This window comes from Carassius carassius, chromosome 40 (assembly GCF_963082965.1).
Source record: "Carassius carassius chromosome 40, fCarCar2.1, whole genome shotgun sequence".
NCBI lineage: Eukaryota > Metazoa > Chordata > Actinopteri > Cypriniformes > Cyprinidae > Carassius > Carassius carassius.
This window is the reverse complement of record NC_081794.1, coordinates 3952183-4094952: the sequence shown is the minus strand read 5'-3', so window position 1 is coordinate 4094952 and position 142770 is coordinate 3952183. Positions and strand designations below refer to the sequence as shown.

Here is a 142770-nt window from a genome sequence, read left to right as displayed (position 1 = left end):
ACATTATTTTCCACATACTGTACATTATTGTTGCTCCTCTATGCCTCGCCTTTCTGAAACATGTTGACTTTTACAAAGCTCATTGTTCTAAAAAGTGAGGTGTATGCTGATTGGCCAGCTATCCAGTGTGCTGTGATTGGCCTGAATGCCTCAAGCATGTCAAGGAAATATTACACCCCTTTCTATACTGTGATGCCGTGTGTCCCAGCGCAACGACACAAAACCAATAAAACCCATTACAAACGAAGCATTTGTAGCATCCAGTGGTGACATAATTACTGGTTATAATGACTTATACTGTCTTTTTAAGCATTGCGTTGCATCGCACCACGTAAACATAAGACCATGTCTGTATTTGTGACCGGAGAAATGACAAATAACAAGCTCTACTCTACACTAGAGCATACAGTACATAGCATATACAGAATATACATAAACACTTAAACAGGATATATATACATAAGCATTTTTTGCAATGATAACTCGAATGTGGTGATCAAACACTTATAATGATGACAAACATAGGCCTATGTTGTGGAGGCAGGGTATTTAACAATAAACTTTATTATTCAAAAAGAGTCTGACATCAGTGCAATTAACTAATGTAGCAAACTAATATGATACGCTTATTGTGAGAGTAAAAGACAGGATCATTGTTGTTTATTTACTTAGCACTGAGTCTCACCAACTAGGTGACAACACAGCGTTAAATCACCATTCGACCGACTCAAGCCACCACCGCACTGCCGTCTGCTGGACTGCAAAAAGATACTAACTTTTCAATCTGCTACGTTACAGACTGCACTGACGAACTATGCTGACATTGTGTCTGCGCCGCAACAGGACGCCACAAAGCAACCACTGAAAATCATTTGAACTTTGTGTCAGCACGTCATAAATAGAACGAGGCATCAACATCACTGATTATAATCCAAGTCCATTTATGGCAAGGTTGTCAAACTCAATTCCTGGAGGGCCGGAGCCCTGCGTAGTTTAGATTCAACCCTAATTAAAACACACCTGATTCCAACTAATCAAGTCCTTCAGGCTTATTTGAAAACTACATGGTATGAGTTTTGAAGCAGGGTTGGAACAAAACTCTGCAGGGCTCTGGTCCTCCAGTAACTGAGTTTAAGGCTAGTCATGTCACTTGGCGGCCATTTTTGAAACGCCTCTCAGGCGAAACCGAGACTTATAACGGCAGCTACAGTGACATGCTGATTTGCTCAGAAGGCAGGGCTTCGTTCGATAGAGTGGCCAAATTGAGTGTTGCATTTTTCCCCATTTAAAACTAGTCTATACGAGTGACATGTCTTGGGTATTCTATAGCCGTTGTTATAATGGGTTGTATTCTACACTGGCCGGTTTAAACACCAGCATTGACTGAGCGGCAGTGATCCGGAGGCCGTAAACACAGGCTTTAATGTGCTGCAGACACGTGCCATGATGCACATATCAGCTCTAACGTCACTGAATCTGCTGTTAAAAATAAGCCATCCATTCATCATATCCTACCATGCAAAACTAAGAATTAGAATAATTGTAATGTGACAATCAAATATAGGTGCGGGTGGGTGGGGGGTTGATAATAAGTGATAATAAGTGTGAAGTTTGAGCTCATCCGCACATCTGTACAGTGACCTGGGTCACTGTAGCAAACAATTGAGCATGCTCTGCTGGACAAACTAAGTAATTACACTATTCAGAAAGCATTTAATCTGCGTTATCTCAGCGACAGGCTCATATCGGCTGATAATATCGGCTAAACGATATATCGGTCGGGCTCTACTCCCCTGCTCTGAACTTTCGTTTGAATCATCAGTGGCAAATCCTTTAAATATGAAAACTTACTTACAGGCTGTGAGTCAGCATTATTTGTCAGAACAATGGCATTGTAGGCTACTCTTCCAGGAAACAGTCCTCGTCCTACGTAAAATGCGCTGAACACATCTAAATATTTGTTTAGAACTGTTCTGGAACAATGTTGTAAATACAACTTAACCACTGATTTCTAGTTGTGTCTTCTTTTGGAAGACCAAATAAAGTAGTTTCGCTTTCACAATGAAACACACAGCGTCTCCACAACGTGGCAGCAACAACAATACTACAGCGACAATCAAAGTTATGCCTTCTTTCTTTGTGTGAACATTTGAGCAGCGTTATACAAATCTTCCCACACAGTGATGTAGAGAATTGGAGACGTGTTTAAATGACGCGTTTTAGGAGGACGTGGACGAGTCTTAACTTTTATAAAGAATATCTCTTTGGGTTTGAGACTTTAGTCTTTGCAACTTTACAGATCTTCTTTATGCACAAAGAGCTTGCAACAATCCAAAGGGAAAGGAAAACTTGAACTCGCATCATATGACCCCTTTAAATAACAAAATACGAAACAAAAATTAATGAACATAAAAAATAAAAAATCGAAAACAATCAATACAATGAAACAAAACATTAAAACAAAACAAAGCAAAACTATGTGTAAAGACTTACTTGTGATAAGAATATAAAATATTAAAAATGCACAAACACACACACACACAATCAAAACAAAGACTTACTAGAATATAAAAGAAAAACAAAATACAGAACAAAGCCAAAAACTCAAGAGAGAGAACAAAACTAAACATGCAGATTTACAGAACATTTATATGTGCAGTATATAAAGCATAGACTGAAATAAAGTCAAAACAGATATAAAGCCAGTGTGTCACTTATAGGCAGTGTACATTTAGAATAAAAGGGCATGAAGAAAAGGGCCCTTTCAGAGTATTTACCCTGAAATCTACTCATTTATATTTACATAAGAGGAATATGACAAAATGTACTGTTCATTAGCTTACAAATGTGACTTTTTCTAAAGGGGTGGGACTACTATAATCACAACACAAAATATTTGAAACAGAGGAATGCAGACAAACCAGGGGAACCACAGGTGTGTCTGAGAGAGAGATGAGAGAAACTGTCAAGATTCGTAACAGCAGACGACCTCAAAACTGAATATTTTAAGTGAAGATTTAGTTCAATACATTCTTTAATGAAGAAAGCAGAGACAAAATATACAAGTACGAAGGGATGAAGTAGAAGAGAAGTACTAGGTAATTGTTTTTATTTAAATAACAGTACAATTAAACACATGAGAGTGTGTATATATCTATCTATCTATCTATAAGGAGAAACTAAATTGTATTGTACCATTAAATTAGTATATTACTTAAAATTATGATTTGGAAGCTAAAGAAGTAACTTTCAATGTAGTTTTTCAGAGTTATCTAACACTAGTGGGAATCAGATATTCTAAAAGCATGTAAACATAGAGTGACAGACGCACGACACTGGCTACAGGAAGTGAGTGTATTTTGCAGAGGAACGCTGCACTAACCCCAAACCTACAGAGAAGAAGAGACAGCAAAATAGAGGAAACGTCAGCTTGTAAAACAGGAAAACACACCATGCTACAGTATGTGCAAACTGCAATCTGGGTTTCATTGAGGTTGTTGCAAAATACTAATTACATAATATGTAAAGCAGATTATTGGATGTTTCTGTTCTGATGACTGATTAATGAAAATAAATTGCTGCAGCAGCTGCTGCTTATGCTTGTGAAGACGTGAGTGAACGTGTGTTTCGAGTACAGTCATCATCTGCTGCACCTTCATGGAATGAACTGCAATCAGTCAACGCCTCTAATGTCAAGAAAAATGTGTCTAAAGCACCCGTGATCACATTCAGGAGTCCTCACTGCATCCAGCAACTGGTTTGGAACTGGAACAGTGTTCAGATAATTGAACAATTATATTAAAAACCCTACTCATATCTCACAATATATTATGATGTAAATAAATAATGTGTGTGCATAAAATTGAATTCAATTTAATATATATATATATATGTGTATATATGTAAGTGAAGTGAAGTGAGTGAGTGAAGTGACATTCAGCCAAGTATGGTGACCCATACTCAGAATTTGTGCTCTGCATTTAACCCATCCGAAATGCACACACACAGAGCAGTGAACGAACACACACACACACACACACACACACACACACACACACACACACACACACACACACACACACACACACACACACTGTGAGCACACACCCGGAGCAGTGGGCAGCCATTTATGCTGCGGCGCTCCCCCCACCCACAATTCCTGCCGGCCCGGGACTCGAACTCACAACCTTTCGATTGGGAGTCCGACTCTCTAACCATTAGGCCACGACTTCCCCACACAAATACATCTACATTGTTAAAAATGATTTTTTTAAAATGGTAAATAAAGCATGATTATTTCAATACAATGCAAGAAAATCCTATTTCAAGTTTTTCTACTTCAAAATTTAATTTTTAATTCAGTGCAACTTTCTGATTATTTTGGAATTTACTAGAAATTCCCAAGTGAAACTTTTTTTAAAAGTATGTATACAGTAAACAGTTTATGTATTACATATATCATATAACATTATATTATATTTGTATTTATATCTACAAAATATATACACTACACTGTATATATAACGTATATATTACGTAAACACAACCTTTTACTTTGACTCGTGATTCAATCACGATTAATCCTTTGACAACACTAATTTTAATCTTGTCATTTGTTAATATCTTAATATTTTAAATCATAACATCGGTTTTATAACTTTTAAAACTAAAGGCAAAACAAAATAAACAAATAAAGCAAAACAAAACAACCTAACTGTACATGGTTGTGAATCAGGTATTGAAGTACAACTATGGAAGTCTCACGATATAACTGTATAAACAGCTGTTGACTATTGTTCCTAACAAACCGATAGTAGCCTACAGATTCTGAGCGCAGATATGTAACGCAATCAGATGAGATCAAATGAATTTACCATCAGAGAACACAATAATCCCTCGACTCCTCCTTCTCCGAGCGCTGGGAATAATTCACTTTAGTAAGAAAAGATCATCTCTCTGTGTTTCTGGTTTACTCAGCTCCATACTTCTTCAGTCCTGTAGTGCTGTTGTGTCAGTGGGAGGAAAACAAATGCGCCCAGATTTGTGCTGCTCGACAGGTTTGAGCGCGCGGAGTGGAAGTGAACAGGAGGGGTGTGAGACTCGAGTGAATGACAATACAACTGTATATTAAACCATCATTGTATTTACAGTCAATAATCAAGCGAAGGAACAATTGTCCAAAGCTGGAAAAACTGAGAAATGAGGAAGCAGAAAATAAAAAAGAGAAACGGTGAGGAGAACTTGTCAGCGCTGCTGTTTTTAATCATTGACATGACAACATCGACAGAGGCGTTCTTCACGGGTTTCATTCAAGGCTATTTCGGCTTTATGACTCATGTTTCGAGTCATATTTGGAGCTTTCAGACATGGGTGTTCGTGTGAACAATCTGAGTTTATGGAAGCATTTATGTTGACCTCACAGTCAGTGGTGTTGTTCTATTGTTCATGTGCAAGCCAAACTTATATTAGTAGACTAATAGAAATTGTTCGAACATTTGATAAAGTCTGGTTGGAAATTCTTCTTTGAAGAGGGATTTTTTTTTCACTCCATAAATCAGAAAATACTATTAACAGGTAGGGGGAGGAAATGGAATTAAACGTCATAAATCAGGTGAATGATATATGAACAAATGCCTATGCAAAAACCTTCAGAATATGGATAGAAATAAAACAGGAAAGTTTGGTGATAAGGAAATTGATATTTCAATGAAAGGCATGCATTGTAAAAAAAAAACAGTAACAACATTTTAGATTTAACCTTAAATTTACAGTTAAATACCGTCATTTCATTAACTGATATAATGTTACACTGTAAAACATTACTGTGATTTTAATGGTAAAAAACTTCTACAGTACAAACCTGTTAAATGGTTAACAGTAAAGCCCCTTTCACACTGCACGTCGGACCCGGCAAATTGCCGGAACATTGCCGGGTCGCCTTCTGTGTGAAAGCAAACACGTCCCGGGATTGATTCTGGCATTGAACCCGGGTCGGTGACCTAGAACATTGCCGGGTTCAACCCGTGACGACCGCTGTGTGAACAAAAGCCAGATCTAATTAGGGCTGTAGCTATCTAATATTTTAGTAATCGAGTATTCTACCAAAAATTCCATAGATTAATCGAGTAATCGGATAAAATGTGTTTTTGCTTAATAAGTGCAATATTAATTATGCAAGAGAAAATAAGACTCCTGGGTCTCTTAAAATGAACAACTAAGTTTCTGTCAGGAGAAAGCAGGCTGGATTCAGATGTGGGTAGGGGCCTACCTCGATGCTGCCGGAAGTCCTCAATCAACGAGTGGTCCAGAATGTCCCGGGACGGCACCCAACACCTCTCCTCTGGACCATACCCCTCCCAGTCCACAAGATACTGAAACCCCCTGCCGCGGCGCCGCTCATCAAGTAATCTCTTAACCGTATAGGTAGGAGATCCATCCACAAGACGAGGGGGTGGGGGGGTGGGGCGACTACAAGCAGGATTAAGGGGGGGAGAGAACACAGGCTTGACCCTGGAAAAATGAAACACCGGGTGAACCCGACCAAGAGTAGGAGGGAGCTTGAGCCTGATCGCCACCGGACTAACCACCTTGGTGATGCGGAATGGCCCAATGAATCTGGGTGCCAGCTTACGATAAGGCGCCCGGAGAGGCAGATCCTTGGTAGAAAGCCAAACCCGCTGACCACACACATAGGCAGGAGGAGAGGACCGGTGACAATCAGCTGCAGTCTTGGTTCTGCCAGAGGTTTGGATCAAAATCCTCCTGACTTTCTCCCAGGTGCGACGGCAGCGCTGGACGAAAGCCAGGGCGGATGGAACCGCTGCGTTGGGTTCCTGTGACGGGAACAGAGGTGGATTATAACCAACAGCACACTCAAAAGGGGACATACCTGACGCGGCCACAGGAAGGGTGTTATGAGCGTATTCTGCCCAGGAGAGCTGCTGGCAACAGGAACTCGATTGTTGGATGCTAGACAGCAGAGCATTCTTCCTAGATCCTGGTTGGCCCGCTCACACTGCCCATTGGTCTGGGGATGAAAACCTGAAGACAGACTTGCAGAGGCCCCAATCTGTCTACAAAATTCCCTCCAGAACCGGGAAACGAACTGGGGACCCCTATCTGAAACCACATCCACCGGTAACCTGTGGAGACGGAAGACCAGTTGGGCAGTCTCCCAGGCGGAAGGCAGCTTGGGCAGGGGGATAAAATGAACCGCTTTGGAAAAGCGATCCACCACCGTGAGAACTACAGTGTTACCCTTCGACGGAGGAAGCCCAGAGACGAAATCAAGGGCAATGTGTGACCAAGGACGGGAAGGGATAGGGAGAGGATTCAGTAGACGATCAGGAGGGCGATTGACAGGCTTACTTTGGGCACATGTGGGGCAGGCCAACACAAACTGTCTAACATCTGCGGCCATAGTAGGCCACCAGAAGCGCTGTCGGACGGCAGACAACGTTCTCCGAATTCCTGGATGGCAGACTAACCTGGATGCGTGACCCCACTCAAGGACCTCAGAGCGCAGCGCAGCCGGCACTGGCAACCTGCCTGCCGGGCACTCTCCCGGCACCTGTGCCCCTCGACCGGCCTCCTCAACTCGCTGCTCAATACCCCATGATAGAGCCCCGACCACCACCCCCTCAGGAAGGATGGCCTCGGCCGCAAACTCCCTCCCCGGAGCACCGAACAGGCGAGAGAGGGCATCAGGCTTGGTGTTCTTAGATCCCGGCCGGTACGAGAGGGTGAAGTTGAATCTGGCAAAGAAGAGCGCCCAGCGGGCTTGACGCGAGCTCAGCCTCTTGGCTGAACGGATGTATTCAAGGTTCTTGTGATCCGTCCAGACCAAGAAGGGCTGCACAGACCCCTCCAACCAGTGACGCCACTCACCCAAGACTAATCACAGGTGCAGAGACAAAACGGGACTTTAAAATGTCAAAGGCTACCTGCGCTTCCCAGTTTCATCTGAAGGACACCTTAGTGGAGGTTAAGGCTGTGAGCGGTGCAGCGATCTGACCAAAATTCCGGATGTATCGCCGGTAGAAGTTGGCAAAACCCAGGAAACACTGCAGAGCCTTCCGGGAGTCAGGGACCGGCCACTGGGCGACAGCTTCAATCTTAGCGGGATCAGGCTTGATCCCCTCCGTAGAAATAATGTGGCCAAGGAACGTAACTGACTCAGTAACAACTGGTTTTCTAGCAACCGCTGGAGAACCCGTCTGACATGCTGGGTGTGTAATTGGAGAGAAGAGGAGAAAATCAAGATATCCAAATACACAAAGACAAACTGATTAATCATGTCACCCAACACTCTGTTGACGAGTCCCTGGAAAACGGCTGGAGCATTGGTAAGACCAAACGGAAGAACCAAGTACTCGTAGAGTCCCGAAGGGGTGTTAAACGCCGTCTTCCACTCATCCCACTCCCGAATGCGCACAAAGTGGTAGGCGTTGTGCAGGTCTAACTTGGTGAAGACCCGAGCTCCCTGCAATAATTCAAAAGCAGAAGACATTAAAGGTAAGGGGTACCTGTTCTTAATAGTAATGTCATTCAAACCTCTGTAATCAATACAGGGGCGCAGGGAGCCGTCCTTCTTCTGAACAAAGAAAAAACCTGCACCAGCGGGAGAGGAGGAATGGCGGATGAGCCCAGCCTGAAGTGACTCACGTATGTACTTGTCCATGGCCTCTCTCTCAGGACCTGAAAGGGAATATAAACGGCCCTTAGGCGGAGAAGAGCCAGGGAGGAGATCAATGGCACAGTCGTAGGGGCGATGGGGAGGTAGCGAGGTGGCCCGGGCCTTACTGAAGACCGCCCGAAGATCATGGTACTCCGCCGGAACACCAGTCAGGTCAGAGGGATCCTCCTGAGGAACACAATACACAGAGACAGGACGAAAGGCAGCACCCAAACACGACACGTGACAAGACTGACTCCAGGCTAAAACTGAATTACTGACCCAGTCAATGTGTGGATTGTGCTTGTGTAACCACGGGTATCCCAGAATTAAAGGAGCCTTAGGGGAATCAATAATAAACAGTTCAATCAGCTCACAATGGCTGCCAGCAATATGAAGGTTTATCTTGGGTGTGACATGGGTGATAGTGGTAAGGGGACGGCCAGCTAATGACCATGCTGATACGGGACTAACCAAAGGAATAAGCGGTATTCTCCAAAGTTGAGCAGAGGCAGCATCAAGGAAGTTCCCCTCAGCCCCTGAATCCACAAGGGCGAGTCCAGCGTGTGAACGACTCTGGAAGGAGAGTTGGAACGGCAGCTGAGTGCATGCTGCAGGAGAGCTAGAGCTGAGAACCGTGCCCACCAGGACTCTCCGCCTCACTGGTGGGCCCTGGCTTTTAACGGGCACTGAAGGGCGAAGAGGCCTCCCTTGCCGCAGTATAGACGACAGACGTTCCTGCTACTGTTGTGGTGTAAGCCGTAAACGACCCAACTGCATGGGCTTCTCCTCCGAGGGCTGTCAGCCGGCTGAACTGGCTGAACTGGCTGAAGAGGACTCTAGGTGGCACCACGGGGCGGGTGTTTGCCGTTGTTTGCGGCGGCGGCTGAGACGACCCTCAATACGGAGTGCGAGATTAATGAGATTATCCAATCTCTATGGCCGGGAGTTCATCAGCAATGGTGAAATCCAACCCCTCAAGAAAACGGGGTTTCATTCAAACGCTCTCATTCCAGCCGCATGCCGCAGCTAAAGTCTGGAACTGGATGGCATAGTCAGTGACGGAGCTCCTTCCATGTGACAGTCGCGATAACTGGGCCGCCGCCTCGTCACCCTGAGCAGAGCGATCAAACAATTTGGCCATCTCTTGACTAAAATCCGCGAAGGTGGCACAACAGGGAGCCCGCAATCTCCATACGGCAATTCCCCATTCGTGGGCACGGCCCGAAAGAAGTGTAAGGACGTAAGCTACTTTGGTCTCTTCATTTGCGTAACGCCGGGGCTGCAGAGAGAACACCAGCGAGCATTGGGAGAGAAATGCTTGGCAGGCGTTAGGATCGCCATCGTAGACCGGCGGATTGTTGGCATGGGGTTCGGAATCGTGGGACATACCGGTGTGAAGAACGGACCCCCGGCTCGTTGCCTCTCGCTGAAGGCCATCCACCCATGTGAGGAGTTCGGAGATTTGGGCACTAAGAGCATCCACATCCTGCGCGGTGGTGTTGAGCTGGGTGGCATACTGCCCTAATAAATCTCCCTGTTGAACGAGAGCCGAGCGAAGAGGATCAGATCCCGCTGAATCCATAATCTGGTCAGACTGTTCTGTCAGGAGAAAGCAGGCTGGATTCAGATGCGGGTAAACTCAAGGCTTTATTAAAGCAGAGGAGGCAGAGAAGATGAGTCACGTTCCACAGGTTTCACTCGTAGTGAGAGGATGAGAAGCAGATGAGTCAAAGCAGATGAGTAATGTTCCACAGTAGTACGTATAACCGCAGAGACCGGAGGGATGACAGCTGGAAGCTTCTAGGAGCTCTGGGCTTGTAAGAACAAGGGGCAGAGAAAACAGCTAAACACACTGGAGCCTGAGGACAAGACACGACAAGGTGAGTACAAGGAACAGCTAGAAGATCGGAGCTATTGGTACGAGTAACAACAGTCTGACAATAGACAGAGAAACACAGGGAATAATAAAGGGGAAAAAATTAGAAGAACATAGAGAACAGGTGGCGAGCAATTAAGGTTAACAACGGGGGAAACAAAGGAGGTGGGGAAAACACAAACAGGCAGACGCGGTGAGCTGTCAAACCATCCAAACACACACAAATACATACAAACACCAAAAAGGCAGGTGATTAGCCCCGAGACCCGACAGTTTCCTTTTTTAGAAAAAAAATATTTACATTTTTTAAATGCATAGAATGCAATGCATGCATCAAAAATAAACATTTAATTATTACCCATTGTTTCTCTGTCTGTACTTGTACTGTGAACAATGACAATAAAGTTGGTCGCTGCTCGGACTTATTGTGGCCTGTGTATTTGTTGCTTGTTCTGGCACCCAAATACAATATGATACTACTGACAGTGTTTCTAAATGCTGGATTAAGTGTTGTCTTTTTCTTGTTGACACGACTGGTAGACTAAAACTGAATTGCCCTACGGGGATAAATAAAGTTGTTTGAATCTTGAATCTTGAATAAAGTTGACAGATGAATTAAGTGCATTTAAGTGCCATTCAGTTGGGGTTTTAAATAAAGCATTTTCTGAGATGCACATTAAACACATAAAACATTAATTTAATTTATCTTTTAATTATTGAAAATTAACTTAACTTTTTGGTAAACAAAGGGGATTTACTATTAAAAATAAAACATGAAAGAAATGTTGTGCTATTAAACCTTGAAAAAAAAAATCTTTGATTTTTATTTTTTTAGTAGTAGGCTATGTACATTCTGCTGAACAATAGAGCATCACAGTCCCGCCCACAGCCCGAGAGAGCTTCTAAAGAGTTTTAGAGCATGTCTGAGGATAACCAGCTACGGCTGAACTCATAAGCATACAACATACATCATTTCAAGTGAAAAAAGTAATAGAAAATCCAAAAAAAGTCAAAGGTACAAGACTGTGTACATATTTTCATTTCGAGCGAAGGAACTACTCATCCCATAAACCACCGCGCCTCACTGAATTCGACTGAAGCCCACAGCCGCGAACGAGCCTTTTGAGCGACTTCCAAATCTAACGACGGCCGCGCGAACTTTTTCCTCCAGTGAATTATATTTTATATAGTGAATGTGCAGTAATTGCAGTTCTTTCAGTATTAATTGTGTAAATAAATAGTGTTTTATATAGGTATTGTGTATTGATTTTTATATTTATCATCGTGTATTTTATATATTTTGTGCGTGTTTGAAAGCGGTTAACGATAACGTCAGCAACATGGTGCAGTGCTTTGTACCTGACTGAAATCACCGCTTAGTAGTCAACACATGTCGTTGCCTTACACATATGTTCAGTAAATGCACAAAAAGGTATGCCTAGGCTAAATATTGTTTTGACAGTGGCATCATAAAATGCTTGATATGACTCATACCGTATGAAGGCTACAGTAGCCTAGCTAAAGTGGACGATAATGCTAACTAATGTTACCAACCTCCCTGCAAAACTCACCAAAACTTTGTAGGTCTTGTCCCTCATGCTGGCCCTTACAAAACCAACAAGCTGACACTCGGACACGCTACACGTGTTTTTTTCACCCCTTTGAACACTTGTTTTCCTCCTTGAAAAAAGCCATCATGGCAGCCAAGGAGCTCATGATTGCACTAATATGTCTACCGTGCAAAAACGCAACACAGGTTTTTACTTTATTTTATTTTTTTACTAATGATCTTCAGTCTTCACGAACCTTCGCGGGGTTTAACCAGACAGTTACACGAGTTCCACCAATCAGATGCATCACTGTGGGATTGTGGCATTGTTCAGGATTGTGGGTAATGAAGTACTTATCCAAGACATCGCGAATAAAAGGCATTTATCTCAAAACAAGGTTAGTGCCCCATGAACTTTTGGCATTTATATGAGCATATACTATCGCTTAGTACAGCCGTAGCTGGTTTTAAGTCTACCATGTATGGTTACGTTTTTATGGCTTATTTCCCAAATGTCAATGCAGAAATTGTATTGAATTTTTACTTCCGGCACCGGCTGTGGGCGGGACTGTGATGCTCTATAGTCTTTAAAGGGTCATGAAACCCCCCATTTCTGCACTGGTTAGTTCTCACCAGTTTTAAAAAATGCTAAAAAAGTGGACCGGGGGAGGGGGAAGAGGGAAGACAGACAGCACACACAGCTTTGCGTTCAGACAGTTTCATTTCGCTACCATCGAGTTAGAAACATAAATAAATGCACAGCCATTTGCACCCTGCATCGAAAACATATTACATTTACATTCAGTCATTTAGCAGATGCTTTTATTCAAAGCGACTCACAAATGAGACATATATATTATTCTGTGGTGTTTATATAAGCCTTTTGACAGGTTGTGTCACAGAGCTATAAAAACGGTTACACTCACCAAGTGAATGAATCGCGTTTGTGCCGAACTCTTATACAAAGAAAAAACACTCTTCTGCGATCCATGAATGTTTCTCTGTTAATGTGTGCGATGTCATTTCACAGTCTGATGCGTCTTTCATAGCAAATCAACACACGTTGTTGTGAATAATAAAGCGAAGCGTCTTCTCATAGGATAAGAACATGCAATCTCATGAATAATTGAATAGACACCGACACTCATCAATGTACTATAGTCCATTGCCACGTCACAAATCGTGACGTCAACACAATGTAGATTTTAAATCCGGAAGATGGAAATAGAGCAAAAAAGCTTAAAATTAACCAATTTTCTCCAACAGTTAAAATTAGCGGATGCTAACATTGTCTTCTATGATGTACAACACAAACACCTCTGCTATAATCTTAGAATAAGTAGTCTGGGGTTTCATGACCCTTTAACCGGACTTTTATTTTGACGGTTTGACGTACCTTTACAGTTCTGTGTATGTGATGTGACGCTAGTTTTACTCAAATCAAACGGTCAAATGCTCATGAAGTGACTGTCAGAGCAGTTCTGGAGATGTGGTTCATGTGTTCACATCCTTATTTAGTGAGAGAGCAGACTCTGAAATCACCGTCACGCGCGCTTCAGTGTGTTTAATGAATGAAGACGCGCTTCTGCGCCATTCATTAACGCAGAACATGCAGGATTCATATTTAAATAGACTGTTCCGTCTTAATATTTACAGATATTAGTCCATATCGTGATTTGATGTAAGTGCAATGACCTATTTTTGATTCATTCATTCAAAATTTGGCAAATTCCGTGCCATTCCGCGTTAAACTGTAAATTCCGTTTTTATGACTGGATTCCGCGATTCCCTCCGCGTTTTCTGCATCGCGGAAATCATAGGGCCCTAGTTTTGGTATGCCAGCTCTATCTTGCAATGGACACACACCACGACATTATCTTTACGTTTTGCCCGTGCCCTCAAAACAAAACACTGCTGAATTCTTGCAGTATGGTCGCGTCCGAAATCGCATACTTCCATACTATATAGTAGGCGAAAAACAGTATGTGAAGCAAGTAGTATGTCCGAATTCTTAGTATTCGAAAAACAGTAGGCGAAATGTACCCGGATGGCCTACTACTTCCGCCCGAATTCCGTAGTATGCATAGGATGGACACTACTCTATCCCATGAGGCCACGGGAGAGGACTCGTCATACTCACATTCGAAAATAACGGAAAATCGTGACGCCGCTGTTTTGAAGTGTAAGTACCTTATGGATAAACGCTGTTCATTGTGGTTAAAGTGTAACGTTACTTGTTTAACATAATCCAAGTAAACGACTGACTTGTTAAAGTTTTACACATTGTAAACGGATGAGACTGTTTTGTAAATTGAGTTTAAAAATATGTTTAATAATCATTATCGATCAGAGGCTGTGCCTCAGCTTGTTAATGCTGCTTTCTACAGACGGCTCGTTAAGTAATTTAATGAGATAAAGTTAAAAAAATTTAACGAGTTAATTTACATTTTACTAGTGTTGATAAAAATTGTTGGATAACTTAACTTAATAGGTGCCTCAGTTTGATCATAAATCCTCAGTAATGTGTGAATCCTGTTCTGATGTTACAGAGACTGATGAAACCCTACTCACTGGAAAGCATAATTCAGTAAGTATATAAATTAAATTTAATCTTAACTACACACACCTTTAAATGTATTTATGGTAGGATCATCACTGATTTATGCTGTTTTTTTATTATAACATGAATTTCCAGGTATTTCCAGTTGCTATTTTGTCAGTTGCAAAGTGCTTAATAGCAAATAACTTTTGAAGCACTTGTATGCATGCACACACTGATTTTGTAGCCGTTTCCAGTTGTTTTTTAAACAAGCAACATCTTAACATCTGAAGAATGTTGTCTTTAGAATGGGTGCCACACTTTAGAGAAATACCCATACACCAAGTCACATTTAAAATTATTCTCTCTATTTATTTATTTTTCATTTCTACATGGATAAGAGCACAAAGCTTCAGACAAAACCACATTAACATTTTCATAAAGTAGTATAATAGAGCTTAAAGCAACACCAAAAGGGAATTTCTTAAGACGTTTCTATAATAATGTCAGGAAAATAAACTTCAGCAGCTTCAGTTCAGTAACTGTATGTGTACAAGATGAGGACTTTACATTTGGGTATCAAAAATGAGTGAAAAACAGTGGAAATCTAAAATTTACCCCAGGGATACAGTAATACATTTGTAAAATTAAACTTGTAAATATGTTGGTATGATATGTTATGTGATATGTTGCTAGATTTTTAAATAACTGTAATATTAATTCCCAGTTATGAGTGTAATATATTTATGTGTATATATAAATACACACACGTTTAAATTTAACTATTTACATGTGTATTTATACATATTTACGTGATTTTATAGTATATATATATATATATATATATATATATATATATATATATATATATATATATATGTATATATATGTATATTTCTTAAATAACTAATATATGTATATCTCGATTTGACAGTCTTAAAATTACCTTCATAACTTACAGAAGCTTAAACAATAGCACTATGAGAACATGAACTGATTTGCAGAGTCTTAACCTGTTCAACTGTCCTACAGGTAATCCTGCTCTTGAAGAGCTGCACACGGTCGTCTGGTGTGACACAGCTGTGGTCAGATTGTCCTACACATGCTCTACGATGCTGACTTCTGTGTTTTGAGGTTCCAGTGTATCATCATCATGATCCTCCACAATTTGTGGATCCGCAATGTCCGTGGACCACTACACAGCATGCAACAACATCTGCCACAAAGACAGGACTCACTTCCAGGGCCTTGAAGAAGAAGAAGATGGAGCACAGCTTGTCTTCATCATCCTGAAGGCTCTCTCAACAATGTTCTGTGCACGAGCATCATTGGTGTTGAATCAAACCTGTGCAGGATTCTGTTCAGTCTCTCTGTATGGAGTGATGAGGCAGATGTGTGCACTCAAACAAGGACACACACACCATCTCCCAGGATGTGTTTTCCTGCAGGTGGATACAGGCCTCCAGTGTAAATAGAGCTGTTCTTCAGCACCCTGGCATCATACACAGACCTGGGATACTCAACAAACATATCAAGGTACTTCCCCTGGTGGTGACCTGCAGCTGAACAGAATGAAACCGCTTCCTGTTGAAATAACATTGGGCTTCACTTGCTGGAGGTTCAATTTGTATGTGACAGCCATCTATTGTGCCAGCTACCAGAAAAAAAGCTGCTTCCACTGCCTGTCATCTGTGGTGGAGAAGGCAATCAGCCTCTTCAAAATCCCCATGACAGACCTGCTCATTCTGTGCACAATGTTATGCAGCTCTTGGATGTCAAAGGCCATTGACAGCAGCCTGTATGATGCTGTTCGCAGTCTGTAAATATGTAGTTTTTGTTTTTTAGAATAAAATTTCAATAGGTTACACATTTTTGCTGATATATCTATCTATATCTATATCTATATATATATGTGTGTGTGTGTGTGTGTGTATATTGTCTATAATGTATATATTATGTATATATTTATGTATATATTGTCATGTGTGTATATATGTGTGTGTGTGTGTGTGTTTCTGTGTATATTTCTATAATGTATTTATGTGTATATATGTGTGTGTGTGTATTTGTCTAAGCATTCTTTCAAGTTTATTAATTAATTTGTTCATTTTGTTTCTTTTGTGTAATTTTATTTGTATTTATTTATTACAATAAATTACTTTATATCCTTACATAAAATCAGGCTGTCATTCTGTTCACAGGTGAAGCTGCTGTTATTCTGAGGTAGAAAATTAAAAGCTAAATTTATATTTAGTAAAGGATTTACAAGCTGTCAACGAAGGCATGATCTGAATTGTTAATTCAAACGACGTAAAAACGCAGACGAAAGCGGTAAGAATAACGAAAAACATCACCGATTTTATATCATGTTCGCTCAGTAGATTGGGCTCTTTAAATTTACGCGTTGTTGTGACGACATATGTCACGTGACAAAGTCAACATGGCGGATGTAGTACGTCCGAATTCCATTCATACTACCCACATTCATACTATATAGAACGTACTTTTCTAACGGTCGAGTAGTACGTTCAAATTCAAGTGTAGTACCTAGTACGCAGTATGCGATTTCGGACGCAGCCATGAGATTTCGGACGCAGCACTTGTGTCTCCTTCCGCTTTGTGGGTGAAGTAAACGCGTTGTGTCACATTAAAAAACCATTGCGAAAGAACCTGACGTGAGATTTAAAATAAATTAAAAGAGGCTTCGAGGCAGAGGAATTTGCCTCGATAATTTTTTGTAATCGAGTTACTTGAGGAATCGTTTCAGCCCTAGATCTAATGCCGTATCGCGCAACTCTTTTACCGGCTGTTTTGATGGAAGATCAACGTTCGCGACGAAAAAATATGTGCAAACTGTAATGAAGCAGAGATCAGTTAGTTCCTCACTCTCCGCGCTGACGCCGAGATCGTTTGCTTGCTTCAGTGAAAGTATAACGTGCCAAACGTTTTCAACTCGTACAATACACGTCACGCCCTGATGTCACGTGTCGTTACGGGATCTTTACGGGTTGTGTGTGAAAGCACGCACATATCCCAGGTAATCACTGGCAGTGTGAAAGTGCAAAATCTAGAGACCAAGCAACAATTGCCGGAACACTTTACCCATGTATTTGCCAGAATGACAGTGTGAAAGGGGCTTAAGAGAGATCGTCCTGTTTTTTTTGTGTGTGTTTTTTGTACTTGGAAAAGTGTAAAAACAGTGTTAAAGTAGTTAAAAAATTAAATAAAAAGAAAACTAGGTTACTGTTTATTTATCTAAAACAACTAAACAAGCCAAAAACTATCAGATACATTCGTTAAGCAACACGTGGAAAAGATGTGAGAGCATGTAGCATCGCAATTTAAAAAGGTGTTTTGTTGCCATCTAGAAAAGAAAACTATGTTACAGAGTTTTATAGCATTTGTACCTCACCTCAAACTAAAAAAAGAAGCGAATGTAAAGCAACGATACAAACCAAAAGTTGGCGTTTGTCACCATGTTAGAAAAAGTTAAAACAAAAGAAAAAAGATGGTATGCATTTACTCAGATCTAAAATAAAATGCAACAGACCCGTCTTTAAAACACCAGCACAAGATACTTGTCAAAACTATGTCGTACTCTACCACTAACTACAATTTAAAAAATCTAGACTGTTACTGACAGAGAGTTAAACAAAAGAAAAAAAAGATCTCCGTTGGATCGACCTCACAGCACCGCTGACACACTCAGAATGCTTACTAGTGATGTGTCGTTCATGAACGAATTGTTCTTTTTGAACGAATCTTTTAGGTGAACGAATCGTTCTTGTTCAGGTAATCCACTGACTCATATTGTTCGTTCACTGAGGTTCCTCCCTCCACAGCAGCGCAGCGCTATTAGCAGCGCATGCGCAGCTCGGTGAACCGGGAAGCTCTGTGAACTGTTTCATCTTGTCAAAGAGTTGTGAAAGACCTCGAGCCAATAGCCTTCGAATATGACATGTGACGGAGCATTTGATTTGTTGAATGTAGTGAACGAATACGCCCTTCACTGAACGAGTTTCATATGAGTCTGAACGAGATCTAGAGATATCGTTTGTGAATGAAATGACTGATCTGATACCCATGTCGTTCATGAACGAGTTGAATGATTTAGTACATCTCGTTCGTGAATGAAATGACTGAACTGGTACACATGAACTGGTACACGAAAGGCTAAATATTTCATAGAAACCCGTCTGGTGTCTGGCATCTGACGTCTTTGTGTTTACTGTTACGACCATGTCAGCGAAGATTGTAAAACATCTAAAGGTTTTCGGGTTTTGCAACTCAATTGTAAGCTAATTAGTTTTGAGTTCTGGTGTTGTAAATGGTGGTGCTGCAGGTCAGCTAAAGTTAAAAAAAAATTGTGTTCAATGATCAGAGGGTGACAATTTCAACTTTATGACATAGGCCTGTGAGCGTGAGGTTAGCTGAAGGTTCATTTACTGGTCAAAAGGAGGTCAGATCTTTTAACAAGTCAGACCATGGTATATAGAAAGTCTGAGCCAGATGTTTCAGGAGTTAAAGACATATGCTTATTTCCTATTTGGCTGATGTATATTTATTTGTTAAATTGAACTGTTTTACCAACCCGTTATTAGATGCCGTGGCTTTACCCTTCGTAGGCGTACAAAAAAACTTGATTTCAAAACAGTATCATAGCTAATAAACTATCTTGTGTTTTTAAATACATGTTTCAAAAGGTTAACAGTTGAAACATAACATATTTAGAAAAGTCTTAAAACATGTAAGCAAATGTTATAAGTTACATTACTTTTTAAAGAAATTGAAATAGTTACACTGCCTTTTAGATTTTAAATAGGGTAATTTGTGATCTATAACCTATTACAAGTTCATAGTAACCTCCCCAAAACTGTGCGTAAAATAATTCCACCAAGGTCTCAGCTACAGATAAACGTTAAAACAAAACTTAAGGTCCTTGTTGGCAGTTTTGTGAGGAGTGTGTGTGAAAGCTGCGTGGTTTGAAAGAAAAATGTTTTAGCTTATATATGTGATTTTACTACAAACTTTAAGCATTCTAACTAAGAAACATAATATGTTTTTATTTATTTTTTAATTTCCAACCAAACCGGTTCTTCGTAGTTAAAAAGTCATAAGAATGTTTATTGTGTTTTGAAAAGAAAAGTAAGTTATGATGTATAAATAAGTCTTTTTTTATTGTTTAACATCAACCACAATGCGTTTATGAGGTTATGTATTTCTTCTGCTTCATGTACTCATCAGTTACTGTATACATATTCAAGAGAAATGCACAAACTCAATTGTTTTAAACAATCTAAAGTATTTAGTGTGTCATTAAAAACATCTTAAAGAGAAAAGTTGTTTTTTTTCTTCACGCATCTATTTTCATTTGTCTCTGGACTCTTACTTAAAACACTTGAGTGCGGACATGAATCCTACATGAAAGCTAAAAAATTATACTTTTTAAAACGATTTTAAACAGCATGGTTAACAACATTTGTAAAGTGAGAAAGAACGTCTAATCTGTTGTAAAAGTTTTGTGAGACATTTGTAGCAATTTGTATAAGAAACACTTTTGGTTTTAAAGAAAATTTATGACAACTTATTTTCAATCTAATATAGGTATTTTCGTGTTTGTGACCTATTTTGTTTGTTTGTGTATTTATGTACTTGTTTGAGTGTATATTTGAATCTGTTTGGTTATATGTTCATGTTTTCTGTATGTTTATGTTTGTGTGTGTGTGTGTGTGTGTGTGTGTGTGTGTTTGTATTGAGGCTTGAAAAAGCATTCTCAGTACGTTTATGTTGAGGTTGAAAGATCTAGGGGTTAATAGAAATTATACATGTGACCTATAAATGTAACTAAAATAAACAAAATTAGCTCAAATTAAACAACATTTTTTCTATATACCATGGTCTGACTTGTTAAAAGATCTGACCTCCTTTTGACCAGTAAATGAACCTTCAGCTAACCTCACGCTCACAGGCCTATGTCATAAAGTTGAATGTCACCCTCTGATCATTGAACACAAATTTCTTTTAGCTGACCTGCAGCACCACCATTTACAACACCAGAACTCAAAACTAATTAGCTTACAATTGAGTTGCAAAACCCGAAAACCTTTAGATGTTTTACAATCTTCTCTGACATGGTCGTTATAGTAAACACAAAGACGTCAGATGCCAGACACCAGACGCGTTTCTATGCACTACTTGAGATGAAATATTTATCCTTTCCTGTAATGTTGTAAAAGTTTCTTTGGCAAGAAAATCCCATCTTGACTTGCCACATTCATTCCTGTTTAATATTTGTATGCATCTACAGGGTTTAAACTGATATAGCAACGCCAGAAGTTAATATTGACTACATAAAATACATATTAAATGATTTAGGCTACTAAAGTATGTGTAAGTGACTTCTATATATGCTCCAAGGGTTAGGTATAGAATACCAGAAAGAACATGTTAATATACATAAAGTAGTCATATGTTCAGACTCATTTTCAGTAATATCAAGTTTAAAGAGTGGCGAATCTTCAACTAGACAAGACATTTTGTCTGTCATTTTACAGAGTTTGTTCAGAATACAAACAAAATTTTTTTTTATTTTGTATCAGATAAAAACATTAAAAAGTCAGACATCTAATTTAATACTCCAATGAGTAAATTAGAAATAAAAAGGGCTAATAAAAAAACATAAAAAGATACGTGTCAAATTAAATGGGGTGGTGAGAATAAAGGACGGCATTTATGTAATATTCAAAGAACAGTTGGAAATGAAAGGAGAATTTTGGGAATAGAATTGGACACATTGCACTTAATCAGTCGTTATTTATAAGAGGAAAAACACGTGTCTGGACTTTGTGTTAAATGTGATCTTCCTGAAACAGTTGAACCTATTTTAATAAAATGTAAAAGATATGACAACGAAGGATTACAATTTTCAGAAGCACTTAATATAGAAATAAATCAGATCTCATTTTAGAAATTGGTAAATAAAGATGTGACTATAGAAATGTTCCACAGATTAAGTATCTCAAAGAGTTGATAAACAGGATTTAAAGAATCACTACTAAGTTTATTATTATTATTATTAATATTTGTTTTATTTTTTGCATTTCTTTTATCTCTTATGTTTGAGTTAATTTTCATTAACATCAATGCTCCACACTCCTTCCAAGTCACTTCCTGAAAGAAGACATGTTATAGAATCAAAATTGTGAAGTACAAGGGAAAAAAAGGCTTGCCTGTAATTTCTCACAAAAACAAACAAAAAATCTATAAAAATTTATATATATGTGTTTGTGTGTGAGTGTATAAGTGCCCTCCATAAGTATTGGAACAGTAAAGACAAATTGTTATGTTTGCTGTGGAGTCAAGAAATCAGTAAATACGATTAAAAGATGAATATAAGACAAAAGTACAGAATTTCATATTTTATTATTGTGTGATTCAACACAAAGATGAGCTAAGCTATGAAGATCAGCACTTTTAGAGTTTCATCTCTGTCTGATGTGAGCAGAAGTATTGGAACAGTCTTTCTAAGCGTTCAGCTGTGTCCTGTTGCATTCATTCTTCATACATTAAAAGCAGGGAATGTTTCTTGTCAGTTAAATCCATTGCTTCTGCATTCCAAGTCTTGCATTCGATGATGACACACACAAACCAGGATGAAGACGAGGAAGCCGACTCATAAAGAAAAGCAAGCAATTTGGATGCTAAAAGAAAAGAGAGCCAGTAAATGTGAGCCAGTACAGTTTTGGAGTTTATGGACCGATGAGACAAAGATGAACCTTTATCTGAGTGATTGGAAAGCAAAAGTGTGCAGAAAAAGGGAACGTCAAATGATCCTAAGCACACAACCTCATCTGTAAAGCTTGGTGGAGGTGGAGTCATGTCATGGGCATACATGGCTGTCTCTCAAACAGGACCTCTTAAATTTAATGAGTTAATGTATGATGGCAGTAGCAGAATGAATTTGGAATGCTACCAATATTCAAGAAAATGCCATCAAACTCATTAGAAAGCACTTCATATTGGACCGGGACAATGACCCAAAACCCCCTTCCAGTTCAGTCAAACACTTTATCAGGGGAAAGAAATGTAAAGCCTTGGATTGCCCAAATCAGTCTCCAGATTTAAATCAGATTGAACATTAATTTCACCAGCTGAAGAGGAGACTAAAGACTTAAACTCCCCAAAACGAGCAACAGCTGGAATTGGCTGCATTAAAGGCTGTAGAAAAGCATTTCAAAGCATAAGACCAAGACTCTGGTGAAGTCTATGGGCTGCAGACTCACTGCTCTGATTGCATAAAAGAGATCTGCAACTACATATTAGCTTTTAATCTTTTACATCTACCTTAAACTCAACTCTTCCAATACTTATGCTCAAATCAAATAGTGGGATGAACTCTAAAAGTGCTGGTAGTTTTATTTGGCAAAACACGTACGTGTCGAAAGACCTAATAATAAAATGTGACATTCTTTAGTTTTGTCCCATATTCATCTTTTAATCATATTTGCAAATGTCTCGACTCCACAGTAGAGAAAGCCATTTTGTTTTAACAGTTCCAATACTTCTGGAGGTCACTGTATACAGGTATATGTGTGTGCGTGTGTGTGTGTTTCAGGAGGTAAGAAAACAGGAAGAACCAGTCAGAGACGAACATTGTGATGTGGTTTGAGGGGAATGACAAGTTAAAGACAAAAATATGCATCCATCTTTCTATAGCTGCTCTTTGATTCTAGGAAGTTCTGAGCATAGATATTAGCACGAAAATATTGTTTTACAGATCAGCGAACACATAAAGTTGTGCTGAGTGCACAATGTTGCTTTGCTTTGGGTAAAAGCATCTGGTGAATAACTATATGCATATATATTATGACAGATATTACTCCAAAGAATTACTAGTAATAATAATTATATTAAAAAAAAGAAGTTAAAAAGATAAATCATTAGGAATGTGAATCACTTTTGTTTATAGACCAGAGAAAAGCTTCAGTATTCATGACTTTTACCTCCTCTAGTGGCAAAACATAAGAAAGACAAAAAGTCACCTGGGAACAGGTGATATAATGAACTTGTCATAAAAATATCAGCATTGTTTAAAAAAAAAAAGTACAAAAAAATTAAAAAATCCTTGTTCTTTCTCATATTTCAGTTTTCAATATAAACTGTGCTAATGAAGCAGTGGTCAAATCTTCATATGCATTCATTAAACCAGGAAAATAATAAGTAAAAAGAGTTTTTATCATTCAGAGAGATGAATGTCAGCAATTGGATTCATGAACTGATATTGTGGCAAATATTAATAATTCACATTGGCTTATAATAGTTACATTTTTGGCACATCCCATTTTAGTGATGAATGATACACTCAATCTCGAAAATAAAGGCACAGTATCATACAAAAACTGTTAAAGGAGGTTGTAAGTGTTGGTACATGTCATAATTCCATTAACCATCTTCTTAATAACTGTGTACAATACCTGCATATACAACTTCTTAATGCATGCAATGATTTGTAAACTCGTAATGCATCATATAAAACTTGCCATGTGACATTCAGATGTTTAAAAAAAGTACTATAAAAACAAGATCCTTGGCATTCAAGTGCCTTAAGTTTCATAAATAAAGACTTCCTTGGCTTGACAATCAATAACCACTTTGCAAAAAACAAAAAGGGAACTAAGACTTGTGATTCTGAACACAAACCTGCAAAATTACATGTGAGTCGATTAACCGTCCATTGTGCTTCCATACAGTTCAAAAGCAAAACTCATAGCTTTAATATACTTTTCTCCCACCATTGCAGAAAAGTGTTGATTTGGCATTATTAACATTTAATGAAACATACACGGGAGTGCTGATGTGAGTAAATATGTACAGATGAGTGTTTAATAAGTGCACTTAAGGTCCAGAGTCAAATAAAATGCTTAGTGTAAGAAAAACGATCAAACGCTTCCAGTTGATCAGCTACTGAGAAAAATAATGTTTTAGATACAATACTACAATCATATAGTACCAACCCTGGATTTTGAGCTTGTAGCATGACCTGTTTCTAACTAACAGCTAAATCAGTCCTCCAAATCCCTCTCCATATACTTTTGTATGCGAACGCAGCGTGGACAGACCGGACATTTGGCCTTGCAGGAGGAATGAAACACCGTTTTGCAGATGTCACACCTGAGAGACAGAAAAAACAGAGACACACCATCATCCTCATGATATTTCTCTCACTTCTGTGCTGCATGTGACTGAATCACATGACTCTACTAGAACAGAAAGTGGCAGCACAGCACTGGTCAGGAGTGAAAGGGGATGTGAGGAGTTTTAGATCTGATGTCTAATGTGTGTTATATAACAGTACCTAATGGTGCTGTCAAACTGGAAAGGGAAGATGATGTTGTCACTATTGCAGATCTGACATATAAAGCCCCTTTGGGTGCAAAGGTCACAGCTGAGCACGTGCTTGGACCCAAACTGAATCAGAGACTGCAGGTAAGATTCATAGTGCTCGTCTGCTATCTGTGTGCAAAAAAGAAATCACAAGTCGGATCACTTAATAGCACTCTTTTCTTCAATGAGGGATATCATGTGATACTGTGCGATATTCCTATTCTTCAGAAAAAAAGGCACTGGTGGCATACCTTTTCAAAATGTATGCACTTTAGGTACCAGTATGCACCCTTTAAATGTTCTTTTGCGCCCCAGTGCCAACATTTGTACCATTTTTCCTAATAGTGTTGTGAATTAACACCAGTGACAGAAATACATTTTTAATTTAAGAGCAATATATGCCACTTTAAACGGATTTCCTTTTTTATTTTTTTAGAAAATGCTACTTGATACTAGTGGCCAAGTTTACTAAAAAGGGCAAATTAGCACTAGAGCGCAATTCCATACAAGTGCCTATGGGAAGGGAGAATTCTGCGGGTGATTTACTAACAATGCGCACATTAAAGAACACAGATGCAACATCTCATTTCCATAATGATCATTGCAATCTATGAATTACAGCCTACATTATGCTTTTTTGGATGCATAATGCCACAAATATCAGTGAATTGACAAGCGCATGTCTTAGTAAATTGCGTTGCATGATTCCTTACTCAATTTACCAGGCCGAAGGCAAACTCCACCAAATGCATATTCAATAAGGTGAGGTGCAAAAATAACAGTTCCCACCTTTTCAGCACTAATTTCCCACTCTAGATCCTAAACAGTCATTTCTTTTTAGGTCAAATTGAGGTTTTGCACTGGCGCAAGCTGATAGTCAATCTGGCCCAAAATATATATCTAAGACCACCAGTAGGTGGGGCCAAGTCACTGTCCTAATGAGTTAAAGGGATAGTTCACTAAAAATGAAAATCTGATTTTCATCTGATTACCCCCAGGGCATCCAAGATGTAGGTGACTTTGTTTCTTCAGGAGAACACAAAAAGATTTTTAACTCAAACTGTTGCAGTCTGTCAGTCTTATAATGTTAGTGGATGGGAATCACGGCTTTAAGAGTCCAAAAAACATACACAAACAAAACCAAATTAAACCCTGTGGCTCGTGATGATACACTGACGTGAAGACACGAAACGATTGGTCTGTGCAAGAAACTGAACAGTATTTATATCGTTTTTTACCTCTGATTCACGCAAAGTTCGAACTGTCCTGAGCTCCTTCTCAACAGACTATGCATGACGCATATTCTTCTTCTTCTTGCCTTATGGCGGATCACAGACTTATAAGTGCATTACTGCCAGATATCTCTCAAATGGACCATTGACACTCCTAAATGAGATTGTAGATAGAATGTCAATGGTCCATTTGAGAGAGGGGTGACGGTAATGCACTTATAAGTCTGTGATCCGCCATAAGGCAAGAAGAAGAAGAATATGCGTCATGCATAGGCTGTTGAGAATGCGCTCAGGACAGTTCAGACATTGCAGTCACGAGCAGCAGAGTTTAAGTTGGTTTTGTTTGTATACGTTTAATTTTTTTTTTTTTATCTCAAAGCCGTGATTTCCATTCACTTCCATTATATGACTGACAGACTGCAACTCAAAGACTTAAAATCTAAGTTTGTCTTGATGAAACAAAGTCATCGACGTCTTGGATGCTCTGGGGGTAAGCAGATAAATATCAAATTAAAATTTTGGGGTGAACTATCCCTTTAAGTGATTCATTTAAATGGCTGATTAATTTGGTCATTGAATCATTCATTAAGCCGAATCATGCAAAACGCGGATTCATTCAATAACGAAGCACTTGTGTGTTACTGTCTCAGAGAGGCAAAACAGTTCTTTCATTTGGAAATGTCATCGACAATATAAAGCAAAAACATAAATATTGACAAGGTTGTGTCTAAATTGTAACTTAAAATGTTTATTGAACAATGAAATCAATATGAGATGAGATTCGCAATCACGCTTATTTAACACCAATCATGAATTTTTGCTTAACTATATCCACCTTATTTTGCAAAGCGGAGTTAATTTCAAAAAAATAATTGCTAAAATCCTAAAAGAGTAGTAAGTTTAAAATAAAATGTATCGCACACCCCTAGTTCAAATGATAAACAACAAGAAACGGCCAGCAATACCTGCTGCAAGTCCAGTACACTGTATAGATCACTGTTATCCAGTAAGTATGTCCGCTGCTGAAGTCTGGAAATAAACAAAATACAGATTACTAATCTTTTGCAATCATCTGTTAAAGACTTGTAATTGTGTCCCAATTACAAACACATGCATCTAAGAATACACACACACACACACACACACACACAAACCTGGGTTGGATCTGTTTGCTGATGCCGCTGCGGCAGATGAGGATGTAGTCTCCAAGAAAACGAAGCCTTAGTCTCAGGCTCTGCACTTTCTCCATGATGTCAGTATGATCAAACAGGTCAGGGTTCAAAACCTCAAGGTGCAGGAGCGGCTCGTGCTCAATTTGAGTCAGCAACTTAAAGGCTTGTTTTGAAACCTGAACATATAGAAATACACACACAGCTGAATGACATAAACGCATATCAACAATTCCGTTAATTTGATGGAAAATACAATATAAACAGTAATATTATGGAATACAGTTTTATCATTTAAAACAACTTTTCTGTTTGAATATATTGTAAAATATAATTTATTCCTGTGATCGAAGCTGAATTTTCAGCATCATTACTCCAGTCTTGAGTGTCACATGATCTTCAGAAATCATGAAAATATGTTGATTTGCTGCTCGAGAAACATTTATCATCATCAATGCTGAAAACAGTTGTGCTGCTTTTGTGGAAACTGATATTTTTCCAGTTGAACAGCATTTAATTGTCAATTATTTATTTTTATAACATTATAAATGTCTTCTCTTTTGATCACCTTGTGGAATAAAAGTTAATTTCTTAAAGAGAAAAAAAAAGAAATCTGTGTTAGTGTATCTATATTTAGAAAAATCTAAAGTGTATTACTATTTATTACTATCTTATTGACCATTCAAATTAAGATAGTATATTAATGAATAAATCAGCATTCCATGTAATGAAGGTTATCGAATGACAGACCTACTATTTAAAATAGATTTGTATTTTATTTTAACCTTTTATTTTTTTTTTATAATATGTATCTGATTTATTTAAGGAAAGTGAATCCCACTTATGTTAATTTTAGTCTGTAAATAAAATAAAATAAAATTCAATTCAATTAAATAAAGAGTCCTAAGAGCTCACCTGACGTGTGGTTAGGTCCCAGTTGTGCAGCATGCGTGAGGGGATGATGGTGGTGTCTCCCTGATGGCAGCTCTCACAGTAATACTGACCCGAGAACTCACAGAGTCTGGCTCTCCCCAGAGATATCCCGATCTGACGAGGGCAACCTGTGGACACATTTACAACGGCTTTTACTCAGAGCCCAGAAACAGAGAAAAACACTTACATAGAGACAAGAGCACAGCACTTCCTCCAGCTCACAAATGCAAGCATGCAAAGGAAATAAACATGTGGCTAATGCCTCGCTTCTGGGCCGATGAGAAGTGAAGATAAGACAAATCCAGTTTAAAATGCAAATGCACTATAATGTTATAATGTAATGTAATATTTGCAATGCTGGTTTCATAGATTTCTGTCAAATATTTATAGTATGATTCAAGAATGTCAGTAGTGGTGTAAAAGCAAAAATATATTTTCCCCATACATTTGAACTTAATGTTTAAAAACTATTATTATATGAATTATTATTAATGAATAATTATTGTTATTGACATTTTAAAACCTAAAGAAACCTTGCCATATCATATAAGATTTAAATATCTGATAAATTTATGAAATATCCACAAAAATATTAAGCAATTAAAAAAAATAATTCAATATTGATAAGCGTTTCTTGTGCATCAAGCATATTTAAATAATTTATAAAGGAGCACAAAATATCAAATATTATAAATACTGAAAATTATAAATCATAAATATTCATGATCGATACAACTGCTTCATTGCTTTTAATAAATAATAATAATAATATTAATATAATTAACAAAGAAAATATAATTAATAACAATGATAATATAGATTATACTATAATCTATATCATACAAAAAATAAAGATTACATAATTTTTATATTTTATATTATACAAAAAGTTACACCAGTTTGATACGTTTTTAACCAAAAACACCTCCACTGCTTAATTAAAATAAATTAATTCAGATATTGAAAACAAGAGTTTATTAAAAGTCCTCTGTGTGATTTGCATTTAATTGTAATTAAAAAAAATAAATAAAAATCATGCCAGCCTCTCACACCTGCACATTTGTAGTTTTGTGCATCTAGTCCTCTCTCATTCGGGACAGTAGACAGATGAGAGAGCAGTACCCCATCTCCCTTCAGTCTGTGTTGGACCAGTTTGTGGACACTGCCCACTGCTGAGACGCCCTGAACCGCTCCGTCATCCTCTGTCTCCAGATACGAGTCGAGCGCTCCTCTGATCAGACTCCTCCATCCTCGTGCTTCCTCACCGCTCTCCGCCCGCAGCGTCAGAGTGTCCCGCACAGTCAGAACTTTAAAAAATGCTGGGCTTCCTAAAGAGACATCCGGAACCACATCCCTGATGCTCCCAATGGGGTATGAGAACAGAGGCGTCTTTGAGTCCCCTTGGACCTGGTAACCTCTGAGGGTCTCCAGGGAGAGGGAAAGTAAAACACACCGCCAACCCTTTTCCTCCAAGTTCTGATAGACCACCGCTTCCTTTATGGCATCTGGTTCTGGGTCTTTATAACGAGTCCAATCTAACTGTGGAGTATCTGGAAGCTCAGAGTTGGTGTGCTCGGGGCTTGATGGTGTCGGTGAGGGGACGTCCTGGTCACTGGACGTGTGTAGCACCTCCCACTGTTCTTCTTTTATCATGGGCCGTAGTTTACTGATGGCCTCCACGATGCGATCCACCCAGTCCTCCGCCTCTCCTCGAGACGGTGCACGCAGGTAGATTCTTTTGCCGGGGAAGGAGAGCCGGAATCGGCCCTCGGTACTGGAGGACAGGTGAACGTCTTCGCAGCGCAACAGGGACAGGTTTTCGTAGCAGATGCGCTCCTCTGCGTCGATGTAAAGCCGCAGCTCAAACGGAGAGAGCTCGCAGGAATAATCCCACCACATGCCCACCGCACTGCGGCGCTCCAGCTGACCCAGCTTCAGCAGACCCCTGAACGGGTTACGAAGACCTGACAGAGAAAGAGAGAGAGTCCACTTTATACACACATCCAGCATTTCTAGTCGGTTGTTTTTTTTATTAAAATTGCTGTTTTGTAAACACAAGGTTGTTACTTATTTACAAATGACTGAAATCCATTTTATATATACACTCACACACACACACATATATCATGAGATCATATATATATATATATATATATATATTAGGGGTGGAACGATCAGTGTTGGTGGTAACGACTTAATGTGAATGTGCATTAATTCATCCCACTTGCAAAAAAACATTTGGTATTCATCAAAATGAATTAAAACAGTGAAATCCAAACTCAGAATATGTCGCAAACCTGCAATAATTAAATATGTTAAATAACACAAATGTATCTAATCCCATTTTATTAACTAATGTCTTTGCCGCTGACCTTTGATGATCCAGTTCAACCATATTAATAAGCGAAAATGACTTTAGATAAACTATCAATTGTGCTTCATTTACCGTATTTTTCGGACTATAAATCGCACCTGAGTATAAGTCGCATCAGTCCAAAAATACGTCATGATGAGGAAAAAAAACATATATAAGTCGCACTGGACTATAAGTCGCATTTATTTAGAACCAAGCACCAAGAGAAAACATTACCGTCTACAGCTGCGAGAGGGCGCTCTGTGTGTTCAGTGTAGACTACAGGAGCACTGAGCAGCATAGAGCGCCCTCTCGCGGCTGGAGACGGTAATGTTTTCTATTGGTTCATTTCTCTTGGTTCATATCTCTCGGTTAATGTCAAATTAATTTTGATAAATAAGTCGCACCAGACTATAAGTCGCAGGAACAGCCAAACTATGAAAAAAAAAGTGCGACTTATAGTCCGGAAATACAGTAATTTTTTATTGCTGAAGAGTGTTAAACCTTCCTCTCCTGCTTTCTACTGTACAGATGTGAATTTACTTTTCCTTCAGCCTGAGGTTTATTCATTACACTTATTGGTGTGAAAGGGCTTTTACATTTGCTATAAATAGAACTTCTTATTTCCATTGAAAGTTATGTAATTAGTTACTTTTTAAGGGAGTAACGCAATATTGTAATACATTACTTTTAACAGTAACTTTTCCCCAACACTGAGAACGATAGATGTATTTATACCGAACCGTCACGGTACAGACATCTCGGTTCGGTGCATGAGACCTAATACAACAAATACAGGCAATTCACCCCCAATGCAACGCTGTTTGAAAACAAATAAGATGTCACTTTCTGCCATTTGAGTTTCCTTTCTGAAATTCAATTCAGTTTAATTCAAAGAAATGTATTAATCCCAGGGGGAAATTGCTTTCAATGTTAAAATTGCTCTCATACTCATATATCAACAGTCAGCAGAAGTGAGGGAAAAAAAGTGTATATTATGTTTTATTCACCACTCGGAGCCGTGTGAGGGATGTTTTATTACAGATGCGCACACTTCATTAGACGTGTTCTGAACAACAAACACTCGCTTACCCCCCTTGAAAGGCTTGGAAGAGCAAGGACAATTTTTTATGTAAGTCTGATTGGATTATTCTGAAAGAAGAAAGTCACACACCTAGGATGCTTCGAGGGCGAAGAAGATGGACGAATTTTAATTCTTGGGTGAACTAACGCTTTGAGAGGACACTTCCCGTGTCCCCGTAAGCCAAAGGGTTAACAAAAAACATACTAAATGCTTATGTTTAGGTGTAGGGTTAGTGTAAGGCGATAGAAAATACAGTTTGTACAGTATAAAAAACCATTACGCCTATGAGAGTCCCCACAGACCACAAATGCAAGCGTGTGTGTGTGTGTTTGTGTGAGTGAGTAGATATATCATTCTTTTCACACTCATTTCTTCAGTTAATGTGTATTTTAGGCAACAACTGTTTTATTGTATTTTATTTACTGAAAATGACCCAGTTTCACTATTGACTTGTATTTCTCAGTTTAATATGAAATACAAATAATAATAAAAAAAATACAAACTAAAACCAATAAATAAAATTTACTGAATTAAATTCAACTGAACATAAAGTGGAAACAAAATATAATTAATCTTACTCAAATTATAAAAAAAAAAAACTATAATACTATATCAATTATACAAAAGTATAATTTAACAGTCTATCGTTTTATGTTCCTCAGAAAGTCATGCAGGTTTGGAACAACATAAGAGTGAGAAAATAATCAAAGATTTATCATTTTATCAAACTATCCAAGGTTTAAAAACAGAAATGTGAAAACCATATTTTAAGCATACAAATATTTATTATTTGAAATTTAAAGTTGTCTTAATTGCTTGTTAATGCTCTATGTAGATGAACATTCCGGTAAAAGAGTGAGAAAACAGAAAACAGCAAAGAAACTGGGGCCCAAGATGGTAAAGTTGTCATCTTATAAACATGTGCAGTCTACAGGCGTCTTCACTTGTAATTTAGCAGATACTCTCTGGTTTAAATCCCAATTATACCTGCGGTCAAACAACCACTGAAGGCCTTTATAGCTATGAAAATTAAATCTAGCACTTAATAACTGTATGTGAAACCAAGCAAAGGGAAGTATAAGCATGAGTGCTAGTTTCTTTTAAGGTCATCGCTCTGTGAGAAGGAAGTTTAAAAAACAGACAGACCATTACTTTTTCCATCACTTTGCAGCTCAGGGCTTTGCAAGTAAAATGTCTAAGAATCAGGCAGAAGGAAACTCCGGTCTTGTGTCCTTCTTACCGTTCTGTCTCCGGTGCACTACACTAGGTGTTGACTGGATGCCGGCCGGTTCAGAGGTAGGTGTCTCTGGCCCGTTCATCTGCGCGATGTCAATGACGGCATACGCTTCAGGACTGTCCATTTTTTCTGGTTTGTAGAAATCATCCTCTGATATCCAAGATGTGGATTTCTGAGACACAAAAAGGTGTAGAGATGGAAACACCGTCAGGTTAACAACATATAAATAAAAACGCTGCATGCACGCAAACCCTTCTTAAAGTAGTTTTATATAAACTCTGTAATGATATGATTATTATTATATAATTATGTTTCTGCTGTTGCCGTCATGATTTGGATTTAAACATAACCTGTCAGTGATTTCTCATTTAAGTTCAAATTAGTGCCGTCAAACGATTAATCGTGATTATTTGCATCTAAAATAAATGTTTACATAATATATCTAATGCACTGTGTATATTTATTATGTTTATATAAATACACACATGGATGTATATATTTAATAATAAAATGTATATATTAAATGTTTATATATCAATTATATGGGTATAAATATATGCATGTAAATATCTTTTAAATATGCACTGTATATATATTTGTGCATAATAAATATACACAGTACACATGCATATATTATGTAAACAACTTATTTTAGAGGCAAATAATATATATATATATAATGTAATATGTTTAGCAAAATGAGATATGTATAGCAACTATCAAGCTTTGTACGTTACGTGACATTATTGTTTACAATTTTTTGCGGTTGAAACACTGTTGCATGAGAAATAATACATTTCTGTAAATCTTTCAACACGTTCTCATGTTCTTTAATGTTTTTTTTGTGCTGTGACTAGAGGAAGAAATGATTGGTTCACTTGTGCTTTGAATCTCATGATAACATTTACTGTACTACACTCGCATAGGAAAAGTAACAAAACAAAGCTTCCTGAATTCTGGTTTCTGCATGAAGTGAAAACTAAAATCTGTATCATCTATATCAATCAATATTAATAACTAGTTCCAAGTATGTGCCTGCATGTAAGTGTTTTGTGATTGAATCACTCGTACTGTCAATTCATTTTAAAATGCAGATACAATATCAACGTTCATTTTGGTGGATCGATTAGATAAACCTATCAAGTGATTTATATGCTTAAGAAATGAAAGCCTGAGAGTATGAATCCCTGAAAACACTCACGCAGGAGGAATACAGAGAGTCTGAGGAGGCTTTCCTGCTGACGGTACTTGCGGAGCGTCTATATGCAGCATGTTGGGATTGCACCACTGAACTAGAGGCGATGCGGGTCTCTGAAGGAAGAGCGTCAGGGTCTTTAAGGTCAGAGGTCTTCTCAAACATCTCAGTGAAAGTAGAAATTGAAGGGGAATCAGCAGAGGAGTTCTTCTGGCCACTTTCTGGAGTCTCGGTGACTGTGGCGGTTTTAAGTAGAGTCTTGGATTCTTCCGTCTCCTGTAACGTCTCAGCTGAAATGTTTTCTGAGGATGCTTTAGATTGCTCTGAGATGTGTGCATCTGACTGATGTGTGTCCTGTGCAGCTGTGGGAGATGCGTTAGGCTTGTGTGTGTTGTCATTGACAGCTTCTGTTGCAGAATCTGAAGCTGGTATGAACACATCAAAGTCTTGCTTCAAGTCCTGATTAGAGGAACTGCGGTCACTGAAAACAAACAGACACGACTGCAGCTTACAAAATTTCTACTCATAAAAGTCATTTCTTTCACATTTACTTTAGAAAACTTTGTCATGACTAGAATTGACATGCATGGAGGTTTCTGAGCTCAGTAACAAAAGCAGCAAAACCACGGCCAAGTACATAATCTGGGTCAGATGGTCCATCGTTTGACCTGTCAATTAGAGACATTGACTATAGAGTTTGACATGAATATTTTTTAATCAGGATACTTTAAAAGTAATTAATTTAGAGCCGCTAAGCAGGTTTTTATTGACAGCAATGCTTTGAAAATCCTCATGCCGGAGCATTAGATCGCCATCTAATACATGGGTATTAGATGATTCAGGATGATTCAGTAACTTTATTTAATTGGAATATATACACTATCGTTCAAAACTTTTTTGCAAGGATACATCTGAAGATGATCAAAAGTGAGAGTAAAGACATTTAATATGTTGCCAAAGAATTCTATTTAAAATAAATGCTTATTCTTAACTTTATATTCATCAAAAAAATCTTAAAAAAACATATCATACTTAAAAAAATAAAATAAAAAGACCAACTGTTTTCAATATTAATAATAATCAGAAACATTTCTTAATCAGCACATTAGAATAATTTCTGAAGGAAAATTCAGCTTTGACTCACAGGAATAAATTACATTTTAAAATATATTCAAATTATATTTTTATTAATGCTATAAATAAAAACTACAATAATATTTTCTTCCTATTAAATACATTTTTACCCACCAGTAGAGTACTGTTAGATGTTTAATTCATTTTAATTAATATAATAATAATTAACATGAACAGAAAAAAACAGCAATAAGGTCAAATTTTGTCAATTTTCATTAATTTTGTTTAATTTAGAATTGTTTGAATTTAAAATATTTCTGCCTCCCCTGATTTGGAAGTCAACTTGAACTAGTGTCATTATACAGGACATTTGTAAATTCATAGCTCTGCACAAACCTAGTGACAACAAGAGGATTTCTCCCCTGTCATATTGCATAGTGCCATACAACAGACTTGTACTCACTCTGTAGCGCTGATCTTCTGTTGTGTGTGTTGGCTGATCTCCGTGTCACAGCTCCAGGGCTCCTGCTCTGGACTCCTGAGCTCCTGACCCTGCAGCAGACTATCAGAGCTCAGGCTGGAGGACAGCTGTGATGATCCTGACGTGTCCAGACTCAGGTTTGACGTGGTCAGAGGTGTGTTCAGCTGCTCTCTCCTGGGCTCCCTCTGGAGCACCTCCTGAGCCCAGTCTGAGCTTCCAGACCCTCCGGATGACTGGGAGACCGTATCCCAAGACTCCTTGCACTTGGGGCCTACAAGATGCTCGTCGGCAGGCGTTGGGGGACACAGACCCGCGAGGACCAGGGGTGTGTTGGTCCACTCATTCAGCACAGCTGATTTATAGGAGAGCTGGAAGGTCATGGAGGACAAACCCTGTAGAAGGGTGAGTAGAACCTCACGGTCCTCCGGGTCCAGCAAAAGAGCCCCGGGCTGGTAGTAGGAGCCCAGGTTCGAGCCTTCACGAAGCAGCGAGGTCAGGTAACACTCCAGAAGCCCGTCATTTAGCGCCAGGCGAACCCATGCTCTGCAGCGGCCGATGTCTGAGTTTATGAAGCTTAGACGTTCCAGTTCTTGAACTACATCCCTATAGTGTCAAAAAGAAGCATGTGAAACATTATAAGGTTAGACCACCCAAAAAGAAAATGTCATGGTTTCACATATTACATATTCATACACTCATGTACCAAAGAAGTTCAATGTGTGATTTTTTTATGACGTTTGTTCTCATTCTTCAAGCATGCATGTTTGATCTTTTATTTACCATATTTAATGTGCATTTCTCAACGTTCATATGTGAATTAAAGCTTATATTAAACCAGTTCATTATATAAAGTGGTTGTGTCTTTTGGATTAAACCACTCCAGTGCTATTTGCACTCCAGAAATTTTTTTCTATTCTAATTGCAAAGCTGCATTTTCAACAAAATTACTCCAGTCTTCAGTGTCACATGATAAAATAAAAAGGAAGAGCAATCTAACCAAAAATAAAATTTTGAGGTGTTGCTTATATATAGATATATTCACCCCCCCCCCCTCACTATATTGTCAATAATACTATAATTTTATTTACTGCACTTCTTTATGTGGGCCTGCACAGAAATCTTTATGTACTGTATGTAAAATGAGATTTTGTGATGTGACATACTGTAAATTTCATACTAGAACATTTTTAAGTATAAATATGACACTCTACACTTAAAACATAGCCTAAAACTGTCCTGTTGAGTCAAGAGGTCTTAAAGAGCCTCACTTGACTACTGCCCAAAGACTTAGGAGCCAATTACTAAACCACATGATGATCTAATCCTACAGACTTGTCCCAATCCTCACAGAGTCTCCCTGACGTGTCTCTTTCTCTTTCCAAACGGGTGACAGGTTGTTCACTTGGAAATCCTTTTGAGGTTAAAGTTATTTTAAAGCATAAACCAACATCAGTTGACTCAGTTAGTAAACAAACCAAAGACTAGGAATGATTTTGGAAAGAATGGGGATATATTATAATTTCATAAGGCTTATGAATAACACTTTGTTCCCTCTGGTATTCTATGCATCCAATATTCAAAAGAACTTTAATATTACGTGTCATGATTTGCTGAAATGCTGAAGTTGGTTGTTGGATGGCAGTGGGATTACAATACTGTTTAATGTTTAAAGTATAATCACAAGTATTCCTGTGATCAATGCTGAATGTTCGGCATCATTGCTCCAGTCTTCAGTGTCACATGATCCTTCAGAAATCATTCTGATTTCTTAATATCTGGGTTGAAAACAGTTGTGCTGCTTCATTTGTTTGTAAGAACTGTGATACATTTAATTTTACAGGATTCTCTGCGGAATAGAAAGCTGAAAAGAACAGTATTTACTTGAGGGAAAATAACGTATTGAAAATTTTGAATAGTAGTGTTTATTTGTGTTCAGTGTTGGGGAGTAACTAGTTACATGTAACAGTGTTAAGTAATTTAATTAAAAAATAAATGCAACTAATCTGTCACAGTTACTTAGAAAATAAGGTGTAATTAAATTACAGTTCTAGTATAAATATTTTTGGTTATGATTTTAAATCTGTATTTAATCTCAGAACGATCTCAAAATAAAAAGTGGCACTAAAGTCTGATTTTGTGGTAGTTGTGTTTTTAAATTCACTTATAATCTTAATTCAAGTGCTGAATGATTTCGATGACAGTAATCAGCAGTGTTGGGGGTAACACATTACAAGTAACGTGAGTTACGTAATCAGATTACTTTTTTCAAGTAACTAGTAAAGTAATGCATTACTTTTTAAATTTACAAGAGAATATCTGAGTTATTTTTTCAAATAAGTAACGCAAGTTACTTTTTTCTCCAATTTATTGATTGACAGCTCTCCTGTCCCCATATTGGGAGAAATCAGATTTACTTTATATATTAATAGGCATTAATTCATTAAAAAAAAACAAAAAACACAGATTCAGTATTCCTCAAAATGAATAAAAATAATGCAACTGAGAAAATGACACAAACTTGCAATGATTAAATGTTAAACAACACAAACATCCTTTATGTATTTAATCCCATTCTATTAACCAATGTCTTTGCTTCTGATCTTCGATGATCCAGTAAACCATAATAATAAACAAAAATTACTTTAAACAAACACTTGTGTGTCTTTTATTATTGCTGAAGTGTGTTGAAATGTCTTCTTCTGCATTCTATTGTACAGACGTAAATTCACTTTCCCTTCAGCCTGAGGCATATTCATTTCACTTTTGGTGTGAAAAAGCTTTTATATTTGCCAAAAATATAACTTTTTTTAATTTTAAAAACAAACAAGCAAGCCCTGTACAGATTTAAAAAGTAACTCAAAAGTAATGTAACGCATTACTTTCCATAAAAAGTAACTACGTAACATGACTACTTTTTTTTTTTTTTTTTTGGGAGTAACGCAATATTGTAAATGCATTACTTTTAAAAAGTAACTTTCCCCAACACTGTATTCAGTGTTGAGCACTACTGTAAGGTTAACCGTGCCTGCTTTAAATATCTGAAAATGATTTGAAACAGTTGAAAAAGTTGAGAAACAATTGAAATAGTTAAACTACTTGTTACATTTTAAACAGGGTCACTTGTAATCTGTAACCTAGTACCTATCCCAACACTGTTTACATTATCTTTATATAATCTTTTAAATATAGACATTACCATTTAAAACAAGTCATTTTACATGGCTGGCTGTGTTTAAGTGTATGCAATGGATGCCGCACCCCTTAAAACCACAATTAAATGGAAGTTATTTTCTTCCGTATTGTGACCTACATCTAAGTTTAATGGATTATCAGAATCAAAAACAAATGTAAGGTGGAGACTTGGTTTTATGCATCTGTTGTTGATTGGATGCTGAGATGTGGGCGTGGCACTAAAGTAGAGGCAAATTAATGTGAGTTTGTAGTGTTTTAAAGTTATGACATATCCACACATCAACTGTTCACAATAAGATCAATACCAAGAAATTCAAATCCACCTTCTTTATTTTCTGAATGCATGTGGGCTTCATTAAAAGTAACTTACATATTCTCTGACCCACCTGTGGGTGACGGTCTTCAACAGGCTCCAGAAGACGGGCTGAGGAAATGCTCCTCGTGACCCTCCTTTGCGCACCTGACTTCCATCAAACCGGATGAACTTGCTCTTGATTCCATGGATGAAGACGGCCTCCAAAGCACAACACAGCAGGTTAGCTTCCAGGTCCTCGCTGGTGACCACCGTGTCTGTGGTGATGCAACGCTTCTGCAGGACTTTCAGTGTCCGTGCAATCTTGTCCTTAATCCACTGAGGAGAACAGAAGGGTTAATAAAAAGGGTTTTTTATGGACCAGATGTCAAAACAGAAGAACCAGGAAGAGAAATACCAGAAAACACATGAAATCAGCAGCTAGTGATTTAACGATACAGCCCAGTCAAAATCAATAACGGAGTTTAAGGGTGTATAATGTTGTATTGATTTGCATCGTTGCTGTGAGAACAGGTCACTGGAACCATCATGACATTTAGGTCAGCAGACCAAATCAAGGAAGGCACTTCTAGAACAAAACAACTTCACAAGATGTGGAGTAAGCATTGCGTAGCCTCTTGATGATCTCAGACAAGAGGGCAGAATGGAGAAGTCATCGTGTTCTGCTATGTGAACATGAGCCATACCTACAGACAGATCATCAGCTGACTGACTACATATGAGCCAAAGCACATACAGCCAAATCTGTGGAAATTCGACACAGCACCTTGAAGTCAAATGACATGCAAACAGTAGTCATGTTTCTGGGAGGGATTAAGCCAAGATGACTAAAAAAAGAAACTCTTGAGTTTGTCTTGAAGGCTCGGTCATAAGCACTTAGTCACGATGACTAGACAAATGAGGAAATTCTGGCTCAGATCAGGTCTTGTTGCAAGTGTATAAAGAGCAAAACACATACAAAAACTGTGATTGTGAGAAAATAGATCTACCTCTTTAAAAAGACTGGATAGTTCTGAAGCAATTACTTTATTTGTGGCAATGTAAATATACAAAGCCTGCTATTTTATATTCTGGATTGCTGATATTATATTGATATTAAAAACTTAAAATATACACAAACACTCATTGGCCACTTTATTAGGTACATCTTGCTAGTATCGGGTTGGACCTCCAGAGCTGCCTTAATTCTTCGTGGCATAGACAGAAGGTGTTGGAAACATTCCTCAGATTCTGATCCACTTTTACATGATAGCATCACGCAGTTGCTGCAGATTTTTCGGCTGCACATCCATGATGAGAATCTCCCGTTCAACCACATCCCAAAGCTGCTCTATTGGATTGAGATCTAGTGACTGTGGAGGCCATTTCAGTACAGTGAACGCATTGTCACGTTCAAGAAACCAGTGAGATGATTTGAGCTTTGTGACATGGTGCATTATCCTGCAGGAAGTAGACATCAGAAGATGGGTACACTTTGTTCATAAAGGGATGGAGATGATCAGCAACAATACTCAGACAGGCTGTGGTGTTTAAACGATGATCAATTGGTACTAAGGGGCCCAAAGTGTGCCAAGAAAATATCCTTCACACCATTACACCACCACCACCAGCCTGTACCGTTGAGACAAGGAAGGATGGATCCATACTTTCATGTACTTTACACCAAATTCTGACCCTCCAATCTGAATGTTGCAGCAGAAATCGAGACTCATCAGACCAGGCAACGTTTTCCAATCTTCTATTGTCCAATTTTGGTAAACCTGTGTGAAATGTAGCCTCTGTTTCCTGTTCTTAGCTGACAGGAGCTGCGCCTGGTGTGGTCTTCTGCTGCTGTGGCACATCTGCTTCAGTGTTCGACATGTTCTGTGTTCAGAGATGGTATGCGGCTTACTTTGGTTGGTTGTAACGAGTGCTTATTTGAGTTACTGTTGCCTTTCTATCATCTCTAACCAGTCTGCCCATTCTCCTCTGACATCAACAGGGCATTTTCATCCACACAACTGCCGCTCACTGGATATTTTCTCTTTTTCGGACCATACTCTGTAAACCCAATTACATCAGCAGTTTTTGAAATACTCAGAGCAGCCCGTCTGGCACCAACAACCATTCCACGTTCAAAGTCACAGTTTTGTTCAAATACTTCGTCTTGCTTTCGTTATCCATTTCTGTAAGTGAACTGAATATAAAGAACTACTGAACTGCAGTTAATAGCAAAAGCCTCAAGCAAATAAAGAGGAAATGGCCAGAAAGAAAATCTCTCTCATGAAGGCATTAGTTGTCTGGTTTCCATTCTGTATGAGGTCTGAATTCTACAAGATAATAAGCAAACTGTGGCTTTTTATAAACTCGTTTTAATAACCTGTGTTAGAATATAAGAATGAGAACAGACAGAAGTGGTGCTTATCACTTTATCTGTGCATATAAGCTGTGATAGAAGAAAGTATAACGGTCATCATCTTTGATTTAATGCTGGTTTCCAAAAACAAATCCAGGTTCCCTCAAATTACATGACCTCTACCAAGAACCTGCTCGATGGGTTTCAAGAGATGTGAAAGGTTTGCCATCAATGACACTGTAATGTCCACAATCCAAATAATCTTCATAAAGATGAGCAAGTTACAAACCTGTTTAACATCTGTGGTTTCTGGGCCGCTCTCAGATGTTTGGGTGGCCAACATGGCTCCTTTAGCTTCAGTTAGTCTCACTTCACACACTACAAAACACACAGACGAGTGACTTAAACACAGAGTGTAACAGTAACCGATTTGGGTCTGTAACTCACTCAGACTCTGTATCTCAAACTTTATAACATACCCATTACATGTTATAATCTAAACTTAAGTTGCTTTAAACTCTTTATCAGAGTAAATCTGAATATTTGACTTTAAATCAGAGTAAATTAATGAAAAAATAACCTACCGCACTACCACATTGGATGTAACACAAATAAAACTATCTACATTTTTTACATATTGGTAAAAAATAAATAAATAAATAAATAAAAATTCACCGGAATCAAATACACACACACACACACACACACAAATTGAAAATTCAGTAACAGTACAATGGAAAGTTTCAGAACCGCTTCTGTTTGCTGAGCTATTATGTTTTTTACACAAGTAGATGAAATGCTTTTGTGATGTTTTATATTATACATCATCACTTTCTGTTTTAAATGATACCAGTTCATGTACGACAATGAATACAATCCCTAAACATGACCATATAATAAAAGAGGTTTATAACAACACAATGAGGAGAAGAAGAACAGTTTGTGTAATATACTGGCATTCTTTGTTAGGTAGCAAATAGTGGAAGTGATACACACATCCCAGGCCGGTTTCACCCAACAGCAGACAGATTCCCAGTCACACCACAAGAAGAACATGTTCATCTTTACGTCAAAGTACATCCAGAGTTATTGTAGACAGGTGCACTTAATTATATTGAATGTGTACATGTAAACTTAAAAGTATATAAATATTAAACAGTTCTTCCAGATAATATAGTATTAATGAAATACAAGACCACTCAATTGCACCTAAAGAGAAAGCACTTGTTTCTTTTCACTTTCAAGAATATTTTAATGCATTTTAATAATTGTTTATCATGCTTTAAAAAAAATACTACCATACTAAAGTATTTGTTTTTGTATTTTAAATTTTTTTACAGAAATGAAATTCATACGCCAACATGAGTAATTATACATATAAATATGTGCTAAGTTCAACTCTTAAGTTCGATTAATTGCATTTAATATACATACAAACTATATTTTAATCGCAAGTAACATTAACTTTAAGTCCAAAAACATTACATTCAGTTTGTAGGCTAAAGTTAACTCTTTAGTATCCTATATTAAATACACGTTAAGTGTACTTCTTTTAAAAAAGACAGGCGTCTTTAGCATTAAAACTTCCTTAAGTTGAAGTAGACTTATCTAGAAGATAACAAACAGCACATTACTGAAAATGAACATAATATCACGATAATCCCTGCCAAAGCATGTGGTCTAAAATGTATTTTATTCCATCTCTTACGAAAATTAACCATGGTTTTACTACAAATAAAACAAAAAAACATGGATACTGTAGTTAAACCCAGTAACCACAAATTAAGCATGGTTTTGCAACACTAACCATAGTTTAACCATGGTATTCGTAGTAAAACCGTGGTTATACAAACTCAATATGCCCCAGAAAACATAACTACACTTTTACTACAGTAAAAACTTGGTTAATTTTCAGTTGAGAAACATCCAAACGCCCTTACATGAGACACGAACACAGAGACTTTCTTACTGCTCATGAATCCGGCTAAAATGCTCATAAAACAGCAGACAATTCAGAATCAGCACAATAAGCTCGTGCACTCACCATGTTTGTTCTGCGTTTATCTGTCGCGGCGGCGGATGTGTTTCCCTTCCTCTCACCGAGTCAACATGAGCTCGGGTCGAGTGTGTGATAGCTGTCACTCTCCTTCGGTTGATCAGGAAAACAGAAACGGGCAGGCGATATGTGATCCGATCATAGACTGGATCCGATCAGCTGACGCGAAAGGCAGCATGGGAAACGAACGCAAGGTTCGCCGTGTTCCTGTTGACGACCAGCGCTATTGCGCAACTCGCGCGCAGCATTGAGTGTGTTGAGGACTCCAGCGAGAGACAGGAAACAGCACTGGAGCTGAAACCAAAACAAACTGAGCGGCGAAAGTCCATTATTGTTTGCTTAATGTTGGGTTTATGTCTGATGTAAATAAATAAAACTCCACACCGTTACAACAAACAAACAGCATAGTTTAATCAAATAGAAAATTAAAGTGAATAAATAAATTGAAATACAAATAAGCATAAACGTGGCATCCTCATCATTAATAAATGGAAAAAAAATAATTTGTGATATTTATGATATTTCACACAGCATCCCCAAGACAGCTGTTTCAAAACAGCTAAATAAATAAAAAACTAAGCATGTATAATATTGCAATATGCAATAACTGAAGCATGAAAATAGAGCCCTAGAAGCTGCATTTATTTTAATAGGACTGTCTTTATTTATTTAGTATTATTTATTTTCTAATCTATCTATCTATCTATGTTTCTATCTATCTCAGTGGTTTTCAACCTGTGGGTCGCGGTGTTATTGCAGGTGGGCCGCCAATTACTATTTAAGATTCAAGATTTTTATTTGTCACATACACAATTATATAGAGCATATGTAACCAGCAGTGAAATGTGAGTCAGGTCCGCTCCATGGACAGTGCAATTATTAAAGAATACAACACAGATGCAAATATACATAAATATAGCTATGAAAGAATGAAATAAAACTAAACAATAAAAATATAAGAATAAAATATAAAAAAGATGTATACAGTACTGTAGAATTAAATATAGAATGGAAAATAATGTGCATGAAAGTACACAGTAGTCTTAAATATTAAGATACCCAGGAATGTACAAGAGGCAAATGTGCAAACAGGTTGACACTGTCAGTATGTCAATGTGAGGTAGATAATGATGAATATCTTACTGATAAAGTGAATATTAAGTGGAGACATGAAGATGTTAAGAGGCTGATTTTGAGTTTAGGAGCCTGATGGCCTGGGGGAAGAAACTTCTCCTGAGTCTCTCGGTTTTTGCCATCAGGCTATGCAAGCGCTTACCAGATGGCAACAAAGCGAAAAGATGCAGTTACTGGGGTTGATGGAGTCCTTGATGATTTTAACAGCTCTGCTTTTGCAGCGTTTGAGGTAGATGTCCTGCAGAGAGGGGAGGGCAGACCCTGAGATGTGCTCAGCTAAGCGCACAACTGTAACGCCACACCAGCAGAGGGAGCCCTCGCCCAAGTACTGACTGTGTTCCACTCCCTCTGCTTCACCTGTAACTTCCTGTTTGGTAGACATTTAAGCGTGGCCAGAGCCACAAGTACTTTGCGAAGTATTGCCAGCCTGTCTGCCTTACCGAGCGTTCTTCCCATTGCCATAGTTTGCCTTATTGTGTATGATCTTTGCCTGGTTTCCCTGTTTCTGCCTTTTGGATTTTGGCCACTGTCTTGTTGTTTGGATTGGACTGCCTATCTGTGTACGTACCTCTGCCTTCTACGTTTATGATTATCTGCCTACTGTTTTGGATTTGTCTGCTGTGGATGTTATTAAAAAACTGCACATGGATTCTAACGCCGCCTCCGCGTCATTACATAATACTTCGCCACCGAAGAATACAGCAGAAGTAACGAATCTACAGGCAGCGTTAGCTTATCAGAGCGACGTTCTCAAGGTGTACCGTGACCAACTGGCTAAAGCTCAAGTGGCTAACGACTATCTAACTCAGTATCTACGATCGCTACCACCACCTATGCCCATAAAGGTAAATTTTGCTCTTCCTGACAAATTCAACGGTTCTGCTGAACAATGTAAAGGTTTCATTCGGCAAGTTGAGATCTTTCTCATGCATCAAGGGAGTAACTTTGACTCTGATGAGAAGAAGTGTGCTTTCCTCATGTCATTGTTAACGGGCAAAGCGATCGAGTGGGCCGCAGCAGTTTGGGAAACTGACCGTCTGTTTCAAACATCCTATCCATATTTCATAAAACAACTCAGAGATGTGTTTGAATACCCGGCAGGGGGTAAGGATGTATCCACTCGTCTAATGCAACTCACTCAAGGCCGCAAATCGGCCGTTGAACATGCTATCGAGTTCAGAACAATTGCTGCTCAGAGTGGGTGGAACGACGTAGCGTTCATGGCCATGTTTCGTCGCAGTTTAAGTCTGGAGCTACAGGCAGAGCTCGCTTGTAAAGGTGAGGACTATTCCTTCTCTGATTATGTCACGTTGGCTATCAAGATCGATAACCTCATTCGCACTCACCGCCCTCAACCCAAGTCAACGAAAGTCATGCATATCCCCCAAGTTACACAGATGTCCGAGTCAAGTCATGTCAATGATCAATTGAGGGATGAGGAGTGACAAGGTTGTCATCTGAAGAGAGATCGAGACGAGTTACCCAGAATCTATGTTTCTACTGCGGTAGTGCAGCCCATCACAACGCAATGTGTCCACTCAAGGCTCGGAGAGACTTCACTGACAACAGCCGGGTGAGTGTTGAACATATTCCCATTCGCAATGTTAAATCTCTCACTACCATTGTCAAGATGACTACTGAAAATGACCTCATTCATCAGGACCTTGTTACAACCTACCACATCCCCGTACTACCATGTGACCCACCTATCAAGGTGAATGCTGTGAATAACAAACCCATTGGAAGGGGCATAACTCAACAAACACAACACATGAAGATGCAGATAGGCCTCTTTCACCAAGAAACTATCACCTTCTATGTCATTGACTCTCCATGCCATGAAATCATCCTTGGATATCCCTGGTTATCTGTTCATGACCCAGTCATTTCCTGGCAGAGTGGTGAGATCAAACATTGGTCACAATTCTGTTTCTCCAAGTGTCTGAATAACGTCTTTTCTAAGCCTTGTCTCATTACCAGCATCGAAAGTCCAGAGTGCAAGCCCGTCCCCATACCATCCCATTATCAGGACCTTCAAGAGGTCTTCAGCAAAACTAAGGCCACTCAACTGCCACCTCATCGTCATTGGGATTGCGCCATAGAGCTATTACCCAACGCCATGCCACCCAAGAGTAAGATCTGTTCACTGTCACGTCCGGAAAGTCAAGCCATGGACGCGTATATTGAGGAAGCTCTCAGCTCTGGATTCATCCGTCCATCCACTTCCCCAGCTGCAGCAGGATTCTTCTTCGTGGAGAAAAAGGATGGAGGACTGCGCCCCTGCATCGATTATAGAGGTTTGAACAATGTTACTATCAAGTTCCGTTATCCACTGCCACTAGTACCTGCAGCACTTGAACTACTTAGAGAAGCCAAGATGAATGGAAGACTGCATTTCTGACCACTAGGGGGCACTATGAGTACCAGGTTATGCCGTATGGGCTGGCCAATGCACCTGCGGTATTCCAGTCATTCATGAATGAGATTTTCAAAGGCCTCTTGAACAAATTTGTAGTAGCTTACATTGATGATATCTTGATCTATTCCATGTCTGAAGAGGAACACAAGGGTCATGTCAGAACATTACTTACCAGGCTGTTAGAGAATCAACTCTATGTCAAGGCAGAGAAATGTGAATTCCATGTACAACGAACCTCTTTCCTAGGCTACAACGTCAGCCATCAAGGTGTGGAAGTGGACCAATCCAAGATCAAGGCAGTCACTGAATGGCCACGACCCACGACTGTGAAGGAGCTTCAATGCTTTCTGGGATTTGCAAATTTCTACCAACGTTTCATAAGGAACTACAGCATCACAGCAGCACCTTTGATGTCACTATTGAAAGGTATACCATCCAAGTTGAAATGGACTGATCGAGCTACGCAAACATTCTCTGACCTCAAGAACAGCTTTTCCACTGCACCCATCTTGAAACACCCTGACCCCAACTTGCCATTTGTACTGGAGGTTGATGCCTCCGACTGTGGGATAGGTGCAGTGTTCTCCCAACGCCAAGGACAACCAGGCAAGCTTTTCCCCTTGTTTTTGACCAGGTTCCAATTCGCAGTGACTTACCGCCCTGGCAGTAAAAATAGCAAGGCAGACGCTCTTTCCAGAAGACATGACCATCCATTGACAGATCACCAACCTGAATCTATCCTGCCACCGTCCATCATCATAGCACCAGTCAAGTGGGACATAAAGGATGAGATTCAAAAGGAACAATACAACGAACCCACACCTCCAGGTTGTCCCGCTAATAAATACTATGTTCCTTCCAGGATTCGACCACGAGTCTTACAGTGGGTCCATACTTCCCTGTGCTCCGGGCATCCAGGTATCTCTCGCACACTACACCTCACGCAGAATTCTTTCTGGTGGCCTGTTATGGTCAAAGATGTAGCAAATTACGTCAAGTCATGTCCTGTGTGTGCACAGTCAAAAACCCCCAAAGAACTCCCATCAGGTCTGCTACAACCATTACCCATACCGCAGAGACCTTGGTCACACCTATCCATTGACTTTGTCACCGATCTACCCCCATCTGATGGTTTCACCACAATCCTTGTAATCATTGATCGCTTCTCCAAGGCATGTAGACTCATACCTCTGAAAGGTCTTCCCACAGCTATGGATACAGCTCAAGCGATGTTCCACAACGTCTTCAGGATGTACGGTATCCCCGAAGACATTGTCTCTGACCGAGGAACACAATTCACGTCCCAGGTATGGAGAGCATTTTGCAAACAATTGGATATTAATGTCAGTTTAACTTCAGGTTACCACCCTCAATCGAATGGACAAGTGGAGAGACTGAATCAGGAGATTGGCAGATACCTCAGGTCATACTGTGGACGTGAGCAGCATCGGTGGTCAGAGTTCCTTCCATGGGCAGAATACGCACAAAATTAATTGAGGCATTCATCCACAGGCCTTACACCGTTCCAATGTGTGCTAGGATACCAACCCCCCATGTTCCCGTGGTCTGGAGAACTGTCACTGGTACCTGCAGTCGACGACTGGATTCGTCGTAGCGAGAGGGTGTGGGACAGTGCTCATGTACGTCTGCAACGAGCCATCAGGAGTCAAGAAATCCAAGCTAATCGACGACGTCGTCCACATCCCCCCTACCAACCTGGACAAAGAGTCTGGCTCTCCACTCGAGACCTCAAGTTGCGGCTGCCCAGCAAGAAGCTCAGCCCATGGTACGTAGGCCCATTTAAAATCTTAAGACAATCTTTAATGCGGTCACTTATGAACTGGAGCTGCCCGTTAATTACCGTATCTCTCCCTCCTTCCATGTTTCCCTCCTGAAACCGCTCCACCCGAATACTGACCCCAACGTTGAGAACCGGGAGCCACCTCCACTGCTGGACATTGATGGAACCCCGGCTTATGCGGTAAAGGAGTTGTTGGACTCCAGACGGAGAGGGGGTCAGCTTCAATACTTGGTGGACTGGGAGGGATACGGACCAGAGGAGAGATCATGGGTGGCCGCCCACGACATACTAGATCCTTCATTAACTGAGGAATTTCATCGAGCCAGACCCGATCGTCCAGCACCACGACCACGGGGACGTCCTTGTAGAGCGCCAGGAGGCGCTCGTACGGGGGGGGATTCTGTAACGCCACGCCAGCAGAGGGAGCCCTCGCCCGAGTACTGACTGTGTTCCACTCCCTCTGCTTCACCTGTAACTTCCTGTTTGGTAAACATTTAAGCGTGGCCAGAGCCACAAGTACTTTGCGAAGTATTGCCAGCCTGTCTACCGAGCATTCTTCCCATTGCCATAGTTTGCCTTATTGTGTATGATCTTTGCCTGGTTTCCCTGTTTCTGCCTTTTGGATTTTGCCCACTGTCTTGTTGTTTGGATTGGACTGCCTATCTGTGTACGTACCTCTGCCTTCTATGTTTATGATTATCTGCCTACTGTTTTGGATTTGTCTGCTGTGGATGTTATTAAAAAACTGCACATGGATTCTAACGCCGCCTCCGCGTCATTACAACAACTCTCTGCAGGGCTTTGCAGTGTTGACTGGAGCTGTTCCCATATCACACTGAGAGTCAATACTCTATTGTCAATACGCTATCAAAAGAAATAATAATATTGTTCATATATGTAAAAATGTCTAAGTCATAACTTAATAACATAATTTGATATATATAATTAAATACTTTTTTTTTAATTGTTTAAATATTCAATATTAAACTGTAACTATGCTTCCACTATTCGAGCTCGCTGATTGGTTTAAGAATAAACTGCCAATTTATCTTATATATTTTTACTGCATATGTTACAGAACAACAGCAGTTGTGCCAAGCGGTGCAGCCCAAATTATTTTCCATTTATTGCCAGTTCATTCAATAAAGACAGTTTACAATCTAGCTGAGTACTAAGTTATTAACGCAACAGTAGAGTTTTTTTTTTCAGTGGGCCGTGGAAACATATATGTTTGGTTGTGTGGGCTATCCTTGGAAGGAAGGATGGATGGATGCATCCATCCTTCCTTCCATCCTTCCATCCTTCCTTCCTTCCTTCCTTCCTTCCTTCCTTCCATCCATCCATCCATTCATCCATCCATCCATCCATCCATCCATCCATCCATCCTTCCTTCCTTCCATCCATCCATTCATCCATCCATCCATCCATCCTTCCATCCTTCCATCCTTCCTTCCTTCCTTCCATTTATCCTTCCATCCTTCTATCCATCCATCCATCCATCCATCCTTCCTTCCATCCATCCATCTATCCAGTAGAAGTATAGAAGCCTATTATCTGCGTGTGTTTTCGACTCAAGGAATTACGTCATATCATAATGTATTCCCGGGAAGTAAAATAGGTTCGAGTTTCGATTGCATTGACATTTGTCAAATTTAGTCAGTCGAAATGATTTAATATTTCCATGAAGTATAGACTACACTTCAGATATCTTTGCTTTCATTAGACCTATAGACTGAATCATTAAATTTTTATTCATAGTGTTTCTATTAGGACAATTAAACTATAGACAATTAAATGTAGAAATATTATAGGCTTTTTTACATTTCAGATTAATCTCTTTTGCCATTATGTTTTGACTGTCTTTGGTCATTCATTGTTGTCAAAATAGAATTTTAAATAGTGACACTAAAAAAAAAAAAAACTAATAAGATTTAAAAAAGTAATTCTATGTAAGTGCGTCCGTTGTGGGGTATATTTAGGCTATACCTCTCTTTAAAATATTTGATATTTAAAGCTAAATCATAGCCTAATGACGCAATGGTGGATGTAAACACTCTGCGATTTAACGTTGTTCTTAACAGGAGCATCTTCCTCCATCGTTTAAATAATTGATCTAGCCCACAGTCATAGCAACTCATTTCAGTGACATTTTTGTTATAATCGTAATGTACCCTAATACTTAATAATAATTCAGTGAATAATAGAAATATGAATCGTGTCGTCAATCGCTTTCGATTTCACTTTCTCAGGTATTCCGCAGCGGGAATTTCTTTCCCACAGTCCTCTGTAAGAGTCAAGGTTCACACGCAACCTGTCCTATCTTCTTCTTTAAACCATGAGCCCAACCCCGAATAAACGAACAAACTAACATAACGAATAAATAATAGCCAACCTTACAAATGACCAACATGAATGAATGATCAAAAGACACATTATAGGCCTAGTAGTAAACATTTTAATAACTGCGGGAAAAAATATGCACAAAAAAACTGCCGTGGTTTACGCTAGCTAAGGCAACTTTGTTTGTTAGTCTATGCGGGTCCACACACTCTTTTTCATTTTATTTTTCACTGTTTTACTAGCAATAGGCCGTGTGTGGTGTTCCGTTTATTCTGGTGTAATGTTTTTGTGGTTATTATTTTTGTAGTGCATAAGAATTCCATTCAGTGAGACACTGAGTTCCCACACTGACTCTAGAGCTGCTGCGTGACTGTGGTTCACCTTTCGCTCAGGTGTGCGCTGTTTACAACTGGAAAGTGAAATACCGGCTGTGATTCCCGAGCTGCGCGACGCTCATATAAACGGCGGAGAGAATGGAGGAGACACAGCTAAACACAGCAGCAGCTCATCAGTGCATCAACCTGTGGCATCAGTCTTCTGGAGAACACGACACGATGGACCTTCGTTTGGTGCAGCTCTGTCTTCTTCTGTCCGCGTGCGGCTTCAGCTCTGTGCTGAGCTGCAGATGGATCCAACACAAGTTCCAACAACACCACAGAGCCTCGGTGGATCTGATCAGAAAGCTGGTGAGTTTGACTTTTTCTGTTTTATATATATATATATATATATATATATATATATATATATATATATATATATATATATATATATATATACACACACACATAATGTGTATTATTATTAATTGTGAGAAGTGGTATATTTGAAGATTACAATTTAGATTTTAATGTTTTAACTTTTAATTTTAGTTTCTTTTAAAATTATTAAATAGGAGAGACTACTTATAATATTGGTAAAAAAATTCAAGATGAATATCCACTGGATTAAAGAATCTTCATTATTACTTCATTTAGAAAAATTACCTTAAAATGTATCAAATATGATCCATCAGGCTCTTGAGGGACATTAATGTTTAATCTCTCAGTCATCATTGCATTGCATTGCATTTTGAAACTACAGAGCTTTGATTATGGGACTAAGCATTAAATATCATCTTAGTAGGCTAAGACATATCATGGGAGATACACTCGCCCTTTACAATTCATACAGAAAATACAAATTTACCCTTAAAACTAAATGTGACCCTGGACCACAAAACCAGTCATAAGGCTCAATTTTTCCTAATTGAGATCTAAACATCATCTAAAAGCTGAATAAATAAGCTTTCCATTGATGTATGGTTTGTTAGGATCGGACAATATTTGAACGAGATACAAGTATTTGAAAATCAAAAATTAAGTTTTGATATATTTTTGGTAGGAAATTTACAAAATATCTTCATGGAGCATGATCTTTACGTATACAGTACAGACCAAAAGTTTGGACACAGCTTCTCAGTCAAAGAGTTTTCTTTATTTTCATGACTATGAAAATTGTAGATTCACACTGAAGGCATCAAAACTATGAATTAACACATGTGGAATTATATATGGAATTCTATACATAACAAAAAAGTGTGAAACAACTGAAAATATGTCATATTCTAGGTTCTTCAAAGTAGCCACCTTTTGGTTTGATTACTGCTTTGCACACTCTTGGCATTCTCTTGATGAGCTTCAAGAGGTAGTCACCTGAAATGGTCTTCCAACAGTCTTGAAGGAGTTCCCCGAGAGATGCTTAGCACTTGTTGGCCCTTTTGCCTTCTGTCTGCGGTCCAGCTCACCCCTAAACCATCTCGATTGGGTTCAGGTCCGGTGACTGTGGAGGCAGGTCATCTGGCGCAGCACCACATCACTCTCCTTCTTGGTCAAATAGCCCTTGATGCCTTCAGTGTGACTCTACAATTTTCATGAAATTGTCATGAAAATAAAGAAAACTCTTTGAATGAGAAGGTGTGTCCAGGTGGTCTGTACTGTATATCCTAATGATTTTGGCATATAAGAAAAATCAACAATTTTGACCCAAACAATGTATGTTTTGGCTATTGCTATAAATATTCTCCAGTGACTTAAGACTGCTTTTGTGCTCCAGGATCACATATGCAGTTGTAATAGCTAATCAGAATTCTTTGAAACAAAGTTCCCACCTGAATCTGTTCATTCTGCTCAAAATAATTTCTTCAGTAAATCTGTCTCAAAATATTTCGTAGGGTGAGAAAATCCATAATGACCATGAGGACACCAACCCAATCCCATATGAATTGATCAATAACCACAGAACAGCAGAGGTTAGTAAAAATTACTATTATTATTATTATTTTAAAAAGACACCTTGATACTGTATGTGCTGTTGATTATGAATCTATATTCATATGTCTTTTTTTCTTCTTCTCAGCCTGAGAAACAGATCATGTTCGTCATTCAGGCTCTGGTGGAGATCACTGTCCTCTTTGACGATGCCGTCGTCCCCTGGGATGCTAAAAAACTGGAAGATTTCTTAGATGTTGTGCATGAGGAGATCGATGGACTGCACTCATGTGTGAGTACAGTGTGTGTACGGTATATACTGTATGTTTAATACCAGCAGCATCAAGCCAGAGGAACTGATTGATTTCTCTCTCAATGCAGGGGGCTTACAAAATGAAGAGGAACAAAAAGCTGCATCTGTATTTTGAAAGACTGAGACACATGGCAGAAATGAACACGGTGAGATTTGAATATATAGATGAATCCTCAGGTGTAAATGTGGAAACTCATCTAAAGATGGACTAACTGTTGTTTTACTCTTTCAGGAGGACAGAGATTACAGCTGGGAGATCGTCAGGAAACGGGTCATAAGTTTCATGAACCAGCTGGAGTTCTTCTCCTTCCACACTCATGTTTAATAACTGGACCTCTTGAAGCTTTAAGAAAAAAAAAAAAAAACAGTGTTATTAATCAGTGTTTACTCTCCTTTTTACTCCTTTGTTATTTTATACAGCTGTATGCAGTGTTTATTTATTGTTTTGTTTTTTTATTCCTTGTTTTTTTAGATGTTATTTATATCAAAGATGCTACATTTTAATAAATTATTTAGAAATATTATTTTGTGTAATTTAATATATATTATACATTATGATTTTGCATACTAATATATAAAGATTATATCCCTATTTATTAATTAATGTCTTATTTTTTAGCTGTTACATAAAATGCAAAAATGAAGTGATTACAATAAAAAAAAATATTTTTGTATTTCTGGCATCAAATAAAGAACTTTGAATGTTTTAATACATTTTTGTGAAGTTATTTATGAAATTTAGAAAAGGGTATAAAATCATATATATACACTCACCTAAAGGATTATCAGGAACACCATACTAAAACTGTGTTTGACCCCCTTTCACCTTCAGAACTGCCTCAATTCTACATGGCATTGATTCAACAAGGTGCTGAAAGCATTCTTTAGAAATGTTGGCCCATATTGATAGGAAAGCATCTTGCAGTTGATGGAGATTTGTGGGATGCACATCCAGGGCACGAAGCTCCCGTTCCACCACATCCCAAAGATGCTCGATTGGGTTGAGATCTGGTGACTGTGGGGACCATTTTAGTACAGTGAACTCATTGTCATGTTCAAGAAACCAATTTGAAATGATTCGAGCTTTGTGACATGGTGCATTATCCTGCTGGAAGTAGCCATCAGAGGATGGGTACATGGTGGTCATAAAGGGATGGACATGGTCAGAAACAATGCTCAGGTAGGCCGTGGCATTTAAACGATGCCCAATTGGCTCTAAGGGGCCTAAAGTTTGCCAAGAAAACATCCCCCACACCATTACACCACCACCAGCAGCCTGAACAGTGGTAACAAGGCATGATGGATCCATGTTCTCATTCTGTTTACACCAAATTCTGACTCTACCATCTGAATGTCTCAACAGACATCGAGGCTCATCAGACCAGGCAACATTTTTCCAGTCTTCAACTGTCCAATTTTGGTGAGCTCGTGCAAATTGTAGCCTCTTTTTCCTATTTGTAGTGGAGATGAGTGGTACCCGGAGGGGTCTTCTGCTGTTGTAGCTCATCCGCCTCAAGGTTGTGCGTGTTGTGGCTTCACAAATGCTTTGCTGCATACCTCGGTTGTAACGATGTAACTGTTATTTCAGTCAAAGTTGCTCTTCTATCAGCTTGAATCAGTTGGCCCATTCTCCTCTGACCTCTAGCATCAACAAGGCATTTTCGCCGACAGGACTGCCGCATACTGGATGTTTTTCCCTTTTCACACCACTCTTTGTAAACCCTAGAAATGGTTGTGCATGAAAATCCCAGTAATTGAGCAGATTGTGAAATACTCAGACCGGCCCGTCTGACACCAACAACCATGACATGCTCAAAATTGCTTAAATCACCTTTCTGTCCCATTCTGACATTCAGTTTGGAGTTCAGGAGATTGTCTTGACCAGGACCACACCCCTAAATGCATTGAAGCAACTGCCATGTGATTGGTTAATTAGATAATTGCATTAATGAGAAATTGAACAGGTGTTCCTAATAATCCTTTAGGTAAGTGTATGTTTGGTGTACAGTCGTGGCCAAACGTTTTGAGAATTACATAAATAATAATTTCCCAAAAGTTTGCTGCTAAACTGCTTTTAGATCTTTGTTTCAGTTGTTTCTGTGATGTATTGAAATATAATTACAAGCACTTCATACGTTTCAAAGGCTTTTATCGACAATTACATGACATTTATGCAAAGAGTCAGTATTTGCAGTGTTGGCCCTTCTTTTTCAGGACCTCTGCAATTCGACTGGGCATGCTCTCAATCAACTTCTGGGCCAAATCCTGACTGATAGCAACCCATTCTTTCATAATCACTTCTTGGAGTTTGTCAGAATTAGTGGGTTTTTGTTTGTCCACCCGCCTCTTGAGGATTGACCACAAGTTCTCAATGGGATTAAGATCTGGGGAGTTTCCAGGCCATGGACCCAAAATTTCAACATTCTGGTCCCCGAGCCACTTAGAAAACACTTTTACCTTATTGCATGGTGCTCCATCGTGCTGGAAAATGCATTGTTCTTCACCAAACTGTTGTTGGATTGTTGGAAGAAGTTGCTGTTGGAGGGTGTTTTGGTACCATTCTTTATTCATGGCTGTGTTTTTGGGCAGAACTGTGAGTGAGCCCACTCCCTTGGATGAGAAGCAACCCCACACATGAATGGTGTCAGGATGCTTTACTGTTGGCATGACACAGGACTGATGGTAGCGCTCACCTTTTCTTCTCCGGACAAGCCTTTTTCCAGATGCCCCAAACAATCGGAAAGGGGCTTCATCGGAGAATATGACTTTGCACCAGTCCTCAGCAGTCCATTCACTATACTTTCTGCAGAAGATCAATCTGTCCCTGATGTTTTTTTTGGAGAGAAGTGGCTTCTTTGCTGCCCTTCTTGACACCAGGCCATCTTCCAAAAGTCTTGGCCTCACTGTGCGTGCAGATGTGCTCACACCTGCCTGCTGCCATTCCTGAGCAAGCTCTGCACTGGTGGCACTCCGATCCCGCAGCTGAATCCTCTTTAGGAGACGATCCTGGCGCTTGCTGGACTTTCTTGGACGCCCTGAAGCCTTCTTTACAAGAATTGAACCTCTTTCCTTGAAGTTCTTGATGATCCTATAAATTGTTGATTTAGATGCAATCTTAGTAGCCACAATATCCTTGCCTGTGAAGCCATTTTTATGCAATGCAATGATGGCTGCACGTGTTTCTTTGCAGGTCACCATGGTTAACAATGGAAGAACAATGATTTCAAGCATCACCCTCCTTTTAACATGTCAAGTCTGCCATTCTAACCCAATCAGCCTGACATAATGATCTCCAGCCTTGTGCTCGTCAACATTCTCACCTGAGTTAACAAGACGATTACTGAAATGATCTCAGCAGGTCCTTTAATGACAGTAATGAAATACAGTGGAAAGGGTTTTTTTGGGATTAAGTTAATTTTCATGGCAAAGAAGGACTATGCAATTCATCTGATCACTCTTCATAACATTGTGGATTATATGCAAATTGCTATTATAAAAACTTAAGCGGCAACTTTTCCAATTTCCAATACTTATGTAATTCTCAAAACTTTTGGCCACGATTGAACACTACATGACCTTTCAAATTTGTACTGATTTTAAAGAAAAAGTTGTAAAATTTAAGATGTACTCACCCTCAGTTCATTCCTTGATTGGAACAGATTTGGAGATATGAAGCATTGCATCACTTGCTCACCAGTGGATCCTCTGCAATGAATGGGTGCCGTCAGAATGAGAGTCCAAACAGCTGATAAAAACATCACAATAATCCACAAGTAATCCACACCACTCCAGTCCAGCAATTAAGATCTTATAAAGTGAAAACAAGAAGAAAATAATCTGTCATTAAGGTGTATAGAGGTGTAGTCTGAAGTCATAAACAGCTTAATATATATATATGTATGTATATATATATATATATATATTTTTTTTTCTTACAAACACACAGCTTTTCACAACACAAGATGTTAACTGATGGACAGGAGAGGTGTGGATTACTTGTGGATTATTGTGATGTTTTTATCAACTCTCATTCTGACGGCACCCATTCACTGCAGAGGATCCATTGGTGAGCAAGTCATGCAATGCTACATTTCTGACAGAAATCTGTTCCAAAGAAGAAGCAAATTATCATCTTGGATGGCCTGAGGGTAAGCTACATGATGAAATTCTGTAAAATCAAATCTGGTTTTGACTGGTTTTGGTAAACACCTGGGCAAAGTCAAGTAGACTATTTCAAACATAAAATATTTGTCTGAATGGCCATAAGATGGAGCACTTTCCCTCCCTAAAGCTACTCTTACAGTAGCTTTTTATTAGAAGACTGAACAGTCTTTATCTTTCTGATAGCCTTTCTGTGTTTCAAGATTCTCTACTTTAATAATATTTGTATTATCCTGTCCTTCAACTGAAGTATACTTAATCCATGCATGTAGTCCAAATGTAGTTTGAGACCACTCAGAAAATCTGGGATTTTTTAAAACCTGTTTTAAACACAAAACAAAATTTTATTAAAAAAAGTTAAAAACAAAAATTATGACAAAAAATACAAATACATTTTAGGATTCTGTATTTTACTAATCAAACAGCAAATTTGCAACAGTGACAATGTTAAATCCTTGTACAGATGGTCAGATGTTCTGTGCAGATGCTCTTTCGAAGACTTGTGGCATTAGTGCAAAGAAAATATAGCAAACATTTACCAAAAAAAGCTGCTTTGTGGAAAACACCTGCTATTCACGTGCTTATTTGTACAGATTTGAAGTGAAAGCTCCCTTGAGCTTTAAATAGTTCCTTCCAATAGTATTTTTATAACCAAATAGAGAGCACCTTGTTATGAATGACTAGCAGATCCAGTGCATTCATACAACAGACACTACCACATAATACACAGTACAGGAAAATGGGTAGCACTTTATCTTACAGTCCTGTTCCCCATGTACATACTATGTACTTACTCTAGTAATTACAATAACTATGTAATAACTAGGTACTAACCCTGAACCTACCCCTAAACCTAACCCTACCACATGTAGTTACCTTGTATTACCAGAACTTACTTAGATAAATACACTGTAAGTACACTATAAGTACATGTAAGTACACGTACTGTAAAATAAAGTGCAACCGGAAAATGAATATAAACTCGAATAAAAAGTGTAATACAGACAACAAACAAGCAAAAAAAAAAAAAACACAAGTTGAATGTATTACAATGTCTTTAAATGTTTGTTATTGTTGTATATGTCACATCCTCAAAAAGAAACCTCAAGCCAATAAACATCATAATAATTTCATACTTTCCAAACAAAAAAAGTTTGTTTTATAAGCATTTACTGTATTTGCACACAGCGATGTCAGTCTGCCTACATGTGACTTATCCAGCACAAACTGACAGTGGATTGGATGTCATTGCGAACATTTGTGTCTGGTGTTGATATCTGCAGATCAATTATCTGATGGATGGGTTTTTCTCACTCTTGGTATGGGTACTCAACTTCCCACGATGCATCTGTGACCTGTTGAAAAGCAGAGATGTCCTCATACAGATCGCCACCGCCACACTGCTCAACCGCGAGGCCCTGGACAGCACAGACACAGAGAGCACACAGATGTTTAGTAAAGAAGAGGACGAAAATGACATACTATAAGTCTTGAGAAGCATTAATTCATTTATTATTATAACAAGAATAAACAATTCTTCCATCAGGGAGAAAGGTCAATATTTCAGTAGTAATGAAGCTGAGGTGATAACAAATGTTTTTGAATGAATTGAAGCAGTTTATTTAATAATTCTATAACTCTGTTGTCATAACCTGCTGGACAAACATTGTAACATGCACAAAGAGTCCCTGAAAACACCAATGTACAAAATTATGTGTTTTTTTTTTTTCTTGTGTTTCAGTAAAATATCTTGAAACATTCATAAGATACATTTACTTAAGAGGCAAAATGACATTAGATAGTCTTGTTTTCTAAAATATCTATTAAAATTAAGTGACTTTACACTTAAAACAATACATATCTGCCTGTGGGTGAAAAAAAATAAATACAAATAAAACCTGTTCTTCCTTATTAAATTAGATGTATTCCTCTCACCTCATTAGTAGATTTTTTTTTATTTTTTTTTATGCATAAACTCACTTACTTTGGCTCATTTTAACTTTGAAAACCAAAATAAGTGACTCAATGCATAAACAACAACAAAAAATAAAACTTGTTTTCCCTTTAAATTAAGTTATTTATTTATTTATTATTATTATTATTTAAAAAAATTTACCCCACTGCCAAGTTGTTTTTTTTCTTAACTCAATTGAGATAAAAAAATTATCTGCTAATGGGGTAAAACATAAAATAAACCTTGTTTTCCTCTTTAAATTAAGTGTTTTATTTTTTAATTTATTTTCATATTATTATTATTATTATTATTTTTACCCCACTGGCAGATTGGTTTCCTTTTTTTTTATAAACTTAGATTTTTTTTCCTTTTTTTTAATAAACTTACTTGATTTTGATAATTTTACAGATGTATCAGATTCGACACCAACAAATATCTGCTAATGGGGTAAGAAAAATAAAACTTTTTTTTACCTTTGTATTAAGTTTCTTTTTTGTTTGTTTTTATCCTATTTACTCTAAATTGTAAATTTCAGTACCTAAAAGTGTACTTGTTTAAAAAGGTTCCACCCCAGTGACATCTTTCGTACCTTTTTTTCTGAGAGTGCACTGATGGACTGTTACAGCAATACTCTTGGAATGCCAATCAAATTCAACCAGAATTTGGAGAGGTTAGAAATGTTCCTATTTTTTTTTTAAGTATAAAAAGAAGTATAAATTCATGCATTGTGCATTACAACAGACCATGCGTGTCTTCACTTCCGGAAGTGAATGCAACAATAGCTGCAGAGCTCAGAGCTAAAAACTCAACCAACCGTAAACCAACACAATGACAGTAACAGACTAAGCAAATGAACCAAAACACTCGCCTCATATATGTGATTATCATCAGGCTCTTCGTATACTGCATCTTCTTTTTTCTCCTGAAACACAATGAGAAACAGCTGTTAGATGTCAATAAAAATTGTAGAGGATACTTTACACGGATGAGTGCACAAATCAATCTGTGGAAATGTAGTGGCCCTTACCAGTCTGTAAAAGTAAACCAGAGGAGCGACGATGCACAAAATCAAGAGTAAAGTCTGAAGGAAAATTATAAAATCTGTGACTCTCATTCTCTTCAAGATCTGGGGCTGAGTGTATCCTGGAAAAGAAAAAGAGAGAAAAACACACGTATACAGGCTAGGGAAGAAAGCAAGCGAAAAACATTGATAAATTGACACCTACTGTACACTATTAGCTCAGTTCCTGGTCCAAGCTTGTCGTTCAGTTTGCAAAAGTAAGTGCCGCTGTCCTCGGTCTTCACTTTATAAATGTTAATGGAAGCACTTTCATTATCACTCTTCTCCTTTATCTTTATTCTTTGGCTGCTCTTGAGCTGGATTTTGCTATTCTGGCCTTTGAACCACTCTACATGAGTCGGCAAAGACTGATTTGTCTGAAAACAGTTTATCCACACAGTCCGACCCATCTTAACGGCAATAATTCGTGGCTTCTGGAACACATTTCCTTCAGCTGAAAATATGAGATGGATGGAGAGAAAACATGCGAAACAGAGTCGGTTTAATATTGCAAAATTCATTTTCATGTTACCAGCCGAAGTAAAACCAAGAAACATGCTTTCATTATGAAAGAAGCTAAACAGCAAGGATTATAAAACTGCAAGAACGGTTTATTGCTAAAAAAGGGTATCTGGCAAATGCAAACTTGTTTTGAAGCGATGGGACTTCCTCTTTCACTCACAGATGGAAAGGAAGAACAACACTGAAAACAACTGTATTATGCAAACTGTTATCCTGCAACTTTCAAATGTACAACAAAAATCATATGATGCAATCTCAAACTACTGCTATCCTAGTAAATTCTGACCAGAACCTAAAAAGTGTGCCAAATGTTGCATTTCAGTACAGTAACTTAAGTAAAAGTCAACCACATACAATATATATCATACAATATACAGTTTTTAAGGTCTTAAGCTGTCATATTTACCTGAAAGGTAAATCAGCGCCATGACTAAAGATCCCAGCAGGAAGTAATGCATGATTCTTGATCCTGAAATACACCTCTCCAAGAAAGTGCAGAAGTCAGCGCAGATCACATAGACAGAACAGAAGACAGCTCCACCAGAGTGAAGGGTGCAGGTCATGAAGACGATTCCGTTTCAGAGAAACATGCAAATCAATACACTCATGCATCAAAAATTGAAGGAGCAAGTGAATCATCTTAATGCAAAATATAAAGACTGATATAGACTACTTCACCATGTATGTACATACATGAGTAATGTTCATCGTTTATGCATCACAAAACCAGATTAATATCTTGGCTGAAAATTACCAGTATGTTTTCTGTTTGTAGGCATTTCCTTTAACCCTAAAACAGAATGCAATGTGATGTTTAATTAAAAAAAAAACGGGAAAACCCTTGGGAAGAACGAACATGAAACATTTCTAAATATTAACATGGTCAGCCTACATCAGGCTGCCTGTATTATTACAGACTTTCTTAGAGTGAATCATATGCTCACAAAAAAATAAAAATAAATAAATAAAAATAGCCATTGCAACAAAAAGTTAAATGCAAAATTCCTGTTGCATATATTGCCTTATGCAATAAACAATTACTTAAGCTGCTACACTGAAAATATATATATATATTTTTTACTCATAAATTATCAGTAAATGTAACAAACAACATCACTCAACTAAACATGAAATTTTTGAAGTAAAATAAAATAAGAGTTAGAATGTTTTACTTTAAAACACATGCTATGTCAAGTACTAGTCATTAGAGTATTAGTAGACCGTCTGCTTAATATCTGCTAACACTTATTTTAATGACATTTTACTGACTATAAGTTACTTTGCAAGTACACTCTTTAAAATAAAGGTTCCAAAAGGGGTTTTGCAGCAATGCCACAGAAGTGAAAAAAATGAAAGGTTCCATGGATATTAAATGTTCCTTATGGAACCACAAATGCCAAAGGAGAACCCTTATTTTTTAATAATTGTGCTACATGTCAACTTCCAGTCAGGTGTTTTGAGCGGCCCTCCAGGAGCAATGCTATGTGCACATTAATCTGGATCATTTTAAGAATTATTTTTTATGTTTTCTAAAAGTTGCACATCTGTGTGTGTTCAGGTCGCATTTACGGTCTAAAATGAATCATCACTTTTTGCCACAGGACAGCAAATGTTGCAACAATGTTGGTAGCACCATAAATATGCATTAAAACAATGTTCATCACATGACTAAACATGAATAATGGTTTATTCAGCTATTTTTCTTTGCTGGACAAAATACTGTTTCAGTGTAGATGAAAGGCCAAAACAGAGAGGAAAAAAAAAAGTTTTCAAATTTATTCAGATTAATGTGGACGTAGCCCAAGACTGGACACCCTTGGTTTATTATATTTTATTTATTACTTACTTAAAGTTTTGTTATATCGCAAAATAACAATAAAGTGTCTTTAATTTCAATGCACAAGATGGTGCTTAACATGTGCATCTGCGGTGCAGTTTGTCAAAGTCATTGAGCTGTGTAAGTGATGTAACACTCAGCAGCTGTAACCACACTTACTCACAAAAAACAAATAAAGCCAATCAAGTATTATTAATTTATGTGGTTAAATGAAAGAAAATAGTGTTCTGTCCACTGTAAAAAAATATTTCTTGAAGCTTTAAATAAAACAAATATTAATGGAGTATATTTTATACTTTATTATACTATTTCAAAATGTTCAAGGTTAATTCAATATTACTTGTTTGTTATTTCTTTTGAAATATTGAAATTGTTTGTAAAATGTACTAGCAATTTTTACTGTAGCAACAAATAAATGTCATGAAATTTATTTTTTAATGTCTAATTGTAGACGGCGTGGTATCAAAAGTTTTGCAGTCAATGTAAAATACTGAGAAGCTATCGCTGAGGAAATAACTAAAATTATTTGATAAAAATTATGGAGTGGCTCTCAGTCCTCTGTGTTTTCCTGCTTACGGTGTGAAAAAAACTCCAGCATCCCTGTGACCATAAATACCTGAAGGACAAGCAGTTAGAAAGCAGGATGGATGGAAAACAACAAGTTCTGTGTACTTACCACTGCTATGACATGCAATGAAGCAAGACTGTAATTCACCCGCTCTCTTTGTACTTTAACACTGGTTCAGTGCTGGGAACTCAGTGGCCTAAGGAGACGGCCAGATGACAGTCTGCCAACTCCACACACACACACACACACACACACACACACACACACACACACACACACACACACACACACACACACACACACACACACACACACACATTTTAATGCCCCAGATTCTGATTGACTCAAAAGCTGAGGGAATAACGACTATCACCTAAATAATATCTAGAAACAATACTAGTAAAAGGTTTTGTGCTTGTAAACGTTTCTGAACAGTAAGACCGCTCAACAATATTATTCTTTCTCCCATCTGTGAATGTCCTTGTGAAAGCTAAATTATCCCCATAACACAAATGCCAATGTATAGATCACTGGATTCCAAACTTATTAAGATTGGTTACCTGAGGTGAAGACATCTCCAGCTGGGGGTAAAAATAGAAGGTGTGAAACAAGAACAGATATCTGGGTAGAGGCCACTGTGACACACAGAAAAAGTCATAAGGAGCACAAGTCGAATGGAAAAAACGATAAACACCTCTCGATAAACACCTCTGGGAAAACATATCCACAAACAACACATGATAGCATGCTAAGACTGTAAACTCAATTAAATCCTGCCATGAGATAATGTGTGTTACTGAAGAACTGCAATCTGAGACTGCAATTCAAACCTTTAATGCATGAAAAGACGCTCCTTTATCTTATCAAATTTATTCTAAGGACATTTTAAATTAAATGTTGTCCAGTGATGATACAAAGAAAAGACAGCATCTAACAAAATACGCTTCAATCTGCAAAGTATATATACAGGCAATGAGGCTAGCCAATCCTAAAGCACTGCAATGTCTTTCTCCTTGATAAATGTAAAATTTACATTTTAATGTAAACAATAGAAAATTATTTGCATATTAACAATATCAATATGAAACCAAAATTGCACAAAACTGCCCAGTTTTTGTTGTTGTTGTTTTTTTCTCAACAAAAGTAATTCTCATTTTAACATATAGTAAACTAATGCTTTTTGGCTATAAGAGACCAAATCTAAAAACTATACTAAATATAAAAATCTCAAAGTTCTTTATTTATGAGTTTTAAGAAATAAGACATTTGCAGTCACATTAAGACTTCAGAGGAAATCCATCATTGAATGTCTCTAATACACACAACTTCTAGCTATGACAGGTACTAAAACACTGAATATACTTTGGGGATTATTAACTTGGTAATGTTTTAAAATGGCCAATTTTAAGTTTTCAATTTAATGAAAGGAATTCAAAGGAAGGTGTAAACATCACAAGCATATCTCAGGTAATAAATATGAATTTCAGCTAGATATAAATTAGTTAAGAATCATGTGAGTCATCTACTGGACACTTCAGACTCTTTTTGTAAAGAAGGGAATCAGTTATAAAGCAGTTACAGGTTAGTGCCCTTGCCTGGACAAACATAAATAATATGACGCAACTTTGCAACAGTTATCAGGGGTACTCTAAATTTCACAAATTATTCATCAGTTCATTAAAATGGACATTATGATGCTCAATTCACATCGGGATATTAGTGCTAAATACAGTTAAATGGATGGGGTTATTCTAACTAGGTTTACTTAACTTCTGAAATAACTTAATAAGAACATGAAAACTGCATTTACTTTATAGGTTTGGTAGATTTTCACCATACTAGTTAAATAATAGTATACTAAACAGAGATCTGTGTATCTAAACATCAGAATTATACTGTAAGTAACGTCAGGTTTTATAATTCAGTAGTAATAAAAAAAAAAAAAAAAAAAAAAAAAAAATATATATATATATATATATATATATATATATATAACAAACACTGTAGTACATTTTTTGAATTATTATTGAATTATTAAGTGTCCACCAGAAGCTATTAATTCTGATACAATGCAATAAGTATTTAAAAAGATGATTTAGGACAAGGTAAAAACTATGATAAACCTGTAAATGGGAGCTTTTTGGAAAAAACTGTGCTTTAAACAACCATAAGAAATGTACCATTGTCACCAGATACCGTAGTGAAAGTACATCAGAAGTACTGGGTGTTAGCATGCAGGGGATGAAACAGCTACATTAAAATTGTGATTTCATTTTCACCATGAAAAATTTTCCTCCATATAGGACTTTTCTTTTCTTTTTTATTCTTTTTTTAGCAAAAAAAACTAGTCCCAGGATTTTCACCCGAAAGGAATCAAACAAGTGTACAAAGTTTCTCTGGACACTTAATATTACTAATTATTCTAGAGATGGGAAGTTCGGATCATTTCACTGACTCAGACCTTTGAGGCTCATTCGGCAAAATGAACAAATCTTTTTATTTAAAATTTATCAAAATATAATTAAAATGTTACGTGTTATTCCCTAACACGTCTACTAGTACTTACACAAATGTTGATCACACTACAAACAATACAAAACTTTAATGCTATAAGAAACAGAAAAGATGAATTCATTGTTTTCCTGGGTCTTCAGTCTACGATTAGTTCACCTAACCTCTTATCTGACAAGTCTTCGAGTCTGAGTCATTCCTTCATCAAGTGACAGCCCCAAAAGCTTTTAATTAAGCAGTCTGAGCCAGAAAGAGAATTGATTAGTTCATCTCATGAGTCTTTGGGTTTTTCGAGTCTTCCTTCATCACGTGAAAGTCCCATAAGCTTTGACCATAGACAAATCTTTGTGTATATTCTTGTCTTTATGTTACTCCATTTCTGGTATCAAATTGTAGCTTTTTACTTCTTACAGTTTATAAATGTGTGAATTTCTGTCATGATGCTTATTTTCCATACACTGAATGTTGTAACAAAGGTAATAAAGAGTTGGTTATTATTAAGTCTCTTTCTGACTCAGACTGCATTGGTTATGCTTATGGATCTGTCATGTGATCAAAGAACGACTTGAAAATCCCGATGACTCATGAGCTGAACTAATTGTTTCTCTTTCTGGCCCAGAATGCATTGACTGAAACGGCTGAACTACAAGACTAATTCCACTACAGAACAGAATTTTGCGCATGCGCGACTGAACGAATCACTCCTGGGATGACTTGTTCTTATCGAGTCACATTAAAGATTTGTTCAAAATGAACGAATCGTTCAAGAACGACCCATCACTAAATTATTCCCAAAAGTCTGAATTTTAAATTCATCACTGCAACAGCGGCAAAATTTCTAAGTGGGTGTGGCCACTTTCACTTAAATGGCTGCAAGTCTTGAATGGAATGAGATATTTTCACCAAACATTTGTGTATGGATTCAGTCTGAGGTCATGTGAAAAAAAAAAAAAAAAAAAAAAAAAAAAAAAATATATATATATATATATATATATATATATATATATATATACACACACATATGTACTGTATAAGGGCAAAAGAACATGGCTAAGTTATGGCATATATACTGGGAAATTTTTAATTTGGATCAAACAAAATGAAACCCTAAATGAAACAGGTCTTTACAAAAGTATAAATAATAAAAAAACAGTACTCCCAAGAAATAGCATTCCAATGCTGTCACACTGTAGCAGTCCTGTGTAATCCTTTAAGCCGTCTTGTTTTTGGAGAGTAGTTATTCAGTGCGTGCAGGTGATACTCCATTTTACATCACAAGGATTATCTCACCAGTTATACTACTGACTCTTTTATTGTTGCACTCTCTAAACTGCAGAGGCCATGTGTCATGGGTGCAGACCGGAGGATCGCCTCACTTGTAAGCTCCACTGGAAGTATGAGTTGTCCCTGTGGTTGAGGGTGGGTTATGGATACTCGGTGCTGCATGACCGAGGTGGGTTTGGGCGGCTGTGCATTAGGTGGCATCGGCCTAGCCTGCAGCTCAAGAGCCATGGCAAGTTCTGGATTGATGCCATAAAGGGCATCCATTTTCCTTGCAATTAACCCTTCGGTTTCAGGAGGTTCTTCATCGTTTTGACCCCTGACTTTCCTCTTTGAACGATGCATGAAGCATGCATACCGGATAGCACGTTTGAGCAGATGTCTACGGTATGTTCGTTGAACCGCAATGGCTGCATGCACTTCCTCTTTCCTCCTGAGAGTGGTGGTGATTGGTTCAAAGGAGGCAGATGTGGGATTGTTCATTGTGAATTTGGCTTCAATGCTCTCCTTCATGGCAGCCATCTCAATCGTGTCACCAAGAACCTCACGGGTAACTGCCAAAAGAATATCCAGACAGTGGATTTTGTCACCGGTTGCAATGGGTAGATCCATGGTGATTAGTTTAAGGCGGTTGGGTTTGGCAATTCGTAAAGGCTCCTGCAAGGCATCGACGAAGTCAAACAAGCGGTTGTACTCAATAAACAGTGTTCCATCAATGTCAAACTTTTCCCACGTCTCGTCAAACATCGTAAAGTCATCCTCACAGAGCGGGTCTCCACTTTCCTCTTGAGCAACGTTGAAGTTCTCAAGAATGATAGCAATGTACATGTTCACGACCACCAGGAATGACATGATGATGTAACTGCAGAAAAACATGATTCCCATGCCAGGATTCCCGCAGTTACCCCGAACGTCTGTACCAGGGTTCTCTATGTCAGGGTCACAGTCTGGAGGGCCGCTGTTCAGAATAGGCAGCAGAAGCCCATCCCAGCCTGCTGAGGTTGTGATCTCAAACAGGCAGATGATGCTGCCGCCAAATGTTTCAAAGTTGAAGATATCGTCGATGCCTGCCTGCTTTTTTACATAGGCAAAGTTAGACATGCCAAAGATGGAAAAGATGAACATAATGAGGAACAGAAGCAGTCCAATGTTGAAGAGTGCAGGAAGTGACATCATCAAGGCAAATAAAAGAGTCCTAATGCCTTTTGCCCCTCTGATGAGACGTAGCACACGGCCGATTCTGGCGAGCCGGATGACACGGAACAAGGTGGGAGACACAAAGTACTTCTCAATGATATCTGATAACATTAGACCTTGGGAAAAAATAAATATGGGTTATTATAAACTATAAACTTTAGTGTTGTTACAGTATAGTAGTAAAGTATACACTGGGCCGCACTTACTTAACTCTTAGTATCTAGTTTATTCAAATCAGTAAAATACACCATAACAAGCTATAATGGCATGTTGTTTCACAACTAAAGGCTCATTGGAAAAACTTGGCAGAACTCCAACAGGTTCCATTTGAAATGAACATTAGAAGCAAAATGTCACCAACAATTTTTATTACACAAATTGGGATTACAGGGGCAGATTATGGATTAATAAAGATTTATTTTTGTGTGGCTCCTTGCACAATACTATGTCATGATCCAAAAACTCTTTTACCACAGTGATTAATTTGTAATTGAAACATTTTGTCTGCTGCATCACATAACCAGCTCCATATCAATGTTTTGTTTTTTTTGATGTAGTAAACTTGCTCGAACTAATCAATCTTAAAATGGCATGGTACTTCAGCAAATTCAAGTTTTGTTGTTTTCGGTTCAGTTTAGAGTAGGTTTTTGTGTATATTGTACATTATTTTCAAACACAATGGAGCATAAGCCTTGTTTGCATCATTTACTGGACATTTCACTTTGAATGTGCTACAAAACATGCAAGAGGAAACATAATGTAATTTTGCAGAAATGTCACTGCAGGCTTTTTTTTTTTTCATTGAGCTTGGGTTGATCTACACTTACCTGCTATAGAAAGGATGACCACAACAAAATCAAAGACGTTCCAGCCAATAGTGAAAAAGTAATGTCTGAGCGCAAACATCTTAAGTACGCATTCTCCTGTGAAGATGATGATGAAGAACAAATTGATCTTGTACAAGATATCCTCTTTCTCAGCACTCTGGTCATCTGTCTCTATCATCATGGTCACCATATTGAGGCAGATAAGCACCATGATAAAGATGTCAAAGAACTGTTTTGTTATGAAGTCAAACACCACACCCTGGATCTCATTCTGTTAGGAGAACAATGTACTGGATTAGTTTTTAAAAACCTCAAGAGATCTAATGCATATATATATATATATATATATATATATATATATATATACACATATATATATAACATTTGTTGAAAGTTGTTGAAAAAATCAATTAGTTGTTATCGATGTAAGTCGAGTGGTTCATACCGATGGCCTAGGAATAGGTTTTGGAGGTTTCTTGGAACCCAACTTCTTCATGGCATTGTAGTACTTTTTTTGCTCCTCTGTCATGAAAATGTCTTTCCCTCCAAAGTGCAGAAGAAACAAATATTAATTATTCTTTCTGTTAAAGAACTATCCAAATGTACAACACAAATGCAAAATATGGAGTTTAGTTAAAAAAGATATGCTTATCTTGGCCTTCTGCTGATTGAAGTTGTCAATGATGACACCAATGAAGAGGTTGAGAGTGAAAAAGGATCCAAAAATGATGAAAATAACAAAATATAGGTACATGTAAAGGTTGATCTCATATGAAGGCTGCTCTTCCACCTAACATGAAAAATAATCAAATGAATGACACAATAAATGTAAGTCACACTATAAGTAAGTTTTTAAACTCTAAACTAGGGCTGTCAGTTTAATGTGTTAACTTAATTAGTTAAAAAAAAATAACGCGATAAAAATATTTTAACGCCGTTAACACACTGGCCCCACCCCTAGACGTGCCATCATCTTATATTTCATACAGTTGACTGTTGACAATTATGATGCAGGGCAACAAACCCATAAACCTAGTTATACCCTAAAATTCAAGATATTGGGGCAAGAATGCCCCTTTATGAATTTTTTTGACTCTTATTTATATCATATGATAAGCCATATTACACTAGCAGCAAGTGCAATATCGCACAAGTGCTGTTTTTATCACAAAGAACACGAGTGCAACTCATAGACTGTAGGCTATTCTCTAAACAAGAAGTGTATATTATGTTACTTACACAGACCTATTTTAAAGACAATATTGTGTTTTTTTGTTCAATATTGCCAACAAAACAATTACCTATAAAGCCACAGAATTGTTGTGCGTCAGTGAGCAACAGAGCAGTGTTTAGTTTCTGAATGAATTCACGTGAATGAATCGTGTGAACCAATGATTCAAAGGCCCATTCATAGAGAGAGCCGTTTACTGAATTCCTGAATGAATCAGCCGTTTGATGAATCGAAACGAATAAATAAAGACATTCACAGACACCTGCTGGTGGTTTTAATTTCTTCTTTAGAGTTTCATTTAATTAAAATAAATAAAAAAACATTAAATGCATAGTTGACCAAAAATAGGTAAATTAATAAATAAGTTCTCTCATCATTTACTCACTCTCATGTTGTTTCAGACCTGAATTACTTACTTTTTTTTTGCACAACATACAAGAAGGTATTTTGAAGAATGTTGGTAATAAAGCTGTTTTGGCTACCAATGACTTTCATTGCATGAACAAAAAATACTGAGATGTTTCTCAAATTATCTTCTTTTATGTTCCATATTTTATGTTAGGTCTTTGTAGACTAAACATTTAACACAATGATGGCTTTAAATGATCTTTTGGGGGTATTTTCACAGCCAAATTTAGTTTGTGATTAGTTAGATGTTTTAATCTCAGCAACCTGTAATTAATTAGATTGACAGACACCCCTACTCTAAATAGAAATAAGTTCAATAATTTAAAAATAAGCTGTTGAACAGGCCTCCACTACAAATCTCAAATCAATGGCATGACTTTGACAACCTTTGCCACAGGGAAAGATTGATTGATTACACAAAGCTATGGCATCAGAACACAATATATAGCTCAAGTTGTATGTACTAAGCATGTTTTATCCCTTTTAACACTATAACCAGTTTTATGACAACAAGATTCTTAATTTTCTTTCTATAAATTTGTTTGATTCTATCTAAAAACAGCAGCATACAGGTTTAGAAAGACATGAGAGTATAGAACAGTGGAATATTTATCAACTATTCTTTTTACCCTAAGTGAGAAATTTGCTTATTAATTGGACACCACTTTGCAACATATCAAATAGTTGTGTTGACTATTAACTGTATTGTGAACCTGCAACATGCGTGCATATACTACATTATTTGTAGCAGTTGTACAGGTGGAAACACTGTCATTCACGTACCTCTCTAGAATCCACTGCAGCGTACATGATATCCATCCAGCCTTTAAACGTAGCCTATGTGGAGAGAAGTATTTTCTGAATATCAGCATGTCATATAAAACCCATTTATTCATAATGCATTTGTGCTGAGTTACCTCTGTGTCCTCTGACGCATAAAAAGGAAAGGACAGGAAAATACATTCACTGACAGTAAATATGTTAAAACTCTGACATTATTATACTCGGTGTCTACATGAAATTTCTCTAATTTTTTTTTTAGCTTAGTTTAATTAAATGCTTTACTCTTTTGAGTTTTGAATTTGCTTGATCAAGCAAATATCATCATGGTATGACTGTTAATGGTTACATGTGTACCGTATGTATTAGAATAAACTCTGCAAGTCATAATAAACTTACAATTTGCAGTAGAGAGAGGTAGCCGAGTCCCACATTGTCATAGTTGACCTTCACATTGACCCAGTGTGCCTCATTGGTGTACATAAGGGCCATACAGTCACTCTTGTTGTTGACCACATCCATGGGGAAGCGTTCCTCTGTGGTGGTGTTTATGCAGTGGTAGAACTTTCCAGCAAACAGATTGACTCCCATAATGCTGAAGATGAGCCAGAATATCAGACACACCAGCAGCACATTGAAAATAGAGGGAATGGCACCAACCAGTGCATTCACTACCACCTGTATGGGACATAAACACTATCTGGAATTAGAGACAAATGGTATTTATGTGGATACATTTTACAGTCAAGGCCAGAAATATCAGCACCCTTGGTAAATATGATCAAAAGAGGCTGTGAAAATTAATCTGCATTGTTGATCCTTTTGATCTTGTATAAAAAAATAAAACAAAAATCACAAACATCTAAACTTTTATGAAATTAATGTTTTTCTCAAATACACGTTGGACACAATTATTGGCACCCCTAGAAATTATTTTAAGTAAAATTCTTCTGAAGTATATTCCCATTAATATTCACCAGGGTGATTATGAACATGAAATTATCCAGCCATGGCTTCCTGTTTCAAAGAAATATAAATAAGAGGGAAAACAAAGCCCAAATTCCCTTAATCATCCATCAAAATGAGAAAAACCAAAGTATATATTTCTGATGTGCAGAAAAAGTTAATTGAGCATCACAAATTAGTGAAGTGGCTTTAAGAAAAGAGTTAGAGCAGTGAAAATTCGCATTTCCACCATAAAGGCAATAGTTACAAATTTCCATTTAACAGAAAATGTTACGAATCTGCATGAAAGAGGACGTGTGCCTATATCATTCTAATGCATGGTGAGGAGATCAGTTTGAGTGGCCAAAGACTCTCAAAAGACTACAGCTGGAAAATTGCAGAAAATAGTTGAGTCTTGGGGTCAGAAAACCTTTTAAGAAATGGTCAAACAGAACCTACATCACCACATGTTGTTTAGGATTTTTTCAAGAAAAAATCTCCTAGCTCATCCAAAAACAAACTAAAGCATATTCAGTTATAAGACATGACTGGAACTTCAAATGGGACCGGCCTCTATGGTGAGATAAAACAGCAGCAAACACTCAGGATGGTTTTGGTGAACACAGAGATAAAAAGTACCCCATGTGTACATGAAATATATTGCTGTATTTTTAATTTCGTTGGCCTATATTTCTGCTGGAGGTCCTGGACATCTTGTTTAGACACATGGCATCTTTCATTCTATCAAATACCAACAGATAAAAAATCAAAAAGTGACTGACTCTGTTAGAAATCTTATAATGGGCCATTTTTAGATCTTCCAACCGTACAATAATCCAAACACAAACCTCGAAAACAACACAGAAATGGGTCACTGGGCACAAAACCAAGCTTCTGCTATGGCCATTCCAGTCCTCTGACCTGAACCCTATAGAAAATGAGTGTGGTGAACTTAAGAGGAGAAGCACCAACATGGAGCTGGGAATCTAAAGGGTCTGGAGTAATTCTGGATGAAGGAATGATCTCTGATCTCTTGTGAGGTGTTCTCTTACCTCATCAGGCATTATAGGAGAAAACCTAGACCTCTTAAATCGGCAAATGATACAAAAAGTATTGAATAAAATTGTGGCCAATGTGTATTAGATAAAAACATTTATTTCATAATGATATTTCTTCCCATTTTAAATTATCATTATCTAATGAAAGGTTAGATTTTTGTGAATTATTTTGTGAAACGATTAACAATACAGATAAATTTTCACAGCCTTCTTTGATTATATTTACCAGATCTTTATTTGAAAAACCACACACAAATGCATAAATGAAGAGTCTCTTACCCTCATTCCTTCAAATCGTGACAGGGCTCGAAGTGGTCGAAGAGCCCTGAGTGTTCTGAGAGATTTGATTGCTCCCAGCTCAGAATATCCCAATAAATTAGCTGTTAAACTGACTAGTGACACCTGAGTAAAACAGCACATTATCAATACACAGTCTTCGGCATCTGACATGCATTTGCTTATAAGGGTGAAGCTTTGGCAAAAAGAAAAGGTGAACTCACATCCACAATGAGGAAGTCCAGCCAGCACCACGCATTAGTGAAGTAAGTCTTGAAACCATATGCCACCCACTTTAGTAACATCTCTACTATGAAAATGTATGTAAAGACTTTATCAGCATACTCCAGGATAATCTTGATCACTCTGCGGCGCTCTATGTTGATATCCTCAAAAGCCTGACAGAATAAAAGTTGATACATCAGACAAACATTAATGGATTTATAATTTCCCTTTACCTTAAAATGAAATTAAACATTTAGATTTAATATCATACAGATTTAATATGCAGTTTACTAAGCATAGGTTCAGTATTGACAGACAGACCAGAGCTCCACTACTAAGAAGGATCATAAAGATGATGAAGGTTTCAAAGTAGTCATGCTCAACGATGGTGAAGCATGTTCTTCGAAGGTTCCACCACTTTTTCCCCCATCCTTCTGTGATGTCTACGTTCAAAAATGTAAATCGCTTAACACAACCTAAATAAAAATAGAGAAAAATAAATAAGATATTTCTGGGCTTGAAGTGATGCCTTGAGTATTAACATTCCTAACAAAGGAAAATGCATGCACACCCTCTGTGAAACAAGACTCTGGCTCTTCAGGCTCTGGTTCTTCTTCCTCTTCAGGCTCAGGCTCAGGTTCTGGAGGCTGGTAGTCCACTGTGCTACAAACTGATGAGTCATCATCATTGAGAGCAGTCTGTGCAGAAAAAAATATGTAAAGAAATGAGAGAGAATGAAAAACAAATGTGAGGAGAACAAAACAAAAAGTATTAAAGTAATGTTTCCTAAAATTTTGAGACTAAAGACTAAAGCATTAGACAAAAATCACTGATATATACTGATATAAATATATATAAATTATGATACTTTTTACATGATAACATTTTAAAGTTTATTAAAGGGGTCATATGATGTTGCTAAAAATAACATTATCTTGTGTATTTGGTGTAATGAAACGTGTTTATACGGTTAAAAAAACACATTATTTTCCACATAGTGTTCATTATTGTTTCTCCATTATGCATTATGCATATTATCCATTCTGAAACATGTTGATTTTTACAAAGCTCATTGTTATGAATAGCTAGGTGTGCTCTGATTGGCCAGCTATCCAGTGTGTTGTGATTGGCTGAATGGCTCAAGCGTGTGATGAAAATGTTATTCTCCTTACCACAGTGGTTCCCAGTCCCAGTCCCCTCGCACCCCACTGCTCTTCATATTTTGCATGTCTCTCTTAGTTAACACACCTGACTCATATAACCAGCTTGTTAGAAGAGAGCTACGTGCATAATCTGCGTTCTGATTTATTTTATCCCTGCAACGGGTTCATTGCTCCCTACTCACTGAGCAGGGGAAATCCATTGAAGTTTACTTCACTTCTGAATAATAATTCATGGATTTGTGCTGTGCTGCTGCCTGCAGCACACTTTAATGCCCTTTGAATGGAACTTATACAATTGTTTCGAACTGGAACCATGGTGGAATATCCAGTGATGTCCACTTCGCAGGGCACTTATGGTCGAATAGAACAAGTGTTGTACATGATAAGAGGACTGGGATTGGGAAACACTGCCTTCCTATACTGTGATGCTGTGTCTCAGTGTGACAAAATCAAAAATAATATAACCCATTATATACAAGGCATTTTTTACATCCAGTGGGGACATAATTACTGATTATAATGACTGATACTGTGTTTTTAAGCGTTACGTTGTGTATTGCACTGTGTAAACATAAAACCATGTCTGCATTTGTGATTGGAGAAACGACAAACAAAAAACACTACACTGCTTAAAACTAACGTTTGAATTATCAGTGGCAAATTCTTTAAATAAGTAAACGTACTTCGTACTTACAGGCAGTGAGTCAGAAGTGCCAAACTGTCCTTGCAAAGTTGTAACTGCCCCACTTTATAGAAACAGACACCGGTAGTGTAGGCTACTATCACAGGAGACAGTCCTCATCCTCCATAAAATGCACTGCACACATCTGAATATTTGGGTTGAATACAACAGTGTTGTAAATACAACTTAACCACTGATTTCTAGTTGTGTCCTCTTTTGGAAGGCAAACAAAGTACCTTGGCTTTCACAACCAAACACATCATCTCCATGACATGGCGCCAGTGGCAACAACGAAAATAAAAGTTACGCCTTCTTTCTTTGCGTGAACATTTGGGCAGCGTTATGCAAATCTTCCCACATCGTGATGTAGAAATGTGGGGGCGTGTTTAAACGAGGACGTGGACAAGTCTTAACTTATATAAAGAATATCTCTCTGGATTTGAGACTTTAGTCTTTGCAACTTTACAGTTCTTCTTTATGCACCAAGAGCTTGAAACACTCCAAAGAGAAAGGAAAAATTAAAATAATCACATCATATGACCCCTTTAAAAGTTTTTAAAAAGTATTCAATTTTAAAATAAAATGACAGGCCAAAATCATAATTTTAAGGGGGAAATAAAGACATTTAATGTGTTTAACATCCAATAATTTGTAACCTTTTATTTTGTTTAAAAGTTTTATCTAGCATAACTATTCTAGCATAGATTTCTCACCATAGAATACATGGGATTTGTACCTCTAATGCTGGCTTTCTTTCTTTCTTTCTTTCTTTCTTTCTTTCTTTCTTTCTTTCTTTCTTTCTTTCTTTCTTTCGCTACTGGTAAACCACAGTACACATCATTCTAGATAATGAGGGAGGCAGAGAGAGGACAGATTGTTGTTTTACCTTTTCATCCCCCTCATCAGAAGATTCATCAGAGTCCTCATCATCTTCAACATCAGACTCACAACGAGCAATAGGTACAGTCAGTGTTGGAGGCAAACAGTTGGTCAAGCCATCTGCCATTTTCACCTCATCCAGGTGATTAATAGCACACAGTTCTATGTCTCCTTCCCTTCCACCTTCATTATTGTCAGGAGGTTTGTTTCCTAGAATCTGGCGCAACTTACTGGCGATGAAGGATTTGAGCCAATCTATACCCCTGGTGATGCGACCAATGGCGATCTGAAGGTTGTTCATCTCACCATCATCATCACCTCCAGACAGGTTATCCCCGCTGAAGGAGCTGAGCAGCAGAGCCAGGAACAGGTTCAGTACCTGAGAAGTACAGGTCAGAATGAGGTTGGCAGGTTAAACACATACAGTATAAGGAGTTTGTGTAGCTTAAGTGGCAAATGTGGCGCACTTGCCATGCTGCAAACTTACCTATACTTTAAGCTACTCTTTAAAAAAAGAGACAATTAAATATATGAATTAATATTTTTTTTTTTTTTTTTTTTTTTTTTAAAGAAGATGACATAAAATGCTAAGCAGGAACTAAATTAGGCCTCTCATTTACTGAAGAACTAATCCACTTGAAAAATGCAGATTATCCAATGCAACATAACATAGAGAAGACAGTTTATTAGATATGAGATTAACAGTTACAGTAACAATTTAAAATATACATATCTATCAGCTTGGTGCAAAATTTCAGTGTTTAGAACATGATCTTGGCTAACATCATTCAATTCTCAATAATAAAAGCTAGTTACAAAAATAACTGGTTCTCAGGTTATACATAGCCAATGTCAGGTGTAGGTAAGCTCTGTCATAATGAAGTTTCAGTAAATATTATATTGTCTGGAATCATGGGGTAGGGATGATCTTTAGGATCTAAGCAAACACATAGTTACAGAATCCATGGTTGGTGTCATTTGTCTTAGGCACAGGCTGAGAAAGATAGAAAAGAGAATAAATAAGAGCACATGAGGGGATAGGACAGGTAGCAAAAGGCAAAATGTAGATGGTTCATAGTGTAGCTTGGTTCATATGACCACACAAATGTTTAAGAGCCACATTTAAAAAATACTGAATATTGAGAATCGTGCATTATTTTGAGGAAACCAGGCATGATTTTATGTAGAAAAAATTATATAATTCCAAGAAAAAGTTGTAGGACACAATATCATGAGAATTAAAGGGATAGGTCACCCAAAAATGAAAATTCTGTCATTGATTACTCACCCTCACGTAGTTCCAAACCCTTAAGACCTCCGTTCTTCTTCGGAACACAAATTAAGATATTTTTGATGAAATCCGAGAGATCACTGACCCTCCCATAGACAGCAAGGTTACTACAATGAACAAGATCCAGAAACGTAGCAAGGACTAGGGATGTTAATTTCGGTTATTTTTCCTAATTGACAACCGAATATATATAGAAAACGAATAAATAGACCTATATGATAAATATAATTTTACTTAAATAATAAATTAAGAAACTGAAAGAAAAAGAAAAACTGTGTAAAAAATAAATACAGTCAGTCAAACATATGGAAAAAAACACACTGCTCAGTTTAAATATGTAGTAAAATCTGTGCCGTTAAGTGTTATAACTGTAACGCTGTAATGTTATGCAAAACAATTTTTTTACATGGATATTGGAGCGCAAATAAAGTACATAATAAAAAATAATTTGCCATTAAAATACATTGCGAATACGGAATAATTTGATTTTGTGTCAAATGAGAGACCTAACTTTGGTTTCAGTTTCAATTTAGCCTAAATGAATTCATTTTGCCTTGTCGTTTATATTGTTATAGCTTATTTTTTTAATTCTTGTTTTTTTTCTAAATATCCTATACTGTTAACTGAAATGATATGTTGTGGAGTGAGGGGAACACAGTGTTTATTATAATGTTTGTAAACAATTTGCATCGGCATTAGGCCTGTTTCTGAATGAAATAATAAAATGTGACTTATATATATTTTATACCATGCAGCAAACCTTTTTAAATATTTTGAGAAATTATTGAAAAAATTAAATAAATTACTTTTAAACCTTTTAACTGATTGTATTAATCAGTCAAAATTTTAACGGTCAGTTAATGGTTAAGCGGTTAAAATGAACATCCCTAGCAAGGACATTGGTAAGATAGTCCATGTGGGATTAGGGGTTCAACTGTAATTTTACGAAGCTATGAGAATACTTTTTCTGCGCAAAATAATGACTATTCAATAATTCTTCTCCTCCTCATCCCTTCTGCAGCAGTGCGCCTCCATTGTGGGGAGAGTATCACGATGCATGCACTTGCTTCTGCTTCATGTAAACATGCATGCGCATGGTGCCGATGCTTACGCTGTGCGATTAATCGAAATCATCATAAAATCACGATTTGAGTGTGCACGATTTCTAAATTACTTTATAGCAGTATTTTCCGCAGCCCCGACCTCCCGCAGTATGCTATCCGATCCAATCAGAATGCAGTGCGCCTAAATGGAGCACGACAACAGAGTAACTCCAGGTCCACTGTCTGTGATGCGTATTTTTTCTGAGCCCATGTTAATGGAATGCGAAAGATGTGAACAGAAAAGGTTAGAAATAGAAAGGTGCGAAAATAATCAATATCTAGCACATGAGCATAGAGAGAGGTGTGAGTGCACAGGACACAGTTTAAACGAGAGGAGACATGTTTTAAGTGTGCGCACTCTGTATCTGAGCGTGTATCTGAGCACGCGCATCTGGTTTTGTGACAGAGCAAAGGAATCTGCGTGCGAGCAGAGAGATTATTTTAATGTGCTTTCGCGTTTCAATAACGCGCTCTCGCTGCTGCTTCTGTTTCTGCATCGCATACACATACTTTATATACACATGCGGACAGAGTATGTGTGAGCCTGTATAATGTATAACAAATATATTTCAACACCTGAGGCACCGCTATAATGAGCTCTATGATCAATGCATGGCAAAAAATAATAATTATTATTTATTTTTTTGCCATATGTCTAGACATTTTGTCAAACCTTCACTTAGTGATTATTTTGAATATGTTAATTCTAGAGACATGTTACAACTTCTTGATAAAGCTCTAATTGGTTGTCTTTTGGAAATATGTTTCAATTTCATACTGAATGCATTTATGACTGTAAAGCATGTCTGTGTGTGTCAAAATTGTGATTAAAATCTAAATCACAAAATTGATCAAAGAAACCGTGATAGGTTTTTTTTTGTCAATATCGCACAGCCCTAGTTTACATGAAGCAGAAGTAAGCGATGCATCGCGATACTCTCCACAATAGCGGCACACCACTGCAGACGGGATGAGGAGGGGAATAATTAATTAATTAAGAATTTTTTATTTTTGGGTGAACGATCCATTTAAGTCATATCATTTTAATTTCATAAATCTTTGCTCATGTCACAATATAGTGCAATATGGTTTGTAATATTACATTTTCCAGCAGTTCAGTGCTTAAATATATCTTTGACACTGTGGGTATGAATTTATCAGGGTATGTGGGGGTATTTAAAGCTCTTGGCCAAATCAAAAATATATCATTACCAATTAATCTTCCTTAGTCAAGTTTCTCAATGCTATATTTATCATAGTAGTGTCATGATACTATAATAATGGCCCTGTACATCAAAGCACAGATTATTTGGCACTCAGTCACATCCTAGTGCAAAATGCCCAGACCATCTGACAACATATCAGCCTATTGTATGAAATAGTACATCAATCTTCCTGAGAAACACAGCAGTAGAAGCAGGTGCTGTGATTTTCACAGTGCACATCAGAGCTGTATGCCAAATGAGGCCACTGATATTTGGTTTCCCATCTTACACTCCTCTAGTCTACTTTTTTCATCCAGCCCACTAAACTTAGAGTGCAGATGCAACTCATGTCAATACCAACACTCCATAAAATTTCACTGCTCTCCATCATGTGGTGTATTCTGCTAGTTTTGCTTTAAGACACTCTGGTTTAGCTCAGTAAAATATATAAATAAATAAATAAATAAATTGCATGCAAATGAAAAAAAAGTTGTGAAAAATAAGAAGCAAGAGTTATATATTTATAACTATGTACACACATTTTTTGTCTATGGTTTTCAATGATTTTTAGGCTTGATCTGTCCAAATAACAGATTACATTTGTCAGGGCTCTGGTTTGATCATCAGCCTTTCTGTTGTGTTTATATCTTAGGTTGTCAGTTCCACTCACTCTGCCATCACAGCTGTACCTTATTCTAATTAGTGCTCCAGCTCTCCTCACACACACCTGTCTCTCATTTTTGCATTGATTTTCTCCACTATTTATGCCTCTCTCTTTCTTTGCGTCTCTGTCAGTGTGTCTTGGTTACTGTCTGTTTCACTACTGGCCTTAAGACTTTCTTGCTCTAGTTGTGCCTAGTTTACATGCCCTGTTTGTTTATTTAATCTTGCTTTTTCTTCTTTGATTTACCCAGTTCCTGTACGCAGTTCTGTTTTGGATCCCTTACCTGGTTTCTGATTTTCTGTGTTTGTTTTGGACTATTGCCTCTGCTTTTGGTCAATAAATTTAGCAAATTGCTAATCTGCTCTTGGGTCCCTTTTTCATCCCAGCAACCCTAACAATGTTTTACTAAAATATGTTACAGTTTGACACATCTAACCACAACAAAAGATTTTGGATTTTTTAATTGCTTTGGATATAAGTTAATAAGACTATTGAATTTTCAATTACATGCTACTGTTTGGGGCATACACAAAAGTTTGGGTCAGTAAGATTTTTATTAATTTATTATTTTATTGAAGAAATTATTATTTTTATTTAGGAAGGATGCATTAAATTGATCAAGTATGACACTAAAGACATGTATAATGTTACAAATTATTTCTATTTCAAATAAATGCTGTTAATTTCAACTTTCTATTTATCAAAGAAACCAGAAAAAAACATGATTTCTGCAAAATTATTAATCAGCACAAATTTTAAATGTTAAAAATGTTTCTTGAGCAGCAAATCAGCATTTTAGAATGATTTCTAAAGGATCAGGTGACACAGAACAATGGAGTAATGATGCTTAAAATTCAGCTTTTGCTTCAGAAAATAAATTACATTTTGCAATGTATTTAAATAGAAAATTTGTATTTTCAATTGTTGTAATATTTTAACAATGTTACAATTTTTATGGTATTTTTTATCAAATAAATGCAGCTTTGGTGAACAAAAGAGACTTAAACTCATTTAAACTCTTTGAAAGGTAATGCATGTTTAGTTACATTATTATTTGCATTTATCATTATTTTTTGGGTCATGGCCCATGGCCCATGAGTTACTGTATAAAGTATAGCTTCTGCTGCTGTGCATCTCAGCTGTCCATGTTTGTTTCTTGTGTGCCAAGACTCACTTGAGCTGAGTCTTAGCACACAGCCAAGATCAAAACTGCTGTTCGCTGGCTCCAGTCATACGATGTAAATAGAAAGCAGCATCGAACATGTGGTTCTGTCGTGCATTGCATTTGTCCTGAAGACAAGTGCAGGAGAGTGTAACCACATGAAGAGTGTGTGAGAAAACGTATGTTAGCCATGGACCAGGTTGAGTAATGATGCTTTTGTTGGCTCGCTAAGAAAGGCCATTTCCTTTTCTCACTATGTATAACATGAGAGGAAGTGTATTAAGTCAGCAGCTCCTGCACAGTATGGTAATTACAGTACAGACCAAAAGTTTGGACACACCTCATTCAAAGAGTCTTCTATTTTCCTGACTATGAAAATTGTAGATTCACACTGAAGGCATCAAAACTATGAATTAACACATGTGGAATTATATATGGAATTATATACATAACAAAAAAGTGTGAAACAACTGAACTTGATTACTGCTTTGCACACTCTTGGCATTCTCTTGATGAGCTTCAAGAGGTAGTCACCTGAAATGGTCTTCCAACAGTCTTGAAGGAGTTCCCCGAGAGATGCTTAGCACTTGTTGGCCCTTTTGCCTTCTGTCTGCGGTCCAGCTCAACCCTAAACCATCTCGATTGGGTTCAGGTCCGGTGACTGTGGAGGCCAGGTCATCTGGTGCAGCACCCCATCACTCTCCTTCTTGGTCAAATAGCCCTTGATGCCTTCAGTGTGACTCTACAATTTTCATAGTCATGAAAATAAAGAAAACTCTTTGAATGAGAAGGTGTGTCCAAACTTTTGGTCTGTACTGTATGTGCACAGCACTGTTGCCAATTCTCACACGACAAATAAGCAACCACAGCTTCAAAAACAAGACCAAAACAAGGCCAATATTTTTTGATAATATATTATCATCAAGGTTATATATTATAGATTATTTATTACCAATATATAATGTAACATAGACACATATTTATAGCCTACTTAAATACTGGTTATTTGAACCAAATATACTCTTAGTATTAGACCTACTTGTTTTTTTTTTACAGCCCGTGATAGGTAATACATTACAAAAAATAAAAAATAAAAATTAGGCTACCTTATAAAGAAAAAAAAGACATCCCTTCTACGTCTACTACTATCATCACTTGGATTACAGCGTCACACAAATTATTTTTTTATGATTTTTCTTCAATGAGGGATTGAAGAAAAATCATGTTCAAAAAGAAGGAGTGTGAGGAGGTGGTGGAATATTCGATAAATTAAGCTACAGCATTTATATTATTGCACTGGTTGGCTATTAACTGTGAGCAGACAGAGTGTCAATCAATGCATTGGAGAATACAGTGAACATGAAGCTGTTTGTCCTCAGCGGCATGTGCTCCGGTTGTATTGTAAATAATGGCATTGTCAATATTGCCTATCAATTTATGCCCGATTGAGATGCAGAGGATAATAGTGAAGAGGATCATGCAGAAACTGTGCAAGCACACGGCTCTTACAGGATTGTATGTTTTTTTTTCTTTGTCGTTGTCTCATACTTTTAGATACGCTTCTATTTGCTACTGACTATGTTACTGCTGATGTTATAGTGATGCACGGGCCTGCTTTTTTTCCAACCCGCGGGTCCCACTTTTCTGAAATTATTTGGCCCGCCCCAGCCAGCCTCGCAAATAAAGTACAATTTCTTGACCCGCCCCGACCCGCCCCCCGCATCGGGGACATCACGAAATAACGTTGCTGCTTAGACCTTCGTATTGTAACCAGGGGCGTCGGACTGGGGGTAAAACCAGTACTGATTACCAGGGCCCCAAAGGAAGAGAGGGCCCTTGAAAAGTCTGGTATATATTTTCAAGGGGAGGGGGGCCCATTAGGACTGCCTATGCATAGGGCCCGGGATCTTGTGCAGCGCCCCTGATTGTAACCTTATCAAAGAACCTAATAAAATATGAAAATATATATTCCAAATATTTAATATAGGCTATTGGGAATTACACTAGTGATGGTTCATACGTGAACGAATATTTTAGGTGAACGAATCGTTCTCGTTCACTGAATCCATTGACTCATATTTGTCGTTCTGTGAAGATCTTCCCTCCACAGCAGTGCGCGAGCTCGGCGCTATTAGCAGCGCATGCGCAGCTCGTGAACAGCTCTGTGAACGGTTTCATCCTGTCAAAGAGCTACTCGAGATGTGACGGATCATGTGATTTGTTTAATGAAGTGAACGAATATGATCTTCTCGTAGGTGAACGAGTTCAATGAACTGATACATCTCGTTCGAAAACGAAATGAATGAGAGTATACAGGGACAGTCGGCCAAGCATGTAAATCTCGATCAGCAATCAGCAGATACAAACCGCAGTTATAGATGCACATACGCTCGTTTTCGTATTTAGCATTCAGAACATAACTCCACGTTTAAACCCCGATTTATTAATGTGAATATATAATATATGAACTGTCTGACCAAACAATTAAAATGTTTAATTATGCAAGAAAACCTTGTGCTTTGTTCACTGGAACAACTTTTTTAGACTATTTATTTAATGCGATCATACACACACTTTAATAAAGCCAAATCAGTTTTTGTCACAAGTAAATACGTTCGTTGACTTAAGACATAACACAAGACACTCTTTTTCGCCACCTGCTGTGGCGTATTTGTGTAATATGAAGAAATGGTAACTAAACAAATCAGTGAACGAATCCGAACAAATCATTTTGGTGAACGAACTGAAAATAAACGAATCTCTTGAAAGAATCTAAATTTTCACCACTAAATTCCACGCAACATAAATGGATTTTTAAAAATGTAGTTTTTAGTGACCCGCCCCAACCCGCCCCGCAAAAAAAGTGCCAATTTCTTAACCCACCCTGACCCGACCCACGGGTTACCCGCGTTTTATCCTGATTAAATCTTTAATACTGCGCATTACATGATTTAGTTTTTGTAGCATTTTTGTTACAGTAAGAAGTGTTTGCCAGCAAGTATTGCTCGCTGCCACAGCAACCACATGTTTAACACTTCTCGTAACTATGTGAAAAATATCTGTCTATACACATAAATTGTATAAGTTGAACACTGTTCATCGATTGACTGTTGATCTGAATGAGACAGAGAGAGAGAGAGAGAGAGAGAGATTCAGAGCAGAACATGTGCAAAGGAGGGAACATAAGGAACAGAATTAAGAGCCATTGCTTTAGAACATTGATGTTGAAACTTGTGAATCAATAAGAATCATTAGAAGACATTTTTCACACACCCCTAGTTTTGATGGCATGGCAACAACTCCTCCTCTTCTCTAGTCTAAAGCAAGCAGCATGGTCTTGCCCCCTTTGTTGCATTTTCCGGGGGTAGGGATTTATGTAAATTTCAGGATTTGTGATGTCACCAACCCGGGAAGAAGCTCACTGTAAACCCTATCAGCTCCAACTGTAGGCATTAAACTGTCATGTTTTAAAAGACAATGGATTGAACTTTCAGCGCTGTAACTTTGCAGATATTTACATGAACTAAAGTGAAATCACAACCAATCACCCCTTTAAAAGTTATGACTAATTAACACATGGTTACCCAGAGAAATCAGACGCTAACTGCTGTGTCACCTGAATGTCAACAACAGCCGGCCTGCCATCAGCAGTGCTGAAAATCCTTTTGGTTTGGCTTGGTTGCTACGCTAAAGCTTCAGATCAGTACAGCTTCAGGGTAACAGTTATGAAGATTATCAGCTTAGCAGTGACAGCAGATGTCTTATAATAATAGTGTTCCCTTTAAGTGTGGACGAAAATAGCACCATATCAGAGCTGTGCTGGACTAAGTGCTTTAGAAGCTCTTGCACAAACAATACACTGCAAAAATAATTTTTCTTATATCTTGATTTAAGAATATTTAGATATTTATACTGGAAAACAAGACAAAATACTAGTTAATAAAATCATCTGTGCAGTGTGTCAGTGGCATATCATCAGATGCTAATTCACCAAATCAGCAAAGTTAAGTGTTTTTCTCCAATAATATTTGACTCTTATTGTGTTTCTACTATCTCTGCTTCACCTACCACAAGGTTTCCAATGACCATGACCATCATGAAGACTATCAGGCACATGCTCGCTCCCGCCACCTCCATGCAGACCCACATGGTCTCGATCCACTCTCCACACAAGATCCGAAAGACAATGAGGAAAGAGTGGAAGAAGTCGTTCATGTGCCAGCGGGGCAGCTCGCAGTCCTCAGAAATCTTACAAACGCAGTCTTGGTAGTTCTTGCCAAAAAGCTGCATGCCCACCACGGCGAAGATGAAGACGATGATGGCCAGGACAAGCGTTAGGTTCCCCAGGGCACCTACCGAGTTGCCGATGATCTTGATCAGCATGCTAAGGGTGGGCCAAGATTTAGCCAGTTTGAAGACACGTAGCTACTTCCAGCACATCCGTCAGAGAGGGGCACAAACACACACACACACACACAAACACACACACAGTGAGAGACAGAATAGTATAGAAAGTTAAACTACATACCCTTTTTATACTAGCGTGAGGTATTTCTTAAATTCATACATTTTCCAGAAAACATAAATCACACAAACTATGAAATAAAAAAAAGGTATTGTGGGGTTACGACTTACCAAACGAAAGGACCTGAGAACCGACAATCCTTGAACATTGGCCAGTCCCAACTCTACCAGGCTGAGTGTGACAATGATACTGTCAAAAATGTTCCAGCCCACCTGGAAGTAGTAGTAGGGGTCCATGGCAACGAGCTTGAACACCATTTCAGCTGTGAAGATTCCTGTAAATACCTTGAAGAATAAAATTTTATGTGATGTGAGATACTACTAATAACCTGAAATAATGGCAGCCAATTAAAACCTGTTAATCATGCTTTGCTGTTATTTACTATTACAGTTACTTCTGCTGATGCCAATGCACTTAAATGACTTTAATAAAATAAGAAAGCTTTTGTGTTCTGCTGTTCAGGGATATATGCTTTCTGAGGGAAGCCCGAAAAAGCAATAAGTCCACTTCTTACAGTTAAAGCATTAACGAATAAGAAATAACAATGAGCAGCGACAGAGTTTTCATTTGATACAGTATTTAGAAATCTTTGTTAACGTTAGTTCATTAATATGCAACAGTTTATTGTTAGTTCATATTAGTTCAGATCCATGAAAAAATATTTGATTTCAATAATGTATTAGTGAATGTTGAAATTAACATTTACTGTTAATACTGTACTTGCTTTAGAGGCATTTTCATGAATTAATGTTAATGTTATCAAATGGAACCTTATTGTAAAGTGTTACCAAAATACACACATGCAATCTATTACAGTATTGCTTCTGACACAGTGCTTCTTTTATATATATATATATATATATATATATATATATATATATATATATATATATATATCTTTATATATATTCTTATGTCTTGAAAAACACGTGCTTGTGTCCCTCCCTGTCAGTCATCTTAACTAGCTACACCAGGGCCATGCTGAATAACCAGCACTTAAAAAAAAGAAAACAATGAGATTGGTAGTGTATATGTTATACATATACAGTACAGACCAAAAGTTTGGACACACCTTCTCATTCAAAGAGTTTTCTTTATTTTCATGACTATGAAAATTGTAGAGTCACACTGAAGGCATCAAGGGCTATTTGAGCAAGAAGGAGAGTGATGGGGTGCTGCGCCAGATGACCTGGCCTCCACAGTCACCGGACCTGAACCCAATCGAGATGGTTTAGGGGTGAGCTGGACCACAGACAGAAGGCAAAAGGGCCAACAAGTGCTAAGCATCTCTTGGGGAACTCCTTCAAGACTGTTGGAAGACCATTTCAGGTGACTACCTCTTGAAGCTCATCAAGAGAATGCCAAGAGTGTGCAAAGCAGTAATCAAAGCAAAAGGTGGCTACTTTGAAGAACCTAGAATATGACATATTTTCAGTTGTTTCACACTTTTTTGTTAGGTATATAATTCCATATATAATTCCACATGTGTTAATTCATAGTTTTGATGCCTTCAGTGTGAATCTACAATTTTCATAGTCATGAAAATAAAGAAAACTCTTTGAATGAGAAGGTGTGTCCAAACTTTCGGTCTGTACTGTATATATATATATATACAGTAGAGAGAGAGAGAGAGTTTAAACATGGTAAATCCTCAAGATTAAAATTTTTACAGTTATTTGTCAATAATACATAAGTATTGAGACTAATACTAACCAAGTTTCCCACTGAGAGAACATGTTCAAAATCCGGACTCATGGGGTAGTGCTCCATGGCCATGAAAAGTGTGTTGAGCACAATGCAGATGGTGATACCTAAATCCACAAATGGGTCCATCACTACAAAATGAACCCATTTCTTAAATATGATCCAGGGAGTGCAGCAGTCCCATTTTAAGAAAATATCAGCGAACTTATACCAGCCAGGGGGACAAGGCCTATGAGAATCTTCCAACACTATGGAGACAAAGAGAGATTGAAAACACTATTTGAAAAGTTTTTATTTAGGGTAAGCAGTGAATGAACACCAACAGAGTGACAGAAACAAGTTCTGCCAGTCTAAAGTCAACCAATGACTCTGAAATAGTCCAAAGATTAGCACCACTCAGATAAAGTTAACAGGTTTTTCCTCCACACACCATGTGTCTGACCTTTGCTTAGGATAAATCTCTATCTTCAGATGCTCTCAGACTGTTCTGTCAGACCATAGCACAGTAATATATAAATAAATAAACTTCAGGGACATAAAAAATTGCCAGTCTAAGCCCAGTGCATTTACATTCCTGCTACTGGGACTTCACAAGAAATAGCTGAGGGTTTTCAGCATGTCTTTGATCATGTCATTGTTATAAATGTACTGCATTTTAACTTTTATATGCAAAGAATTTTGGTGTCTAAAATCTTGAAGTCCAGACATTCTGAAACATCTGAAGAATCATAATAAATGGAAAAACTCAACATGCTCCTCAGTGACAACGCAACTTAATAAGGTATTTAAATTTGCAGTTAATCGAGCCTCAATGAGTTTCTACAAGCTAGTACCCTCCATCGTTGCAGTGAGAACACTGATAGTACTAGCTGTTCTCTTGGAGAGTTTGGGCTGGTCCAGGTACTGCATGCTGTGTTTGGAGTTCATGGACCTGTGGTCTTCTTCAGCTGATAACTGGAGGATACATGTAAATAAACAGTACAGATGTCATCACAATGGCAAAACATACTAGTACTAGTAATATTATCTGGAGTGAAGCAATTGTGCAATTTCCAAATGACTAGAAAAGAGACTTCTATTTACCATTCAGTTATAACAATAAGTTCATACTGAATCTAGACACACACAAGTAGGCATGCATCAAACTCATATTCTGTGGTATCCATTAAAAGGTCATTATAATCATGAGATCATCAACATTCTGTCAAGTGTCTTTGACTGGTTATGTATAAAAAAAAATACTAATCAGTATCAAAAAATCAAAAAAAAATGAAAATTGTTACTCAACTGAAACTCCATGTACCTATCCAAAAATTTAAGTGAAGGTAAAAATATACAAATTTAAATGTACTTAAGCATTTAAAAGTATTTTTAAAAATAGTGCTTTTTACATGAATAATTAAGAGTAATCATGAACTGTGTTCACACATGACTCAAGTTCAACCATAAAAATACTATTTTTATTTTTAAAACACTGTATCATATGACATATATTTTTAACATGTCTAAATGAAATTGTTACAGAGTAAAAAGTATTATTTTTATCTTGTAAATGTAACTGAATAAAAGTACAAATATTCGGTTTTAACTAGGGCTGCCCCCTAATAGTCAACTAACTGTTAGTCAACCAGAAGAGGATCGGTCAACCAAAATTGTATTAGACGCAGAAAAAAAAATCCACATTGGTGAAGTCATGCAGATCGTTAATGGCTGGTCTTTGTGGCAATACAGTACATCGGGCAGGACATGCAAATGCTTGCCTATAATTCACCGACCTTAAATATGAATTATCATCTGAAATATGTTAGAAGCAGCAACTTTACATGGCTGCTCAATCTAATGTTAACCTAGAAAAATGTGCGCTAATCAAGTGTGTGGAAGCGCTCACTGCAGGACAGATTGAGGAGCTGGTTTGCTCACTTGCTCTTAAAATACTCCCTCATTTTTGCTCATACAGATAAAAGTAACATATCTTTCAAATCTGTAAAGACTCCATATATTTGTGTGCACTCACAATAACAACAAAACATGGTCCTTTTGTAAATTAATGAAAGAAACAGGATGTGCTTTCTGCTGCCTTGGTCTCTTTAAACTTGTAGGCTATACTCAGAAACTCAAGAGTATAGCCTATGTGCCTTACAGATATGAAAACATAGACTATCTATAGAGAGTGAAATGTCTACTTTCAAGTAAACCAGTTCAAATAGAAGACAAATATTCTCAAATTATGTCATACGTATGAAATATGCATACAGGCACGTCCACTGCGATGACGAGTTAGCCGACTTCCTCTCTTAAAGTGAAAGCTAAGAAAGCACTTGTTTATCAATGAATTATTCAAATGTTAATGTAGACTCCTTACTGTTTTTCCATGACACATTCATAACATTATTTTGCCAGTGCACTGTGTCAAGCTTTGTGCATGTACTTGAGTGCTTATTAGGCGATGTAGGCAATTACTGACGCTGGCACCGATACAGGATGGCTGCCTCCGTGACGTGCTCTGCAGTTGTTTTTGTGTTTTTGTTAGTTTCTCCTGTCTTTAGTTATATTCCTCCAATCAGTTTCACCAGGGATGAATTGCTGGACATTCGGCACCATACATCTCCCGATATATTACAGTTTTTCGACTATTCTGATGTTTTGCTAGACATTCTCGTTGGCGGAGCAGCTGCGCTGATCACACACTTCAGGAGGATGCGAAGATGGGGAAAAAGAGCTGGTGCGCTCATGAGACTCAGAAAATGCGGATTTCGAACACCGTTGCCTAGCATCCATCTGTCAAATCTCCGCTCTCTATCCAACAAAACGGATGAACTCCTTCTGCTCTCCCGGACAAATAAGGATTTCTCAAAAACTGCGAGTCTGTGTTTAACTGAAACTTGCCTAAACGACACTATTCCATACAGCGCGCTCCATCTGCTGGGCTTTCAGCTGTTCAGAGTGCACCGCGGAGCAGAATCAACGGCGAAATCGCACGGCGGCGGGACATGCTTTAACATCAATGAAAGGTTGAGTACAGCTGTAATAGTGTTAAATAAGATGTGCTGTTCAGATCTAGAAACTCTATTCATTAACTGCAATCTATTCTATTCGTTCATTATAGTGAGTGTTAAGCGCACGTAAGCATGGCTTTACAGAAACTCGCTGATAACATCACAAAGACAGAACAACAACACCCGGACTCTGTTTTAATCAATCTTGGGGACTTTAATAAAGCAAATCTCTCCCGTGAACTGCCAAAATACAGACAGCACATTACATGTCCGACCAGAGACAGTAATAAATTGGATCACTGTTCCACCACAATAAAGGATGCATTTCACTCTGTTCCACGAGCAGCTTACATGAAGGGGGAAAATGTCTTGTATAAACAGGCTAAATACACACTGGAAAAGGAGATCAAAGTGGCAAAGAGGAATTATTCTGGAAAAATAAGGACTCAGTTCACTTCCAACGACTCAGCATCAGTGTGGAAAAGTCTGAAAGAGATCACCAACTACAAGACACCATCCCCCAACACTGTGGAGAATCAACGACTGGCAGGCGATCTGAACGAGTTTTACTGCAGGTTTGAAAGAAGAACACCCATCACCTGCCCTGAACGCCTCCCCACACAACCGTTCACACCATTCACAACTCTTGCAACCCATCCTGAACACCTCTCCAAACAACCGCTCTCTCCATTTACACCTCCTGCATCCCCCCTCTCCCCCACACCTGCAATACAGATAAGCGATGATGCGGTGCGCCAGGTCTTCCGGAAGCAGAAAAGGAAAAAAGCACCAGGCCCAGATTGTGTTACACCAGCCTGTCTGAAATCCTGTGCTGACCAGCTGGCTCCCGTCTTCACACAGATCACTGGAGCTGTGTGAAGTCCCTTAATGCTTCAAACGCTCCACCATCATCCCCATTCCAAAGAAATCCAAAATTACAGAACTAAACGACTACAGGCCTGTGGCTTTAATGTCTGTGGTCATGAAGTCATTTGAAAAACTGGTGCTGGCCCACCTGAAGGACATCACTGGACCCTTGCTGGATCCTCTTCAGTTTGCCTACAGAGCAAACAGGTCTGTGGATGATGCAGTAAACAGACCGGGGACTTATGTGAGGATCCTGTTTGTGGACTTCATCTCGGCCTTTAACACTATCATTCCAAACCTCCTCCTGCCCAAACTAACTCAGCTCTCTGTGCCCACCTCCGTCTGTCAGTGGATCAACAGCTTCCTGACAAACAGGCAGCAGCTAGTGAGGCTGGGAAAATACACATTCAGCACCCGTACAATCAGCACTGGAGCTCCCCAGGGCTGCGTTCTCTCCCCACTGCTATTCTCCCTGTACACTAACGACTGCACATGTATAGACCCCTATGTCAAGCTCCTGAAGTTTGCAGATGACACCACACTCATCGGCCTCATTCAGGGCAGTGATGAGTCAGCCTACAGACAGGAGATTAAAGAGCTGGCTGTCTGGTGCACTCTCAACAACTTGGAGCTTGACACGCTCAAAACAGTGGAGATGATCGTGGACTTCAGGAGAAACCCCCCTGCACTCCCCCCACTCACCATTATGAACAGCACTTTGACTGCAGTGGAGTGATTCAGGTTCCTGGGCACCACTATCTCTCAGGACCTGAAGCGGAACATTCACATTGACTCCATTGTGAAAAAGGCCCAGCAGAGGTTGTACTTCCTTTTTGTACTGCCAGCTGAGGAAGTTTAATCTGCCACAGGAGCTGCTGAAACAGTTCAACTCCACCATCATCGAATCCATCCTCTGCACTTCAGTAACTGTCTGGTTCTGGCTTCTAAATCTGACCTCAGAAGGCTACAGAGGGTAGTTCGGACTGCTGAGAGAATCATCGATACAACCCTCCCTTCTATTCAAGAACTGTTCTTATCCAGAGTGAGCAAAAGGGCTCCCTCTTTAAACTGTTGCCATCTGGTCGACGCTACAGAGCACTAGGCACCAGAACGACCAGACACAAGAACAGTTTCTTCCCTCAGGCAATCCATCAGGCAATCCATCTAATGAACACTTGATAATAACTGTGGAACACACTACACTAATTATATTTATATACACATACACTTATTTATCTAACACACATACTCAATACATTGTGCAGATAATATACCTGTACATACATAACTGCTTATTGTAATATACCTGCCATTCAATTGTCAATGTGTATATTGTCATTCCTTACCTACTTATTTGTATTTGTATCTTTTAGTTTTTTGTTCTGTCACTGTCATTCTGTTGCACTGCGTAGCTTCTGTCATGAAAAAAAATTCCTTGTATGTGTAAACATATCTGGCAATAAAGCTCATTCTAAAGGAGCATTATCATGATTTAATTGGTTTATTAAGAAATGTGCGATTGGTCAACTAATGCTTCAAATGAACAACTACAAGTCACAAGGAAAATCTTTAGTCGGGGGCAGCCCTAGTTCTCTTACGAGAGCTCTCTCGTACTGCGTCTTAGCTAAGACCCTACGGGAAAAGTCTCTTTTCACGAAATACTGAAGCAAAAAATTATCCTTAATTTTGTATTTTTGTAAAGCGCATTTGCAGCAGTACACAGCCATATATCATAAGATCATGCAGCACTCGCGCTCGCTGACGGCGGATGCCCTCACTGCGAGCTGTTGCCATGGTGACTCTGAGGACTCGCCCATAAAAGCGACTCAAGTCGATCGCGCGCACTACATAGTAAACGTGCCCACTCCTCAGTGCCCACATTCACTATGTCATACGCTTCATGTGGTTTCTGTAAAAACGAAACCCGTGCACGTTCGTCCGGCCACAGCCGATGGTGCTATAAATGTAGTGACGATGCCCACTCCTCAGTGCCCATCTCCACATGTAAGCACAGCCCTGCACACAGGGCTCGCGCACATAAGATCGACTCAGATCGGTCACGCACGCCACATAGTAAACGTGCCCACTCCTCAGTACCCACATACACTATGTCACACACGGCGCGTGGTTTCTGTAAAAGTCAAAAGTCAAAGTCAAAGTCACCTTTATTTATATAGAGCTTTATACAAAATACATTGCGTCAAAGCAACTGAACAACATTCCTTAGGAAAACAAACTACTGAATGCGAAACCCATGCACGTGCGCTCTGCCCAGGCAGACAGCGAGTCGAAAGTGGTAAATGTGCACGCTTGCAGCCCACAATTACTCGCATCCGGATAGCTGACTCTATCCGGATAGCTGACGCTATAGCATTAGCTTACGCTTCCAGGGGCCTTCAGTGCCCGCTGGGCATCAGAGCACACTCCACAAGGGGCGTCGCCTCGTCGTGGGCGTGGTCTACTGGGATCTCCTTGCAGGATATATGTATGGCGGCAGGTTGGGCCTCGCCGTCTACATTTATCAGCTTGTATAACCTGGAGGTTCCCGCCTTGCAAGCAAGGCTGCTGTCGGTATAGTCGAATCAGGGCCCTGAGGGGAACTCTGAGTTTGTGAGCGTTATGCGCTGCCGACTGTTATATGGGCAGTATTGCGTAGGACCCGCATTGCCACATTGGTCAGGCCTTGCCTCGGCTGTGTGATGTCATATTGCCGCATCTGCGGATGCTGCTAGATATGGGACGGAAGGTTTCCCCCCTTCCTGTCCTGGACTCTCTGTGAGTCCCTCAGGTGACTGTGCACTGTAAATCCTGGGCGTTGCTTCAGGTTTATTGGTGTGTGATCCCTGCGCGCACAGCGTTTTACATTAGGTTCCCGTAGCGTCTTAGCTAAGACGCAGTACGAGATAGCTCTCGTAAGAGAACGTACTCGGTTACTAAACGTAACCTCGGTTCTCTCTAGAAGAGCGAACGAGTACTGCGTTCTCTGCCGTGCGTACGATTCACTCTGGTTCGCTTCGGCGATGAAATAAATCAGGTGAGTCAGCCTTTTCGAGCTCCTTTTATAGGTTGGGCCACACCCGTTTCGGCGGGAAGTGGCAAGAAGGGCGCGAAGCTTATTGGTCTGATGTTGCATCAGCCTGCGCTCGATAGGCTGTGCAGTTGCCGCAGAACAAGCCAATGAGCGAATGAGCCGTCTCGCCTATGGCTGTGTACTGCTGCAAATGCGCTTTACAAAAATACAAAATTAAGGATAATTTTTTGCTTAAGTATTTCGTGAAAAGAGACTTTTCCCGTAGCGTCTTAGCTAAGACGCAGTACTCGTTCGCTCTTCTAGAGAGAACCGAGGTTACGTTTAGTAACCGAGTACGTTTTAACAGAACTGAAGTAAAGATTCACAACAACATAGTAGTGAAGTACTATTATTCAAATTCTTTGAAGCTCTGACTCTAAAAATAATGTTAAAATACTCCTGATGTCAAAATTATATTACCTCTTTGTTAGAGGAGGCTCTGTTCACAATGAGTCGAGGCAATATTCGTCCGTTACAGTCATTTATAACATCATCACCGCCAAGACTGTGCAGGGAACCTGTCCTATTTGACCCTTGACTTTGTGTCGCCAGGCTGGCTAAAGATGCTTTACTGCCTGCCTGTAACTTAAATAAACCACTATATATCAACATATCAGTGTAATGTAACAATGTAAATCAATTAATAGTAAGTGTTTGGGGGTTTTGATATGCATAACATTGTCAAAATTGCATTTTAAATCTGAGGTAGCATTAGTCTTAATTTAACTATATTTTAAAGTGAAATCATATGGTAGTCACCTGACCTCTTGCTCTTGGTTCTTGAGTTGCTCAAGTAATCTTTGAAACTCCTCTTCTTTCTCACGAGCTTCAGCCATGGTGGCTTCGTTTTGCTCATCGTATGCCATAGCAACCACAGCCAAAATCAGGTTGATGAGGTAGAAAGAGCCCAGGAATATGATCACCACAAAGAAGATCATGTAGGTCTTCCCAGCGGCACGAAGGGTCTAAACAAGATGGAAATTTAATTTAATTTGCATATGATATCCCATATGATAAAAAGACATTAAAACAACAAGTTAACAGACCAACTGGAAGAGATTCTCCCAATAGTCTTGAGTCATGAGTCTGAAGAGGGAGAGAAATGCCCAGCCAAAGTTGTCATAGCTGGTGTAGCCATAGTTTGGGTTTCGTCCAGCCTTCATACATGTGTAACCTTCTGGGCACCTCCTTTGAAAACAACAGACAAAAAGATTTAATCAATCTTTATATTTTCATACATTAATCTTTGTTGCTTTTATGGTGTATTACAATTACATAGCTATTGGAAATAACTGAAGGCCCCGATATTATAGACAGCCTTTATTAAATTATTAATAAAGCATTTTTTTTATTACTGAACATAAACAAACTTACCCAGCATCAGAGCTGTTACCACATATCAAAGCATCTAAACTTCCTTCCAGAAAGTATTGGTTTTCTGCAGAGTATGACAAGTATAATAAGAAAGTTTATAGCAGGCAATATATTAATCATTCTATGATTTAAAAAAGGGAATTGCAATTTTTTTATCACGTGCATTAATACATTTGTGTCTAATATTTAAAATTTAAACCTCAAAATAAAAAAAGTAACTGTAAAAAATGTATGCCAATACCATTCAAACATTTTTCACCTTTACAAAATACTGTTATTATTATCTTGCAATTAAAAGTAGTACTAATAATTGAGTAAATATTGGAAATATTAATAACCTTGACCTGACTTCACCTTCATTTTCTATGTATGCTTTGAAATCGAAAGTATCTGTGACGTTGAGGGTGGTGTCATTGACCATGGTGGAGTTGTAATCATCAAACATGGTGCTGTTGGGAATGGGCCAACGGATGCACTTGTGGCGTAGATTTCCCATGAAAAGCTGCAGGCCAATGAGGGCAAATACAGCCAGTGCAAAAAGAGTCAAAACCATGACATCTACCATCTTCTTGACAGACTGAATCAAAGCCCCAACAATGGTTTTCAAACCTGAGCAGAAAGTTCAAGGTGAAACCTTTTTGAAATTATTTTTTGAAAAATACGTAGAGTGGAAAATACGCAAGAGAGAAACAAACCATTTTCTTTACACAGTAGAAAATTTGTTAAATAATTAATAATACAATGCAAAGGTGTCATTATTAAATTCTAGAAATAAACATTTACATACAAAGACATACAAGAAAACAAAAACATAATTGAAAACATTTGCTTTGGGTGGTTTTCCAATTTTTGAACTGTTGCATTACATATACTGTTTAACACAATTATTACATACCAGGAATAACTGTGATTGTTTTGAGAGCTCGAAGCACACGAAATGTCCTCAGTGCTGACACATTACCAAGGTCTACAAACTCTGTGACGTACCTGAAAACAATCAAACTAGAAATCAATTTGTGAAATGGTCAGAACAGATTAGCATAAGCAAAATATGCTTGGAATACAGAAAACAATGAATCCCATTTATTTATAAATCTATAGAAAATAAGGATCAGCAAACTCTTCAGATTCTGAAATGGTGTGTTCCATGGTATAAAGAAAATTGTACTGGTTCACCGTTATAAAATTTAAATTTTTAAAGTCAGCTGTTCCTGGCAGTGGAAAAAAGATTGGTTTTAATATATGTTATGTTTAGATCCAACGACCACTGGCCAAATGGCAGCATTAGATGACAGTTATTGAGAAGGTGTCTGAATGACACTAAGCATGCAGGGTGTCACAATCACCATAGTCTCGCGTAGCCAGACCTTCAGACTGAAGGTCTAGAATTCATGGCAGCTTTCATTGGCAAAGACCGACATGTCCAACAACCAATCACGTTTTGAGGCTTTAAATATTTCACATACTTTTGAAAATCCAGCATTTAGCTGATCCTGATAATTCGCTCATCCTCACAATTGTAAACACAGCGGCTTTCTTCTTTCGTAAAGGGGTTTGGTTTCCAGGAGGAATGTTAAAGAACGCGACACACACGTATCGTGGAAATCCTGTAGAATTCAACCAATCCAATGACGACTTCAAAACTCTTGAAGTGTTTCCACTTCTGTGTCCCATATGCATCAGACGTTCAGCCTACGGTTCGTGGGCATGATGTCTGAGGCTGAGACTACAATCACTAGTTGGAGTGCCCCTGAACTCCATTAAAGGGCACTTCAGTCTGGACTGGGGATGTCAATTTTCCATTAGAGGGCACTTCAGTCTGGACTAGGGATGCCAATTTTCAATCATTTCCATTATCTATTGTGATTTAAATTAACAATCAATTAATTGATTAATCTTTAACCTTAGGCACGCAGTCACTGCATGACAGGGTGCGCAAAGGCCACTCAAAAGAAGAAAGAAAAAACGCTTTCTCACTCGAATTAAAGGGGTTTTAGTCTGAATAAAATTCTAGTAGCAGGAATATAAAATTAATAGATGTGATTACTGTTTACACATGTTTACATTAATCTTTATCAGCGTGGGGGTGTTGGAATGTTTGGAAACAGTATACCCTCGCTTAGCCTTTTCAAACTTCTTTTTGCCCACGAACAAAAAATGAAAACTAACTTCCTTTGAAGTATATCGGGGTCTTGATTCTGATGTTTTTATCAACAGTTTGAACTCTCATTCTGATGGCACTCATTCACTACAGAAGATTCATTGGTTAGCAAGTGATGTAAGCAAAGCTATTAAGCAAGGCTAAATTAATCCAAAACTGTTCTGATGAAGAAACAAGCTCATCTACATCTACTGAATAATGTTTATATGTGTTTATACATACATATATTTATTAGGGCTGGTAATTTAACGCCTTAATTCGATTAATTAATTTTGGGGAAAGATAATGCGTCAAAATTATTAACGCATTTGATGCACTTGCCCTGCCCCAGACCTATGTGGATCATCTGCCATTTCATACAGTCGATTGATGACTAATATGAGGAAGAGCAACAACTTACTGCGTGATGGAGCCTAGAAAATGTCCCTAAAATTCAAGATATGGGGCAAAACGCCCGTTTGAGATTGTGTCTCATATTTACATCACATAGTTAAGAAATATCACACGAGAAGTAGGCTCTGTATTTTTTTAATCTAGATTAATCTCACTGTAATCTTGGAATTAATCTAGATTAATCTAGATTAAAATGGCTCATTTGAATTCTGCCGAAGGCATTCAGAATATGTGTGCTACCCAAATAAAATAATGACTAAAAGTAATGTTAAGTCTTTGAGAACGGGTTTCTCAAGACAGGTGGTGCATTAGACCAGGGGCTCATCTCCTGTTTCCAAAATGAATCACAAACTGCTTGAGAAAGCTGTAAACTAATTCCACATTTCACAAGGTGCAAACAACCTTACGCCTGTTTCACACATAATCCGTCTGCAGTGCGTATGCGTTTCGTATTTTTTTTGCACCCATGTTAACGGATTCCAGCATTCACGCGGTTGCAGTCCGTCAGTGTGTTCCAGGAGTGGTACATCTGCAGCAGTACAGCGATCTTTCACGTACCGAGTAGCGGACTGCAAATGCATCCTGTGTGAAAGCACAATGAGTATGTGTCTGTGCTGCTTCTGCACCACATACAAAAACGCACACGGACTGTAAACGCACTGCAGACGGATTATGTGTGAAACAGGTGTGTGTCTTGTCGAGGTTTCCATTGGGCAGCTTCTTTAAAAAAAATAAAATTCCCTGAAGCAAACCCGGCGGCATCTTAGCTGCATCCATGTTAGCACGTCACGTTTGATGTGGTAATTTCACAGTAGGCATACACACAGGTTTAAAGACTTGTTCTCGCCCCCTACAGATTCGGCTAGGCATACATCCGCGCTAAAATATCAAGGTGAAAGTCATCATAGCTCGTGTAGTATAGACCCAGCTCCCAACCCAACTTTTAGAATAGATTAACGGCGATATTATTTTATCGCCCGATAAGAGTCTCACGTTAACGCAGCACGTTAACGCCGATGACGGCCCACCACTAGTTATTTTAGACACAATGTTGTCTGTTTTGCTCAATTTTGCCAACCAGAAGATAAAGACAAATCAGGACAACCCACAGCGGCATTCAATTTCTTAATCCAAGTTTTGAAAGGATTTGGTGAACCATTTGGTGCGTTGAACCGTTGGAAGTGGCGCTGCACAGACCGATTGGTGTATGATATCAAAGTACAGCGAGAGCAATTCAAAAGCACAAGGAGCTGTCTGCTCTCTAAGCTCTTGCGGTTCTTTGATGTCACACACCGATCGGTCTGATGGTGATAACCCGCTTCAAGTCGAACAAGCCTAATGATTCAATGAACCATTCATAAAGAACCATTTCCTTCACACCTGAATGAATCAGCCATTTGAACGAATCAAACGAATGAATAAATGAGTCGATGACTTAATCATTTAAACATTTACCACCACCTACTGGAAGTTTTAGTTTAATATTTAGAGTATCATATCATTAAAGAAATAATTTCATATTTTCATAGTAATAATAATAAAATTAAGAAAATAAATTATTAAAGTTATAGTTCACCCAACCAAAAATGACAATTCTGTCATCATTTACTCACATGGTCCAAAAGAGTAGGCTATATGTCATAAATTTTATCAAACAAAATATTTCTTGCTGAACCTACTTTTTGTAATGCCTGTTTGATGCTTTACACAACAATGACTTTAAGTTATCTTTTGAGATATTTCTCCAAATTTGATCTGCGATTAATCTGATTAATTAATCACCACATCATGTAATTAATTAGATTTTAAAACTTTTATCGCTTACCAGCCCTAATATTTATATACACTGTATGAATTGAAATACTCACGCCATGCTGATCACCATGAAATCAAGCCAATTCCATGGATCACGGAGGAATGTGAAAGGTCCGATGCAGAAGCCTCGGGACAAAACTTTGATTGTTGCTTCAAAGGTATATATACCAGTAAAAACATACCTACAATAATAAATAAATTAATATATAGAAATCAACATTTCTCATGAATAAATTATCATAAAGTTGCTGCAGAGCCACAATAATACTGTGCTAGTATTAATATTAAACATACAGTACAAATCAGTTTTAAATGACAAGTATAATTTTTTTCCTGTTACTTATACGGGATGCATTTAAAATATAAATAAAAAATAAACCAACACAGCAATGTGTAAGTATTTCCTATAGATATTTTACCTTTGGCAGCAGCTATTTGCACTACATGTAAATACATTATAAAACAGTATGCAATAAAAACGTAGAGTGCAAATTATAATTTTTATTCAAATCATTAAATGGACGCCACCTTATTGGGACAATAAAGACCTCCCTACACCTATCCTAAGCAAAGCTTATACTTTATTTTAACTTTCAGATTATTTTCTTCTTCTTTTTTTATTAAAAATAAATGCCTTTCCAATGTGATATGAGATTTAAAAAGGGAGAAAAAAAGTTTGGCAAAGGGTTGATTCAAACTCAAGTCGATTGCATCAAAAAGACAACTGCATGTGCTTTACCATCTACACAACTCAAGCTGTTGTTTGACTGTCGTCATTTGTAGTGTTGACTATCCCAACCACACATTGGTAACTTCTGACAACAAGGTGGGCTGTTTGCTCTTAGTATATACAGACACTCCGTTTACTTTTTTAATTACTCGCTAACCTTTCATCTCTCCAAAATTATTCCAGACTTCTACTAGTACTCAACAGATCAGTTCTGCTGAAAATGTGTGAGTTCACACAAGGCAGTTCTTACTCTACAGTTTTACTCCAGGCTGGAGGGTGACTCATTGTCATGAACACGCAGTTGGACAGGATGGTGATCATGATGAACATACTAAAATATTTGAAGAACAGTCAAGGTAAATATGGCAAATAACTACTGCATAAATCATTATAATCATTACAAAAATTTTATTTAAATGATGAGAATGAAAAGGATATGAATGTATAAGAATTTTGATGGCTCCTCTTCTGACAAGGCTAAAAGGACTGATACAAAACAGCGCTGGTTCCGCAGTGAACCTGTAGATTGTGTTTCCCTTTGTTATGACAATAAAAGTCTGCAAATGAGAAAGAGGTTAACACAAAGGTTTAAGAACACTTCTGGACACCAGATGAACAGAAGTTTAGTTTTAAATAAAGAACACCACTTAATATTTATGGGTGTGAGAATGACCTTCTGTGTTTTATAGAAGGGGTCTATGTCCTCCAGAGGAGTGTTGAGGAAATTCTCAGGTGGGTCACCATAGATCATTGGCAGGCACTTTCCTGCCTCTAAATCACTGCTCGGAGCCTGTGGTTCCTCCTCAACCCCCTCTACATCCTCCCTGGTGCTCCTCTCCTGGATGAGCCTGTCGATTTCCACCAGTGACTCTGGGGTGAATCTGTGGAAGACTTTGTTGCCTTTGGGTGGGAGCAGGCTTGCCATTTTGGCATCGCGAAGAGATACCACCTCAATGGGGAATCTCTACACAAAGCTCCTGAAAGATAGGAAAAATATATTTGAAATTATGGCAAATGTTATTATGGAGCTCATATATGAAAATAATTTTGGAATATGCAATACAGTGCAGTTTTAGGGAAAACTAAAAAAAAAAAAAAAAAACGTTTGCAAATTTATAATTTATCATTTTAACCCTACACAATATTTTTTTTTCAGCTTTTCAGCGAGAGAAACCCTCTAGTGACTATCAAAATTGGAGTGGCGTAGTCAAGAGCAGTTACCAAGTACCCCTATTGCCTCATCACATCTGTATTTAATGTTCTACTTGTTAGTGTTATCTGTATAAACCAAGGGTCTAAAAGTAACGCAATTTCAATTCTCTGTATGTATGTACTGTACATGTGGAAGAATTGACAGTAAAGCAGACTTGACTTGACTTGACTTAACAATATAAATCATATATGCATGAAACATTTCACACAAAATATACAAAACATTATTTATTTTGGTATGAAGAAATAAATGGCAGAAAGAATGGTTCAGGAAACACATTTCTGGACTACTGATCGCACCGAATTCCTAAAATGTATATATTTATTTTTGGCTTTTATTCAGAATGGGATCAAGACATTATACAGTTTAGACATGATTAACTCTGTAAAGCCTAATATATGCTATAAGTCTATATATATATATATATATAAGTTGAGTGTAATATTTGATACTTTACACTTTTAGGGCAAATATGGTATGATGTAGAGAGAGATATGAGAGTATGGAGCCCATACTCAACAGCTTAATTTTATTCTTAATTTTATTCAGAGGCCCAAACTGAGCAAAATATGCAATTTGGTGCAGTTGCTGATATTTATATGGCCAAAACATTTAAATAAATTCTGAAAGCTTGTAAATTAAATAAGAGTATAGCAGACTACTAACATATATACAATATATACATATATATTATTAAGATTATTAAAGACAATTTGAATATTTAGTTATACTGTATTTAGTTGCTTCAGTCCAGTAAATGTTGATCTTGAAACATTAGCCTACTATAAATATGATTTTTTCTTAAGTTTACTTAAAGATTTTAGAAAAGAAATATAGTGTGTATATATATATATATATATATATACTAAAAGGCCATTTAATTGCTAAAAAAGTATAAACTATAAGTCAGATGACAGAGAGCATGTAGTAGAGTGTGTGAACCAGATATTTCAGCAAAGTTGTGATTATGTTGATCATTTAGAGGATGTTTATCCAATACGAAAGAGAAGGCTTTATAGTGTTAAGACTGTGTTAATATCAGAAAGGTTACATGTTCAACCCAAGGTAGAGATTTCTGATATTATTATGCCTTAAGTTAGCTTACATCTGATCAAATTAATAAGGTAATGACCTAAAAAGTATTTCTGTACAATAACTGTACACCAGAGAGGTTTTACATGTCTGTTAAGATGTCTGTGGACTGCCAGGAAAGGCCACATTGGAAGCTGACTTTGAACATGTTCACTTGGCAGACTAATACATCCTGTAAGACATGAACTACTACCAGCTGAACCTCCAGTCTGCAACACCCTACCTGTAAAATCCCATTCTTAAGACACGGGACAGCCCAAATAAATGTGACAAAATATGCAAAACAGGCTCAGGAGCCGCAGCAAGACACTTTCCCACAGTACCAAAAAGAACTGAACATTACTCTAGAACATCATATTATTTATTAATATAGCAGGCACAGTCACCCAGGCCAACTCACATAGATCAAGACAAGATCACAGAGACACAGCCAATGGCAGCCCACTACTACTTTGGAGGAGGTTACATGTGTCAGGCTGCCATTTTGTAAGTTTCTGTTTGAACACACTGTGAATTAAAACATTATACCAAATATATATAAAATTTATAAAGAACAATATATATATCCTGCAAAAATAAGTGTAAAACAAACAATTGCTTAAATGGAAGCCATTTGTAACCCTGGTCATCTGAAATGTGAATAAGTGAATAAATGTAAATAAATAATCTTGAATAAATATGAATTTATGAATAAATAAGCTTTCCATTGATGTTTGGTTTGTTAAGATAAGACAATATTTGGCTGAAAATCTGGAATCTGAGAGTGCAAAAAAAAAATAATAATAATAATAATAATTTAAGAAAATCACCTTTAAAATTGTCCAAATTAATATCTTAGCAATGCATATTACTAGTCATAAAATAAGTTTTGATATATTTACGGTAGGAAATTTACGAAATAGCTTCATGGAACATGCTGTTTACATAATAACCTAATGATAAATCAATAATTTTGACCCATATAATGTATTGTAAGCTACTTTTGTGGTCCTGGGTTACATTTGGTCTTGACAATGATCCTTACAACTTACCAAAGAACTAGTGGTCCATGGACTTAGACATGTGGCCAGAAATGTTTCCTGACATTTATATTCACCTGTTTTCAATGCCGAGCCAGTACACAAAGCAAAGTCTAAACACTTTATCTGCTAGAAAATACTGTAAATACAACATAGCTAGATCTAAATTCACAGGATCACTTATATCATCACACGCCCCTACAACCTGTTAAAGCATTAAAGGGATACTCCACCCCCAATTTTTTTTTTCATTAATCACTTACTCCCATGTCGTTCCAAACCCATAAAAGCTTTATTCATCTTCAGAACACAATTGAAGATATTTTGGATGAAAACCGGGAGGCTTGTGACTGTCCCATAAACTGCCAAGTACGTTACACTGTCAAGGTCCAGAAAAGTATGAAAAGCATCAGCAATCCGTGGTTTAACCATAACATTATGAAGTGATGAGAATACTTGTATGCAAATAAAACAAAAATAACGAGCTTATTCAAGAATTCCTTTGCTTGGTTGACAGAAGAGCGTTTGAGTGATGTGGAGAGACAGAGAAGACTGTTGATAAAGGAATTGTTGAATAAAGTAATTCTTTTAGTTTTCTTCGCTTACAAACAGTATTCCTAGTTGCTTCATAACGTTATGGTTGAACTACTGATGGCAGATGAACTATTCTGAGGACATCTTTCTGGACTATGACAGTGTATTTTACTTAGCAGTCTATGGGACAGTCACAAGCCTCCCGGTTTTCATCCAAAATATCTTAAATTGTGATCGAAGACGAACAAAGCTTTTACAGGTTTTTGGTCAGAGACCAAAACTGATGCAAAGGAGTGTTACCTTTGCCTGCCTCTTTCACTATACACAGCATGTAGCCTGTAGCACTAAAGTAAAATTCCAGGTCCAAGCAACCACTGCCATTTATTACTCTTTATTGTCTGGCATGAATATTACATTAATTCATAAAGAGACAGCAGCAATTCTACAATGGGTACATTTTAGAGTAAATGAAGTAGCCTGATTAGTCTGATTAACATTAAACACACACACACACACACACACACACACACACACGAATACATATGAATCACATATGAATAAAGAATGTTGTTTCAGGTTTCTAGATTTTAGGTTTATGGTTATCATTATCAGATACATTTTGCATTCTGCTCTTTTTGTGTAGATTTCAAGTATTTAAGTTAATACGATAATACATTTATTTAAATCCTTTGTAAAAAAAAAGAAAATAGAAACCATCACACACGGTTTTACTGGTTATAATGAAACTTTTATTGGTTTTAATGGAAACTGTAATGGCACCTGTTGGTCTCTACTGGTAATTGGTCAACTTCTATTCTATATTTGTTAAAGTTACTAAATCCTAATTTAATATGTCCCAAAACATAATACAGGAAACCATTATTTAACTGTTTTAATGGTTAAAAGTTGATGGTTTGTAATGTTTGTAATGGTATTTGTAGTGGAAATCATTAAAATTTCTGTGATGGTTTCTATTGTTTTTTTCAGCAGTCACCATGGGTTTTGTGATGTTATCTGCCATAAATGCAATAGGATTACCGCAATATAATGAGATAGTAGCTACTGTTTGTAGTTGTGGTAGACCTATTTGGAAGAAATCCAGGGCCATTTTTTAATCCCAGTCTGTCCCTTACTGTGTGTGTATTGGTTAAAAAAAATAGAAAATTAAATGTAAATGTATTAATATAAATATAAAAAAAATATTTATTAAATTCTTTATTCTTTATAAAAATTCTTTAAAATTATGGTTGTTGAAAGTCTCCACATCCCGATAGCAATCACTAAGTTAAGAGGTTTAAATGTATTTATATGTATTTATATCATCTGTGGTAGGCATAGCACCATAAAGTGTTTGTCCAATTATATTCCTTGGGCCGATGATTATGATAGGCTGTTACCTGCCTGTCAAAGTATATATTTGCATACCACTGCACACCCTGTTCACCCTGTTCACACAGACATGGTAAGTCATCAGTGCGTTCCATTACACTATTACAGACTCAGCCAAAATGGAAGGTGTTATTATTGTAATATTATGAGCATTGTACTGTAATGTTTTCTCACGAGTGAATGACACATGATGTAATAAGACAGCATTGCATTTAACCCTCCACCAGTGCTGTCTCTCATCGTGCTGCTGGCTAGCCTATGGGTGTTCATATGGTTTAGAGGAGGCAATCCTCTACATTGCGAGTAAATCACTTGGATACTAAATCTTCACTCTGGGTGGCTAAATGGTGTCTAATATTAATAATATTAGACACCATTGATAAATTCTCAGATTTTACTCACCAGTGTATTGGAGGCTAAGTATAAGTTTAGCACAGATATATTTTCATTTGCTGAACACTAACTGAGCACTTCGCCATTTCATTCTTTCTCAAACAATCTGTGCTATTTTTCAGTTCATCTCAATGGATATGCAGCACACCTGTATTTTAATTATCATAAACTCTAGTGTGAAGGCACATGCCTTGCCATCACTTTGTCTCACCACATGCAGAGAGAAAGCGAGAGAGAGAGAGAGAGACAGAGAGAGAGAAAGTGAAAGAGAGAATTGATGCACTACATGTAAACAACATTCTTTCTTGTATTTTCCTGTCAAAATAAGAGTTCCTTTGGAATTCCTCAGCTTTTAAGAACTGCCGGGTTTTTAATGACGGCGATTTGATATCGATTCCCAAAAGATGCAAATCGATCTTTTCCGGTATTTATTTCAGCAAACATTTAATCTGATTAATGTGAATCTTTTCATTAATCAGCCTCTGTCATCTCATTATGATATTAATACACACATTTCATCCCCAGCTGCTCTGAGAGTCACTTCATTAGCATTTTACCATTTAATCTGACAAAACTAATCACATACACAGCAGCTGCAAGTTTCTCACGGCAACCCATCAAAATATACAGTGCGTTTAGATTAACGTGAAGTACTCATCAAAATATGACTATTTAGCAGTCTTAAGACTCAATGTAACAACAATGCTACTTCTACTAATAATAAATATTAATAAATCTTTATTTTCAAAGAAATAATCACATTTGTTTTCTTTTTAATTTTAACAGTAAACCTTTGTTGTGCAGCACTTTGTTTGCCAAAAAAAAAATTCATTTGATTAAGATAAATTAAATCATTTTATGCCTTCATCTGATTACCAGAAAAATTAAGAAGAACAAGAAGAACCCTATTATTATTTAAAAAAGGACCCTGTACAAAAAAAGGTTTTGAAATACAGTCCTGTAGCTTTTTTATATATATATAAATTCACCATTTGTAAACTGATGTTTACTGTTCATTTTTTAAATAAAATATCAATAGCATTTGTATTAAAACTAAATTAATTTAATGTAAAATAAAAAATAAAAATCAAGAATCGAACCAAAAATCGAATCGAATCGAGAGCTTGTGAATTGAAATCGAATTGAATTGGGACATCTGAATCGATACACAGCCTGTCAGGATCCTGCCCACTTAAGCACCCACACCCGTTCCTATTTAACGAGCTAATCAAGGGACTATAAAACAGGTATCTCAGCACCAGTTCTGGGTCGAGCCTCGATTAGGATCTCCAACAGGAATCGACCTCATGATCTTGTCTCCAGCTCACCTCGACTTCGGAAGATCACCAGAAGTAACGTATACTTACCTTTTGAGAAGTTACCCTGTGTGTCTTTGTTCACCTGTCTCCAGAACGCCTGTGACAAAATCTGTTACCTGAATTCCCGATGAGCCCCGATATCTCCTGAGTTCTCATGCGACTCTCTGGGCATTGACCTTTCTCTGCAAGGCAAAAGAGACCAGCATTAATATCCTGGAATTGTGTGGCTTTGACGTCTCGACACTTGACGAACTCACCTGTGTTTCACTGAAGTGAACTCCACAGAAACCGCACCTGATATTAACCTCAACTCACCTTTCACGAACTCTTGTTTTGAATAAAGACCCTGTGTTGAATTCTATCACCTCTGTCTCCAGTGTACTATCCTGACAGAAGGCTCGACGAAAACCGAAAGTGAATTCAGAACAGCCCGAGGACAGCGCTTCAGCTAACACCACTTCCATGATGGCGTATATGACAAGTCCAGTCTCACGACCAGCGCCCTTCTCTGGCCTGGAGGAGGACTGCAATGAATTCCTGTCACAATGCTTGCTCATCCTAGAACAACATGCTCATCAATACCCTACAGAGAGATCAAAAATCTCTTTTATTATCCTGCAACTATCCGGTGCCGCATTGAGATGGGTCGAAGTGTTGTGGTGTCAGGAAACTCCGGTCACCTCATCCTTCCAGAAATTCATCCGCCATTTCAGAGAGGTTTTCGGAGAACTTATAGACGAAGACTCCTCCACAGACCTTCCCCCGATAGATCCCCAGTCAAGTCCAGGATGGGTTCCCGATCCCCCGTTAAGCCCAGGATGGGCTCCCGATCCCCAGTTAAGCCCAGAAGTGGCTCCTGAAACCCAGTTGGACCCAGAAGTGGTTCCCGATCTCCCGTCAGACCCCGAGGAGACTCCCGATCTCCCATCAGGCTCCGAAGAGATTCCTGATTTCCCGTTAAGCCCAGAAGTGACTCCTGAACCCCAATTAAGCTCCGAAGAGGTTCCCTATCTCCTGTCAGGCCCAGAAGAGGCTCCCGACCTCCCGTTAGGCTCCGAAGAGGCTCCCGATGTCCCGACAGACCCCAAAGAGGTTTTCAGTTCACCAGTTCAGGATTGCGCGGAGTCCCCTGCTGCACTGCGGCCCTCCAGACCCATGTCTCCACCTCGGCCCGTCAGCCCGCCAGCTCCGCACCGTCTCTGTATCCCTTTGGCTCCACCGAGGCCCGTTTGCCCAAGGACTCCTCCGGGCTCCCTTGTCCATCCAGACAAACCTCGGTCGGTCTTCGCTCAGCTTCCGCCATGGACTTCCCGGTCTCCGGTCTTCACCTGGCTCCTCCCTTCCTTCGGTTCCCCTGTCATCCTCGCTCGTCCCATCGTCATCCTGGTCAGCCGAGTCCTCAGCTCCACCTCAGGCACGCGAGCCAGTCACTCGGCCTTGGGCTTCCAGACCGGCAACATCGACCTGGTCCGTCGAGCACTCCGTTCCGCTGGTTCCGTCAAGCACGCCTCCGTGGATCGGCCTCGGGATGTCGCCCAATCCCCCTGTCAAAGCTCCTCCCTGGTTCCTCCCACTGTTGGCTCCACCATGGTGTTGGCTTCAAGATTCTCCTGAACCCCACATGGCTGGAAGGAAAGGTCCGCTTGCGCGGACCCTGGAGGGGGGGTAGTGTCAGGATCCTGCCCAGTTAAGCACCCACACCTGTTCCTATTTAACAAGCTAATCAAGGCACTATAAAACAGGTATCTCAGCACCAGTTCTGGGTTGAGCCTCGATTAGGATCTCCAACAGGAATCGACCTCACGATCTTGTCTCCAGCTCACCTCGACTTCGGAAGATCACCAGAAGTAACGTATACTTACCTTTTGAGAAGTTAACCTGTGTGTCTTTGTTCTCCTGTCTCCAGAACGCCTGTGACAAAATCTGTTACCTGAATTCCCAACGAGCCCCGATATCTACGGAGTTCTCATGCGACTCTCTGGGCATTGACCTTCCTCTGCAAGGCAAAAGAGACAAGCATTAATATCCTGGAATTGTGTGGCTTTGACGTCTCGACACTTGATGAACTCACCTGTGTTTCATTGAAGTGAACTCCACAGAAACCGCACCTGATATTAACCTCAACTCACCTTTCACGAACTCTTGTTTTGAATAAAGACTCTGTGTTGAATTCTATAACATCTGTCTCCAGTGTACTATCCTGACACAGCCCTAATTATTAGCTTATCAGTATTTTTTTTTTTCCCAAATTGTTTTTACAGAAACGCTTAACGACCAAAAAAGCACCACCACAGTCCAATTAAAATGTTCAGTTAAAATGACTAATATGCATTCAAACATGGTTAACAAGTTTTAATTCTAATTACTAAAGTTCTATCATTAAATAATATTGAATATCATATTATAAAGTCTGACAGACTGATGTTAAGTGTTCTTTTTAGTTAATTAAAAAACTGTGCCATTATACAAACATTTATTATATATCAGTCTGGTGAGTAAACAAAAAATTGTACCGTATTTTCCGCACTATAAGGCGCACCGGATTATAAGGGGCACCTTCAATGAATGGCCTATTTTAAACCTGTTTTCATATATAGGGCGCACCGGATTATAAGGCGCATAGAATAGAACATACTGCAGTCAAACGTTTGACTGGGTTTGCGTTATGCATCCACTAGACGGAGCTGTGCTAAAAGGAATGTCAACATTTTGACAGAGCGCCTTGATCCATATATAAGGCGCTCCGGATTATAAGGCGCACTGTCGTTTTTTGAGAAAATCAAAGGCTTTTAAGTGCGCCTTATAGTGCGGAAAATACGGTACTAGCCAATGGCGATTAAATTACCAAGGTGTCCATAAGGGTTGGGAGGTGTGCAGGGAACTACACTGCGACCAAAATGGTCACATATGCGACCTTTTGAAATTACATTGCGACCCAAATTTTTTTGAGGTAGCAAATGATAACTGATATTTTTGTACCTACCTTATGTTTTAGGCAATATGCTATGATTGAGCATTTATTAAAACAGTAATGTGTATTTTAAAAATACGTTTTATAACGTGCTCTAAGCATTCAACACATCATGTTGGCTTCAGCCCCGCAATGCGGGAAAGCTGAACTGAGCAGCTGGTTACTCGCGCTGTGTTCGGTGCGCACGAGAGAGCCGTGTCTCACGGACAGCAACACTGAACCGAGCTCTACTTCAGGACGTTCGCGTCCTCCTGCACCTGAACAAACAAATACAAATCGCAGTTTGAACAAACAGAAAAAAAGAGCGAAAAGCAAAAGAGCCCAATTCAGCACCGCGGTGTTCAGGGCGCACGCAGAGACACTTCTCAAAGTTTTCTTGCTTTTGTACCGACAAATACATACTAAATATGTCAAAATACCTGTCTTCGAAAGTGTGTTCGAAAAGTCTGTGGTAATGTCTTAAGTGAAAGTAAAGAGTTGGAAAGTAATGGATGTATTGTCTCTTAAAGTGACCGCGCCTAATTTACTAGCTCTGCTGTCAGGGTCTTTAATGTATGAAAATGAAAGTAAATCACTCACTGCTCTTGACTGAATTACATTGTAGTTTTAACAAGAATTTATCCACAGTCAAATCAAAAATATCTTTGTCAAATATAATATCATATATAATTGATTATATTTTTTTACTAGTGGGTGAAGGACACTAGTTCATTTATGTACGTGAGTATAGCAAAATACAGCGAACTGTGAAATATTATACCCAAAAATTCTTCATACTGTAGACTACCAGTGACAATTTTAAAAATAATAATAATAAATTAGGGACCTGACCATTTTTTGCTTAAATGTTTCTTTCTTTAATTGCTAATGCAACCTTTTCACAACAAAATTAACAAAATTAAGCATTGCTTGCTTGGTAACTGTTCAACAAAGTATGGATATTTGTGTAAATATTGTCATACTGACAGTTGTCTGAAGTTTTGGTTGATTCCATTACATATCTTTCTATCAAAGTTATCTGACATTATCAAGAGGAATTTGTTCTGACACAGTTTAACCCTAAGTTCTTGTCATATTTTATTACCAATTTCTAAACTATAACAAATAAACTGTGATAATGTGAGAAATGTTGAAGGTGTCTGAATCCATTTTGGTTTGACTGTGTATTTTATTTTACAAAAAAAAGTACTCATTGTGTAAATAGCACAAATAAATAAATAAATAGAACGAACATACAGTAAATATTAAACCGTAAAATTATTTAAAACCGTAGTAAATTATTTTAAACAGGGCCCACTGGTACAACCTGCACCGGGGCCCCTCTAACCCCAGCTGCGGCCCTGGGTTAAGGTACCAAGACAGAGCAATGCACTGTGTGTACTGTAAGAAATAAAACAAGAAGACATGTGGTTTAAAAGATGGCAAGTAAAATTAAAAGCACATCTGTATGCAATACAGCTTCATTATTATCCAGAGCGGCTTACTATAAAACATTTGTGCGACCAAATCATGTTTTGTGCCAGTAACTGAAAAAGTTAGTCGCGCAAGTGCCACCAGTGGAAAAGGTTAGTGTAGTTCCCTGGTGTGGCTTTGAAGGGTGATTTGCAAGGAGGGTGGGATCTTATGCTTTTAAAGCTAAGGGTGTGTTAACGTTAAAGGGTCACTTTTGTACCTTCTTACCCCCAAAGTGAAAAGTGTTAAGTGTTCATAATAGTGCAATAGGAATACATAGTACTACCTTAAGTGAACATAATACTATTCTAAGTTACTAAAATACACCATTTAGGAATAAAGAGAAACAAAGGTGTACCTTTGAGGTTACTACCTCAGTGAAAAGCTGTTGTAGAGTAATATATTTTTCTGACAGTGTAAGTGCAAGTTGAATGCACACATATGCCTAAGAGGATTAAGTGTTTCTTTATGGGGCCCCAGTATACAAGGTATGAGGGGCAGGAAAAGTGAAAAGCAGACATACACTCTGTATTACTGTTATACACATGCGTACCACACAAACACCGATATGGTAGCCGCCCAGCTGCCGTGGGCCATCACGGTTCAGCATCGAGTTACAGAAGTGCGATGACTCTGCTCATTCCAGCTTTACTTGCATCGCACCAATAAACAGGCAAGCACACCAACTCAGCTCGACCCACACCTAATCTCCCAACACCCAGACTTGTACTCCTTTAAACACCAGAACAAATTATCTTTCCCCTTGATCCTTCCAGCTACTACAGCACATAATCTGTTGAGTTACAACAGCAAGTTACTGTTGGTCTACTACCGATTCATTGTTATTTTATTCAACCTCTCTTTTCTTTAAAATTGTCATGTGCTTATGGTTGTGACATCAGTAGCATTTTAAGTCTTTGTCATTAAATTTTGCAGCCTTTTATCAAAAAATGGTAAGTTTGTCTACACAGTCCATGAAAAGCTTTCAAAAGAGCAATGCTGCCCATGATATGTCCCCTTTAAGAGTTTCCTGCCAAAAATGGAGGACATTCTATGCCATTTTCCCACTGATATCATGCTTCACTATGCCATTCTGGGGGGGGGGGGGGGGGGTTAATAAGCAACCATCAAGATCTCTCTTATCACTACAGGATGAGAAAGAGCACCGCCCCCTCCTATACTTTTTAAGAGCCTGTATCAGGTCAGAGGCCCAGTTTTCCCCAAGTCTTAAAATATACTTCTTGCAGAGGCTTTGTTGAAGATATTTCCTGATTGCATTAGATCAGGTCTTCAACAAGTAAAGAGATATACTACCGGATAGTCCGAAAAGCTTGCTCATGTCTTCCTTTTTTTTTTTTTTTTATAGCTGTACTGTCTGTCAAAAAGAAGTTTGTCTAAAACCAACATGCAAGTTACACTGAAGGCTCAATCATAGGACAGAAGTGCATAATGCTGTCTGATGACATGCCAATATATGCTCTTGGGTTACTTCATCTCTTATTGTATCTACAGCCAAGAACAACAGGCAGACTGTTATGCACACACACTTCTCTTCATCTGAGTGATCCATGCAATGCTTTTTCAGATAACTGATACTCAGTGGCTGGTTTGGCAGCAAAACACAGAGACATCAATCCATACAGTCTTTTCATGTACAATTCCCTTGAAAAATATCTGGACACCTAAGCCATTCTTAAAAATTAACATCATTGCACAAATTTAAAACAAAAAAAGGTAAAAGAAGCACACCATCAAGAAAAATATTTATGGCTTATATTTATGGAAAAAGACCCTAACACTAGCGTTCTTTATTCCTTTTCTATTACATCTTCTTGTTTTATTTTTTATTATTATTAAAAATAACCCTCTAACGCTAGTGTTCTCTATGCTATCTACAGTACTTGTTTTCTTTTTATTTATTATAAAAAATGACCCTCTAACACTTGAGTTGTCTATTTTTTTTTTTTTAGTGTATCTACTTGTTTTCCTTTTATTATTATAAAAACCTTGCTATGTGTACTGCGTTAGACAAACCAGGACTTGTCACAGCACTTACATATTATAACTGTTTTGTCGATTTGATTGCTTCTGTTGTCCTCATTTGTAAGTCGCTTTGGATAAAAGCGTCTTCTAAATGACTAAATATAAATTGAGTAAACCACAATAATCAAACAAGCTAAAATTTACAACAACAAAAAATGGCACACTATAAGGATGAAAAAACACAAAAAAAGCAAATGCAAAAAATGAGAATAAAAATAACATAGGCAATATTACACTTTTCTCAGTCAAGCAGTGGTTTTAATCTCGCATTTGCTTTTTTTGTTGACTATTTTAATCTTCCCAATGTGTGGGCCTTTTTTGCAATATTTCACCAAAATGAAAAATATGAACATGAGAGGAGTTAAAATCCTTTTAGACGTCTTCTGAATTCTAAGATTTATACCAGACCCAAATTGACCTGAATCACTTCTTTCCGAACCATCTCAATGAAAAAAAAGGGAAAAAAAGAAAGAAAGAAAACCCCGCCATGAGACAGACCCGTTAAAATTAATTAAAATTTAAATCATTCTCATCATGTTCAAAGTGAAGTCCCCTACTTCATACACATATTTCTGCTTAGAAGTTGCTCAACAAAAATTTTGTTTAGCAATAACACTTTTTTTCACACTTCAAACATATTTAAAGCAGCTTAAGTGTCCAAATACTTTTTGGAGTAACTGTCCATGGGCAACCGCTTGAGAGGTTTTAACACATGATCGATGTTGGCTCATAAAACAAAGCGTCACTGACTGACATCCAAAGGGAAAATAAAAGCCTATTTTTACTTTGCACCAGAGCACAAGCATTGACATTCAGCTAAAACAAAGTTAATTAATGCAAGAAAAGGTTCAGATGAATTATGTCATCCTCTTAAAATGATATAATGCATCTTAAAACTATATAACTATGCTACACAACTGACAGACATTCAACATAGCAAAACACCTCTTCATTTCACTTTAACATAATCCGCAGTAGCTTGACTATATCCATTCATGACTGCTTGACCCCGTACTTATGCCTATGTGGTAAGTTGTAAACAAATGATCAGCAGTACAAGCAGGCATTTTATGACTATAGTGTGATGACATGAGGCGTGCTCTGGGTCTATGTCTTCTTAAAGGGTTGTAAACCATGCCTCTCTTTAACTGCCATGTCTACTTAACCTTTCTCTCTGGTCTCTATAAGGCCTCATGTAAAGCCCCAAAGGCCTGTTCACACTGCACAGACAAACACCATCAAACTAGTCTGTTGGAGTTTGTTGACTCAGTGTGTTGGCGTTGGTTAGAGTTTGTTTTCACCCGACTGAACATGCTTAATCACCGTTTGTTGGGTTGTGGTAATCTGATGAACCATTGCCATGACATTGTGCATATTTCACTTAAAGCGTGCTTCACCCACAGTCTCTTTCATTTTATTTGCCGTCTTTTCAGGCAAAAAATGACACGCATTAATAAAAGTCAAATTTTGATTGTGGTTACAGGATCATTACAGGATCATCAGTATCTTCCCCACCTCAGTCAGACGTATACCCATACAGACTACACTGGACACAAACAGCACAGTGCAGCAACAAAATACAAAGTTTCAACTAATTATAATCAGTGATGCTGTCTACACTGGATGCGGCACGATGTGACAACTGTTGAGTCCGGTGAAGACATAGTGTTAATTTGACTCTCTGTCACTCTAAGTTTGTTGTTGTTTGTTGGGGCAGTGTGAACATGACAGTTTGTCTGTGCGGTGTGTATTGGCCTTAATGTATGCTGGATCTACTGCTATCAACTGAAATCACTATGCAAGGTTTTGACATTTGAAATGAAAATCACTTCTAGAAAGATGTATGTATTCACTAAAATGTTGGACTCTAGGATTTGAAAAACTGTCAAAGGCATCTTTGAACATTTTGAGGAAATAGTAAAAGGTCTATGTAGCAGAAATCCTTAATTGGTCTGAATCAGGAGAGAAATCTGCATAGATCAAGCAGTGTTTAAACAGCTCTACACAAATATGTGGCTGGATTTTGATGTAAGAGACAGGAGATGGACTAGCATAAAAGCGTGTTAACAATACAGATATTATTTACTACCGCTCATGCCATTTGAAACCAGTACATTCCCGTCTTCTGTGTAACACTAAAGTAGATATTTTGCTAATGTCTAAGCTGCTTATTTATTTAAAGTGAACACTGACCAGTGACTGTCAAGCTCCAAACAATACAAAACAAGCATAAACATACTCTATATGAATCATTCATAATATTTTAAGTATTCTGAAGCCATACTATAGCTTTCTGTGAGAAACAGACTAACATTCAGTTGTTATTAGCTGAAAGTCCTCCCTCCCCTGTAGCTCTCAATTCACATTCACACCTGTACACCTTTAAGACACAGCAACTTTGAATATATATTTGAAAGTATTGAACAACAGGATACAGAGAGAAAAATAAAAAAAATATGAGCAGTACTGTACTCAAATTCAGGTTGCCTCTAAATCATGTCTCTGATTTTGATTGTGCTTTTCTTGTTCGTTTTGATTGGCATTCAGTTTGTTGAATACTAGAAAAGAGTAGCGTGGAGATTCTGCAAAACAGCTTCTTTTGTCTTCCACAGAAGAAGTCATAGTACTACAGACTTGAAATAACACTGAGTTATCTTTTTTAAATGAAATATTAAATTAAATGACAATTCATTGTGACCAGAGGTGTCACAATACCTATTTTCCTGTGGCACTGGAGTTTACCTTATACTGACCTGAGAATCATTTTTTCTTATAATACTTCAGAAATCATGTTGTGTCTGTTTTCTATCCATTGTTTAGAATCAGGAACAAATCACTTTTTGATCTCATCTTATTAGGTCTGCAAAATGTTCTCAATTTGTTCGTGATTCGGTTGGATTGATTTACATCAAATCCTTTTAAGGAATTTCTCACTCTGAAATACCAATAAGATATTTTGAAAATCAAAAACATAAAAGCAATAGATAAGATATTTACCCACAATCCATTGCAGGAAAAGAAACCTTCAAATGTCGTTTGACATTTGTCAGCAATGAAGCAGCTTGACTGCAAAGCCAATTTATATAAATATATCCGTAACAGTATCTAATGGTAAAACAAAAGACAAATTTTTTGATGGGGGCTAGTAACAGCTCTAATCAACACATATCATGTGTAAAGATATCAAATGTCAGGATGCTACAAACTACAGATGCACATAAGTGTGTGGTGTCTATGAAACGGGTCAAATTTATGTCTGCACCTTCAACACTGATTCCCTTTTTGCACGTAAGAGAGTGCTGGTAGGGGGATCGCCAGAAGATCACATGGTTCCACCAGTGAAAGAAACCTAAAACCAACACCTACTGCGTCCAAGAACATGTGATGCCCAGTAGAGACGCACACACTCTAGACGACTCATCCTCTAATTCAACAAAATCCACACCAAATAGTATGTCACTGAATGACGCTGTGTTGCTCCATCTATATACCCAAGATTGTATCATATACATGATGGTGTCACCATTTAACTCCCTGCATCCATCCCATCCAGTCTGGGCTAATATTATGAAACTAGCCAGGGAAGCTCACAAGTTCCAACCTCATGTCTCAATCTTGCCCTAAGAGATCAAACTAAAAACAAGCATCTCCTTTTATTTCATTCTCAAGCCAAAGCTAGCATTAAACAACCTTAAAGCTGGCTCTTCTCTGAAACAATGCTGTCTACATGAGACAAAGTCTACTTCCACTACCTCTGTGAAAGGCAAGAGCACAAAACTGAAGGGGGGTTAAGCAAAATCTGATCTGAGTGCTTTTGACGAGCATCTTGGGACCAGCAGTCCAAAGTCTCCATCATCCTACACCTCTGATCAGGGCAACATGGATTAACAGGGGAGGAATGGTGGGGTACAACTGAGCGCTATGAGCATCATCAACCGAGCCCTTGAAATGAAGACATGGGCTATATTTAACTCTGACTCCATACACTGTTGGGATGGGAAAAAGTGTACGGCTACACGATCAGCATCTGCTGGAATAATAGACCTGACACATTAGACATAAACAAAAGTTCTGTGTATAGTTCACGTTTACATTTGTGGAAGTCCCAAGGAGGGTAAATGAGCATGACAGTGATAAAGATAAGACTGGAAAATGAGGCAACACTGCCAATCTCATTTAGAAATCAAATTTATATATAAAATATATAACAAAATAATATATAAAAAAGACATGAGTACTGAATTGAGTTTCAGTATTCATTATTTATTATTTTATTGTTTTAAAAGAAAAGCCACAGCGTGATTTCAGGACATGAATCTAGTGCAGTTATAAGAAACAGTTTGCCTGAGACTATGGTCAATTATACAATTATTATATATTTAGTGGTTGTTATACAAAAAGATTTGCCAGCAGAATGACAAAACTGACCATTTAGAATCAAGAATTTTTTGAGAAATGTTTTCAAATCTTTCTCACTTTCCCATTTTTAATGACTTCGTGAAATCCTAATTTGAATTTCTGATAAAATATCGCATTCTGTTCAATATTAGTCACAATTTTATTACAGATAATTCCTCAACATTCTATTTCATATTCTATCAAATCAAGCTAGAAAGTTCTATCAAGACATGCTCAACAGTAAATTAAATCAACAGTGAAATCAAAACCCTTGGGGGCCAAAATTAATCCTGCAGCTTTCCAGATACAGACAGAGCATTGCCCTCATTGACCTATACGTCATGCAGACATTGCTCTAGATCACAGCTTTACCTGTCACAGTGAGGTAAATATTTCCACAAAACCCTCAGTCTTTGTCTTCCTCCCAGCTGAAGTCTGTTCTCTTAACCAGGGCCAGCGCGAGCTCCAGGACAGCTGTTGCTGACGCAGAAACGTCTTGAATGAAACCTGAGATTGAGCCGCAGGTACAGAAGATCATCACTGGAAAACTCTTACTTACGAGGGTCCTGAAACATTAAAACGCTATTTCTAGGCTACTTTACCTTTCCTGGACAGATGCTTTTATGAGTTGTTTTACTATAATAATTTCTGTATCACCTATGGAGAAGAAAAGGATTTTCCACACACAAATATTTAAAGATTTTGACATACGGTAGCTGGAACACAAATGAGTATATAAACTGTTTGTTTTCCTTATTTATAAAATATATCGAACGAAAATAAGCTATACTGTTGAATATCGAACAAATATTCAGAATGTATACGACATACAGGGCTCGCGAGTGGGAATTCAAACGCGTATTTTGACCGTTGATTTGATAAAAGGCGCGAAAATCTCTCAAAGGAATAAATCGATTAACGCGATTAAGATTTAATTTTAATTCTTAATGAATTTGAAAATGAATTAATAATTGGAGCTGTAGTAGCTAGCCCAATGTAATTTTTAATATATATATATATATATATATATTTTTTTTTTTTTACATGCTACCAGTCATGATTAAATAGGCCTAATATAAATTGTGTTTTTTAAGTTTCAGGGCCTTGAATACTTTATATTCATACCCAAAGCATTTCTATCTATCTATCTATCTATCTATCTATCTATCTATCTATATATATATATATATATATATATATATATATATATATAGAAACTCACAATCTCTCTTTCTATCTTTCTCTCTCTCTCTCTCACGCACACACACCGCCCGTTTGAAGTAGATCAGGCAGCTGAGCAGAAATCTAATATACTTGATCACTCCCACTGATAAAGTTGCAGATGCTTCTTGGAAGGGAGGAAGTAGGCTACTACCATTGAATTGCACATGCTAACAACAACATTCTTTTAATCAGAAAGAAAGAAATTACTGAAAGTATTCACATCGTAATTAGCACACCGTTTAATATTGAATGTTTAATGCATATTACAAGCATGTTAGCCTACTGTACATAGGCTACTGACTGAAAAGTAGCTCAGGTTTGAAAAGTGATATTGATGACGTAATACATTACATTAAATACTGAACATGTAGCGCCATCCTCTGGTGTAACAGGCTATTTGAGAAAAGTAAGCAAAGAAATTCAGCAAGAAAACCCTCATGTTGCTCCAAAACCAGAAGACCTTCATTCATCTTCAGAAAACACAAATTAAAATATTTTTGATCAAATCTGTGACCCTACCATAGACAGCAATGCAACTGTAATATTCCCAGGTCCAGAAACGTACTAAGGACATTAGTAAAATTGTCCATGTGACATCAGTGGCTTAACTTCAGTTTTGTGAAGCTACGACAATACTTTTTGTGCGCAAAGAAAACAATAATAACAATTTATTCAACAATTCTTCTCCCTGAGTTACCACTCTGCCATTATGGAGAGTATCCCACACCGTAATTAACATGATCAGCGATGTTTAATTTTTGGGTGAACTAAACCTTTAAGTGCAGTTGTGATAAAACATACTTAAGATTATGCAGTGAAGACTTGAGTCGCCATTTGAAAAGTGTTGTTGTCAGTTTGGAACTTATATTTCCCAATCTCTTTTCTTACAGTAGTTCATTCTGGACCTCTATAAAACTATTATAATGCATTCATTAACTGGTAACGTCATACAGTATTACTTTATATTTTTATATGTTATAAAAAAAATGTATTAGACCTCACAGTTCAAGAAGTAACAATGCCACAATGAAACCCTTCAAAGAAAAACCATAATTAATATTTTGACATTTGTAGTAGCATAATGCATAAGTCTTTAATAATACTTTATGGATTTCTTTAAGTAGGCTACTTATTGATTAGTACTATATATTAGTTATTATGCTAATATATATAATTGTTTTATATAAAAGTGACACTATGTCAAGATAAGTAGCTTTTGTAATCGTATATTTACAGTAGAGGGCAGAGTTTCTATTACAAGGCTCATTAGAAGCAATAATAACATCAGATGAGAGAAATAATAACAACAGAGTCATTTATTAGACCTATTGATTAAAGAATATGATTTATTGTTTTGTATTGTACTCTGCAGTGTATATTCTTACATTATAAGTGCCTAAACAGTACCTGGAAGGAACCTAGGAAAAACAGTCTCGCCTCTAGACCCACATGTCCAGGAAATAGATACGATATAATGCACTCCAAAAAGAGGGGTGAGCAGAAGAGTTGACTTCCGCAGTCACCTGCATGGTAGGAGATCAGGGCACCTTCATGTGTAAAATGATGTGCTTGTAAATTGAAAAGAAACAAAAAAAATGTATAATTTGCCTATTTAACAGATTTCACCTGTAAAGTTTCCTGTCTCCTCCATTTGATTCTGGGGTTTTTGTCTTGACATCTACACAGATATCTTTATTGTTAGCTCCAGATCTTATTACTGTGCTCCCCATATTGTGCTCTATCATGACAACTCTCTGAGAGTTTTTGCATGGTTTATACATGACAATATTTATGTGTTTGGTCATGGTGGAATAGATCTGCTATGCTGCTGCTGTGGCAGAGCAAGTACTGGCTTCCTACTAGTTGTCGACCAATATTATTTTTTTGAAAGATGCCGATATGTTGGAAAGCCACTATAATATATATATATATATATATATATATATATATATATATATATATATATATATATATATATATTTTTTTTTTTTTTTTTTTTTTTTTTTTAATTATTATTAAAAAATATATTTAAGAAATTTGAAATCATTTGACAATGGATGAAAAAATGCATGTGTAAAATAAACACCCTTATACTTTAGATGACAAAGTATTTTTTTTACAAATAAATAAATATCTAATAAAAATATAATTAAAAAGGAAGTAAACACTGTAAGGGCACTCAGTATCTTGGAAGTTTGTGTGCATTGGGAATCATATTTTTCAAATAAAGCCCAGGTAACTCATTTTATATACAGAGAAAATAAAATGAATATGACAGTGAGCAAATGCATAAGGCACAGCATAATTTGAAATCAAGAGTTTAAAGCATTCAGTTCACATGGACAGACCGATCATGCTGGATAAAAATGCACACTTCACAAGATCTCACTGCTGGATTTGACTAAGTTTGCGAGGTTTGTGAAAAAAAAAAATTCATATATCGGTCGACCACTACCCTACTCCCTACTGGTCCCACTTTGTCAAAAAAAAATTATAACTAACTCGTGGCCTCAAGATACTAACTCGTGGCCTCAAGATAAGTAACTCGTGGCCTCAAGATACTAACTCGTGGCCTCAAGATAAGTAACTCGTGGCCTCAAGATACTAACTCGTTGCCTCAAGATAAGTAACTTGTGGCCTCAAGATACTAACTCGTGGCCTCAAGATAGTGAAGTGTCTGAAACATGGACCCTTTTGTTATTAAACTGGACCCTGTACTGTAGTGCAATGTAATACTTCACAGTCTGTGCAATATTCTCTGTTTTAATATTCAGTGTAATATAGTTTGCTGCAGAACTGCTTCTATTTATTTTACTAGTACTGTTCATCACAATCAATTCAATTCTGTTAATACAGTAATGTATTAGACCCTAAAGAATCATATCAATTTGTGGAAAATGGTAGGAAAGGGTAGGAATATATTTTCAAAGTTCCAAAAATGTCCTAAAAATATGCATATGTTTTGAAAAGCAGAGAAGGTGTGAATGAGGTGTTTGGGGGGAACAGTTAAGCTGCAGCATTTGTGTCTATTAAAAGCAACAGTCCTGTACAGTTTTCCTATCTATACTGCTTTTTAGCAATATAGAATGCACTTGTAAAAATTACAAATGACCGGCTTCTTGCATCAGATCAAGGCTGCATCTCATTTCTAGTTTTACTTGATCTTAGTGCTGCTTTCGACACCATAGATCATGACATTCTCATAGATCGATTACAAAACTATACAGGTATTCAAGGGCAGGCTCTAAGATGGTTTAGATCCTACCTGTCCGATCGCTACCATTTTGTTTACTTAAATGGGGAGTCATTTCATTTATCATCAGTTAAATATGGAGTGCCACAAGGATCCGTCCTAGGTCCCCTTCTATTTTCAATATACATGTTGCCCCTTGGTAATATTATTAGAAAATACGGAATTAGCTTCCACTGTTATGCTGATGATACTCAGCTTTATATCTCAACGAGACCAGATGAAACTTCTCAATTATCTAAGCTGACAGAGTGTGTTAAAAATGTAAAAGATTGGATGACCAATAATTTTCTCCAATTAAATTAGGATAAGACAGAGATATTAATTATTGGACCAAAAAACAGTACACAGAATATTGTAGATTACAATCTGCAACTAGATGGATGTACTGATACTTCTTCTACAGTCAAAAATCTGGGTGTTATATTAGACAGCAACTTGTCTTTTGAAAATCATATTTCCCATGTTACAAAAACTGCATACTTCCATCTTAGAAACATTGCCAAGCTACAAAACATGTTGTCTGTTTCTGATGCAGAAAAGCTAGTTCATGCATTCATGACCTCTAGACTGGACTATTGTAATGCACTTCTAGGTGGTTGTCCTGCTTCGTCAATAAACAAGCTACAGGTAGTTCAAAATGCAGCGGCTAGAGTCCTTACCAGGTCAAGAAAATATGATCATTGTAATGATAAAACCTTCGTAATCATCAAGAAGAAGGAGGCGGGAACCGGCAGACAATCTTTAATGGTCAAAATAAACACAAAACAGCGCACCATCCCCTCACGGACGACTGATGCGCACTAAATAAAAACCAAAACACAACTAAAAGCCCAGGCCTGGTCCTCTCTCGTCCTTCACTGTCGTCGCTCCAGTTTTATATCCTTCCATCTCCTCTGTGGGCCTCGAGACCGGCGGGTCGAACAGGTGTAGTTCATCTCCAATCACTCCACCGGCCTCGCTCCCACGTCCCTCGGCCCCGCCCCACTCGTCACAATCATATTACCCCAATTTTACAGTCTCTGCACTGGCTACCTATTAAGTTCCGTATCAGTTACAAATTATCATTACTTACCTATAAGGCCCTAAATGGTTTAGCTCCTGCGTACCTAACTAGCCTTCTACCCCGCTACAATCCATCACGCTCCCTAAGGTCACAAAACGCTGGACTTTTGGTAGTTCCTAGGATAGCAAAGTCCACTAAAGGAGGTAGAGCTTTTTCACATTTGGCTCCCAAACTCTGGAATAGCCTTCCTGATAATGTTCGGGGTTCAGACACACTCTCTCTGTTTAAATCTAGATTAAAAACGCATCTCTTTCGCCAAGCATTTGAATAATGTATCTTAAATTGTGAGTATAGTTGTATCTGATCAAATGTGCATTCTTATTCTTTAGCTTGGGTTAAACTAATTAATTTTACTTTGTTGGAACAGCAGCTATGCTAATGATGTCTCTATTTGTTTTCTCTATTTACATCCCGTGGCAACTAGGATTTACACAAGCTCCAGTCTGGATCCAGAACACCTGAGAAGAGATGATGCTGACCCTCAGAGGACCCCAGATGATGCTAACCCTGAATCAACAACAGAACTAACAAATATTGCTACAAGTGTGACTGCATCATATAATAATTATTAATTATTAATAATATTAATAATGTTCATCATCTGGCTGACTACGACTTGTATAAATTTTTCTACAAATCCTATCATACGTGCACAAACTGACAGTCACCACTTACAAGCTATTACTAAATATTGTAGAAACATAATTTTCTGTAAAGTTGCTTTGTAACGATTTGCAGTGTAAAAAGCGCTATACAAATAAACTTGAATTGAATTGAAAACTTGAATTTTATGTCAGGATGATGTCAAGTAGCAAAACAAAAATGGCGCTTTTCCACTGCGTGGTACTACTCGGCTCGATACGGCTCAGTACGGTACACTGTAAAAAATGACTGTGAAATTAACGGTAAAAGACTGTAAAATGCTACAGAAAAAATCTGTAAAATGGTTAACAGTAAATACCCCTACTATATACACTGAAAAACTGTATTGGACATTACATGTAATTTTACAGAAGTATACCGTTTTTGTAAGTGAATAACCGTTAATTGACAAACCCAGAATTCCCTGTGTTGCATTTCAAATTTGAAATGTTTTGGTTGAAAAAAACACGTTTCTTAGTTTATTCTTATACATTTTGTATATTAGGAGTGTGTGTTACATCTAATGTTTTTTTAATGAATGTTTATTTCATTATTTCAGTATCGTGTGTTACCATGAATGTATTACAAAGGTACAAAACAGATTTCATAACTTCAACTGGTATATTATATCAGTTAATTAAATTACGGTATTTAACTGTAAATTTAAGTTAAAACTGTAAAACCTAAAATGTTTCTACTGTATTTTTTATGGTAAAATTGATTTTTTTTTTTTACCATAAATTTTACAAAAAAAATTTTTACAGTGTACGGCATGGCTCAACTCCACTCGGTTTGCATTTCCACTGCAGTTTAGTGCCGCTTTAGATTGGCCGGGATTATTCCATAGACAGTAAAAGAAATGGACACAGCGACCCCATTGGAACTCAATTGAGAAAGAAGCCCAGTTTTAGCGTTTTTTAGCACTTCCGTTTCTGACGCGCAGACTCAAACTAAGCTTGATGACGTCAGTAACCTGTCTGACAGATGTAAATCTTCTAGTAGCTGTGCGTGAAAACTGCCATCGTTAATCTTGCAGAGACGGCGAGCTTGAGCGGGGAGTTCTTTGGCGTGAGTGAGCAGGAGTAAGTATGCTGATTAATTATTTTGTATAGTATTTTAAAATGTATCGCCAGTACGCCATATGAAGTTAATTGCCTGCGAGCTTCTCCTGTTTGTATGGTAATGCGCAATCGTTAGCCTATTTTTACAAAAACTGTTTCTACGGGGCCATAATGTAACATAGAAGGTAATGGAGCCCTTTATACATTGTCGTGTATCTTTAGAAATAAATAATGGACAAACGGAGTCTTTAAACGCCTCAGATGTAAAGTTATTCGCTGTCAAAGTGACGCCAAAATGAATGGGAGTCAATGGGATGCTAACGCAAGTGAAGTTCTGCTACAAGATGGCGGCACGCGGCCGACTTCAACTTCCGGTCGACTTCCTTACCGCCTGGATTGTCGTTATAGTTGTGCCCCCTCTACTGTCGCGGCTCCTGGAAAACCTTTACGTTCCGCGTCACCACATCAAACCCTTGCTGGATTCGCTCCTCTGCTATCAATGAGAGGAATGTTTGTAATTCCTTAACAGACAACGAAACAGCAATTTTTTAGGTTGTTAAAAAAGGTGCGCTCGTTCAAAACAGTTGCTTTTCGATCATTTGCTGGCTGTGCTGAGTTTAATGTAGCAGTTCTGTTGTGTTTGTTGCGGTTCAGTGATGCAGATAGTGACGATTCTTTCCGGCCAATCAGTGATCAGCAGAGTTTACAGGTCACGTATTGTTAACGGTACGTTTCACTTAAAACCTCAACCGAGGTGATACTAAAAAAAGAACCAGGTACTAGGTACTGTACCCAGTTGAAAACCCCCAAAAGTGAACTGTACCTAACCTTACCATGCAGTGGAAAAGTGCAAAAAAAATTAATATCCATCTACCCATTTATAGTGCCTAATGCAAAATATTCACAGGACAGAGGTGTATGATGGTGTTGTTTAAAAGGTAACAATGTGAAGTGGGGAGTGAATTTGTATCCTGTCAATTACAGTGGTCCCACTGGAGTCACAGCATTCTTTCCTTTTTTAGAAATGGTAGTGATATTGGGGAGGTGCAGCAAATTTAGGGAGATGGAGGAGGGTATATAACATCTAGGGCTCCAATCCATACCAATTAACAGCAGTCAAACATTTTAATAAGGTTTTGTTTTTGTCCATTCACTTGTTGTGATTGCACCACTATTGCTTCACAAAAGCCAGTGCCCAAAAAAGAAGGAAAGCCAGCTCCAGCTACAAAAAAAGAACCAGTTACTGATTCAGAAGGACCAGTGTCAATAGCTGATCCTAAACCAACAGCGCCAGCACTGGAAAAGGCTGCTTCTGCCCCAACTACAACACCGAAGTCAACTACAAAACCTCCTGAAAAAGCCAGCCCTGCACCTGGAGCAGCCCAAGTGGCAGCAGCCCCAGAACCAGCTAAAGCACAGGCTTCTTCTGCAAATCCAGCTTTTAAATATGATCCTACTGCTGTAGTAAGTCTCTGTGTTGTGTTTTGGCATTTCATTTTACTGAGGTGTCCGTTGGCCTGTATCGGTGTGCCCACAATAATGTTCCACGTATTTAAAATTGAAAGTGTGCTGACACTGAAATTCATAGAAGAAAAAAATAAAAATACAAATTTACAAAAAAAAAAAAAATCCTGATCAATAACCAAAATGGTGTAGAGACACAAATCCCCAATGCAAAAGGTAATTTATTAATTTCAAATAGTTTCATTGCTGGATCATTTCTATTGATAAAACTGCACACTTTGCTAAGTGATTGCCTGAACATGCACTGTACAATTCACTGCTTCATGGCTGGATTCTAGTAGTAGTTCTTTTCATGGATCTACTGTACCTGCTACTGATCTATGAGGTCTTACCACTTACCACTGCATTCATACACTTCCTAAGTTGGACTCCCCAGGGAGACAGATATGGATGATATGATCTCATAAACCGACTGTGTGCTTTGAGAGGAGATTATTTGTGGTGCCAGGAAAAAATAATGGCAGAACAACTGCCATACTGTTATTAAACATATGACGCTAACATCTGTTCAGTAGTACATGGTAGAAGATCATGAATGATCAAAAATTCAAAAATGCATTTCATGTGGGAGTCAGCAATAAATGACTAGGTTTCATTTGATATATTTTACTGATGACTTTAAGACGTAAAGGTCTATAAAAACCTAAAATAAAAACCTCTTGTTCTGGGTTACAGGGTAATCTCAGTGCTGAACAGCTTGAAGGTAAGGAACAGCCTTAAAGGGATAGTTCACCCAAAAATGAAAATTATGTCATTAATGACTCACCCTCTTGTCGTTCAGTTTAAGAGTTGGGAGACGCAAACCGTTTCAAATGATTCAGTTCGATTTGGTGAACTGGTTCAAGAAGAGCCAGTTAACTCGAGTGATTCGTTTGCAAACCGGATATCACTAAACTGCAGTGTTTTGAACTCACTCACAACAGACCCGGAAGAGAAGACAATGCTCAATAAAGTCATAGTTTTTTTCTATTTTCGAACCAAAATGTATTTTCAATGCTTCAACAAATTCTAACGGACCCTTTGATGTCACATGGACTACTTTTATGATGTTTTTCTTACCTTTCTGGACATGGACAGTAGACGTACACACACTTTAAATGGAGGGACAGAAACTCTCGGACTAAATCTAACATATCTTAAACTGTGTTTCGAAGATGGACGGAGGTCTTACGGGTTTGGAACGACATGAGGGTGAGTTATTAATGACATCATTTTCTTTTTTTCAGTGAACGAACCCTTTAAAAGGTCATCTGATCAACTTTCGTTGAAAATGAACTCACTTAATGTAATTTCATTTTTATACAGAGTTTAAAGAAGCTTTCCTGTTGTTTGCCAGGACTCCATCGGGGGAGATGAAGATTTCACTAGCTCAGTATGGAGATATGTGATGAGAGCTTTGGGTCAGAACCCAACCAATGCTGAAGTTTTGAAAGTTCTTGGGAAACCAAAGCCCGAAGGTAGTCTCACAGTTGTGGAAAAAACAGCTGTTGTGACTAGGAGGAATGCAAAATGTGCAGTGTTCGTAGCACCAGGAAAATGGTTGAGATCCACAGGTTTATAAATTAACTCAACTAGTGCTTTCCCAAGTCCCACTGGATCCTACGGGAGCAAACCAAGGGAAAGACTTAATATATATTCTAGTTTAAAACAGCTTTTCTGGGATGTTTTGGACTGCACAGGGCAGACATGGTGGTAGACTGGGCCTCTGATACTGGTGCAACTATTGCAGGAACCATTGGAGAGCTGAAGATACAACAACTTCTGAGGTGGTCTTATGTGGTGACCTGAAACAAAACAGAAACAAATACAGTATTATTACATTTGTAAATACACTACGAATGACATTTTATAAGGTAAAACCTACAACTTATTAAATCTAACAATAAAAGCAACGCGAGAAAACTTGATTTGAAAATTGAAATTTGAAAAGAAAAATTTGTAAATATGTCAAATTATTTTAAGGTGATCTTAGGTTTAGTACCATAAACCACTTGTGTGAAAGGATTTCCTCCAGCTGAATTCGGTTCTTTGGCTTTATTTGCAGGAGAGCGCGGAGCAATCTGCAGCATTCTGTGCAGAAAAATGAGAGGGACATCTGAATATTAACTTAAACGTAACACCTGCTTTAATTTAATGATCATATTAGCTGTAAGATCTGAGTTCAGGCATCAGAAATCAAGAAAACTTCATGCATTTTCTAACACCATCTTTCAGAAAGCCACTTGTCACTGTTTTGTATGTTTAAAATGATAACTGAGCTCTTACCGTTTGACAGACCAGTTTTGGACCAGAGGTTCAGTTTGAGTATGTGCAGATCTAAGAAACTTGGATAATATCCAGCCACTATTTTAAATAACAGAACCCCCAGTGACCAAACCGTCGCAGGCTTGCCGTGGTACTTTCCCTTTATGTGAAACTCAGGAGGGGAGTATGTTGCTGTGCCTGGAAGAAAAAGATTTTGTTAGATGCGCAAGTTCGGTTCACAACAGTGACGAGATCCATGACTGTAACAGTGTCGTAATTCTACTGTATATATATCGGGTGCTTCTTGTTGTTTTGGTGACTCACGCCTGGTCAACTCATAATATAATCGTCACTAGAGTTGTAGCTTTTAGATACAGTACATACCAGAGTATGACATGTAGACTGTTGTCCTCAGAATGTCCCCACACCCAAAGTCAATTAGTTTGACTTCAACTGTCTGGTTGTTGATGAGAAGGTTGTTCAGTTTGATGTCACGGTGGAACACTTGGCGCTGGCAGCACACGTTCGCAGCCTGAGCCACCTGCATCATGACTCGCCGTGCTAAGCTCTCGTTGAGACTTCCACCCTGACGCCCCACAAAGTCTTCCAAAGTCTCGCAAGGAGAGGGACATTCAAGGATCATGACGAAATGGTCATCGTAGTCCTTCCAGTCCAGCAGCTGGATGATCTCTGGCACTCTGGGGCCTTTATTTGCCAGGATTGTGAGGGCGATCTCCAGTGGAACAAGTTGCTGATATCCAGGCTAAAAGAAAGACGTTGGTAAGATAGAAGTTGTTTTCCAAATAAGTCCACTTAGTCCAGTTTTCCTACTAGTTAGTGAGAGGAGAACAGAGAGAGAGTGCATCTTACTTACAATGTATAAACTTTCCCTGTAGTTTTTGGTCTTATTAACATATTTGACCGCCACCTGATCAAGAAAACAAACAACAATTAACTTGTGAAGAGGCCACCATTAAATCTAAACAGACAAGTTTTGTAAAGTTGAATTGAATTTAAGTCCAACCAGGACAAAAAGATACACTGAGAGGCCTTGCAAACAATAGCATGACATCACAGAAGTATAAAGATGAGACGGGGCAAAATCACTTCGCTAGATAAGTTTTCATCAAGTTTTCACTTACTTTAAGGTCATCCGCCAAACGTCTCGCCTCATACACAGAACCAAATCCACCTTCACCCAGCAGATCACCCAGCTGGTAGTGGCTGGAAATGAAGTCTGTTACAAGATAAAACAACTGCAGTTTTAAACATTTGTTATAGTTATTATTCCATTTGATTTTATATACAATCTTAAATTACAGATTTAGTGATAATATTTTCATCAGTAGAGACTACACTGAATATGTTCATGTTATTATTTGTCACCCCTAAACTATGTGCATATAAAATTACAAAAACTTTTTTTTTTTTTTTACATTTCCTGGATGAAAGATCTGATCATGACCTTAATCCATTTTGAAGTTGATTTATATGTGTTGAAGTGGATTTTATTTATTTAAAATTTCCGATTTAACACATTTTATCAAAACCTTAAAAATTTGACCAAATTAGACCAATTAGAGACCAAACAAGATACTTAAAAGCTATTATTATCTATAATTTAAAACTAGAATGATTCAATTGATTGATTAATGAATGTCCTAGTAATGGATGTGTAGGTATGAATGATGACTGGTCATGGTCATGTAATTTACCATCACTGTATCTGGCTTTCTGTTCTTTCTGGTTCTTCACTCCCTCACTCTGCTCTTGCTCTTGCTGCAGCTCTTCTTCACCCTGAACTGGGTTCGAGCTGCGCTTCAGATGTTTCTTCACAGCTCCAAACAAAGAGGCCACCCTCCACCACTTCTTTTTCTTCTTCACTTTCTCCATCACCTTCCTCTCCTGGTCGTTTCCCACAGCAGCATCAGCAGTGCTCTCGTGAGGATGTTGTTCCTCTGTGCTGCTGCTGGGTTTTGGGGGTGTGCTGAGATCACATCCGTGGCTATCTGGGCCTCTATTTGCCAGGATGTTGAGATCCTTCTCCTCTGGAAGATGGTGTGGAGATCCAAACTATAAGAGAGAAAGTTTTTACAATGGTAAGGTGAAAGTTGTTTTCCAAATGAGGATTTAGTTACTCTACTGAAATAAATAACTGTTTGTTTTAAAACAGAGGAGAAGTGCATCCTACTAACAGTGTATAAACCTTCCACGTCTTCATCAGTCTTGTTAAGATGTTTCACAGACACCTGATCAAGAAAATGAACAACTTACCTCATGTGTAGAGGCCTCATCATTCCTGTCATAAAATCTATGCTACATTTTGTAAAGTTTGATTTAATTTAAACCCAACCTGGACAAAAAGATACACTGAGAGGCCTTGCTAACAATATAATTATATAACCAAATGATGAAGATATGATAGGACTAAATGTATTTGCTAGCTAGGCAAGTTTTCATTCATCTTTTACTTACTTCAGGGTCATCCTTCAAATGTGTCGCCTCAGCATCAAATCCACCTTCACACAGCTGATCACTCACGAGGTTGTGTCTGACAGAGTAGTCTGTTAAAATATGAAACAACTGCAGTTAACCTAAAAGTTCAAATATTTGTATTATTCAATTTTATTTCATATATAATCTCAGAATTATTTTAAAACATATCCTGGATCTTGCCCTTGATCAGTCTACAAGTTTCTTTATTTATTATTGTGCTTATGTGAATGTTTTTATTTAAGATTCCCCTGATTTGACTTATCTATATTGAGGAAACATTAAAAAGATAGGAAAAGGGTATTGAAGACTAAATAAGACAGCATAACCTATCCTCTAGATTCATTTACTACAAATGGATATCCAGGGATAAATGATGACTTTTTGATGTAACGTACAGAGCTTCAGTAAACTGTGCAACATATTCTTATGAGTTGATCATTGATTTACCATCACTGCATCTCTTTACACTGGTTCTGGTTCTTCACTCCCTCACTCTGCTCTTGCTCTTGCTGCAGCTCTACTTCACCCTGAACTGGGTTCGAGCTGCCCTTCAGATGTTTCTTCACAGCTCCAAACAAAGAAGACAACCTCCACCACTTCTTTTTCTTCTTTCCTTTCTCCATCACCTTCCTCTCCTGGTCGTTTCCCTCAGCAGCATCAGCAGTGCTCTCGTGAGGATGTTGTTCCTCTGTGCTGCTGCTGGGGTTTGGGGGGGTGTTGAGATCACACACCTGACTCTCCGTCAACGGATGAACTCGACAAGGTCGCTGAAACATTGTTGTCAAAATCGATAACAATCGCTGAAAATAACTTCACTCACCACTGCTACTAAACCCACAAAATGATTTCTTGGACTTATAAGTTCTACGAAATCGAACTCTTTCTGTGACGTCACAATAACCCACGCTGCCTTTTTTCACGCCGCTGGGGCCTGATTCACCAAGCATTCTTAAGAAAAAAATGTTCTTAACTGCCATGTTCTCCTTCTAACTTAAGGGAAAAAAGGTATGCAATTTTTTTGCATTTCAACGAATTTTACTTTTTTTTTTTTACAAAACAAGTCAGACGGAGTTCATTTTAAATTTTAGCCAACAAATAAATAATCTTTGGCGGTATTAAGCACACGTGCAGCGCGCGCACACTTCATCTCGTGACAGGCTCTTCATTCAAAAACATGCGCGTTTATTGTGATTATTAAGTGTTTTTCATTGAGTTTATCAGCGAGTCTTCAGCAACAACCAGCACTGATTCAATAATGCATGTCATTTTCTTCATCAGAATATATATATATATTTTTTTTTACAAGAATCGCATTTCTTAAGAACTTCTTGGAATTTATCTTAGGACATTTCTTAACGTATTTTTCTTACATATTTCTTAAGATGATTTTCGTGAATGAGACCCCTGATTTTAATATTTTAAACTGGGATCATAATGAATCCCAGTATCCTATCATTAAATGACAAGAGTAAACTATAGCTTACCTAAAAGACCCAGATTAAAAAATTGTTAAACATTCACAGTTTAAGTAGTAAAGAAAAACTTGTTGCCCACCATGAAACAAAATCTATCTATTAAATGTATTTTATGAATTTACATATTAAAATTTCATATAAATGCAACTCTTATAATTATCTAGGCCTATCTGTCTAGATAGATAGAGTAAGGTGACCAGATTTCTGAAATGAAAACCGGGGGCAGTTCCTACTTCAGTGGTCAAAATGTCACTGAAATCTCACTTGTCATTATCTACGAATTTACATACGACAGTATGTTTTTGTGTTTTTTATTTGATTGTTGTTGGTTGCATACATTAATATCATAATTGATAGAGTGGTGTTTGAGGATCAAACATATACCAGGGATTTTCTTTTTTATATATATATACAATTCCCCAAAAATCACACTGAAAAATAATAACCATCGTTAATATCCTGGGGTGTAAAAAGTCCACTCTGGTAAGAACATCACTAAACATGATTTATAATAAATATAACATAACAACTTTTGATGCCAGAAATGTACCTGGTTAAAGTTTAACTGAAGCTGAAATGTGTGTGCTTGATGTGTGAAAACAAACCTCATTGGATTTTGCACATCAAAGGCACATTTGAATTTCTGTTTACCATATTTAATGTACATGAGATAAAATAAAATGCAAAAAAATGAATGAGTACTTCTAAAGTTAATATAAAATTGAATGGAGTAAAAAGTACAGTATTTTTCTTCAGATATGTAATTAAGTAAAAGTACAAGTAATCAGTTTACATTTTACATGAATAAAGTACAAATAACCCCAAAATAATATTTAAGTACAGTAATCAACTAAAATTACTCAAGTAGCATATTTTACACCCCTGCAAACAGCAAACATCTCAAAACAGGCTGGCTAAACAGTATTATAAAAAAATTATGGCTTTACAAAAACACATTAAAATAAAACAGTAAATATGATAACATATGATAAATAAAACAACAAATATGTTATTTTCTAACTGTATTTAACATTTTCACAACTGTCGAAAACCTTTCGAATATTGTTTATAAAAACATGCTTCTGGAAATGGATCTTTTCTATCCCTAATCAGGGTTAATATTTTGCATTTCAGGCTCATATTGACTACAAAATATGTGCTTTCTGCAAATGTAATTGTGGAAATGTAACTGATTAGTTTATTATTTTTTATATCATTCATATCAGAGACTTCAGAGTTGTGACGCAGAGTTTCAGGAATGTTTAATAGGCCTATTGTGCAAAACAATCCCGCAACCTATGTACATGTCTTGTTATACACTGCACAACAGTATTACTTTGTTTTAATCTGTATATAATGCAGTCTCTTTTGATAACTGATGATAATAACGCTATGCTCTTGTCCAAGCTTTTCATGGCTACAGTAACGGCTTGCATGTTGCGACCAAGTAATCGCAATAGTTGCAATCATATGATAGCCATCTGGCTAAATTGGTCTAGCTTTTCCAGTGTATTCGCAGGTTGTTTTGAACGGGGACATCTGGTCACCCTAATATAAAGTGCATATATAAACACTTTGTCTCAGTGTTTCAATAGATTTTATATACAAAAATGTATTGCACAACAAATCCGATGCATAACTTTCACAGGAGTATGTATGTATTGTCCAGTTTAATGACAATTCAATAAATATATTTTATATAAAATACTAATAAAGGCATGACTTTTGCTTTAATAACTTGTGGCTAGTTTACATTTTCATTTGTCTGCAGGCTTCTTCCAAATCAGGATTTCTTTCTCTCTCTCTCTCTGTGCGTGTGTGTGTGTGTGTGTGTGTGTGTGTGCTGTCTTTATGTATCTGCTATAGCCTATAGTGTATTATATGAATCAAGTTGTTTATTTCTCTTGTCTATAGCTTTTAACATGTTCAGATGGTATTTTACAGTGTGTTGCAGCCTGTGGTTTTACTTTATTTATTTTTTTTTACTTTATTTAAAAATATTTTATAGTTTGTTAAAGAAAATAAAGTTATGCTCAGAGTTCAGAGCCTCCATCATAAGATTATAACAGACGCCTTCAGATTGGAGACCTGCACTATCGAGTGCGGTGCTGGACACTTGATGGGCGAGTAGAGACTCGTGTGTGCGGGATGCGGGAGAATAAGGTTGTATCACACTAGGTAATCTTAATCATGCCCGGTTCGTTTGACTACTGTGATCGCTCCGTGCCGCGGTTCGTTTAGCTGGCCCTGGCTCAGTTGGAAGAGGTGGGTCAGAGCACGGTTCAGTTGGGCTCAGGAGCGGTGCACATGTAGTGTGAGCGGACTGCAAAACTTCTAACACATGCAGCGTGATTGCGTGAACATTTCTGAGCAGCAAAACTGATAGATCTGTAAAACAATATATTCAAGATTTTATTTTTCACATAAAAGTTCTATAATATACAACAAGCAGTGAATTGTAGGTCTGGCATACTCTTTATAGACTGTGCCAAAAATAAGAAAATTAACTTTGTGTTTCCCACTTATGAAGTCCTGAGCACTTCATGTGAGCTGCGGCAGTCTTAGGCCCACCACAAATGCTCTCATTGGTTGAGACGCGTGATGACACCCATCCCAAGCCAGTACTAATCAACATCCCACCCCTCCTGTGACCCATGCTTTGACTGTATGTGTATTCAGAGCGAGTGAGCAATGGACTTTCATAATAACAAAAACTATTAACGTTCGATAAATTTTTTTTTGCCGTTAATCAATTAAAGCGTTAATGTGACAATAACACTTTAACTTAACACAAATGTCAGAGATTACTGAGATGTTGATTGGCACAATTGTCAAAGATATCATTAGCAGTTAGTTCTCTGTTACATTTGCAAGACATTCTCTGAATATTAAGATCAAGTTAATTCTCATCAAAATGGCTCACTAAGTCAAGGTGCCATTCTTAGGGAAAATAGGAAAGCCATTTTCAGGGGAAGTCATGGTCGAGTGGTTAAAGAGTTTGACTCCTAATCCTAGGGTTGTGGGTTTGAATCTCGGGCTGGCAATACCACGACTTAGGTGCCCTTGAGCAAGGCATCGACCCCCCCCAACTGTTCCCTGGGCGCTGCAGCATAAAAGGACTGCTCTGTTTGTGTGTGTATATATATATATATATATATATATATATATATATATATATATATACACACACACACAGTCATTAAAAATATTTTTTATATTTTATGTAATTTATTTCAGTGATGCAAATCTAATATTTCACAAGCCTTTGCGCCAGTCTTCAGTATCACATAACCCTTCAGAAATCATTCCAGTATGTTGATTTACCAATAAACTAGTAATAATTTTATTTATATATAAAACCTCTGACATAGAAAAAAATGCTCACATGACTGCTACAGAACATCTGGACATAACAAAACAAATGCACATTGACGGATCTTCTTCCATCTGTTCTGCAATGTATGTAAACCAATATATATAATTCTGCCAGTGTAAATATTGTGAAAATATTGTGTCTAGGCAAAGACATTCCTCCTGGAACAGGTCTCTAACGCGGGTATGGTAAGTGTTTATTTCATACTCTATGACAGCTTAATGTATAAATTATAAATTGTATACACACGGTGTTCATCAATAAAGATTTTCATAGCTAGCAAACAATAGTCTATGCAGATTTGCTTTCAATTGACTGTAGATCCAAAGTCACGTCTTCAATGTTCTTGATTTTCTTAAACTTTGTTACATCTCTGAGTAAGAACCGCTTCAGACAACTCCTTACATGCGGCAGGGAACTGAACCAATCATTCAAAATGATTCGTAAATCAATTCACTGGTTTGCCAACTGTTTTGATCAAGTCTTTAAGCAGAATTGACTCAAAAGAATGAATCATTCATTCGCTCATTGCCAAAAGAAAAATAAATTGCGTGTTTGGAATAAACAAGCATTTTTAACTTCTATTGCATAAAGATAAAGTAATGAGAGGATTGTTACCCACTGTAACGAAGTAAAAGGACAGGTTTTTTTCACTAAAAATATACTTGAATAAGAATAAAAGTACCCATCTTTAATTATACTCAAACTATTAGTTACCCAAAAAATGTACTCAAGTAAATGTAATGGAGTAAATGTAACTCATTACTACCCACCTTTATTGACTTTAAAACAAGTTTTTTTTTTATTGCAAGTACACTTGTCTCCCTTGCAGTTTTAAGCACTATTACTTTGTAAACTAGCACTGCTGCATAAACCTTTTTTTTTTCCAAGCTGAAATAACTTGAACTAGTTTTATAGATGGTACAAGAAATAGTTTCAAAATAGTCACATATTTAATGACCACCAGTTTTTAGATTTCTCTCAATTAAAAGGTCAACATGAAAGAAAAATGTCCACAAAGAGTTTTATTGCATCTGTCCATTTTCATGAATCTATAATAGTTTATTTTGTCTTATTCTTTAAGGTGAATTAACTTTGTGGTCACAATGGAGGCTGCAGATTTAAAGATGTATGAACGGAACTGTTTTTCAGGTTAGTCTTTAAGAAGTAAATCAAATCTACAGATTATTTTATTTCAGAAGCTTATCAGTATACATTGCTTAGTAATTTTGCATAGTTTACATGTAGCTAAGACTGTTCATGTCTTTTGATTAGTAGGAATTTTTTACAGGGCACATTGACTAAACACTTTCACTGTTCTCAAAGGGATAGTTCCCTCAAAGTACAAAATGACAGTTTATCTGAACTAAGCAGATCACTAAGTGTTTTCATCGTAGTGATTCTCTTCAGAAGATTTTATTCACATATATCGATTGAGGTGCAGTTCTATGCAAAAGGTTGGACACCCGTCTGAGACAGCCTACTGATTAGCTCTTTCTTTATAAGAAAGGATTGTAGTGATGTGCCATTCAGCTTCTAGAGAATGTTGCTTAATGTGATGGTTTTTCATGCAGAAATTCTTAGTGTAGCCATATTAAGTTGTATTAAAGTCTATTGTGAAAAATATGCTGTGTGAAAATTTGGGCAGTTTCAGCAGTGTTGATTTTAATAACTTTAGAGTCATGTTGCTGATTAATTACAACACAATATTGATTTGATTGGCTCAGTTTACCTTAAAGGTCCCGTTCTTCGTGATCCCAAGGTTTAAACTTTAGTTAGTGTGTAATGTTGTTGTTAGAGTATAAATAATATCTGTAAAATTCTAAAGCTCAAAGTTCAATGCCAAGCAAGATATTTTATTTAATAGAAATCGCCTACAAAAAACGACCCGTTTGGACTACATCCCTCTAGTTCCTGCAGTAATGACGCCACTAAAACAGTTTTTGACTAACCTCCGCCTACAAGAATACACAAAAAGGGGGCGTGGTCTTGTTGCTCTCCGACGGAGAAGAGGAAGAGTTGCATTTGTGTTTGTCGCCATGTCATCGAAACGCTGTTATTTTGATCTCGGAGTCCAATCACCTTTGTTTGGCCTTCCCAGGGACGCTGTACTTGGAGATTAATGGTTGTGCAAGTCAGTAAAAACGCTCCTGTGATCAGGGCCGCGGGAAGTAATTTTGAACAGGGGGTGCTGTGATTTTTATTTTTTTTTTGACAAAAAACCTATGAGCCTATAGGCCTATTTAAAATACATTTTAAAAATAAATACAATAAGATTTACTACTTTACTGTCATATACACTTCAGTGCACAGCCAGCCACGGTCTGAAACATACAGACATCAGTTCTCAGATATGCGCAATGCGCTATTAATCTGAAGCAGAAGCAGAATCAGAAATAATAGTTTAATAATCGAAAGAAAACAAAATAATTACTTTCGTTACAATTTCAGATAGCCTATACATACATGCAACTTATTTAGATACAACAAATAATATTACAACAAAATATAATATTAATCAAACTTCACAATAACGCTAAAACAATGCAATCGATTTGGTCAGCTGGCTTGAGTCACTGCACGTTTATGTCACACGCAACTCTATTAACTCCAAAATCCTTTTATGCACACCACAAGGAAATAATCTCTGACTATTTAAGCAATTTGTTTATTGAACAGTTCTCCACATCCATTACGCAAAGAACACACGCACAGTATAAAGCTTTCTGTCTCCATCTCCAACCTTTTTACACAAACCACAAGGAAATAATGTCCGACTATTTAAACGTTATTTAACAGTTCTCCACAACCGTTACGCAAAGAACACACGAACAAAATAATACTCTCCATCTTCATCCCCACCACCTTACAAAAATACTATAGTGTACTACTTACAATTGCTTGGCTAGTCAAAGCTGATCCCACACTTGTTGCCAAAAAAATAAATGTTACAAGCGCGGCAGCACAGAACGTGAGAACGTTTCATTACCACAACGCCGTGCGGGAAATTTGAAACTGGATGTTGGCTGGAAGGGCTCGTCTAATCCAATCACGCTAGGTTGGGTTGCCGGTGCTGGGGATGGGCCTGCCGGTTCAACTGCAGGCAGAGGCAGACGGACAGACTCCGTTGTCATGGTTGCGGTATTAGATTTCTTCACTGGTGGTTTTCCAAAAAAATCCAAAATCCGTTTCTGTGACATATTTTCTCCTCGTTTCTGTCATTAAACTATGTAAATTTACTAGTCAGCTGCTGCCAAAGATGGATGTATTCTGCATGGAACGAGCGGGAAACCTCTTTACTCGGCGACCAAACCTGCCTGCCTGACGTTGACAACGTAACTTCCGAACCTGTGTTGATTAGGCCTCAAAATATGAAATTAAAATCCAAAATATACGTAATAGCCTACGTGTGTCAAAATCATTTTCTAAAATATTCATTAGGAATTTATAAATTGTGCAAAATATTTTAATAGGCCTAAATTTTTTTTTTTTTAATCTCCCTCTCGTCACTAGGGGGTGCTGCAGCACCCCCACTTCCCGCGGCCATGCCTGTGATTATAAGTATACCAGCACATGCTCCTGCCCACTTGCTTCTCAAAACTATTCCAATCGCGTTTCCAGGAGGGCAGCGCGCACTCAGCTGCTGGCGAATCACAACACAGGAAACACTGGCCCAATCACAACTCGTTACGTGTTTCTGAAGGAGGGACTTTATAGAATAAGGAAGTCATCAGCCTGTTTTTATGACCGTGAAAACGGCGATATACAGATAAGTGAATTGTGTGAAAAATACTGTTTTTTTTTTTACACGCGAAACATGAACACGTTATATTGCACACTGTAAACACAATCAAAGCTTCAAAAAAGCACGAAAAATGGGACCTTTAACACTGCAAACTCAGCATCATATGACCCCTTTAAATAAAACCCAGTCACATATGAATCTCGTTCGTGAAATCACCACCAGGTGACACAAAGGGACTTTGGTTCACTTCATTGCTCAAAGCTGTATTTGTCACACTTTCACATCTAAAGA

At 37.7% G+C, this 142770-nt stretch overlaps 5 protein-coding genes and 1 long non-coding RNA gene across 7 annotated transcripts; 2 read left to right on the top strand and 4 right to left on the bottom strand.

The window, feature by feature from the left end:
* Nucleotides 1-24408: 24408 nt before the first annotated feature.
* Nucleotides 24409-43727, bottom strand: LOC132121981 (pleckstrin homology domain-containing family M member 1-like). 2 transcript variants are annotated; one of them, XM_059531759.1, is made up of 12 exons: nucleotides 43667-43727; nucleotides 41912-42000; nucleotides 39361-39605; nucleotides 35765-36385; nucleotides 34234-34708; nucleotides 33036-33204; nucleotides 29411-30322; nucleotides 28341-28486; nucleotides 27411-27604; nucleotides 27222-27285; nucleotides 24996-25153; nucleotides 24409-24811 (listed from the first exon to the last, which is right to left on the bottom strand). In XM_059531759.1, the coding sequence occupies exons 2-12, from the start codon at nucleotides 41963-41965 to the stop codon at nucleotides 24703-24705; spliced, it is 3147 nt and encodes a 1048-aa protein (XP_059387742.1). In that variant the 5' UTR covers nucleotides 41966-42000; nucleotides 43667-43727; the 3' UTR covers nucleotides 24409-24702. The 2 variants fall into 2 exon arrangements, with proteins under 2 accessions (XP_059387742.1, XP_059387743.1); XM_059531760.1 differs by having other exon boundaries at nucleotides 34234-34699.
* Nucleotides 43728-51899: 8172 nt separating this feature from the next.
* Nucleotides 51900-54281, top strand: LOC132121980 (interferon a3-like). The gene is made up of 5 exons (XM_059531758.1): nucleotides 51900-52058; nucleotides 53582-53659; nucleotides 53767-53910; nucleotides 54000-54077; nucleotides 54164-54281. The coding sequence occupies exons 1-5, from the start codon at nucleotides 51927-51929 to the stop codon at nucleotides 54254-54256; spliced, it is 525 nt and encodes a 174-aa protein (XP_059387741.1). The 5' UTR covers nucleotides 51900-51926; the 3' UTR covers nucleotides 54257-54281.
* A 4778-nt stretch (nucleotides 54282-59059) lies between these two features.
* On the bottom strand, nucleotides 59060-62524 carry LOC132121979 (uncharacterized). Its single transcript, XM_059531756.1, has 5 exons — nucleotides 62035-62524; nucleotides 61273-61560; nucleotides 61074-61189; nucleotides 60915-60968; nucleotides 59060-59510 (listed from the first exon to the last, which is right to left on the bottom strand). The coding sequence occupies exons 1-5, from the start codon at nucleotides 62189-62191 to the stop codon at nucleotides 59403-59405; spliced, it is 723 nt and encodes a 240-aa protein (XP_059387739.1). The 5' UTR covers nucleotides 62192-62524; the 3' UTR covers nucleotides 59060-59402.
* A 5076-nt stretch (nucleotides 62525-67600) lies between these two features.
* LOC132121978 (sodium channel protein type 4 subunit alpha A) lies at nucleotides 67601-121076 on the bottom strand. The gene is made up of 27 exons (XM_059531755.1): nucleotides 120982-121076; nucleotides 120752-120886; nucleotides 103230-103533; nucleotides 102993-103113; nucleotides 102807-102906; nucleotides 101880-102008; nucleotides 98353-98444; nucleotides 97812-98066; nucleotides 97458-97521; nucleotides 97130-97271; nucleotides 96848-97048; nucleotides 96504-96668; nucleotides 89984-90104; nucleotides 89160-89398; nucleotides 87557-87730; nucleotides 86990-87346; nucleotides 77504-77875; nucleotides 75344-75470; nucleotides 75094-75248; nucleotides 74772-74945; nucleotides 74551-74673; nucleotides 72668-72946; nucleotides 72272-72325; nucleotides 70502-70639; nucleotides 70295-70399; nucleotides 69850-70120; nucleotides 67601-69138 (listed from the first exon to the last, which is right to left on the bottom strand). Exons 3-27 carry the CDS (start codon nucleotides 103479-103481, stop codon nucleotides 67838-67840), a joined length of 5511 nt encoding a protein of 1836 aa, XP_059387738.1. The 5' UTR covers nucleotides 103482-103533; nucleotides 120752-120886; nucleotides 120982-121076; the 3' UTR covers nucleotides 67601-67837.
* Nucleotides 121077-129051: 7975 nt separating this feature from the next.
* LOC132122557 (uncharacterized) lies at nucleotides 129052-130584 on the top strand. Its single transcript, XR_009426395.1, has 3 exons — nucleotides 129052-129086; nucleotides 129822-129849; nucleotides 130452-130584. It is a non-coding gene; the product is annotated as an uncharacterized LOC132122557 (long non-coding RNA).
* Nucleotides 130585-130788: 204 nt separating this feature from the next.
* Nucleotides 130789-132364, bottom strand: LOC132121848 (serine/threonine-protein kinase pim-3-like). Its single transcript, XM_059531597.1, has 5 exons — nucleotides 132347-132364; nucleotides 131775-132153; nucleotides 131412-131588; nucleotides 131128-131216; nucleotides 130789-130930 (listed from the first exon to the last, which is right to left on the bottom strand). The coding sequence occupies exons 1-5, from the start codon at nucleotides 132362-132364 to the stop codon at nucleotides 130919-130921; spliced, it is 675 nt and encodes a 224-aa protein (XP_059387580.1). The 3' UTR covers nucleotides 130789-130918.
* Nucleotides 132365-142770: the final 10406 nt, after the last annotated feature.

Excerpts from the sequence above, each read along its gene's own strand:
- LOC132121848 (XM_059531597.1), bottom strand. Across the intron at positions 131,589-131,774 it reads AGTCTACATGTCATACTCTG|GCACAGCAACATACTCCCCT; the intron begins GTATGTACTGTA and ends TTTTTCTTCCAG. Across the intron at positions 131,217-131,411 it reads CAAAACTGGTCTGTCAAACG|AATGCTGCAGATTGCTCCGC; the intron begins GTAAGAGCTCAG and ends TTTTCTGCACAG.
- LOC132121979 (XM_059531756.1), bottom strand. The coding sequence starts at position 62,191 with ATGACCTGCACCCTTCACTCTGGTGGAGCTGTCTTCTGTTCTGTCTAT. Across the intron at positions 61,190-61,272 it reads AACTGAGCTAATAGTGTACA|GATACACTCAGCCCCAGATC; the intron begins GTAGGTGTCAAT and ends TTTCTTTTCCAG. Across the intron at positions 59,511-60,914 it reads ATGATAATCACATATATGAG|GGCCTCGCGGTTGAGCAGTG; the intron begins GCGAGTGTTTTG and ends TGTGCTGTCCAG.
- LOC132121978 (XM_059531755.1), bottom strand. The coding sequence starts at position 103,481 with ATGGCAAGCCTGCTCCCACCCAAAGGCAACAAAGTCTTCCACAGATTC. Across the intron at positions 97,522-97,811 it reads AGCATACATAGAAAATGAAG|AAAACCAATACTTTCTGGAA; the intron begins GTGAAGTCAGGT and ends CATACTCTGCAG. Across the intron at positions 72,326-72,667 it reads ACCTCTCTCTACTGCAAATT|GCTACGTTTAAAGGCTGGAT; the intron begins GTAAGTTTATTA and ends CTCTCCACATAG.
- LOC132121980 (XM_059531758.1), top strand. The coding sequence starts at position 51,927 with ATGGACCTTCGTTTGGTGCAGCTCTGTCTTCTTCTGTCCGCGTGCGGC. Across the intron at positions 52,059-53,581 it reads TGGATCTGATCAGAAAGCTG|GGTGAGAAAATCCATAATGA; the intron begins GTGAGTTTGACT and ends AATATTTCGTAG. Across the intron at positions 53,660-53,766 it reads ATAACCACAGAACAGCAGAG|CCTGAGAAACAGATCATGTT; the intron begins GTTAGTAAAAAT and ends TCTTCTTCTCAG.
- LOC132121981 (XM_059531759.1), bottom strand. The coding sequence starts at position 41,965 with ATGTTGGCCACCCAAACATCTGAGAGCGGCCCAGAAACCACAGATGTT. Across the intron at positions 33,205-34,233 it reads ACTCTCTGTATTCCTCCTGC|AAATCCACATCTTGGATATC; the intron begins GTGAGTGTTTTC and ends TTTGTGTCTCAG. Across the intron at positions 25,154-27,221 it reads GTGTACTGGACTTGCAGCAG|ATAGCAGACGAGCACTATGA; the intron begins GTATTGCTGGCC and ends TTTTGCACACAG.